This window comes from Acromyrmex echinatior, chromosome 2, assembly GCF_024713525.1.
Source record: "Acromyrmex echinatior isolate Ae372 chromosome 2, ASM2471352v2, whole genome shotgun sequence".
Taxonomy (NCBI): Eukaryota; Metazoa; Arthropoda; class Insecta; order Hymenoptera; family Formicidae; genus Acromyrmex; species Acromyrmex echinatior.
Window position 1 is genome coordinate 11,386,887 of NC_141853.1, and position 142,067 is coordinate 11,528,953.

The window sequence follows — 142,067 nt, forward strand, 5'->3', positions numbered from 1 at the left end:
CTTGGAAAATATCAACGTCGCTTAATTGATTCAAAGTAATGAAAACAGCGGATCCGCGCACGAAATGAGACGCTTTCCATCCACGAAGACGTGGATTTGCACGCAACGGGCATTGCGAATCCGTCCCTGGGGAAGGATGCATCACCTTGTTCCACGAGAGCGAACTGCATCCTCTCGACGAATGAGAGTAGCCGCTTACGAATTAGCGGGCGCAGTAAGTCCCGGCTAACTTACAGGGTGTACCTAAGCGAAGGCCTTAGGGATACTAACGAGCGTGTGGACGCTCGTTAAGGCGGGAATGCAGGGCATTGCAGGGTAGCCCGCGTTAACGAAATTTACGAAGCCAGCCGACGGTAACGAGTTCGAGGCTGAAGTACATGCTGCGAGCGAGGATATCGTCCTTAATTCTGCGCGATCGCGGCTGTTAACAGACGTCTTTTTTCCATCATTACTTCGTACGCTCCGGCGAAACTACCACGTTCTCGATTCTTTTATCTTGCTCGAATACCACCCTTTCGTCAATTTTACCTGAATTACAACGCATTCTCTTCATCCCCTCGATCTCCGTTTAACTACACCTTTCGAGATCATCGTATGTTTGTTGAAAACTGTAATAGAAAGAATGAAAAATGATTGCAAAGGATGGACAAAGCAGTAAACACGCAAATGCGTATCGTATATCGTACACGTGAAATATATTCCAAAACGAACGTATGTCAGGAAAAATATGCACATGTAATTTCATTTAGAATCTTATTTTATATTTCAATTTTTCAGTGAGACAAAAACCAAAGCGAAAGAAATATCGTTTATGATAAAGAATAAATATAATTTTATTATCGCAACTAATGCGACATAATATAATGGGAATAATACGATGGGAAAAATTTATAAACTCTGTGACGATCTTACTTCTCGATGATTGTCGGATTCGCATTGAAATTTACGAGTTGTTAATGTGTCGCTAATAATATGCAATTATAGTAGCTTACACGATGGCATACATCAGCAGATTTTTATTTGTGTGTTGGCTTGAGATTAACAGAATTCGCTTAAATTGGTTTGTTTTCTTTACAGTACATCCAGATAGATACGTATTATATGTAGATATTAATTTAGTTTAATTTGTTTTAAATATATTACTTTTAATAGTTGTCGAAGAAGTCAATTTGAACAGTTTGTTAGTTTTTTAATAAGAAATAAGATGTCCACTCTTATTTAAAAAATATTTTGTAATAATTAAATATTCATAATATTAAGAATATTATACTAATGTAGAAATTGATTACACGAACAGATGGTAATATTGACTGCCGAGTGGCACACACATAGAATTAATCTTCCAGCGTATACAAAATCTGCGAGATCGGAATTTACAAGCTGATAGGTTTTTACCTTCGTTACATCCTTATCCGCATGAAGATCGACTAATAATGAGCTTTAACGATCGCTTCGGGATCATGTTGACGCGCGCTCAAGCTCCTCACCGGTCGAGCGAAAAATGAATACATGATTCACGAGCTGAATGCACGCTACCTTCTCCAAGAGAATGAAATGCATCATGGAGAATCGATAGTCGAGTAATTCCATCGCTACCGATGATTCGCGGCCTTTATCTGCTTTGCATTTCCATGTCACGCGAGAGCTGCTCTCTTAACTTCAGTTCCTCATTCAGTTCTTCTTTCCCGTAATTATGAGAGAATCTCATTATATAGACACATCTAGATCCAAGTCTACGATTTCACCTGATTTATAGTTTCGATAGCATCTTGAGTAAAAATTTATTTCTGGCGAGTATATATATTTTTATCTCGTTTGTAAAAAGTAACGAGCGAAAGATAACGTGGAAGAGCATAAATGTGAAGATGAAAGAAACTAATAAAGTCGGAGCAAGTTCAACAGACCTGAAAATGTGTAGAACGTTCATATAACTAAACAAGATAAATGCAACGATATCATCTGTTTTAAGCATAGTAGAGGCTAAGTGTTAAATCATATATGAGCAACTAGAGGAATCAAAAAGAGCACGCGTAAAACGTACCTACAAGGCGAAACAGACGGAAATGAAGAGAATAACGAGAGAAGCAACTGGCGAAGTAAACGGTGGGGGATAAAAGCAAGAGGAACAGACACCGATAATAAACGAGTCGACAAAGACAGAATAGTGCGGCGAGCTGTATCACCTATGGGCAGATACAGAACTCGGAAGAAACGCAGGGTACACGCCGCGAGTCGCGACGGAATAAAGTCCGCGAATAAAGAGAGAGGGAGAGACGGCTGCGAGCCCGCTCCAATAGACCTCAGCTACCCAACAACGCTGGGTGGGGATCGACCGAGTGAGGTGAGCGCGTAGGAAAAGGATAGCCTTCTAGACGTGGCGCGAGGTAGGGTGATGCCACCGATCACGGCAAGAAGTGGGACGTGGTGACCACCTATGAGGCGAACCCACGAGACGTCGGTTCGTCCGAGTGGGGAGAGTTAGGGCGTTTCATTGCAGCATGTTCGCGTGTCAGCCACCAGATGTCGAGCGATCATGTCCCTCACCCGCGTCCTCGTCCCTTCGGGGTCACCTTGGGAGGCGTGTACGCGTACAGGTCTACACCCAGAAACGCCCATCGCGGGCCCTCCCGCCGCTTCCTCGCCGCAGACGTTCCGCGGCAACCAACTGGACAACCAGGCCCGGTCCGGTTTCACGGCGTCGCACTACGGCTTCGTCGAACTACACCCGCGTCTACCAGCGCCGCGAAGGACTCCACGTTTTCATCGGCGCGATCTACTCGGAGCAATTCACTGACTCTGACGTTCTTACTTTTGTCACAGACGCTATTTTCGTCCTGATCGTGGACTAACTAGTACAACGGAGACGCATCCAATGTATTGCCGTCGCTTTGAGAACGTCAGTGATCTTTGTATGGCACCTAAGGAACGTCTAACCGATCGAAGATCCGAAAACATGTGAAAGTGCATTGTGTTAGACTACTACAGCGAAGCTTTGAAGGGCTGCGCTTTGTAAGAACCACCGTGATTGGAATTCTAATTAAGATCATCTGTATTGTAGATGAGCGACAAACTGATTCAAAGTAATTTATGGTGTAAACATCGTCAAAAAACTTACGACGAGGGATACATCGAAAATGAAAGTGAGATAAAGTATAAATATTGACTGAAACAGTCCGCGAAACTATCCGTCGGAATGAAACCGAGTGAGGTTACTATTTAGCCGGTATAAAACTTGCAAGAGGTCGAAGTAAATGTCAAAAGTGTGAAGAGAAATTCTTCTAGTAGAAGGATTATTCTATCGTTAGATTGTAATCTTGTTAATCAATCATGTATGTTGAAAAGAATTGTGAAACTCAAACGGATAATGATAAAGATATATACAAATATGAAAATGACATTTATCAGTGCTAGACGGATCATTTCCGTAAGATATCATTAAAAATGATATTAAGTATTGAAAGAGGATTATGATTAACTCTTGAAGAAACGTTACGGAGAGAAGAAGGCATCATGAAAACACGGTCTACAAAAATTCCGTTGTGATCGGATCAAGAAAACGAAGCTTGTCATTGTGTGAGGTGGGTGTTTCTTCGGGTAAAAAATGTCGAGTACACTCCCGGAGGCACCAATGGGTCTGGACTCATCGGATCCAGAGATCAGGTCGAACCACCTGATCTCGCGACTGGATCATGACCAGGAGGACGCGGAGAAACGGGATCAGACGCGGGGAACAGAATGTAACAACGCGGACAGTGATTGTGAGAGCGATACGAGCGAAGTGTTGAGCGTTGGCAGCGAACCGACGCCAACTAGCGTGGTTGGTGTGCGTGTATGCGGCTCTATGAGGTACGATCAGGAATCCGCAAGTAGCCGGGGCGAGTTCCGTGACGAGGAAAACACGAGAACGTCGGCGACGCCATCGCCTTCCAGCTCCGCCAGCTGCAATGATCTGTATTATCAGCGTACATCCAATAATCACGTTCCAGCACCAAGTCCACCTGGTTACAGTCAACCACCATCGTCCCCTACGGCGTCTTCCGTCAGATCTCCGGCTTCCTCCTCGGCTACCGCCTCGTCTCCAGGTCGACCGGAAGCTATACAAGAGGCTATCGTACCTAGATACCAATCCAGTCATCAGCAACATCTTCTTACTCGATATTCTTCTAGGGAACCTGATATTTCCGACTACACGGCGCGAGTTCAGCACGGCCTAGGTCACGAAATCGTTTATCCAACTGTAGAAAGGTTACATCGTACACCAATAAGCGTTCCTCTAGTAACGAGACTCTCGTTGTCACCACCGTCGGCCATGACGGTCACCGGGCTTCAAGCAACGACGCCTGTTCTCCATCCCGCTGCTTGCAGAGATCCGCGGGAGACTACCTCGTTGATACCGCATCACAGTCAGCATCTACATCACGCGAACGCCCACACGCATCTGCATCAGGGCTCGCAGGTACAGCACGTACCGGCGAATTCGGTGCACCAGCACCGGCTGTCGGTCAGCAAGCTTCTGCAACGGGATTCCGGGAGTCCGGCATCGCCAAGCGCTAGGGAGGAGAACGGGCGTACTCTGCCCTCCACGAATGGCGTGCAAAATAGTATCAGCAATAACGGCAATCATCACAACAACAATAACAACAACAACAACAACAACTTACAGCATCAGGCGGGTCTAAAGTTCAGTATAGATAATATTTTAAAAGCGGACTTTGGTAGGAGAATCACGGATCCTATCTCTCTGAAGAAGTCCCGGCCTAAAAAAGTGTCTTCAAGACCGATCGATCTAACGAAGGACTTCCTAGAATCGTCCTCCGACACTTCTGAGAGGAGCAGCTCGGAAACGACAACGACCAACGCCTCCCCTACCAGTGTTTCGACTGGGAACACGACGTCCAACCAGACTGGAACAACCGATCCTGGAAAGATGTTGTGGCCAGCGTGGGTCTACTGCACCAGATATTCGGACAGGCCTTCCTCGGGTAAGTTATCATTATTGTTTGAACGATATCATATTCGTGTACTACGCTATGCAAATTTGTTTTCTTTTTGCTTCATGTCTGTAGCATAATGGCATTTCATCGCAAGGTGAATTTATATGTTAAAAGTTATTTGGGAAAATTATTTGTCGAGATACGTTATAATGAAATCTTTAGGCAATCGCCTATGTAACGCGTCACTACAACGAAGCTTCGATTTGTCATAGCAGAAACGATGCGATTTACATCGTCGTTGAAATATGACAGACAATCCGCATTATGATCTCATCAAAATTCCGCGTATTTTATATAGTCTTTCGTATGGGAATGTAACGGCAAATATACCGTATAATAATATGATTAATCAAAATTTATTACCATTGTTTATCCAGCGCAGAAATTTGCGTATTAATATTCGAAGAAATACATTGCAGAATGTTTTTTCAAATGGCGAAATGAGTTTTACGCATTCATTGTTCGAGTAGAATTGCCTAATCCGCGTGAATAGAATCTCTCATTAAGAGCGTATAATGGCTGTAAATGCCGAATGTATAAATTTCTTAGTCAGAGAAGAAATATTCAAACACCGGGAGAAAATGTTTCTCGCCATTGTGTGAGAAAGCGTTTGTAAAACGACTGCAATTTACTACTGTCACGATTGACGTGTAATACACTGCTCATTCGTGAAATCGACTGCCACGTTTTTCAAATAATAATTAATTAGAGAAACATATATAGCATACATACATCACATTAATTATGCCTTGGTAAGCGAAAATGGTGCAACTATATAAATATATAAATTGGAAGCGTGAAAGAATAATCTTATAATTCATAATGAAATAGTTTTTCGACGTTGTATATGTATGGAATCGTATCTTTGTAATATAACAAATAATTTAAGATCTTATCGATTTAATTTAAGTAACATATATTTGCGCGTATTTATCAGTAAAATATGATTTATCATCGAAGAATTTTAAAAGTACACGATTGTACACATGGACGATTCGACTGTGTAAAACTTATTTTTAACGAACTGCTATGTATCATCGGTACCTTATGCTATTGATCGGACAGTTAATTATCTGCTTTTTGAAAGAAGTATGTCGGTATTATTGCCACGTTTTTGCAGCATCGCGCAGATAGATGGTCCTTTCAAGTGACACAGGAAAACGTGTAATTACTTTACTTCCCGGCCGAGTGCCAGCTTGATGAATGATAGAGAACGTTTCTTCGTGTCATTCATATCTGATATACGCTTATTGTCAGGAAACAATAGTTAAGCAGTCGGAGAAATAGCCGCTCTCTGCCTCATAAATCAAGTGTAGCCATTTCTCACCTGGTACTCGAGTAACAATTTTCTAGGCGGATCCAAGACTCGCTGTTTGTTGCGCAAAAATTTGATCGATAAATTTATATAATTGATAAATACATTTATCTTTGCGTTATGCATCACATATTTTATATACATACACATATATATATATATATATATAATTATATACGACTTACACTCTTTGTATCTTTAAATTATTAAAATTATATCCCACTGCGATTTGTATTCCAGAATTACAAATTGTCATAACATTTGCGCGTATCTATGAATTATCAGGTTAACATTCTGCAGTAATACACATTTCCGTATGTTGTCGGTTAAATATCTCGCTCTACACGATAACATCTTTTTTAAGTGAAAACTTGCTCATTGCATTATGGCGGTTTTATCAACGCGCAAACTTTATAATTGTAATGTATCGCCGTCAGGACCGTTCATTACACCAAACACCGTGACGAATAGATAAACACTCTTGCCAGGAGAGATATTATTGGATCACCTTTTTCTATTATGTCTTTACAACGCGTAATTTCGCGACGGGTAGATAAGAAGCGCGAGTTGTTAAAACGACTAAAGTAAAATCTAATTACCGTAATTGCGCGTACTAGTCTCATGCAGCGAGTTCATTGATATCATGGTCGATGTTTCCACGAGTTATTCTTTTCGCGCATTTGCGTGCATTAATATCCGGAATGAATAAATGCGATACGGTTGACAAGGCTAGCAATTTTAACTACGTACTCGCATTGACGGAGAGTTCAGAAGAAAAAAAGGACAAACGAATCTAATCGGTAACGTATTGTTGGTTGCACGCACACTGGGAGCACTTTCACACCCGCAGTAATTAGATATAAAATGAAATTCTGTTCTCGTTATCGACTTACTTATCAATGTAAATACTGATCAAATTACAGATCGTAAGCACTTTGGTATAAATGTACTTTATAACAGATAAATGAACGTGTAATTAGAATAATGTTTTTACAGCTCGAAAATATAAAATATATCGAGCGATATCAAGACAATATTAATCATTTTGTACATTAAAAGTTGAACCTAATTTATGAACGAACTCTGAATCACTAATTCATATTCTTCGGCAAATTATATAAGACAATAACATTGTTTATATAAGACAATAACAGATCATAGATAATTGATTATAAATTTTATTTAACTTTATCAACAATTGTCGCAAAGTCTATAACCCAGATAAAAAGAAAAATAATAAGGTCAACACATCGGCCGAGTGCGCATTACCATTCTAGAGCAAATTATATTCCGTAATCGTAACGTGGGAAAGTATACGCTACGATCGATCAAGCCATGCGTTTGTGCTTATCATCTATTCCACTGATGCTCGGAAAGAGAACGAGGAGGTTCGGGACGATAAAACCTCACTCAAGAATATTGAGTTAATAATTAAGTTCATAACAGTGTCAAATATTCGTCACAATCTGCTGACCGGACGCGGATCCCGATACGTTTCCACCGGCTTTCTTGGGTGAGAAGCGCGACCGAGGTGCAATAAAGCCGGCGGTATCGCGCGCTAAAATCCATTTACGGAAAGTTATGGCTAATTAGTTCCCTCAGCCTTGGATACGCACACAGGCGTGATTTTCCGTTAACGAGGCTCGAACTGGTGGCCGTAGAGCACCGTCGGAAAAGGACAGCGTAGCTATCTCGCATATTTGTTGCGGGTTCCATATCACGGTAGACAATTTGATTAAAAAAAAAAAAAAAAAAAAAAAAAATCCACACGCTGCACGCTTTATTGTCAATGTACGAAAGCATTAAACTCATTGTTGTACGTTAGAGGGGAGGGAAACGCATGTTGCAACGCGTGCCATAAACGGGAATGAAACGGTGATCGAGGAATTGCGTGATTATTAAGCGTGGCCGTCAATTTTATGGCGTATCTCGCTGTATCACGCGAAATCTGAAACACTGTCGAATTATTCCTCGCGAAAGGTGCTTGCGCATGTTTGAGAAACAATCCCGTTCTGTCCTGACGAAGGGAACGAAAACGATCCGATATTTGTCCGTCATTATTCGTCAGTAAGTAGTTCACAACGTTGCATAATTAAAGGAAGGATCAGCGAAAAGCAGCGTTATATGATGGAACATTTAACGAAATGTTGTCGTTGTGGAATAAAGAGAGATTAATTCACGGATCTGATTCCTGGTGGGTTTGCTCCGTCTCTCTCCTTCTCTCGTATTTTCTCTTTCCTACTCTTTCGTTTTCTTATACTCGATGGAACGGGTCGATATACGTACATACGTACAATTGGCATACATGTGTAAGCAAGCACGTTTACTCCATATCGGACGGTCTCGCGGGATCCATCGATCTTATTAGGGTTAAATCGAAGGTGCTTCTCGTTCTCCACGGCTGGACACGATAACAAACCCAGGCTGGTACCAGCCACATACGGCGGCCCTGGAGGCAGTTACAAAACCTATGAATGGCTTCCGTTCGCGCTCCAGTTATCGTAATGTGAATTTTTAGATAAAACAACGCCGGTGCGCATTCTGTACTTGTTTGTAACAAACGGCGCTGTTAGTCAATCGTACTTGTCTTAAGATTGCGATGCTCGATGTGAGAATAAATTGCAAACCTGCATATTACATGAAGGGAAGGAAATGGACTTGAAAGATTGATCTAAAAATATCTGCGTACGTGTGATTAAATGTGAGGAAGAAATGTATCTTTATCGCTGAGGAACGAAGAGCTGCGAGACACTATCATTATATCTACATTGGGATAATTGTCTGTCAATTCCACGTCTGTTAATTGCGTAACAACCACAGGGCAGCTTCCGTTCCAGTGGGCAGAAGTACCAGCGAAAAAGGGAACGTCTCGAAGGCATAAAAAAAAAAAAAGAATGAGCGTTACGTTCCTTCGAGAACGTTTCATCATCTGAATGAAATCCCTTCTAACGATCTATTAATGATTCCGATAATTATCATCATTCTTGTTCGCGATGTTATCATATGCGGTCCATCGCGTGGATCAAACTTCTTCTCGGCCACGCATGTAGAAAATTGGATCCTTGTTGGAAGATAGGCGTTAAAAGATAGGTGTATATTTGAATGCGTCATTTAACGCGACTTATGAGAAGTTTGTTGTTGAAAATTTTGTCGAAACAAATACAAAGTTGTTAATAGCATAATGAATATGATGCGAAATAATTAATTTTTCAGACTTTGCACATTGATTAGAATCAAATGTGCAGGTAAGATACGTGACGCAATTTTGAGAAAAACATTTCCATAATTAGACATCACGGTGAAAGGAAGGTACAACTTGTTGACAATTATCATCATGGAAAGAAATTGAAATTGATTCTCATTAATAAGATTCAAGTTTATTATCATTAGAGTAATTTTATGTCATTTTAACATGAAAAGATCGTATCGCGCGACCTGAAACTGTCAATCCGTCTTGCTTAAAACTTACTCTTTTGATGTTTCCTTTCTTTTTAGATTACCGTCTGACGTCTAACATTTGCGTGTCGTTGTCTCGTTTTCTAACTTTCGCATGTCATCGACTGGCGTCACGCGTTGTCACCGTAGAATTAATTAATAGTTAAGTCAATATTAGCCGGGATGTCATTACGGGAAATCTTCTCGATGCGCAAGTTGTTATATCGCGATTAGCAAACCACATAGACGATAGTTAACTTCGCAGGGGATTTATTTTCTATGTGTCTCGGAATGTGCCTTCCTTTGCCATTCAAATATCCACTCATAAGCGTAACTTGACATGACGCGAGCTTTTACATGGAAATAAGAATCTTATTCTCTGCTGCTTGCGTTCCATCATTTTCATTCGCTGATCGGAAATTAGGGTACGTTTCTCTTCCGATACAAAATACATGCGAATGTAACAAGACGTCGTAACGAGACGAGAAAGGCGATAAAAGAATTTACTCCAAAATGTGCAAGTGAGCTAATTATGACGAAAGACGAGTGTAATGTTTACGTTCACTCGGATAATATCCATAAGTACGGTTGACGTTTTTGCTTGTACACTGAGAGGGCAGTTCATACGGTTTAAAACGGCTGTAATGGTTGTAAATGTCTAGTATCTCGTTAACGTGAAAATTTGCGAAACCACCGCTGCGATTGAAATGATTCACAGTAGCTGTAGTGAGAGACGCGCGTTATAGGTAACCTTTCACGGGTTTCAAGGCATTTGATCGACCATCGATCTTCTCGGTAATATATTAGCAGTTAATAAGTAATTAAAAGCCGATGTCGATAGGAGAATGATGAGCGTGCGATATTGCGCGACGCGATAACGGTGCCAGTTAAATACATTATCGAGATGCAGCCAGTGGAACGAGCACAAAGAAACGTTACGAGTGTGTCTTCAATTAGAAATTGTTTACGCCAGGTGGATAGTGCGCGGTCTATCACTATATCGGGATAATCTCTGGCGGTTAATAAACGGCAGAAAGAACGTATACCAAGCCCGCTAATGAGCCTCTGGATTGACAGACAGGCAATCCATAGGTGTAATGCGAGGCACACGCGGCCGATTACGCGTTTAGAAATTGAGTTCGCCGCTAATCGGTATCCAGGGAGGCATAAAGAATCTATCAGTGAAAGGAAATCACAACTCGGATCGGCGAAACGCACACTCATCATCTATCCTGGTATCAAGACGGACTCGCATTATCGTAGGATTTTATTCTTTCAATATTCTTCGCTAAAAATATGACATTTAATTTTTTTAACTTATAATTATAAAAATTTTTACAAGTACTTTCGAAGATTGATTTGTAAACATTTTGTAAAGAATTTAAAAAAGTTTTTTACATTACTTTGTATATTTTAATCTATGTGTTGCTCAACGATTTATTCTTTTTTGCAGACTCCTAGTCTCGCATCTTAATCAATGTATCCAGCTAGATAAATGTTTAGAGGCGCTTATAACGTACCTGTCAATTTTTATATTGAAATGTTCTTTGTCAATATTTTATTGATAGTCAGAATAAAAAAAATTTCTTTTTTTTATACCGGAGAACCGATAATTCTTTTTGATCAATTTTATTGGTCTCGATATTGCTTCATCGGCCACGTTCACAAAATTTACAATAAGACTAAGATTAGCAATAAGACCAAGTAGGCGGTTTGCGACAGGAAGCTGTTTGTCGTATGCCTTTATAAACGGAAATTACCCCGCGCCAATCACGAATTCTTACAATCGTTTCATACGCGTAGGATTCACAATCGCTGCGTGACACGTGTAGTAAATTTGTGGAAGCTCTATTTGAGAATGACTCATTCGTGACTTCGGAGAATTTTCGGAAATGTTTAATGTATGATCTCCTTTGCTTACAAAGCGCAGCATCACATCGCGGAACAAATTTAATCTCGTACTTTGATCTCATCGTAAGACGGTCATCGGATTTGATATTTATTACTCCTAGAAACATGTAAAAGGAATGTAAAATAATTTTACATTGTAAAATGTGATTCGCAATGTATTAACAATGTATGTTGATCACTACAAAACCCTTAAAGCGGAACTGCAAATGACAAAATAAATCTCCGCTTGTTATTAAATTTTTCGAATCGCGCATGGTTTCGAAGACAGTAGTAGTGTTTCCTTCCTTCGGTGTAACGCGCTTAGTTGATTGTGCCTTCTGGAGGACATCAATCACCTCCCTAGTCTCGTACGAACACATCGAAGTGGTTGTGAATGCGCGCCAGAATAACGGACGCGCTTTAAATGGCCGTTGTCGTCAACAACAGCAGCACAAATTTACGCTTGACATTCGACAATGGCGCAGACGTGATGACATCGATTGACCCAACTAAATGTTACTAATTTGAGAAGTTCACTTTCTAAAATGTCTTCAACAGTTCGATCGGACCTATTCGTGTTTATACGTCTAATACTTAGGTAACCTTTGTGAAAACCACTTTTCGTAGCCGTGTTCGAACGGAACACGTCAAGCTCTTCATGGCGAATAATTCACGAGAGGAGAAAGTGCTTAGACCACGAAAGTGGACCTGTCGTCGCTCCAAGTCTACGACATAATGATCGCGTCTTTACGTCCCTGCCTTGTAACTGGGCGCAGCTAATTCAACTCGCAGTCACGTAAGTCACCGAATATGTCACAACGACGTACATTATAATGCACTTACATCAGACAGCAGTAGTTTTACACGTATCGGACATGCCCTCTCATTTGCGCTCATTGTATAAAATGAAAATCATCCGTTTAGCCGCACGTCTACTAGCAGTATATTAAGTTACTGTATTAGGAGCCGCGGAAAACTTGACCAGTCTCAGCTAGTCGCAATACTCGATACATATATTATCCATAAATGCTCGATAAATTTCTCATGTCCATTTTTCGCTATAAATTGCTGAATACTATACTAATAATATAACATCATTTTTTTTTAATTCCTCGATATATTTAAATCTGTCGTAGAGATAATAAAGTGCAAACGAATGTATGTCTGGTGCTTCCAAATATTTTAATTCGTCATTTCAACAATTACTGGATATCAATCATACTTGCTGCCCCTTGTATAAGATATACGAGTAATGACAGCACACATAAAGCATCTCTTCCTGAAATGAGATTAGCGTCGATTAGCCAAGTCTTTCACATTAAGTATATACACGACTGACCACCCAGAGCACGTCAATCACGTTGTGGCTCTCGGCAGACACGACTCCGCGACATGAGGAAGTGCTTGAGCGCGCAAATGCAAACCGGAAGTTGTCCTGTCGTCGATAAGCAATGACACGATGAACGTATCTTCGCCTTTGCCATGAATGCATTCGTTCGTTCGTTCATTCGTCCGTTCATTCGTCCGTTCATTGCTCGCTCGCTTCACTCGCGAGGATCGGAGTACATTGTAAGGTATCGTTGAAAGAAGAGGTTTTACATGCGTACGTGGGTGGGCCGCCTCACGTCATGGATTTTTCAGACACGTGGCATACCATCAGGAGATTTGGTAAATTATTAGCAGCAAGACAATGCTTAGCAAAAGACTACGACTTTCTCTCTCTTTTTCTTTCTCTCTTAATCTCTGAATATCTGTCTACCGCCTCGTTGCCTTCTTCTTGCGCGTGACGACTGTATTATACGCGTCTTGTTGTTGTCGCGTTTCGACATGGACTAACGTCGCCATTTCTTACGGTATTTATAAATTTATAAGCAGATAGGTGAATTGTCCGACACTACGGCACGCACTGAACGCTGTCGTGTTGCCTCCGGTGAGAGAGATAATCGGACTTGTTTACGCCCACCTATAATCGGGTATTAGTAACCTGCGTATCAGTACACGTTGACGTTTATACAAGCCTAATTATGGGAGAGTGTAAAATGTGCCAGCGCACAAACCATATACGTTCTAAATTGTAGGTACGTACCTTTCTATTTCTTCGCTGACGACATTGAGTGAGCGTTTTTTTTTTTTTATTTCTTCAAGCAATCATTTTCGATCACAAATTAATAGATTCCATTACAAACCTGGCATTACATACGTGGAGAATAAATTTTTACCGACGACTCTTGAAAGCGCGAGGAAGCGGAAAAAAAAATCGATCGGATATTCGAGACACGGGTCTTAATTGAACTTATCATATTAACTGCCATTCGCTTCGGAGATATCTATATTTCGTTCATCGATAATGCGATAAAAAAAGACTGCGGTAGTGGTAATGGATGACATCATTACGACGAAGGGTAGAATATTTATGGAAGGCAGAAGGCAACCGGTCGGACGACTTCGTGGAAGACGAGCGAAGTCAAAAATGCCGGATCGCGTCGCAATCGTACGATGGGCCGTTCATTTGCGTGCGTCGCGAAGTGTTGCGTGTTTTATTGTTAACGAGATTGAGGAAATTATTAGCAAAGCAGATACAGGATATAAAGCTCCGTACGTTTTGGTGCACCTCCGCACGCGAGAGTGTGTGTGTGTGTAATGACATCTAGAAAAATACATGTACTTTATGAGCGTAACGACAGTTTCTTCATTATCAAACGCGAGTATAGGCACAATCATGTATTACGGGCAAATCATCAATTATTGCAACCTACAATAAAAATTCTTACCCTCTTAATGTCTCCCATTCGTAAATGTTATTTACTCATGACTGATATTTACTCGTAGCGTGACCAATTGCCTTTCAACTCTTGTTCAATCGTATTATATGATACGCGTACGTATATTTTGTAAAGGAAAATATAAGACCTCCCTAAGGGTGCGCAACATAAACTATAACGCGTATGACACGCATAATATTTTGCACGTCATATACGTTGTTAGCTATAAAACAGACAGGTGGAGAACCGGTGTTTTTCTAGAAAGTATACTAAATTATCAACCACAAATCTAAGGAAGCACGTCAAACAACACAATTTATAGTTGTATACGTTAATATGCGATCAATTTATTTCAAATTTCGAACAAACTATTGATTTTAATTTCATTCTAGACTTAATAATTATTTTTAACACCCCGAAGATCGAATGATTTCAGCAGCGATAGGGATAAGTTTTAACAACAATATCGTAGTGATAAAAATTTTTCAGCCTCTCTTTTCCGCGAACACAGGTGAAACCGATCGTACAGGAAGAAATGTAATAGTTAGTTCGAGTAGCTGGAATTCGAGTAACGTCCTGCGGCACGCAGGAACACTTCCTTTCGTCAATTATCACGGGCATACCATCGCGCGAAATTGCGACGGCGACGCGAAAAACGCAGCGGCGCAAGAAGCGTCGCTTGCATCATCGACACCGAGCTATGCGTATTTCACATGTCGGTGACAGTGCGACAAGATCGGCGCGCACAATAACGAATGACGTACTACCGCGAAGCGAAAAGGATGGTAAGTTTAATCGGGAGGAAAGTCGTAACCGGTCGGGCGGGTTCGCGGAAGGCGAAACAAAAAGCCGCTGGCAAGATCAAAAATATCCGATCGCGGTGATCACGCGCGATCGTTAGCCGGTAGTCAGGTGGAAATTTGTTGCTCGACTATATCACGCGACGATGCGTAAGTGTATGTAGCGCGTATTTGCGCGCGCGCGCGCATATATCATTTTATGCGTGTGCGACGCGTGTACATACGTGCATATTCGCTTGAGAAGACACGACAGGCCCACCCACACTACCGGGCCCGAAAAACCGGCCCCTGTTCCTTCCGTACGGCTATAATTTATCCCGGAGTGACTGACTGGTCGTTAGAACGACGGAGAGATAACGCGTATGGAAGAAGGAGTAACCTGTGGACCAGTATGCGCGTGTGCGTATATATACGCGTATATGCGTGTGATCGAGCTCTACCGTCGCTCAAGCGATTAGGATGGCATCCTCCTGCGTTTCTTTGTGGATTGACGTGGATCTCGCTCGTCGAGGATCTCGCTTACGTCGTTAGCGAGAGGTATCGTTACGTCATTTTGCTCGCCGATGCGATGTCGAGACGTTTTGCACGTGTGTCAGTAGAATGTGTCTTCCTCTGAACTCGTAGCGAAAGTAAAACTTCGCTATCGCGTTTACACACTTATCTCACAAGAAGTAATGATTTCTTCATGGGCGTGCCTATAGAATTCAGTTGGAGAGGAGAGCGCAAAAATTTATGCAGGGTGTCTGGAAATAATCGCCAAATATTTCATAGGCAGGTAGAGAGGACTAAATTGAGTCGAAAAGTCCTCTACCGTTTTGCAATTTTCGCAATAGTTAACAAGATATTAATTACTAAAAATTGCCAAATATTGGTCTTGAATAATTTTTTACTCAAATACTGTAAACTTTATAGAAAAGCTGCAAGAGACAAAAATCATTTATTTTCTCCTCATGAAGTTCTAAGAATTTTTTCAGAATTTTTTATCAACTTTTTAATACTGCATTTTCCTTTATTTTTTACCATGAGAAAATACGATATCAAAAAATTCTAAAAAAATTCTGAAAAAATTCTCAGAACTTTATAAGAAGAAAATACATTATTTTTGTCTCTTGCAGTTTTTCTGTAAAGTTGATAGTATTTGAGTAAAAAATTATTCAAGACTAATATTTGGCAATTTTTAGTAATTAATATCTTGTTAACTATTGCGAAAATTGCAAAACGGTAGAGGACTTTTCGACTCAATTTAGTCCTCTCTACCTGCCTATGAAATATTTGGCGATTATTTCCCAGATACCCTGTATATCTTCACACAAAGATGTTGAGAACTTATTAAAATACTTATATTAAAGTCAAACTTCAAGATCTTCAATGAATTTTCTCACAAATGACGCGCGAGAGCCAGGCATTAATCTTTTGTCGTAAAAATAATTTTCATAATTTATTTGTTCCTTTTTACCAAAATGTAGGAGGAAGCAAGCGCCTTTCCTGCGTACGCCAATGAATTTCCTCAATAATTATTATCTCCGAGTTAAGTGCTTGTACATGGAGATTTACATCTCGATTCATAATATAAATGTTATTACTTCTTCAGAATTTAATTATCTCCAGGAAAAAAAAAAGAAAAATAAAATTATCATGAATTATGCGTATATACTTGAGATATAAACTTTGTTTTTATCTTTATACGTCAACGTGATTGATGATTGGAAAATGGTCAAGAGACAGATGAAGACTACATATGTAATGTTCATGCAGCCTGTTTTCTTAGATTGAAATGTTAATGATATTTCTGACGAGCGTGTTGCCATTGCCATTATAAAATGCACTGAACATTCTGTGTGCTCGTAAAGAAACGCGTACCTAAGATTTATACCATTGCAGGTACATCGTGGATTTGTGGCGAAGTGCATCAACTCTACCCGCGATACGTTATCTGATTAAAGTTTCTCTTTATGGTTAATTACTTTGTCATACTGTTAAGTACCTTTTAATTTCCAGCTCATTCCCAATGCTTGCCTTTCAATCGGCAAGGCCGTGTTTCAATTATACTTTCTCGGCGCGCATTGAGATATTAAATGAAATCCATAAATTCATGGACGCGTCTCGATTAATCACGGCTGTGGAAGTTAATTGCGTTGCAACTGAATACGCGCGGTATAAACGCACGATTATCACGCCGATTATCTAATCTGAATTATCTAAACGCATTACGGCGCGATACGGGCTTTGCACAATCGCGGAATTCATTATAGCGCTCGCCCGTCGGAAGTTGTGAGGTTCATGGAGTTTCATGGAGTTTCACGCATTTTAGTGTAGGGATGAGCACGGAGAAATTTGTGCGTGGTTTTTTCGATCAAAATTAACGACCGTAAAACTCATGTGAGAAAATAGAAAATAACCAAGTACTCGATTCATTAATTTTTAAGAGGGTGTTTAGTACGAAAGTATCATTCAGATGTAGTAGCTGGTAAGAAAACCGTCACTATCTCTAAACAGCACCAATTCCCGCGTATAGTCTCGACTACATAGGCCCGGCTAATTTTACGAACCTAACGGAAATGATCCCCGACCTGAAAACAACAAAATTCGCTCGAGCGAAGCACGTCATTTTACAACCCAATACCTTCCGCGGCAGTTACGATCTCCCACCGAGAGGCGATGTTTACCATAAAATCCAATAAGCTTAAGTGTTCTCAGCGTGGAAATAAGATAAACTCCCGATCCATCCACGTAGACACCCTCTTGATATATCAAGGGCGGCGCCACTGGATGGATCCACCCTAGTGGCCCATCCACTAAAGACCTCAGCAATCACCCTCCAATATTAATTACCGATTCGTCCTCGTTGTCTATAAAGTAACGGTGGTAGACCTACGAATAATCACACGAGAGAGAGAGAGAGAGAGAGAGAGAGAGAGAGAGAGAGAGAGAAGGGGAGAGGACTCATTGGAGGAAGAAAGAAGGAGAGAGAAGCCACACGTTCGAGATAGGAACATTTAACGGATATCTGACGAGTTCATTAATAACTCTTGGTAGATAGGTGGATGGGGATGTACCTCTTCAGGTATTCGCGTGCTTAATTGATTCTCTTACGTAATTACCGCAAACCTCTTTCTCTTCTTACCTCCTCCTTCCACTTTGCTCGATCACGTATCCCCAGCCCGCCTTCTACGACTTCGTTACTTTTCGTTCGTGCCTCTCGTTGCCTCCTTCCAAACATCGCCGCATCGCGAGAGACACGTTTATGGCTTTGAACTCGCGATGCCTACACGCGAGAGATGTGGGAGAGTGGAGGTGGAGGAACATAAAGTATCGGAGATTATCTGACCGCTAAAGTAGCTAAATAGCGTTTCGCATAGACGACCGACTTTACGGATCGAGCTGAACTCAAACGTTCGAGCAACGCAAGCGCATAAAAACAGTATCGTTGTGAATAAAAATTCATTCGTTAAGATTGATCGTCATGACATTACAGTATCTTTGCTTTAATACAAACATAACGAGATATGTAATTAAAACAACTGAGATATAGATATGGATTGCCAATTATAAAATTATAAGTAAATAAAACAAGAAAAAGTGTTAGTCAGGCGTAATTAGTGCGTAAATCTTTGCGAAAAAAAAGTAATAATTTAATCACATCAATCGTAAATTACAATAATAAAAATCTATACACGTTTCGACTTATTGTAAAGTCATTATCAGGGATGAATTAGCGAGAATAGTAATATATTTACTTTTGAATATGTAAACAAAAATTTATTTCTTCATCCCAGGCGTCAAAAATTCCTTATGTATAGTTAAACAGTCAAAAGGATCAGACTTGAATGAGTTTACAACAACTTACAAATTGAAATAATACAAATGTTGAACGTAGTCAATGAAAATAAAATAAGTATGACAAATAAGTTAAGTATGTAAAATAAAGTCCAAGCGTAAAAATTAAAAGTAATTTTTAAAAATAAAAAGGTAAGAAAGAACAGAGACAAAATTTTGAATATTTTAAGTCAAATATCGAATGGTATAATTGAATCGAAATAACATTTCGTATGACAGACATTAATTAAAAAATGTGTCCGCTTTAACACTTTTGAAGAGAATACTGGATATAATATGAATCAATTGCAAATACCACGGTAGGATTACTTACTAAACCCCACGTAAACCCAGGGACACGTGGTGTGAAAAAAGACTTTGCCACCCTCGTGACGACTATCCCTGGAATTCGATCGACGTTGAGAAGCGCGACACTGTCGAAGGGTTTGCTTTAATGAATTTATAGAGTTTCAGAAGGGGTCTTTCCCATTCGGGAACCCCAAAGATTCTTCGACATTCAAAAGTAGTACGTAGTCTCGGAAGAATCCGTGTCATGAATGTAAGATAGCGTGAGAAAGTCACGAATCCACAATTCTCATTTTCGCGAAACGCGAGATTCATACAGTAAGACATATATTCGCAAAGGTTGAACGATATCGATACTAATATTAGTCGTAAGACAATTACGGTGTCGCAAAAATAACTTAACAATCTCAGAAAAAAACAAGTTATGCATAACTCTGGCTTTGCGTGCCTACCTTGACGACACGGCGACCTAAGTAAAGCAATCTTAAAAATTCATGTAATGCTAACAGCGGCCCTGAAGTACAACTCGTAACATTGTTAACAAATGTCTCAGTCTCACCCGAACTAGATACCTGGTCAGTCTCACGGCACATATTTTCGAGAAATGTATTACTCGAAACGTTTGTGTGGGTATCGCGGTAAATAAAGAATTTATCCGCGCTATAACCCGGTTAAAAGGTAAGGCGAGAGTAAAGCGCAGGTCGATGATCGACCTTTCAACGAAACGGTTGCGGGGTATCCTCGACGCCGCGATACGGTGCTCGTGGATATAAATATCCTGCTCGTCTTTACGTAATCGCGGTACGCTCGCGTGATTGCTCGAGAGCTCCGAAATTTACGAGCCTTCGATAATAGTTGAGCGTCAGACTGAGAGAACAGGTACCTATATACGTCACACAGACTTTGTGTCATTAAGTTCATCTGCTGTGGAAATAACCAACCGTTGGCCGATATACTTTACGACGATCGCGCTCGTAATCGCAATGAAGCACGATCCTTACATAGGAGTCTTACAAACTCTCGAGATTTGCATTGCACTATTCATTACGATTTTCAGGCACGTTCGAGCGATATTTCTTTAGAGCGTGCATAGGTAATAACGTACCATTAACTAAAATGTTGAGAACAAAACCGGCTTATCGTGTTCGATTAATAGCTGTTATCGAAATGAAAGCATTGGCTATTGAATTGATTGAAAGAGGCGGAAAAATGTACGTAAAATTCTGAATTACTTCAAACAGTTTTCTGACCGCTGTATAATTTAATATTCTTCTTGCGAGATGTTAATCTGACTGATTTCGCGCGCGCGGCTTTTCGACTCGTTTCTAAGCTGCTGAAACATTATCAACAGTTTTATTCTTGTATATTGCTGCTTTTTTTCCTGCTGATGATAATAGCTCTATGCCACATCCAATTAAGTTTTCCGCAAGAGATTTTACATAACAACACCACACACATTATTCGTATAAGTAAGTTTCTTACTAGCGCGTTAACTGGCGCTCAGGAGCCAGCTAATTATGTCAGGCTTGAAACCTCGCATTATCCCCCCACCTTCCTTTCTCTCATTCATCCTGCGTTACATTTTACTTTCTTCCCCGAATAGATGGAGTTGAATCGAGTTAATTTGCAACAATAATATTTTCACATTTCACGATAAATTCATAATAACAACTCGAAATCACAATCGTTTTAATTGTCACTATGGAAATAAGGGAGCGACATAATATCCTTTTGTATCACATTTCTAACTACTTTCGTCATTGAATACGCTCTAGAAAATGCAGAAACAATTTATTCAAGTCGAGTCATTTGAGAGTAATGTGAGAACTTGCGAATTTCGTAATTCATCGAGGTTCGAAGACGAGTAAATATCGGGAAAGAGAGAGAGAGAGATGGAGAGACGGGGGTACGTCCGCTCGGCAGAGTAGAGAGATTAGTAAATCCATATTATTAGCTTTAATGAGCCGAGACGCCGACCGCCTTCTTGCCTACGGCGAGATCCCGGCAAGGTGTGTGGCGAAAGTCGACTGCAGGGTGGCCTACCCGGACTCTGAATACGTTCCTGAATACTATTAATCGATTGAAACGACGAACCGGACGATATCCCGCGTGGTTTACCTATATCGGCAGCAAGGTCAAGAACGAGTTCTCCCACATTTGTCGAAGTCAATAGGGCCGCGCTATTTTTTTAGATCACGAACTCGTTTCGCGATGTCAAAATTCGTGGGCTGTGAAATTTTAACAAAATTGTATATACCGCGTATAGATGGAAATGTTTACGGATTTACACGGTGACGATCGTTTAGATAGACGCGATGATTAACGTAAGATACTTTTAGAATAAAAAGTCCCAGGTTGAAAGGATAAATTAATTGTCGAAGCGCCGATGAATTCAATTACCCGATTTTCAACTGTCCATCATTCATCCTCATCGCATCGGCAGTTTTCCGAACGTACGTACGTTCCAAGAACGCGTCAAGGCAATCGATAAATCACGCGGTGCCGCAAGTAATCTTGCCGTAAATCTATCGTCTATTCGCCGGTAGAAAGAAGGCCGGTGATTTTCTACACACCGAAACAACACCACTACTCCGGAGAAACGAGCGCAATCGCAATCAACGATTCTGCTCGACTGAATTATATCAGGGACACATTCTTCCTTTTATCGAGCATCACTTTGCCGTTCATTTCCAAGTCGGAGCCTCGGACACCAAGCGGTTCAGGCAGACGTCGCGTTTTTGTGACAGCGTGGCAGCATGGGTGGCAAAGTTACATTAATTGGTCCGTAAGAAAATTATACGATGTTTCCGTCGCCTTTCAATGCAAGAGGATGGACAGCCGAAGTGTACGAGGGAGAGAGAGAGAGAGAGAGAGAGAGAGAGAGAGACAGAAGGAAGGAGAGAGGAGAAACGAACGTTCGCGCAGGACGAAGAGTCCGCTTGATCGTAGTCTATGATTATGTTCTTGACTTTCGCGGTCAGGCCTCTTCATCCATGCTTCCACGGTTCTCTCTGCGGTGTTCCTTCCATGCCGCTTCGTGCCGCTATTTATAGAAGCTTATTACTTTATTGCAACCGGACTCTGAATGCATTCCGCCCACGCGGTAGTCCGGCAGCGCCGAGTTTTTTTTACCCCCAAGTTGAAACCACTGTACGGGTCAATGCTGCTGCGATCGTTGCAGCTGCAGCCGACAAAATCGCGCGACAAGACCGGCGTGAACACCGAAACGGAAGCGACGAAAGATCACAGCTCGTAATGTACATGTACTCACGATTGAAATGCAGGATGTTGAGAGACATAGTCGCATTTTCGATTTTTTTAAAATTTGTTAAAAAAAAAAACATTTTCCATGAGAACAATTTTCGAACGTAAAGTTTTAACCCCTCCGTATCACTTTATTTCTAAATCAATCTACTTATTTGTATCTTTAAAGTCGATTTACGCCCCGTTCATTTCTTCGAGATCACTTTCGTATATACTAATCGTATATTTGTTACCTTTGTTTGTTCACAACAAGTTCTGTTGAAAAAAATTTTAGGTTGGTATTTAGTGACTGACAAATACGAAAAACGTTCGGCAATTTGAATGGCACAACATGGAACAATACAACGTCATTCGTGTTCCACAATTAGTTGCGACGGAGACAGGTGAGGCACGAAGTCACGCCCCTTCGATGTACACATGAACCGGACTTAATATGTCTCAACTACTCTTTCTCTCCTGCTTTCGTCTATATTATCAGTCGATCATCCTGCTTGCGAATCACGAATCTTCATCGACAAAAAAATATTCGCCTAGTCTGTTCGTTTACAGGATTCTCATCAACTGTAAGATGAACTTGTCGAGAGACCATCGGTTTTTACATCATTCAGATTTATTAAGCGTGATAATCTCATCATAAACGTATGTAAGAGTTATAAATGTAACATCGCGTATCACATACGATTTATACATTTTGTGCAATGTATGTAAATCTTCGCACTTGAAGTACAACGCCTTTGGAATGTTCTAATTGGTCGATTACGATGGTGGAAAACATTTTGTCTGACATGCGTATCAAGTTTGTGAAGCAACGTGCAATGTAACGTGAGCATCGATAGGCACATGTACTCTTATCAGATGAACGGTGCAATCTGTAATCTATCATTCGAGTACCTCAAGATTATATGGCTGCCAAAGGGCAGCAATTTTAACACATAATAGCAATTTAACACATAAGCGTATCGATATAAAGCATATTATTAATCACTCAAAGCGACCAGCGCTATTTGCAATTTTTTGTATCGTACAATTGACAAGTTTAGACATTCGGCCATAAGAAATTACGGGTAGTGTAACATTTTTGGAAATTACGAGTCAGTTTAAGTTAATTAAATGAAGAATAACACAGATTAAAAGAAAAAAAACAAAACGAAACAAACACAGCGTTTCTTTTAATTGTTTACTTGCTAACAATTACCGCTAATGAATCATCCGAGCAAAAGTGTCTTCGTAGAAGGACTTACTTTTCGCATGATATCCCGACGGAAAGCGAAACTTGTAATTACGTCTCTGGTTTCTCGGCGGCAATGAAACGAGGCAGTTCGCTCCGATGCGAGCCGTTAGCAATCACGCAACTCGTTGCAGCGATTATCGTACTGGGACTTGCTCTCGAAAAGTATCTGAAGCCCCGTACCTCACCGAGGCACGAAGAAGCATTGAATGATCCTAAAGAGGTCCGCGACTAGTTTCAAGGAAGTCTCCAATGACAAAGGCCACTTTACGATCCACCCTTCCACTCTGTAACGAGTTCTTCTTCGAGTGTGCTCTTCTTCGTGGTCGCGAACTGCTGTCTTTCTCTAACGACCAGGTACGAAGATATCGTGCTCGATATAATGGATACTTTAGACTCCGACCTTATATAACCTGTTGTCCCAGGTGAGGGTCCATCGCGACACATGCGTACGACAGCTCGTTTTTTATCCTTCCAAAACTCGGAACGCTGCGCCAGTCTTGTCTCCGCGATCTCATTTAGCGACCCCGTCCAAAACTGACCTCGAAGTCGGGGGGTCCATTCCAACGAGAAATGATGATATCTGATAATACGATCGCGGTGGTCACGGGCGACGATGGTCATGTACGACATTAACGAGTTAGTGGATAAGAAAAAAAACGCGGATTAATTAATTTCGATAGTTATAATATTATCTACCCTTAAACGCTACATTACAGAAACAACTGCAGTCTGATCCAATTGATTTGATTGTTTATAACTTTTTATAAAAATGAACATATTGTAAAATCTCTTTTTCTCAATTAAAACACTAGACATTAAAGCATAATGATATCGAACAAATGTATGTATTTTTATTAATAAGAAAATTATTTATAAACAATGGAAAAACAAAAAGAAAATAGGATATCGTAAAAGAGTTAAGCCTGTAAGCACCAAATATATATATATATATATATATATATATATATATATATATATATCAACCGAAGAAAATTTTTTTTTAAATCAAACAAAAAGGAAACAAAAAGAAAATCAAAGATATAATGTATTCCATTCATTGCTTGTTAAAAATGTCGAGCAAGATGTATTTCACATTTTAATCATTGCGTACCAGCGAAGAAAAATGATACTGCACGCAAACGACGAGACGTTTACTCGCAAACGTCTGCGTTAATCGCGAGCGAGATACTCAATTACAAAACACGAACATTTAAAGGGGGCTACCTCAACGTCCGGAGTACCTGACGGAGCTGACGAGTAAGCCGAGTCGTCGAACGCGAGTCCTTACGATTGACTTCTCGAGGACTGACTACAAGGAAGACCTCCGGGTACGGTACTCCACCTAATCGCCAGGTCCTTTATTGCTGGCGGTTACTTTGGTTAAGTACCGGGGTCATTGAGAAAATTGTGGGCCTGTTTGCACTGTCAGCCAGTGGACTGGTTTTATTCGGTTAAGCCAACGGACAGCCTATACTTGAACGGAGTACCGGGCGAAATCGCTTTATTAGCCTCGACCGAAGCGTACAGGATGTAGATTCGACGACGTTCTGCGGGAAAATGTGTGAATTTTTCTTTCCCAATAATCTAATGAACGTAAAAAAAAAAAAAAAAAAAAAGTCGAGGCAATTAATTGAATTTTAACTCTAACTTAATGTAGCAATTTATTGTTTTAATTACAGCTACTTTCTAAAAATATATTGTTACTTCTACTCCGCAATATTTTTTAGATTCGCGCAGCATACTTAACTGATGATCCGATTGTGATTGGAAACACTTTAAATAAAGATCTTAACACGCATGATTTTATCAGTCCTGAAGGATGGATTTTACCGAGTTGAGTGACGCGAGATAATTGAGAGATTCATCATGGAATCGACGTTGCCGCGCAATTTGTGCTATCTCGACGTCTAATTAAAATAATTATCGATTATTGCGGAAACATAGCGTGCAGACCACCGCAGCATTCTCTCTCTCTCTCTCTCTCTCTCTCTCTCTCCCTCCTCCCTCTCTCTCTTTAATCGCCGATAGACGACTGTCGCCGCTGTTCGCATTTGACGACGTAATCATCGACAGAGGTAAAAAAGTAAAAACAACGTTGGCGAGCTCAAAGCCCTCGCACGTTCGTGACTAGTCATTACAATTCGCCCGCGATATAAATAGTAGAATATTTGCATATAAAACGACCGTTCATCACGCTTGACTATCGATATGTAAAGTACAACGGCATGCATAGACGCAGAGCTGAATGCGAAAAGCGAGAATAACGTCTTGAATTTTTTCTCTCTTTTTTTTTTCCTTTTTCGACTTGTATACCTGACAAAACATGTTTTTTATACATTTTATTAATTTCCTGACTCCGCTAGATTATGACATAAATAACGCTGATTGACATGTAAATTAACCGGTTTGTACTTTGCACAACGACTTATTTGACATCGGCACGATTGTTTACGAATACGAACGTTGATTAAAGTCCGCCGAATCGTCATACGACAAATACATACATCATTCATCGTTTGCGCGCTCACCGGCGCATTGATCTTTAAACTTACACATGCTAGCTTACAAAAGTGACAAGCGCGTACTTCGCCCGTAAATTGAGCTGACAACGTTTTAACAGAGTGGACTCCCACGCACAATTTCACGGGAAGAATCTGGATTGGAAGTATAAATCTCCCGCCCGACAATCTCAATTCTTGAATTACGTAATCAGATTGAGCAATCCGAATGTAAAAAGAAAAAAAAAGAGATCGTCATTGCTGGATTTCGATTATGATTGAGGAGAAAGAAAAAGCGAAATTCATCTTCTTTAGTTCTGTTTATTGAATACAATCAAAAATAAAAAACGCAAAAGTGAAAATATTAATTTTATCCTCCTTGCACGAGTTTTGCCCCCAGGATGTCCAATAGTGACGCACCGTTGCGATCTGACGCAGACGGATAGGATCTTCCTTAAAGACAATACGATAATTCGTTCTGCCATTTATCACGGCTGAGTATTTAACGAGAGCGATCTGATAATAAAGGCGATTTTTAATCTGAATTTCCTTCGGGGTAGTCGGGGGCGGGATCTCTCGAGTCGGGATTCACGACTTTGATCGAGAGGACGGGGTGGGCCCGTGATCACCCCGGCTGCGGGATCGTACCTTAATGTACCGATCGATCAATCGATCCCTTTCCCTCGAGGAAACAAACGGCAGCACGAAACACGTGGTAAGGCGGCCCTTGTTCGACCTGTGCGCGAACACACACGTAGACGATGCACGAGCACGTGCGGCTTGTGTGCTGTGTGTAGGTTATACCTCTAAATAGATTAGGCAAATTCGGCGAACCTCCGGTTAATTATCTGAGCGATTCTCGAGTGAGAAGATATCTTTCAATTAATACGTAAACGATTGATCAACATCGGCGATATCATTGCCCCATTACACGTCGAGTTTCCTCGCCGGATCAAAAATAAATCTATCATGCAGTCGAGATTTCTTAAGCGAGCCTCTGGACTATTAATAATATTGCACAGTATTTGACATTGCACAACATCACCGTCTGGAAGATTACATTGAGCATTTAACTGCTTGTTATTCAAATTGTTTAAAGACCTCGATAATATTGTCGCAAAGCAGTATCTAAACATTTTGCAGCTGACATGACGGACTTGTCCCTATATACATAATCCACCGCATTATTCGGCCGCCGGTATACGAAGAATCACGCTCTACTTAATTAATTAAGTACGAAACGATTGACGAGCGCGAATCGGTATCGCGAATGGAGCATACGCGCGCGCGTTTAGGTTTAGGTTTAGTCCCTCCTCGCTGGTAAGCATCGGCCGGAATTCAGCCCGCTAGATTGAGAGATATTCCAGCCGTCCCCCTCCCCCTCCCCCTCCCCCCCCCCCCGCCCCTTTGCGCGCACACAGAGGTGACGGTCAGCGCGTCCGTAGCGTCCGTACGAGCCGCGCTCGCGGAGTGTGCGAGGCCCGGTTGAGCGGTTATCCGAGTGGGGAGACGGCGTGGTTTTTCTGGTGGGGGAGCAGGCCGCTGCGTGCGGTCCCTTCTTCGACGGACCACCCAAGTAGACCGGCTTACGCCGCTCGTACACACGTCCGTCCTCGGCACGTACACGCACCTACACGCACCTACACACACCTACACGAGCGTCGCGTGTACGCGGAGCGCGATCTACACCTACACACCTGCCGTGCGGCGCGCAACCGTCGAACGCGAGTGCACGCACGCACGCACGCACGCACGCACGCACGCATGCACGCACACGCGCAGCAACGTCTCGGACGAGCGAGGACTCGAGAGAGCGAGGAGTCGCACGGAAACGAATCGCCGTTTATGAATGAACCGAACGACCCGGACGACCGTCTGTTTCGCGCGGGAGGCCTCTCGATTAAGACGCACCGCTCCATCGCCGCGCTCGCGCTGGAATCGTCCGGATTTATAATGCGACTTCCAGTTCCGTGCTTGGACTTTTGTTACGCGCTCGAGCGTTGCGTTTTGCGAGCTCCAACGCGCCACGATCGGTCTCTTTCGCCTGGACTCGTTTTAACCCTGAAGGGCCTGACGTTGAGTGTCATATGGTTTACTGCGAACAGTTGCGGAAATTAACTGATACGCGTCGTTAGATTCACAATGCGTTTTCCATTTTATTTTATTTATTCACAACGTCGCTGGAGAAAGATGTTTGCATTCTTATTGAAATCTCTTGAGGGAATGCATTCTTACGTAGGATAGAGTTTAATTGAAGGGCTTATATTGCAACAGTGGGGTAATCCACATTTTGTAGAAACAAAGATAAATCTATCTTTTACATTTTTTTTAATTTTAGAGTTTTTTCCGTGTTTTTACAAAATGTGGATTGGTCCACTATTGCAGTGAGTCCTTCGCTTTACCGTGTAAGAATAAAATAAATGTTATTCGATTATATTCGTAATTTCCTTATGGCATATCCGAAACTCTAAGAAACGCGCGGCGGCATTCCCTGTTCAGTCTGTCCAATAATAATAATAATCTCTCGTAATAATTTCACGTCATTCGTAAGCACTCAATCGGGCAATAACTCGCCTCCTGATGCCTACTCACGTTATGCATCACTCATGTAACTCTAGTGCGTAAAAGAAGAATTATTGCCCGTCGTCTTCCACACTTGAGAGCGACTCCCCGCGCGGTTCCTTATTAGGGTAAACACAAACACGCTCGGTCTTCCTGATTCGACATTATCGCGCGTGAAGCCGCGCGAGTATTCCTTTCGTTTCTCCGGCGCGTAAAACGGAAATTATTCGGCGGTGAAACGCGAAATCAGGCTCTTCCCAGGACTTCAGGATTCTCGAAAGGAAACCGAGTACTCGCTAGTAAATCAATGGGCCGCATTAGCGAGCGAATAGAATTATGTCCCGTCACATGGAACGGCGGCGGGCCTAACAGGTGTTACGCGACTTTATAACGTCCGGAGACCTACGTACCTCGTCGGTAGTAATGCGCGCATTTTACGTCGGCCACTTTTCAACCTTCGATGCTGGAGGTCGATGATGGAGCGATACTTTGCGTTAGCTTGGGAAAGCGAATCCCTTTCGTGATAAGTTCCTCCTCATCCTTTCAAAGCGCGAGACGTCTTAACGCTACGAATTACGTGCAGCCGGGATCTCTCTGTGAAGTTAAGTACCGTTTAAATCTAATTACGTAGGTTGTCTACGATGCAACTCCCGATATCAATATTGTAAATTAATTCGACCGGTTTCTACACGGAGATAATGGTTTTGCTGAAGTATCTAAAATTTAGCTAATTCGAAAATAATTTTGTTAGATTATCGAAATAATTATGTAGAACGTTGATGATAATGTCACGAAAAGTTTTAAATTTCTAGTAACCGGTTTATACGTCCTACACAATTATTTTGATCCAAACAAAAATTATTTTCAGATCTAGCTATAAATTTTTAGATCAGTTGAGCGAAAACATTCTTTCCATATAATGTTGGAATTTGATTTTAAAAAGTTTAAAAATATAAACGTCTTATGCGTAATTATTCGTAAAATTAATTTGAACAGGAAATTTAATTATTATTAAGATGGAACAAATGTAAGAAAAAAGAAAGAGAGACAAGCAATATTGCAAAACAGTTATATATGGCCGATTATACTGTAAATGGGTTAATACCGACGCAACGACTTTTCGCGAGATTGCAATCGAAATCGAGTGCAACGGTTGGACGGTGATATATTGACGGTTGACGCAGATAAAGGGCGTAACAGTCCTCACATTATACCATGGCTCATTACTGCAATTAGCATGCTAATCCCAAGATCTGTCTAATGAATATGAAAATTAGTACCGGCAATTTCAAAGCAGTGTCGAGGACACGTACACCTGTACATAAGAAGTGTCTAAATGAAGACAGAGTTAATATATTATTAGATGATATATAATCTATATTTTTTTTATAATTTTATATCTGTATTTTGATCCAAAATAATATTAACCTATACTTAAAAATATTGTTGTCGATAAATATATGTAACGTATGTGATTAAATAAATATCATGAATTGTACATTGTAAAATGATTAATTTAGGGTAAAATACAACTGCTTACATACATGGCTGGAATACTCATAATTCTTATCACTTCATAGGCTCGTTGAGCGTTTAAACAAAGTAAGAACGAAAAAGCATTTTGTTAGTTTGGCATTAAGCCTTCGAGCGAGGAAGATAAGCATCAGATCGTGCACCTGCTGCAGAGTTTATGACTTCATCCTGGACCAGCCGATCGCGTGAATCGCGAGTCATTAACGGTGCCCTGAGAAAGTATACTTTTCTTGCCACTTCCAATTTGTGTGAGTTAAACTTAGCATCTCGTTCTTAATAATCATATTTTGCGGATTATTAATCAATATCTTTCCGTATACAATTGAGGAGTAACGTATAATTACATTATAAATTAGTTAAAACGTAAGTAACGATATTAAATATTACCTACATCTGTCAAAAATGTAAATATTATGTAAAATCAAGAAAATATTCGATATAATCGAATAAATATAAAAATAGCGGAAATAAATTTTAGAAATGTGTAGCGGAAGTTGGACATACTGAAAAAGGAAAATAATTAAGTAAAATAATTTCATATGTTCGGTTAATATGACGAAAAATAATTTTATTTTTTCTCAATTTTTATTAAGTATAACATAATAATATAATCAACTATTTGATTGATTTTAACAATTATTAAATACATATTTGGAAACATAACATTTTTTTTATCATGTTAACTAAATATTTAATTAAAATTATTTAAATTCATTCAACATTTGATAACTATTATAAGACGCTTTTTACAATGTATGAGGTAGTTCTAAGTTTCTAAAGTTTCCCACGAAATTTAAGATACGCGAAAGAATATTTGACAATCTTGAAAATCCGGCTTTAGAGTTAATTACGCCGAATACGAAGAATAATGCGTTGCGACAGAATTTCTTTTAAGCGACTCGCTACGTGCCGATGTTATCTCGAAGAGATTTCAGCGAGACGGGCTAACGAATTCTAGCGTCCGAATTAATTATGAATTCGAACAGAGAACGGAGCAATTTGCGAAAAGACCGCGTTAAAGGAGGGGAGTGTCGCCATGCGATAATGAGCCATTAAATAATTGTCGCAGCGGGGAAATGGTTTTATTATCGTGCCGCAGCACGATAAGCTCTCGGCAAAACTCCCGTGAATTCCTCGGGACGAACACTTCATTATAAACTTTTGATTGCTTACAACCGCCATGATCGCAATTAAAGCGGATTTGAAAGTTTGCCGTGCGGAACATTAGATCAATTAATAATGACAGCCAATACGAATTATTTGCGTTGAAAATTATTTGAAAAAATTTACGAATCGATTAAAAATAATTATAATATAATATATTTCCAAAATGATTTAGAAGGACCGAATTTCTTTAAATAAAAATTCAATTCGCAGTTAAATCTGTAATTATTCGGATGCATTAGTGTTGACTTTTCTTCACGTAAAATAGTTAAAAATAACATATCACAGTTATCATAATATATTACAACCGGCGTAACAACTTGTGTGGTGATAAATAAAGATGATGTAGAAATACATATGGTGTATTACTTGTTTTTCAAGTTTAATACTTTCTTTCTTGACATAAATAAATTTAGAAAAAATATATGAAATATTTCGTATACATGATTAAAATATATCTTCGGTATGTAGAGATTTGTATATAAATACATTTTTTTTTAATATATGTATATGTGTGTATATATCTTAATTATTTGTCATTTGTTCAGAAATGTAAATTTTAAATTTATTAAAAAAATTCGTAGATTAAAGTAAAGTTGATAAACTTAGGATTTTAAATAACGCAAAAGCGAAAGTTCTACGAACTGTACACGTCGAAAAAAAAAAACATTAGATTGAACAACTGAAGTATATTTCTTTGACATAAAGTTACACGTAGCATGTAGTGTGATGAAATTTTGCAAAACGTTTACACGCGCGTTGCTGCAATGGCACAGAGAGATATTTATCTTGGCGCGCCAGGACTTGAGAATATCCTCCTTTAGAACTCTTTTGTATCTATTAAATGCTACATGAGAAAGATCGTTTCTCGCGCGGTATCCACCATACATGAATAACAGGTAAACGTTGACGTAGGTAATACAAATGGCATACACGTCTATTCACGTTTAGCGACAAGCGTAACTCCAATATATTACAAAGTCAAATAATAACTTCTTCAAAAATACGATCACTATGAATAAAAATGTAAATATTCAATCATTTTTAATCTACTCTGAGAATTGACTCTTTTTCTGGTTAAATCTACTAAAATTTTAATTGAGATAACTGGAATTCTGATTGATTTTATCAGTATCTTCTATATGGTTTATTCATTTTCAATTAAACATTGCGAAGCAAAAAACATCAAATCAATTTAATTGTTATAAACCTTGATTTAATGCTTTTTCAAATAATTTAAAGATTTTTCCATCAATTCGAAAATTTAATATTTATTAAAATAAAACAAAATTAATATCCATATTTTTTTAACTAATACTTCAAAGAATGCTAAGAATAAAAACAAAAATGTTTCTGGATGTCTATACGGATAGCTGCAGAAAAATGTTAGCTGAGATAATGTGGCGTAAGTTGGGCATGAGCGATTTAATGAGAACCAGAAGGATGCTTGTAAGAGCAGAATCGAGGCGGATCCTGTCGGACTCTTTTGAGGTTGACGTCAGTGCTCGCGGGAGGAACGGGAGGCGGAGGAGGTTGAAGCGCCTCCGCGAGAAGCGCTTTAAGAATCGCGCTCGCCTCAGCATTTGTCCGATCGTCCCGTTAATATCGCGAAATTAAAAGCCCATAATTTATGGGCCGTTTGAGGACCTGGTGCTATCCCCTGAATTATGGCTCCCTTAACTAGACTTGAGTTACGACGAGCCGCTGTGGAACCCGTCCTCCTTCGACTCCTCTGCTCTTTGAGCCAGCTCTCCTCTTCTTTCTTCGCCCCCTTGCCTTTTCTCCCATCCACCACCCGCTCTTTTGAGTTCGAAGTGCGAGATGGTATCGTGCTTCTCGATTTTCAGATACCTATTTCCGTCGTGGCACCTTCGCTCGAATATGAAGTACTGGTCGGCTTTAAATCTCTCCCCTTCTCTCTCTCTCTCTCTCTCTCTCTCTGCTTCTCTTTTTATGTGCCCTTTTTTTCGCACACGCACATCCTTTTATTATGCGAACCACAGTAAAACAGAATACACCGTGCATAAACCGCCAGTTCTTTGTTCCTCCGACATAAAATTCGCTCCGAGAGAAAGGAATGACATCTTAGATATTTTCTTTTTACTATGCACTATGTATGTACCGGTTTTACTAAAATTTATTTATTAATATATAGCGTTGCTTCTAAGTTTTTGCAATAAATGAAAAAATGAATGAAAAAATATTCAAGCATTTTGATATCCAAACAGATTTGATTACTGTTGATTTAATTGCAATATTATTAATCCTTAAATTACTATAAGAATAACTTAAATGTTACGTAATCTAATCCAATTCGTTTGTTTATAACATATATAAAAATGAATATATTCTAAAAACTTTTTTATCGAAAAGCATTTAAGATATTAAAGAACATAATAGTACCAAACAAATGTATATATTTTTATTACCAAAAAAGTATGAACAATGGAAAAAGAAAAAAGTGTTGGAAAAGCTTAGAAAAACAGTATACTGAAAAAGCGTTGAAGGGTTAATTTTATTGTGTTGTTTGTGCTACCTGCATATTGTATTCGATTGTGTTCTGGTCTATACTGGTCGCTTAGCCAATTAGTAGCCTTTAACCTTCATTTACCATCTGTTGCCGGAAGAGCGGAAACGTCGGCCATTCTTCTGAAAACCACCACAACCGGTGCAGTAATTTTATTGGCTACGGTAGCCATATTCTGACATGAATAGAAAGAAAGATGTCTAAGGTTTACCTTGTCACCAAGAATTAAGTTTAATCATCATTTGACAGATTAGATATAGCGACAAATTTCAATTTGCTACGCTAGATTTCGAATTTGTACCTTGAATATTTTGCATATTTTCTAGCTTTACAGAATAGATCCCGTTCTTCTATCTAAGTACTATTAGCGTGTATAAATACCTGATTTTCTTTCTCAAGAGCTCTCAGGGGTCTCGTAGCGGGGCACCTGTTTCACGATGGTCTACCAGAATGAGGAGTTCTCAAGTAGGTAACAATTTTCCTTAAGTAGCATCTCTCAGTATAGCTGCTAATCGACGTTGCTGGTTAGGTCCTTATATTGTAGATTGTAATAGATAGAGCGTAAGGGATAAATCGGAGAAACGCACAGAAACGCGTCATATGTCATCTTAATAAAAGCTAACGAAACAACCGGAAATAATTCAGACACGCCCCTGTTACTTCGAAAAACAATTACACGGTTAAAATCTTGTGGTTGGTGAAACGATTATTTCCAATATCCCGTTTTCTTTGTGCCTTCAGTCAGTGAGAAAATTCCCAGGCTCTTCAGGTCGTATTTTTACGATTATTTTGTCTACAAGACATAAGACAAATTATTGTTGGGAATGCGTTCGAATAAGTTATAAAAACGTTTAGTTATAGACTGCAAGTAAGGTCTTTATTTCCATTTAATATGAAAATAACGAGATTTTGATGAACGCCACGCAAGTTACTCGGTTCTGATTGCTATGATGTGCTTTCGTGAGCCACGCACTCATACCATTATCCCGTGCAGTCGAATTCATGTTCGTTTTATACGTAGTCTAGATAAAATCATACACTGTACATACGATATTTATATCCTCAAAGTTACTGACTGATAAATTGTTTATTAACTGTATAACAGCGGCTTCCGTCTAACAACTTTCTTTACGATCCTCTCGATCATATATATTATAATATATTTTCCTTATACATCCTAGTTATGGCGACATTTTAACTCTTGTATATTTATCAAAGAAATTACAATGAACCGTACGTTTTATGGAATGTTGTTTTCCTTGTGTATGAAATTAGCATAATTTAATGAAATTATACGACATACTCCCCTCGTTGATCATAGATGACAAGTCATTTTCACTCGTAACGTCAAATGCCGTATGTCGAAATTAATTAAATCCGCTTAATCACACCACATCTATACCTTCTATACGATTGAGGCGGTGCATAAATCCCCGATAGATCTTTGTAAAAGCATTGGTCATTTCTAAAAAGCATCGAATATCACGCTCTTTATGTTTATCAGTTTATTAAGCATATACGATAGGATAGTTAAACACTCGCGAGAATATCTACCTTTTTCCAAGTAACAATTTTTGTTCTTCTGTCGAATAAATCTAGGCGACTATACCTATTCCTTACTTTCCGAGAGAAGCGTTACGTAGCGTGTAATTGCATACCTGTCGATAATCACCGATGCGACCGGCTTCTAAAAGCTAAGCACGTGTTGTACAAAACCATTTATGCTCGCGCTGTACAACTGTACAACTGCAGACACGTGTACGCTACGTGCATCTATATAGATAAAGAAAAAGGAGGAGAGAAAGAGAGAAAGAGAGAGAGAGAGAGAGAGAGATGAGATCTCGTTCTGTTCGCGTACGTGCTCACTGTCATACATTAGAGTTAATTAAGTGTGTTTAATTAAACTCGTTGTTCCCCTTTTAATGCAGAACCCCTTCCACTCGTTCAGTTTACCAGCACTTCTCTCGGTAGTCGACGTTTGCCATTCCCGTTTCTACCGTCGTCTCCGTTTTCCCCGTTCCATTCCTCGCTGATGGACTTAGAAGTGCTAATGGCTCCAGCTTCGATTCCAAGTATGGCTGGAATTTCTCCTGACCGGCGAAGACGGCTCTCCTTCAAACTGAGAGACCGGAACGGCGCGAGCCTTAAGATCTACGTCTTTCTACTTTGAAGCGAAACGAGAAGCTGTGGATATTATCCTTGCAAAAAGTTTTCAGCAGCGTGTACATTATTTAAAGAGAAAATTTTGCTCTTAAGAATTAAAATAGATCTTATACAGAAAAACTGGGTCTTGAAGACTTACATTTTATTAAAAATAAAAGTTTAGAAAGGCTATGAACCAATAAACAACAATGTAAATGCGTAAATAAAGGAAACAAATATAATTATCATGATCTAAAGTAAATAATAAATAACAGATGTCGAGCTCGAGCGGGTCATTCTCAATGTTACATATAAAACATATTTAAATATAACAGACAAACTAAATTAGTATACTGAAATTAGACGGATCAACTAATAAAGTAATACAAAAAAACAAAAAAAAACAAATAGTCATCTATAAAATCTCATCCTGTTGTCGTGGATCTGATATTACAATGTACATGTTAGAAGTCAAGATCATTAAGTCCATATTGGTGTCAAAGTGCGCAAAATATTCACAAGCATCGAAAATTAAAATACATGTTAAAATCATTTAAATGTAGTACATTTATATATAATGAAAGGCCGTCGATATTTTCAATAATTAAAAAATTTTTTAATACTGCTATAATTCGATAAATTATTCTTAAATACTAATCTTGTGGCAAGTTTGATGTAATACGGTACATACAGTGAGTGCAAAAGTATTCGTACAGAGAAAACATTAAAAAAAAAAATATTTTCTTTATTTTTTAAAAGTAAATATTATACAACGAGAAATGAATCATCGAATCGATATCGATACGATGATTTCAACCAATTCGACGTCGATTCAAATTTAATTGACGATCATTTCTTGCTGGATAATTAACAATTTATTCATAAAGAATAAAATATACAGTATATTTCTTAAAATTATATATATCAAAAAGATGTGTATTAATTATAAAAAATATGTCATCTGAAAAATAAAGGAAAATTAATTCTATTCTATGTTTGGATGCTCAAAAATGCTATTCGTACAGTCGAGAAATTTAGCTTCTAAAATCAGGAATATATGCAAAGCTCGTTTATATTAAAAACAGAATATATTTATTGTATAAAATTGCTAATTAATGTTTATTTTTCACAAATAAGATTTTTTTTATAAAAAATTTCCTTGCACAAATACTTTTTGCTCTCACTGTATATACACTTAGAATAAAATAATCAATAATAAATATAAAACTTCGTCAAATATGTATCGGCTACACGTTGTGTCAATTATCGACCATCAATTTCCAGCAGTTTCCCTGGTGTACAATAAATAAAATGCCGTTACACGCAAAACACGTAGCGGGACGAAGATATCACGTTGCTTCGCGGAAACGTTCGCAGCCCCATTTGACATGAGACCGCAAGCCAATAATTTTTTACACGCCGCCGCGTAATTTTTGCATGAGCGAAACGAAAAATTACACAAACATACTTTTTCGGGAGGCCGCGTTTTTTTTTTTATCCAGCCTCCGAACGTCAGCGAAGAAACGCGCGCTACGATATTGCACCATGGTCGTCGATCGATAGCCACCACGGCGACCGGGAACGAGCGTGCACATGCAATACAGGTGCACATGCGACCACGCACATATACACATACATGAACGCGAATACGCACGCACATACGCACACACACACGTATACACACAAGCGAAGTAACAGGCGATTCTTAGGAGACGTAATGGCACCCGCTCGCAGGGGGAGAAAATGGGAGCGAGGATGTGTAAAAGGCAATTGCCTCTCTTCGCTTATGGTCCGACGTACCTGGCGACTCGCATAACTTCGCCTCTACGAGCAGCGCGTCGCGCACGTTAATGTCTCATGTGCATCATGCGTAGCGTTGCGTGTGCCCGCGCGACCAGGCCGGCGGACGTGTTTACAAAACGGCAATTTCACAAGGATAATTATGAAATATGCGAAGAAGACGACTACGATGACGACGATGGACGGGGACGTCCGCCGATTCTCTTCTTTTTACGCCGGTCTAATCGCAATTAAATTCACTAGTTTATCACCGTCCGCAATCGCCGCGCCATTCATGGATGATATATCGCGCGTTGGTGAACGTACCGGCCCGTAAATATTTCGCACCGCACCGAGGAAACGGTTTTCCTCCAATTAAATGAAGATAACAGACTGCAGGCGAATACATCGATCGGCGATAATGTTTGGAAATTCTAGGTGAAATATCCTTCAAATGAACATTCGCTAGAGAATATTAACCCGGCGATTCTTCACGAATAATGTAAAAATAATTTTCTACGATGCCATAAAAAAAAAACTTTATATTTCTTTCGTTAAACATAATATTATTTTATAGTTTATAATTTACTTGAAATTATTTATAGTATAAATCATTTCTTTCACTCATCAAATTCAACACCAATTTCACACCAGAGGAGAAATTCATGTAAAATGATTTTTATTAACACAATACTAAAGATTAATACGAAAGGATTTCTCTACATAACAAATCTTGTCCCTCTACATAACGATATCTTAAAACGAATAGAAAGAACCTGCAGTAGTAACTATGAATCGATGCAGTTCGTCGGTCTCGCCTCCCCTTCTTTTCCTTTTCTATCGAAAGATCCAGTCGCGGGGAAGAAGAGAGGAGAAGAGAGGAGAGAGCAGTCCTCTTAATTTCATTCCTTTCTTGGGCCGATACCCATTTAGCCGCGCTCTCCTACATAATAATGTTGCACGTCGTTAAGTCCGACGTCTGTATGCGCTCGCGCACGCACATATGCACTCGCCAGATAAACCGTACGTACGCTCTTAATTACGGCGGAAACATTACAAAGTCGCCCCGCGCGCTGGTTGTCGGCCGTTAATAAAGGGCAATATCTCTCGCCGCGGGAAAAAAATATTGCCAGCGCGAGGGAAGTCCCAGTGCGCCGATATCCGGTTCTACGCGCCACGGTCGATGCAGATTGCAATTGGTAACAGTGGAACCGGCCCTTGATTAAGACAAGGCCGATCGTTCCATCCTGAAATGAGCTTTCTCAACTTTTTTACTCGAGTAGTTCTCGAACGCTTAACGCTTTAACGCAACACGGTCAAATTGACCGTAGCCAAGTATTAGGGGTACAAATAAGTTCGTGCGGTTTTTTCTCGAAATTTGGGGCTTTATTGTGAAAAACCGGTTACAATGTAATCAGAGTCACTTCCAATGATAATGCGAGCTCTTCTTGCGTTTGACATGGATCTTCATCGAGTAATGCCTCTAATTCTGCGTCTTCAAACTTTCTTGGACATCCGGCACGCTCTTGGTCTTCCAAGTCAAAGTCACCACTCTTAACCGTGCAAACCACTTCTGACACGTTCGCTCAGATAGAGCATGGTCACCATAAACTTCCACTAAAATACGATGACTTTCGGCAGCACTTTTCTTCATATTGAAGTAATGCAGTAAAACTCCCCGCAAAAACACTTTATTTGGTACAAAGTTCGACATATTTGACGAAGTAAAAATATTGTTGTTTACAATTCGAACAAATGACACATACTGAACTTAATACCTACTAATGACAGCTATCCAACGCATACTTAGAAATACGGAACGGTGGAATGAAACACTCTTTCAAAACCGCACGAACTTATTTGTACCCCTAATAAAAGAGACAACAAATTTAACCAGATTAGTTGCTTGCGTTGTTACAGTAGAATTAATTTCACGAATTATTAAGCCTGAAGATTGCAAGAACAACGTCGAGAATTATGACGCTATGTTATGACGTGAAAATTGTTAAAGATGATATATGTTTCGTGTTATCTGCGGAATAACCTTTTATCTACACAGACTGAACGGTTTTTCGAAGAATCTCTAAAATCTTAATTAGGTAAGTACAGATCTGAAAATAATTTTGTTGGATCGTCAAAATAATTATGTAAGATCCTCAAGCGTGATGAGCAATGCTGCATAAAGTTTTGATATTCTATAGTAACTAGCTTGAGCGTCCATAATTATTTTGATCTGATAAAATTTTTTAATGTTTCAGCAAAACTGTTCTTTCCGTGTATGAAGTGATAAAAGCGACAATCTTGATATCTATAAAGACAACGATTGACTAAAATCATATAGATGGAGTTCAAGACTATAATGAAAAATCTTCAAATCACTTATGAAGAACGTTAACGCTATCCTATTATAGGAAGCATATGAAAGAGTAAAGTTGCAGGTAGGAGCTACGAAGTGACGCGCGCGGGTTAAATGCATTTCTATTTACAGGCCGTGTTCAAAGCTGAAATTGTCGGCAGTGTACAAGAGTAAACACCCCCGTAATTACGTCGACTGGCAATTAAGCGTCACTGTAAGATACAATATTTCCGATTAATAAGGCGATGGCTCGTTAAAAGGTTCAAGGAACGAATATTTATCGTGACTCTCCGTCGGAGGTTTAGCGTGTCCTTGCCAAAGGCTGGCGGCGCAAAACGCGACCGATGGGTAGGTTAATCATCATTAAGGCGGAAACCCGGCTCTCTACGGGCCACCCTCGGAGGATCCTGAGTAACGATTGCGGGAGCACGCGTCGCATTAAAGTCCGCGTAAATTCAGGAACTCGTCGAAATCGCCGCTTAATTTCGCGTCGTGAGGCAGTTCGCGTATATCGAGGAGTCGTAAGTTGCATTTTTGCCATTCTCGGAATAATGCAGCTGACGATATAGCCGGCTATACGCGACTCGATTTGCCACGGCTTGACTCGGATCGCGATGTAAATCGTCGTTGCCGTACGAAAGTGCAAACGCGGTTGTCCCTCGGTCTAAAGCACGCGATTTATCGCGAATTGCGTGAGTTCCGCTAATGGCGCAAAAGAGATTGCGTAAACTAGACTATAATTAAGCAACCTTCTGACGTGGATGGCGCGTATTCCTCCTTCAAGGCTCACTAATTTGTCGCTAATCGGACGATTTGTAAGAATAAAAGTGTTGGCTGGCAATAATCTGATGATAAAGACTCGATGTTCGCTCTTTATAAAAAAAAAAAGGAACCTTTTATGTCCTTTATGACGTCTGTTAATGACACGAAGTAAAGTTGCAGTAAGTATGTAGTATTGCAAAGAAGGTAATTTTGTGCCGAGGGGCGTATCTCCGCGCTCTTAATTGCAGGCTTCCGTACGTTTTCACGTTGCCAACAAAAATAGAGAAAATAATATGGAAATTATCGCGGAGCGGGTCAATCATCATTAACGGCAAAAACTCAGGGGCTATCTTCACGCGACTACCCTGCGGATATGGAATAACAATTGCATGAGAAGAGATAGTATTTATACGGTTTTTGTAAATTTGCGAAATACCTACTGAGAGAATTGTCGGTACATTTTGTATCCATTAAATAAGCCGTTTTATAAATTAACGAGTTAAATTTTTTATGCAACATTACTTATACATACGAGCAGAAATATTCTTAATCTTTAATGTGTACACATGTTGAATTATTCGTATTTCTTTTCTTTAGAAATATTAGAAGCATCTGATTGTAAATAATAGTCTTTATCTTTTTTTTTAAATATACAGCTTTACAAAAACTTCCTAAAGGTATTGAAGTATATATAAGAACTTAATTAATTAATAATTTTTGTACTAAAAATAAAACCCAAATACAAATGATCCATCGTGCGTAATGAAGGATCAAAATATCATATGTGCTATAATGAGTTATAATTCATTCCAAGTGTAATACAACTTTGCTGAGGTATCTTTATGTATGAGTAATAAATAAAGTTTCGCCGCCATTTTGACACGAACGAGTTATCATAACGGTTGTGACTAACATCCGGATAGTTCGTTCTGCAGTATGTAGCTTATTGTTAGGTAGGAGGAGTAGCTTTTTGATATATAAAAAGGTAAGAGGAGGAGAAAAAACGTTTCGGCCGCAATTTATCACTGTGTTAGCCCACCCTCTAGGAGACTGCGCTCTGGTGATTTCATCGGCACGAGTTAAAAAAGTGGCATCGACGCTGACGAGTCAATTCATCTCCCGTTCCACTGACCTGAAACGTGGACGTGACGTCACGGTACGATCACGCGCGAGAGCGACGCGGGTTTAGAATCCTCGTATCTTCGAAAGAAGGATTGTGAACCGTGAATCATGGTCCGTCCATGGGCTGAAAGATTCCACAATGAAGCTTATAATTTCTTTTGCAAAATATTCAACGCGAATGATGTTTCCCTCGATATCGACATTCACTTTTGTCGACTGATCCAATCAAGCAATTTAAAAAATAGATAAATTTACTTAGGAGAGAATAGTGCGTATACTCCAAAATTGATCGCGTTTGATTTTTATTCCACTTCAGCTTTAGACCTCAGCCTTTTGAATATCAATTCGTTCGGGATCCGATTTATTAATTTATAAATATAATTTATGTGAATAACAAGTAGCTATCCAATTACGGAAAATTAAATCCCCTCATTTAAAATTACGTCTAATTTTGTATCCCGTCGATACTTTCTCGTCGCTTCCCAAAGACAAGCCGATGTCTGCGGATCGTTGTCTTCGGTCCAGGAAACACGGAAATCAGTCCCGAAGCATACATACATGTCAGGGTCGCGGTAGGGAGGAGAGATCGGAAGGATCGGAAGGAAAGAAAGACAACGCGAGAAGAAGAAAGCGAAGTGGGCCCCCGGGGGCCCGGGGGGGAAGGGGGAGGGGATGAATGCTCGCAAGCAAGCCTAGCAAGCGTCGCAGTCTCGTCCAGCAGTTCGTCCCGCGGCATCCGTATCGAATGCTAATTAAACGGGTGTCGACTGTATCAAAATACCTAACGGCCAGCGAGGAGAGGCGACTGTGGACCGAGTGCGAGCGACGAGCCACGGTATAGTTTTCGGGGAGTTGTGGAGCCTAATGTATGCCAGTGGGCTAGCACGGTGGTCCCGCGGCACCGTGTGGGTGGTCCACGTCCTCCTGCCAAGGCACTCCCCTATGCTACGGGCACTGTTATGTGCACTATATACTCTTTCTCTCTCTTTCTCTCCTTCGCTCCTCTCTCTCTCTCTCTCTCTCCTTTTCTCCCATTCTCTCTTTACTCTCCCTTTCTCTTTCCCTTCTACATTTCACTGTCTTGCTCTCGTCTTTCCGTTCCCCTTCGTTCCCTTCGTACAGGGTGATACGCACGCGAGAAACGCTTTCTTCGTTCGTTCCTCTTCCTCTTTCTCTCGACCGGACTATCCGTTTCCCTCCACGCCTCGTGCATCTCTTTCCTCATTCGTTTCTCGTCACGTAAGTTCGCGCATTTAGTTACGCGTTCAAACATAGTCGACTGTGTGGTAGCCGCCGCGAGATCCGTGTAAGAGACCTAAGAGACCGTGCCTCTTGACGCACCGTCGCGCTGTCATGAAGTCATGACCGATCTGTCAGTGCCTTCCTCCTCTCTTTCTCTCTCTCTCTCTCTCTCTCTCTCTCTCTTTTTTTTCTCGGGAGCGCTATGGAGCGTTGGGCGCGCGTTTGCATGGATCGTTTCTCGACGACTGCGAGAGAAGACTGAAGGTTATAACGACTCTCAACCTTCCCTGGAAGTACGGTGACTTTCATGACTGCTGAACGTATCGATTCAAGCATATTCGGTTTATTCAACAAGCCTATAAAAGTGTATAATGGAAGGATGCTTTTTATACTCAGGATTACTTGCGAAAATGCACAGCGTCTTTCATGTATGTAAGGAGGAACGGAGGAAAATCCTACGCGTATCGTTTACCGTCCGACAAAGTAAGTAGTGGTCTCTATGTAAGAGTGAGAAGCGTGTAACGCGCCAGCATACGTACGTGCATCTTAAATTTCTCACTTTATCCACATTTCTTGCACACGTGCGCAACTGCATACGCACGGTACACCCTGCATTAGCAGTCTCCTACGCGAGAGAAAATAATGCAAGCCTATTCGTTCGAGATGCGTGAATGCCGGTTTGTGCATTAACTCCCCAGGCTGGTACCTCGAGTGTGTATGCAGTAAATTCTCCCAACTACTTCTCACGTGCGGATAAATCTAATTCAATTAATGAAAATTTTATTACATGAAAGCGTCTTCTCTTTCCCGAATTTCAATAATGTTAAAAACGTTCCTCTGATTTTTTTATCCAAACACTAATTACGACGAATAAATTTATCAAAATTTTTCTTATCTGAAATTTCGTTATTTGCAAATTACGCTTTTAAATTAAACGTACTTCACCTTTTCCTTCACCTTTAATTGTTTACAACAGAATTGTTTACTAACAGAAATGTAATTTGACACATCTCTCCAAAAAAATAACTGTATACATAGATAAAGTTGTGAAAATAATTTTGTTTCATAATCAAAATAATCATGTAGGAAACTCAAACATAATGTTGCAAAAAACTTTGATACTCTAGCAATCAACTTTGAGCGTAATTATTTGGATAGCTTAATAAAATTATTTTTAGATCTGTAAAGTTAAATCTTTAGACACTGCAGCAAAACCATTCTTTCCCTGTATACTCTATTGATCTAATTCAACCTCTTTTAGTACAAATCATTTCAGCAATATTACAACATTGAACATTAATAGCAATGTTGTTGCAACGCATAAATTCCAAGTTTATCAAACGATCTGTGAAACCACAACTACAACTCAAGATGAGTAATGCGAATTTGAGTATCGGGTGCGTGGGAATCGCGTTAAGTCTCGTACCAATCGTCCATATTGTTGGGCTTACTTGCCACTCTGCCAGCGGTATACGCGACATACCTACTTACCACCTATACACACCTACCGATACACACTCGCCAGTTCCACCGGTGCGGCGTCCGGAGAGAGGGAAAGGAAGGAAAGGAAGTGGTATAGTAGGGAGAGGCGGAGACGAAGGTGGAGGGTGGAGGCACACTCGCGCGCACGTGTGGTCGACTATGTGGTGTATCGCTCAATTGAGCGAAACGCTGCGAAACCGGTCCGCAGGTTTCGGACAGCCGAGAGACGACAGCCGCGCGTCACGTCGTTGCCGCGACTTTGACTAATTCGCTGGCATTCGGACCGTCCTCGTCTCTTATCCGGCGGGTAAATGGGATTGCAGAACGAGAGAAAAGAGAACAGCGTCCAGGTTGAAATAATACGATAACGAGAGTAGCTTAACCACCAAGTGAATTAACAAAAGTTATCTTAAAGCGAAAGAAATTATTCTGAATTTTTTTTTCAAATTTAAAGATTACCCTGCTACATTCTTTTTTTCACTGCTACGTCGTTCTCGTTATGCGGCTTCGGAATTTACTTACGTTCGAATATACGCCAGACGATTGATTCATCGCAAACGTTGCGGAGATCACCGATTTCGACACCGTTTTCACGGAGCTTGTTTTTAATCTCCGATTATACGGCCTATTGTATTCGCGGTCCCTGAATTTTCATCGAGGGCTCGCGTGGGAGGAAGATCGCCGGTTATTATTGCGGAGGAATGGAAAGTAATTTAAATTTAGTTATTCATGATTTTTTTTCTTGGTCTCATTTCGCTATCGACCTTCTCTACTCATCACACATAAATTATTAATGGGATTATGTACCACGTTATGAATTCCCGAATTATGCCGCGACGCCGCGCCGTCGTACGATCGATTGTCTCAAACGACACGCGGCGAAGCGTTCTTGCCGTTGTACTTTGCGTGCATTAATTATGCCATGAATAATACATGCGACCAGACTTATTTAAAGACGTCGTTAAATAGTCTTCCGGAGCTACCTCGAGTCTTCGCACCGTTTATGCCGAGGTGAAACGTTGATTTAGACATTTCGTGCTCACGGAACCGATACGATCCTCGGCTTGAGCAACGCGCGTCTCGAGTGTCTGCCTATTAACGAGACACCTTCACCAGGCGTCTTTCATTATCCGCCAACACTATGATGCGTATGTCGCGCGATGTACCGTTAAATAGGTTTTATGGGATTTAACGAAAAATCTCAAAAATAGCTTGGAACGGGAATGAGAGCTTAGGATTGAAAAATTAGGAAATGAAAAATTGGTGTCACTAGCGGAGATGCGAGAAAAAGGTAAGAATAGTCTCTCGCATGTGCAGGTAGATGATGAAGAGAAAAGTACGCGTGAAGAAAGAAAGAGAAAAAGGGAGAGAGAATACAGAATGGAAAGAAACAAGCGAAAGAGAGAAAGAGAGAGAGCCCTGGTGGGCTGGGTTTTATTAATACGCTTGAGGACAAATTAGCCAGTTGATTGCACGATTTAATTATAACCGTCTTCCCCTCTTCCGGATCCCGCGGTCCATCTCGTTTCATCGCGCGCGAGAAGGAGAGAGAAAGGACAACAAATAGAAAAGAAAGAGAGAGAGTGAAAGAGACCACGATCGTCGAGACCCTGTCGTGCCGCAGTATTAAAACGTCGACTGCTTTATTAACAGAGTTCCGGACACGCTCTTTTCTCTACGTGCGTGAACGCATAGCGTTGTCCTGCTACAAAGTGACAAAGCAGTCGGCGACGTTGACTTGGACCTCCGGAGTAGATTGTCTAATTTTTAGAAGCGAATGCGCATAACGTCGCAGGGAGACAGAAGAGGGAAGGGGAAGGAGAGGGAGAGAGACAAATTATTTCGAATTAGAGCATGAAGACGCTTTTTACTTTCTTTTAGAGGATAAATTTTGGGCGTTACGCGATTAATTTGAAATTTGCACGATTTCAATTGCGATTTCTCTCTCTCTGAACATACAAATATTTCAATTATTTTGACAGACACTAGTTGAATTAAATATATAGGGCGTCGTTTCAGATGAATTGAGATTAAAAGCCTACAGGAGATACCTCAATTTCAAGTCGCAATCTAAATTATTTTCAAGCAGGTATTCTATTTTTAACTGATCGATGTTCGTACATAGGTGTTTCATAAAGTTACGAAATGACTAAGCGTGAGTTTAGAGATTCAAAATTGAAATCCTAAATGACTCTGCGCCACCAAACTTAACACATTTATCTGTAAATACTTTATCTATAAATATGTATATATGTGCTATATATTATATTTTATTATACTAGCTAAATTATCTCTACATCAGGTCGTGAACATCACTTCAAAAAAATCACTTAAAAATCTTTACAGAGAGACTATTAAAAGAACGGCTCTGTTATACTTATCTAAAAATTTAGCTACGGATCTGAAAATAAATTTTACTAAACTATCAAAATAATGATGCAGGCTTAAACTGACTGCTAGACTGTAAAAATTTTTGCAGCATTGCTCACTTTCCTACATTATTTTGATGGTCTAACAAAATTATTTTCAGACCTGTGTCTACCTATTATAAATTTTTAGATACTTTAACAAAATCATCCTTTCCGTGTATTTTTTCTTTGCAGGTACGTTCTCTACCCGTTGAATCGATAATCATGTTTGAGTTTGTCACGTGATTTCTAATACCTGTTCCCAGGTTCGATATATTATTTACTTTAAAGGGATACGAATTTATTTATCTTCAAGGTGACGAGTAAACCGTATTGGTCGCTGTCCGCACCTCTCCACCGTTCGTCGCGTACTTCGCGCCCAGGTCCGAAATAGAATGTGTTCGGTCGTATTTGGTCAGCCGAGAAAACATCGTGGAGGGCACTCGATGCACGAAAAGGTCCCACACAGAAATCTCTCGCGGGGAACGAGTCCGTCCGCCCTCGTCTTCATCCTTTTTCGAGACTATACATAGTCACTATTCATCGTTCGTATAACCCGACCGACCTACCCGATGGGAAGCCGAGCCTCCTCGGTAATGAAGACGTTTCTCTAGGTTAGGGGAAGTTTGACGTTTTTATGGGTCAGCCTTGACTTCTCTTTCTTTTTTTTCGACTCTCCTTTCTCCTCCACAGATCTCAGTCTTCCATCCACTTCGTTTTTCTTCGTCTCCATTTCGCCTCTATGCTCTCGTATTCCTCGAAGGACCAGCTAAGCCGACACGACCCGTTATTGACGGGTCTATCATCTCACTAATTCCATAATAGAAGATTTTTAGTTTTACGGTGGATGTTAACGACCGTGCAGGAACATCGCAGTGCGACGACCTTTTGCAGCGACTAATACTCAGGAAACGCCAAAGCAGCATTTAACTCTTTAATTGCGCGAACACCACTTAAATAATGCCAATTCGCTAATACATGTAATCATCCGAAAAAGTTATATGCACTATGATATTACTGAAGACAATTTTTATATTACAATTACAACATTTAAATATTAGAAATGTCTCTAATATTTAAATCGATTTAACATAATAAGATTTAATATGTTAAATTTTATTATATTATATTACTGAATGTATTAAAACATGATAAAATTTATCAAAAAATATGGAAACTTGTTATATCGAAAACTTTTGTCTTTTACCTTTAAAATATCCTTGATATAATCTCGAGATACATCTCTTGTAGTCCATGAAAAAAAGAGACGATTGATGCCGTTTGTTGATGACTCTTTATGGCGAGCTGCAAAAAAACAGCGTGTCAATCTAACGTTTCTGTGTAAGGACATCGTAACCGCGAAAATCGAGACGGCCTTCGCTCTCGAACGAAACGATCCACTTGGGTTGCTCGATGACGGTGGTCCTCGAGATACAAAGCCTCCTCGCTTAAGCGACATGTATTTTATTGACGTGGCGGTCCCTGAAATACTTCACCTTTCGTGGACAGGAGTTCGACGTTCTCCTGCTCGCTAACGCGATCCTCATAAAGTCAAGCGAGCGAGCCATTGTCACTATTAACCTGCGTACGAGCTTTAGTGAGCTCACGCTCTTCCTTCATATATTGAATAAATTGCGCTTAATTAAAAAGATTAACGATGAAGATGCCAATGTGATATATTTATTATTTTAAAAAAAAGGAAAAAATTTAATAAAGACATAAAATTTACGTAAACACGTGTCGTACGTAAAGTATGTTCCATGAAAAATTCATGACACGTTATAAAATCTCTCTTATTTTATGGTTAATCGTCAGTAAGAATCTTATTTGGATAATCAGGAATCCGAGCTTCATTACATGTTCCTACACCCATCTAGAATGACTCTTAGTCCATTGAATATTTATTAATACTAATTTCTACGGTCATCAAATCCACGAATGAGTAGATGTATAAATTGCTTTCGGATTTCTAGAAAGTAAGAGAGAGAGAGAGAGAGAGAGAGAGAAAAAAAGGAGATAGAAAGACCGCTTCAGGATTCAAGGTCCGTCGAATAGTTGCGAGCAATTAACCAGAAACAGACACGTTTCTCTTCTTCGCGTTCGAAAGGAAATCACATTTTTCGTCGCACTGCGAAATCCTCGGATTGAACTGCTGACCAGGGCGAACTAATAAAACTTTTTTCCACATTTGCTGGCTCGATCGTTATAAAGTCAAACGAGCGCATCCAGCAGGGCACGGTTATCGTGCACACTCGGCAAGTATGTACAGAACAACGTACGTGCCCGAGCATGAAGGCGTGCACCGTCGCCGAGGAGGAAAGATAAATAGACAGAGACGGGAGGACTTAACTCAAATTTTGCAAAGCCGGTTGCATACCTCGCAACGGAAGCAGTTTTATGGAGATTGCATTCCTGCCTGGTGGGGAAGATATTATTAAGAGGTACCGTGGCATGGGTTCTCCTCTGAGAAAGTGCGTACGACTCACCTCCCCCTCGTCGATATTTAAGCGAGCGCCCGGGACAGGGGACAGGATCCCAGGTCTCGCACTTTGGAATCCCGGAATAATCCCGAAGAGTTATCCGTCTGGTGCCGCGGAGCTCATTGACCCATCGTACTCTTTCTCTTCGACGACAGCCCGACGTGCTTTCGGGCTGACTTCATCCCTTCCCGCGCCCATCCCTCGTGTATTACGAGGTACTTTGAGTATCGAGGCTTCTCTCCTCCGCAGACAGGATCTACGAGGGCCTCCACGACCCCAACGTGTTCGGGTCGCTGCTGACTCGCGGGAGGGGTAAAATTTATTTCGACAAGGTCACCGAAACCTGTCGTGCAACGACCCCGAGACGTCTTAACTTCGACACATTTGCGAACAACGTCGTCCACGTATCGTTGTATCATTCGTTATACTCCTTCTCGCTCTTTCTCTTCTTCCTTCTTCATCCCACGGTTTACCACGAAAACCCGCTTTGAAACGAGCCCGTTAACACTTGAAAGACGGTCTGGGTCAAAATGTCCCTTCTGAAATTTATTTCGGTGGGGTCGACGCAGCCTGTCGTCTCGCGACCCCGCAACGTCTTAACCACGGCCCGCATCATTTTCAAGTTATCTTCTTGTAATATCGTTTAACTCAATTTATATATTATTATTCAGAGAAAAGTTAAACTTTACGTAAAAATATGTTAGAATGATATTTTTAAATAAAAATGTGTAAAAAAGTAGAAAATATTGTAAGAAATAAAAAAGTAACGAATAATGTAAAAGAGAGATTATATATATTCATAGTGATAAAGGAAAGAAAATTTCTTTGACAATGTATATATTTAGTAACATAAGAAAACGATTAAGCATCTGTTTTATTAATATTAGATTTAAATGATGATAAATCCTGCAGCAAGATTTGGCTAACAAGTCCAAGAATTCTTCTTGGGAATTATATGAACCAAATCACGAAGCTTCTAATGGCTCGGCCGAGTCCCGCGATGTACCCATAAAAGTCTCGGATGGTTCACTGTAGCAAATTCTTCGAGGCGCTCTGTACCGGCAGAAACCATAGACCCTGAAATTCCACGAGAATTCCAAGCACGACTGGTCACATGATACTTTGCTAATCTACCTCGTATCGTAGTGTCATCGATGAAAAGAGATTACAGCCGCATGATTACGTCTTTTTTTGACCCCTCGCTTTTTGTGTAAATTATTTGTTGCACGAATCACGATGAAGAAGAGAAATTAATATTATCGCATATTACATAGAAAAACAACTTTGACAATCTCTAGTTAGAATCAGATATATATATATATATATATATATATATATTCATCAAAATTTTGTAATTATCAATATTTTTCTAAATTGCTATGTACAATATTATAACTATTATCATCCCTTCTGAATTATCATCTATTAAACAGAAGAAGTTTACACCATATTTATATAATACATACTTTCTTCTCATTACAAATTATTTTGAAAGTGAAAATTGAAGCTGACAATTTTGTAAAATTTAGAAAACTTACATATGTATACATATATATATATATATATTTTACTTGAGTATAAAAAAATAAAAAATAAAATTTATTATTGTTCAGATTATTAATAATAAAATTACGATAGAAAGATTTACCAAGGAAGTAAATTTAATCTATATGTAAATGTCTTTTAGATTGGCTTAATCATTTCATTAACAGTTGCGGTCAATGATGCAGTCTTTTGTAGATATACCGAGTAAAGATCTAGCTAACGCGACTTGAGAAGCCGTGAAAAGAGCAAAGAGTAAAATCGCATTTCCCAGCTAACATGCGTGTGGCGTCGTGCATTTGCGCGTTCATGCGTATCCCTATACGTAACCGAGGCTGTTCCAAATTGAGCGTTGTGCCGCATATAGTCCGGTTCCGTTAACACGTAGGTAATGCCATTTTATCGAGCAAGCAAAGTTACCGGTGTCAAAAATTACCGCATTACATTCTCGATCCTTATGTTTGTTTAATTCATTTCTCACTCGATAGAACATGTAATCATGTCCTTTTTCTTTTATCTCAGTCTATCATTACGATGTCGCGTTATAACTGTATTTATTTGCAACAAGCTGTCAGCAAGGTTTTTACGTGCATACACGAGATACAAATATAGATTCGCCTCACGTCAACTACCATGACGATTTAATATTAATGTTTGTTCGTCGAACGATCGTATCTGTCACGCTTCTATCACGTACAAATAGTTTGGGAATATTTTAACGTTGGAAATTTCTACTTTGCGCATATTCCGAGTCGCTTGAACGAACATTTCTCTGAAAGTAAGAATTTCCCTGATATTCGTACGTACGTTCGACGAGCTTTATACGAAAGGAACGCGCCGACAGTAAATTTGCGCGCACGCCGCATATCTGTCTTCATCCGACTTTGAACGTCTCCTGACGTTTCTCCCTAGCTGGCTTTCGTCACGCTGTTCTCTTTCTCCGTCTCCGTTTCCCTCATCATTATCGTCAACCCGCCCGTGCGGGCTCCTCGTCACGGAGAGATCTGCGTATATTAAATTCACCGTGGTCTCATATGAGCCACGAAATTAAGTGATTTCGCAAGACCACACGAGTAGGTTTCGGCCCTGCGTGCGGTGTAACGTGTTTCAATTAAACGTACGCCCCGTCAAGATTATTAATCCCGAATTAATCCGGCGCGACAACGTGGAACATTTCTGTTTGATCAGTCGGATCTGCGTTGGCAACAAATAAATCGGCCCTCATGACAATCTATTCCGTATGATTCGTTGATCCGGCGACCTTTCTCAGATTACGCTCTCGATTATAAATACGGTAGTTGACCGGAATAAGTGCATGGCATTGATCATAATTTCATAGCGTCGAATGAAGTTTAGAGTTAAGCTATATTATCCACTCGTATTTTCTTTCACAGTAGTAGTTACTAAAAGGAAATTGTTACACAGAAGAATAATTGTGTTGTTAATTAGATCGGTGAAAATATATGCCATTGTTCAATTTCCAATCTGGTAATAATTGATAATCTTATAATAATTGATTTTATTTAATGATGGATAGTCGAGTTCAGTTTTACAAGGTACTGCCAATTTAGATTTTCGATTTACGTCCGTTTTATTCGTCAGGAAACAATCTTAACGCGAGGCAGCCCAATAAAGGAAGTCGAGATGATGTAGAGGCTACCGTTAGGTTGGCTTCTTCTTATTCGGATAGCCCACAGTAGCTGGATTGTCAGATGTTGTTGTGGACTACGTTACAGGGGACATCGTTTGATAGCGGTGGACTGGACGCGGGGAAGGAAACGAGCGCTGGATCGGTGTTGGTGGTCCACAGTGGCGACTCGAAACAATGAATTTACTTCATAAATCTCAATTCAACCGGGACCACCGCCCAATTAAACTTAATCTTACGACCACCACGGTAGAACTATTTGCCTAAGATGTATCTAAGTTGATACCACGAGGACCCACATTTCTATGTGTTCATTAAAAATCTTCATAACAGTTAAATTTAACCATTAGAATACAAAGTGTACTGCGGAGTGCTGTCAATATGTCACAAGTAATATTGTAACCGTCTGAATTTAAAGCACGACATATACGAGCTTATTGTAAGTCTTGTCTTTAAATTTATTCGCAAAAAGAGAACTACTGCGATAAAAAATAATGAACTACGTGAAATAATGATAGAAGACAATAAATTTGTTAGTAGCTTTTTACGCTGAAAACAGAAAGAAGATAATAGGTCAAAGTTTAATGATTTAACGAACGTTGGCAGCGCCTAATTTCAAAGAACAGAAGAAGTAGTCTCAAAAGTTTGATCACTTATATTATACGAAATACGACCACTCGGAAAGGAGTTTGTTCCTGGAAACGAAATTCCTGGAGAGATGGCCTTGCGAATGCCGCCCATGTATTCACGAATCGTGGGATTGAAGTCTTGTGTACCCGTTGTCTTTTATTTGGTCCACAAATGAGAAACATACCGATAACACATGTTCGTATATTCGCCCATCGGAACAAATTGCGATGTCGGGTCTCTCGACAAACGCGTGTCAATCTGAGCGAGAATTATGCATATTAGATTTTAATTCCGTTGTGCAAAAAAAAATGCATAACTTTCGCGGACCGAAAAACAAAATAAAGGGAAGAAAGGTTTTAAAATAGAAAAAACTTTTATATAATGAGAGAGAATTATTAAATTTTACATATTTTCATAAATTTCTATAAAAAATATTTTGATTATTCAAAGATGTTTCGATATATTTTATAAAAATAATTATAGTAATGTTGAAAAAATTAATTGTACATCTAACATTTAGATTTTCTATAATAAGAGCAAGAACATTTTTTTTCTTTAATTCTAAATCTAGATTCTAAATCTTTAAAGTCTACATTTTACTTTATTTTAATTAGTTTATTCATTAAGACCAAATAGTCTGTTCAATGAAATTCTTTTATGGTTCAAAGTTCACAGTTAATTGAGATATACATATATATATAAATTTATTTTTATATTTATGAAATTTTAGTTACCTTATATATTTTTTACAATTTTTCCATATTTTTACTTATTACTTTGCGAAGGGCTTTAAATTAATTATTAATGAATAAAAAGATTTAATGATTTTGTTAAATCAATATGTACAATGCTTGCTATATTTGATATATTCGTACACGGAAAAAAAAGATTAGTTGCAGCAGCAAAAATTTGCGTGTGATAATTAAATTCCAGTCGTAACATATGGATACCTAACGTATCTGCGAGGTCTAATTTCCATTAATTGTGAGCCCTAAATATTATCATTGTAACAGACAAGCATTTTGCTATATTGTCAATCTATTGATCATTGCAGCAAACGTTTTTTGCGCAGACAATTTGGCAGTAAATACAGTTTCAGCAAACCATATTTAGCTGTGGTAGAGACAATTTTCTTTTACACTGACATATCCTACAATGTGATAACTAACTTCATGCTGCCAAATAAATTGATCTGTAATAGACATGCACTTTGATACTATCACGTCCTTATATTAGCTACAGCAAATCCTTTGTATGTATTAACAAATTGCATTAGCCAGCAACATTTTTTTTCCGTGTACAAGTTCAATTTCTAATTGAACAATCGTGTCCCATACTTGTTTTTACGCATGATTCCTTCCTGTTAACGTGATGAAATCTTTCGTAAATCTGGCGCTTGGCACGAGCCGGTACTTTTGGTAGGCCAGGAAATTAAGATGTATCGTCGAAATCTGGTGTGGCCAATTTGCATCTGCCGCACCGCCTACGCGCCTTTCCGCCTCCACAACGGGGCCCACCCGTCTGGGACTAAACACACCCATTCGAAGTCCATTTGATTGTTCAACAAGTCCTTAAAAAATCCGAACATCGTCTAACGAGTCTTATAAATAGCGATACATGTATGCATTACGGTGCAATAGAAATCACATCTTGATATCAACAAGATATCAGCCTTGTATTCCATCAAATTATATTTCTATATTATTTCTATATTATTTCCGCAGTTTACGTAAATCATATTCATATATGAATTATTATTGCAATTATACTTTTTATTCTTGGTCTTTATTAAAAGAACTCAATTGTCTCAAAATCCTTTAAAAAATAGATTCGATCAATTTCGGATTATATTGTCCTTCGACGAATTTTATTTTATTTCTCGAAAACACGTGAATCTATCGTTCTTATCGAGTTGAACATTTTACTGCGTAATAAAGAAATAAATTACGCGCTCGCGCTCGTGTCAGTTGGAAATCTCGACTCTTCTGCCTCTTAATGCGATCAACGCGCAGTCAATTCGGAGGACAGTTTTTTTTTTTACATCACATCGACATAAAACACGTGCTGGTCGTGTGCATCAGGCCGATGTACGCGTGAATATCGCGATTAATAGGGCGATCAACGCGATGCGTCGTGATGGATTTAAGAGCGGGCAAATTTAGAGGGACACGTCCCACGTAATAGCACGACGGGAGGGCACGATTTTATTCTCGTTCTTGCCTTCGCATTCCGTGACCGATTGTCGCGTGACCATGCTATCGTTGTTCCAGTGCGCGTACAAAAAAAAAAATCTCACCGTACGTAATGGCCGTCGATAATCGTAAAATCGAATCGTGAAAACGGATGCCACGAGACTCCGCCATCGCAACGACAGACGCTGCCAATTTATGAGGATATTAAGATACTAAGTGGACGAATTTACAAATGAAATTTACAAATTATAGAGCAACGGTTAAAAATGCTCACTCCAATGTCAATGGATTATACATTACACATATAACACATACAATATTGTATAATGTTGTGACATTCGCAACTTCAAAATTACTTAACTTTTGTTCATACACTGTAAAAAGTGTCAGTGTGAATTTAAACCGCAAACAAGCTTTGCCAAAAATCATGGAATTAAATCCACACCATGTTATACTAATATCAAGATAAGAATTACATTTAACACTTACGATATTAATCCGTGCACACATTTTTTACAAGTGCATGTAATGTTCACGAACGAATAAATTATTAATTTATTTTAATATAGAAATTACGATAATAACGAAATGATCCATATCCTGTGTTTCATCATCAATTTTGAATTTTTTGACATTCAGAATTTGTTTGTTACCTCATCTGCTTTCTGTCAAGAGATCATTAGCTTATAGAAACACGGCGATAATAGAACGGTGTGAAGCGAACGGACGAACGCGTTGCCGCAATTACCACGAGACGAACGGCGTTTAACCTTCATGAATACAATCGGGCGCAATTCGACGACGGCAGAATGATGGCGACAATCGAGTGGGTCGACTTTATGGCGCGGCCCATGCCCGCTGCGGCTGTGCGTACGCGTGCACGCGTGTACATGCGTGTCCTTACGTGGGCGCTGATACGCGCCACGCCGTCCCCCCCTCCCCCTCCCCCATACGTTATATTAACACATTAGCTCCACTCGCGTGCCAAAACCCCGTAAGCCGTAAGTAATAATAAGTAAGGGTCGTCTCTCCCTTTCGACATTTGCGAGACGAGGCTCGTAAGCGCGCGAAAGGGAAAAAGAGAAAGAAAAAGAGGGAGGCGGGGAAAGGGTTGGAACGTATAAGGTGGTCGAACCGGATGACGGAGGCAGCAAATGTTCCAACGGCGACGTATGTTCCATGCTTTCCGTTTTATGTATTTGCCGTGCCGCGTCCTCTCTTTTCAAGGAACGACGACGCGGTACAGCAGCCTTCGACTTCCAGGATTATAGAAGCAAGTTCAGTTTCTCGCCTCTCTCACGCTCGCTGTGGCGAATCGCATCGATGACTCGTTCAACGATCTCTCAAGGCTCACTTTCAAAATTCCCTGTCGCGACGAGACGAAATCTCAGCCGCGCTGCACAGGCGGATCCGTTTCGTCTCCCGGCCGTCATTCAATATCGCTGACGCGTGCAGCGTATTTCGAATCGCAGCGAGAACTCTCGCTTAGCCCGATAATCTCAAGGTTTACTCGGAAAGGCGATCGTTTTTAGAATCGCAAAGATGATCGTGACGCTTGAAAGGCATCGCCTATTGGCGAATCGGCGTGTTTCGAACTGTAGAAGATCACACTTCGGATCGTAGTGATATCACTGCTTATTAGGCGAACAAGCGTTCATGATTTATGCATAAATTCATCTCGTCTTTCATCGCAATTCATCGCTGTTGCAACGCTTTGAATCGAAGCGAAGGCACTTCTCGGAACTCCGTCCAAAAGTTACTTGTACAGAATCTCACAATGGGAAGAACGATTACTCGCACTTGTCGTCCATTCGTCTCGTCTGTTGCGATTTCATTTCTTCTCTCGACGTTGCTAACGATGGTGTTGTTCTTGCTGCAATTGGACTTGCTGCAAATAACGAGTATCGCGCCGCGATGCAAAAACACTTGAATGAAGTCGCGTCTCCGTCGAGGATCAGATTCATCCCGAGAAGAAGAGGCCAGAAATCATCAGACGGAGAGTCAAAACGCTCACAATGTTTGCACGGAACACCCGGCATCGGCACCTGCTGCGAACCTGCTCGTGAAACATCTTCTCGCTACTTTCTCGCCAGCGTTGGTACTCAAATTTTCGACCGCAACTACTTCATAAATCGCTCTATGACAGTAAACGCATTCAAAATCCATATACCAAATCTGTACACACCGACTCGACGGGATTACCCGGCGTTTTAATAAAGTCATCATCACGATAAATCATTTATCTTATAAACATCTTGTTTACAAAATGAGTACTATATATAAATCAGAAATTGTGTAAGAGAAAAGCAAGACGTTATAGATTTATAGCTTATACGTTAAAAGATAAAAAATTAAGAAAGACATTGACATAAAGCAAATTTTACAAATAAAATCAATGTTGTGTCAGAGCGTGATTTTCATTAAAATAAATTTTATACATAAAAATCACGCGCCATTTATTATTTCAGCATATCAATTTGATTCACGGTAATTCAGGTGCCACCGAAGAATAATTACGCGGAGTTAATTTCGAAGACGCTTGTACGATTAAATGTCGAAAGTCGCGCTGGTCATCGTCGGAACATGTCCGAGACTGACGTAAGACATCGTCGCGATGTAGCGAGTTGAGAACCGCTTAGGCCACACGCACACTCTTCGGTGGCTCCAATTAAGCGGGCAACATTAATTTCAACCACCCGGTCCGACCCCGCGGTTATCTCCTTCTCTCCCGCTCCCGTCGTTTCGTCAATCCTTTCCTTGTCCCTTCGTTCCTGTCCCTGTCCTCCCCCTCTTCGTAACCCCTTTCCTTACGTCCCTTACGTCCCTCACCTCCTGTCCCGATCCTCCTTCACGTACCTTCCTTCGCGTCGCGTACGCGTTTTCACTCGCTCTTCCATGCGCACACGCACACGCACACGCGCACGCACACGCCTTTCCGTTTTCTTCACGCTACGCTCGCCCTCGGTGTACGCGAATTGCGCGTGTCGTAGTGCGTGTCGTAGTGCGTGCGCCGCGCGTACAGGTACGTAAATTACCATTCGATCTGCACGCCTACACGCCTCATCGCTCGATGCACGTATAAGGCGTATTGTTATGTCGGCACGGATCGTCGTGTATACGCGCGAGTAGTTTATACTTTTGCATAATTCCCTGCGCTCGTTAAAATCGTCGATATTTTGTTTATTATTCGGACTACTCGAATGTCACCCGAAAACACATTCGTGAACAACATTCATCGTGTTTATATATATATATATATATTTGTCTCTCGATCGGAATTTATTGCACTGAATTTATCGAATATCTCTACTGTTTTTTTTTTCCTTTTTTCGGAACACTTGAGTTCATTATGATCTTATTGTAGTATTCATTGATAATGTTACCAAATACCGAGCTGAAAAATCGTATGTAAACAGACGCGTTACATTCGCATTTAATGCACAGTAATTCGCAGTAACGTTATATTGGCGGATAAACATTTATTATAGAGATATACGTAGTGAATGGAATAATACGTTAAAATTTCGCGCGAGTTGGAACGCTTTTTTAAATTTACATCGATGATTATTCAGTGAAAAGAACTACCGTTGCAAAGTCCTGTCAACGGCAACAGTTATAAATAAGTATATAAATATGTAAATACGCGCGGTATATCTTATATGTATATGCAGCATCATCGAGTTTATATATATGCTAATTACTAGAAATCACCTTTCTTCCATAATTATTCTCTACCGCGCTTACGCATTTGCGATTCCAATGGTTCTTGCGATGTTGTTTAAAACAGTTTAGCCTTCACGGGAAATAATGGAATTGCGCATTTCGCTCGCGCTCGATCCTTCAACGCGCGCCTCTACTTACACGCTCGTTTAACTGCGCGCTAATGCGCGGCCATCATTTATTATTCGAGTGTGCGTATCCTATATTTAACCGGCCGCGTAACGAAGGCTCCGTTGTTTGTTTCCACTCATCTGCGTATCCAAAGCTGGTCCTGCCACCGGTTTCTCGGATTCTTCTCTACTACCCCTCACACTTCTCCCCATCCGTCGCCTATCAGCGATTTGATATTCCGTCATCCTTCCTTTTCGCGCGTCTACCCAGTCATATCTCATATCAACTCACCGCTTTTATAATACATTGTCGAGCGCATTTGCGACCTCGTTTCGTTCAAGCCGCGTTAGCAAATGCGATAGTTTACATCGGCGAACGGCAACTTCCTGGGCACGTGGCTCGTGAAGAACAGAGTCGGAATAGAGAGAAGACAGTGATAAAGAACCATGCCTCTTCTCTTATGACTGAACTTCGTGATAAACGTTATGAGTTTCACTATTTCACATCAAAGAACCGTTAAATTATATATTAAAGAGGAGAGATTTTTGTTTTGTCACGTGTGCAATGGAAATTCGAAAGCTGTTTAATATCAGCGAATTTTTAATTAATCTAAAATTCTTATTTTTATCACAAAGAGGCCAATTAAAAGCGTAGAATAGAATAGAATGTATTTATTCAATTCAGGATGTATACAATCAAGAATGGGACTTGTAGTTTACAATATCTGATCCCATTCATCTTTCCGTATACCATCAACTTTCTTTCTTTTACCTATCAAATTCATTACATTATCACTAAATTCGCCAATACCAAGTTTTCCTTTTTTTTCCTCTCTGTCTTATCTATCAATAAAAAATACAATTGTAATAACAATAAAATTAAATTTTGACAGGAAATTTTTTTCTCTCTTATTAAAGGATCACGGAATACACTTTCGATAGCGTTTTGAAACGGTAAATGGATAACCGTTCCGAGCCGACACCGAGCCGGCTCGCGTCAATCATCATGTAAGAGAGGCAGAGTGGTGGTAGTTTACTTTGGTGCGTACCAAGTTCTTCGCCACATGCTTGGAGAAGCCAAGGGAACGTAATAGAGCGAAAGGGTGAACACCAGCGAGAGAAGCCGAAGAGTAGCGTGAGGGAACGTCACGTTACGTTCCACGGCGGAGTGACGTTTCTAATGCGAAACTAAGGAATTAGAACAGTCGCGCTGTCTAATGAGATACTAATTGCGCCGCATTCTCATTGTATTGACTCGACCGGGAATCAGATAAACATAACTCCCGACCGAGGGAAAGTGAAACACGCGTCTGTGAGATTTAATCAAACTGCTAAATTCACGAACTAGGAAGCAGTCTGGATAGAGAGGGGCGATTAAAATGTCTGTTGCAGTATCTGTTGAGAAGAGATCTACGAGCAATCTCGAATAGGAGCGGCAATATGATATTTACTTCAAATAGAAGTAATAATTGACATGATTTAAATTTAGATCCAGGAGAAATGGCAATTATAACATTTATATAACGTTTGTATAATAATTCATAACAATTAAGTGATTGCAAACTGTAAGAATAAAAGAGAATTTCTCTTCGGTAGATACTCAAGCGAGCTTTCGATAATCGTGAGAAATAAAGAGATTTATTGCGATAGTAGAGAAAATATAAGGAGGGAAGCCGTCTTTCGATTTAATCATTTTCCATAAATCAGTCAGCGACGTTAATATTATCTATTTTAGAACGAATCTCGCGAGTTAAATATCAAACGTGCATTCAAGAAAATCGCCAAGAGGAATATACCTAATCCGTGGTAGCGCAGATAATCACGGTGTTCCTCACGCGCGCTTATCCCGTCGCGCTCAACGAGGCGAGATAATGTCGTGCATTTGAAAATAAGGTGGAACAAACGTGCAACGTGCGCGCGGATAAATAACACGGTGGAGCGTGTACGCGAAAACGCGCACGGAACTGCGCGTCGCGTGTTAACGCGCGCGACCTTTCGCGCGTCAGAAGGAAACCGCGTGCGAAACGGATTACGTCTCTACTTCACCGTCCCTTTAACATCTTATCTTCGCACGAGCAACAAGATAACAAATCACGTACGACGAAATGGTAACTCCGATAAGTATCACGTTTCGTGTACGTTTAGCGCGAAGCAATGAACTTTGAATCCTTCCGAGCTGACGCCAAAATCTATAACACAGTTAATGGCTGGGTCTGTAGGATCCATTTAATTAATTCTCTGTGAAAACTACGTACATTTATCTGATTCTGTTGAAGTACAGAATGTGCAAGTGAACCTCTACTTTACGACAACTGATAGAGAAAGATTCAATGTCCTTTTTTTACCTAAAATTTGGAACCTCGTAATATCAATGGTATAGATTGCATAGTTATTGAAAATTTTTTTTCGCTTCAGGTTTCGAACGATCTAGTCGAGGCACTAAATAATTTCAAGAAATCAAAAAGAATGAATATTAAATATATCTTAATTAGATAAAAGTAATTTTAATCGAGTGTACCTTTTGTATGCAGGATTTATTAAAATATAATTTATAAATTTATTAAATTTCTCGAATTTAAAAGAGCTAATAATAAAAATTTAATTTTACGTTAATTAATATGTAATAATTATTAAAAATAAATTATTAGTGGAGATATTCCAGTCAATTTTAAAGATATCTAGGTTTTTTATAATTAAATTTAATTTAGCCCTAATTTTAGTTAAATATTAAATAATTGATTTATTTAATAAAATGTGTAATAATAATAATTAAATGTATCTTAATGAGAGAATAATCCAAATTTGCAAATGTAATATAAAAAAAATTAAATTGTGATATTTTTGACAAAAAGAATTATGATTAAATGGGTTTAATAAACCCACTGTCAGCTCCAGAGAGATCTTTAAATTGACGTGACAACGAAATCTCCAAGAGATGATACCTTTTTTCTTTTTCACTCGCAATTATCAGCACTTGTCTCTCGGAGCAAGTCCTGTGGATGTCAATACGATCAGAAGAGATGGTATAGACTGTCGCGAAGTAATCGAAGTTTAAAGTGCCAAAGTAGCTCGCATTATGAGGTCGGCTTCTCGCCGGCATATAATGGGATCCGCGGGGCTTACGTGATCGCGAGCGATCGCGAGCGAGTTAGTAGTATCTGATTACGAGATGTATATCTACGGAGACGGCGCGGCGCGCCAACTGGTAATAAGAGCCAACTGCTCGTTAAATCGTGGTATACGCGCGATTCTATAGCCGGAACACGCGCGATTGTAGTCTGTACCGATGCGATGTGCAACACGTGCGAGCAGTTCGCGCGAAACGCCGATGCGTGGAAAAGACGTGGGAAAAGACGTGGGGAAAGATGCGAGACGAAATGATTCGACGTAGCACAGACCTTCAAGGGACGCCTTAAGGACGTCCAGAGGATGTTCTCAGGATGTCTTTTAAAATATACTGTGTAGAATCATATCGTCGTTTTATGAGATGCCGTAATTGCCATTGATGATGGTTAGTTCGCTGGAAATAGATTCCTCTTCGGTCGACGCTGTGAATTCATTGATTAATGATATTTAAGCGGCATCGATGTGCATCGACATCGTAACTCACTCACGCGTTGCGCCAGTCGCGAATCATCCGCGAACGAAGCTCGAATCTGTACGTCTTGCTTTTAATTCAATTAATCGTCATTACGTCAGCGTCCAGAATATCTAGGAATAGAACGGCATTATTCAGCATAAAGTTACGATATCTCGTTTATAACTCGAATGAAAACGTTAATAATTTTCTTGTAAGATGATAGCCTTATAAATCAATAATCATATGGCCTCAAAATTAAATCATGCATATCGGTATAAATCTATTTACTTGTCATGTTTAATAAATTTTACATAATCTTCTCTCTTTTCCTTCTTACTCTATTCATATTTGCTGCGTATTTCTCAAGGATTTTCATGCCGATTAAATTCGTCTTTGTCGTAAATGTGTTATAATATTACGAGCGTAAGAAGAATATTGATTGTTTATGTATGTATATAAAAGAGAAATTTTATTGAGATATATTTTTGCTTTGTGAGGCGATAACTTTATCGAGGCGCATCCTCTTCATCAAACCTCGATATATTTTGCAATGAATCAAAGATGCCTATTATATATGGCTGCTTGTTGACGCGAATCAGCTACCGGAGTCTCGAATTCCTCTGCATATTTCCATCGAAAGACTAGATACGATCGCCGTGACGATCGACGATTTGCACGATAACTCGGTACGCTCAATGTAATAATTAATAACTGCGCGAGCGCATATCAAGTCCTTCCACGACGTGAGAGAACAATGTACGTCGCGCGCGTCGTCGTGGTGGTTTTGTTTCGCCAGCAACCAACTTACGGAGTCGTATGTCTCTCGTTAACTGGATGTATACCACTCTCCTAATCGGGGAAGGGGACCGATGTAATCTCGATATGTAACGTAATAATAATGACAAAGCGATAAAGATCTCAACAGTGCCGGTCACGCCTACAACATATAAGACATGACGATGTGTAGCAATACGGCGATCGTGACTGCGCGTTGGAGCGCAATGATCCTTGCAAAGTGACTTTCCTCCGCGAAATAACATCGAGGCTACACGAAAACTAAATGGCGAAAGACGTTGGGAGATTATAGTTCCTGCTTTGCGCCACGTTGGCGATTGGGATCCAGGACAGATCGCCGCTTTCTAAACCCTTTCATCCGCGATCCAAAGTAAAGAGACATTTTGTACGATCCTTTTTGTACGATGCTAATCAATACAGCTCGAGAAATTGTATAATCGCACGAATGTAAAGTATACGCAAAGTATACGTTTTGACGCAATTCGTAAAAATATTGATGCAACTAATTATAGATTTATGAAAGGTAATGATTAGCTGCAATTGATGATATGTGGAGAATGCATAAAATTTATTGTTGCTTATTACATACCTGATTGCTTTGCGAAAAGAATAAGTGACGATGTCAGGAAGGAAGAGAAAGATCGAAAGCAAATGAAAGGATCAAGAGGAATAAGAAAGGGGCGGTCTTGTTGGTAAAACCGGTACTTCTGCATCGACAGCGTAGGATGCAATGAAGCTATTAATCGTCTCTTCGAGCTACGCATTACTCGCGTATGTCTCATAATTTTTGATTGCTTATTATCGTAAGTTGTACTCCTTCGAGAGAGAATTAACTCTGAAAGATAGATCCTTCTCAAACTCTAGATTTAATTTTTTTTTTTTTAATCTTGGACCTCAATTTTTTTTAAATCTAAAATAAATCTTTTAAAATGTATATTTAGATTTTTTTGAACGTATAATTGAATTTCTAAATAATTGTTTTGTTAAATCCGTCAAATAAAAAGAACGATTAGGTACAATATTGTATAAAATTTCAATTTCTTTTTTAAATCTTGAATGAACCTTTTAAAATATACATTTGAAAATCAGACTTTTAAATAACTGTCTGACTTTTAAATGACTGTTTAACTCGTGGCATTAAATCCATCATGAAAAAGTACGTGACTAGAGTTACGTAACAACACAATGATTGCGCCAGAAAATATTTCTACCCATATAGAAGCTTGAAGACATGACGTACTAGCGTTTTATACTGAAGAATCACTTAAGAAATACCGGTCGCATTCGGAATGGCGCTTAATCGCCGTAATGTAAAGATACACATGCCGCGCGTCTAAAATCGGATGATAGTTAATCGACGTAAAGAAACGTATGCGAGGGAAAGAGACGGAAAGAAATGGCGATAAAGGAAAAGAGGCAGACAAGACCGCGCCTTAATGGAAACAAGTTAACGACCCATGGAAACGTAAACGTAGTCACGTACACTCGAGTAACGATCGACCAGTGACCAATCAGTGATCATTATTTATGGTTATGGATATAGTCGCGAATCCAATGATTACTTTTCGTATAATTCTGTGGGTTAACTCAAAAACACCTTAACGAAGATCTCATAAGAGATCCAGCTAACCTCGATATGGGAAACCATCCATTTGTTAGTAAAAACGATATTTATATCTAATGTCTCAAACAAATAAAAAATTTCTAACATTGATAAGTAAGTATTGTTTGCCTGAAAAATCATGTCACGGTTCAACAAGATGAAAACTGAAACTGCAGTATATAGATGGATGTTTATTCTACAATTGTTTTAAATCTTAGAGTTTGTTTAATTGTAATAATACTGATGTTTGACTGTATTTGCATTTTATTAACAATGTTTATATATAAGATGTATTAACGAGCGACATTGTGTGCACAAAAGACTGAAATGGATAAATGTAAAATAATGAAATGCATTTGATGAAGTTGTTCGGAAAGACAGGAGTTTTAATCGGTGTGTTTTTTCTTTTTTGTTCTCAGGACGAAGTAAGTAACGACCCACGGCGGTTACGAGCCGTACTTGGGCTAGACGAGACTAATGACGAAATGGCATCGGGGAACGTGAGCTTTTCTGAACGAAGCCATTAATACGCTTATTGTGTAAGCTTGTCCCGTGCTCGATCACTGGGCATGTCTGCGTTAAATCGATATCTCAATGACGCGTATGGATATCCAGTGGTTTGCAATCAGATTGATTCCATCGAAATGTAAGACGACTTTCACCTCTTTGTGATTCGCCCTGTAATTACGTAAATAAATTAATACAGATTAATTTACAGCTTTCGCAATACATTGCGATGAATATGATGACTTGAAGAGACGCTAATTTTTTTTTTTTTTATACTTCTTAAGAACATTTACTTCTCCGTATTAGCTGACTTTCAAGCTTTTGCTTCTCTCTCGATCTATTTTCTTTGTACGTGCGTGGAATTTATTTGATATAAAACTTTTTCAGTTTTAGAAAGAGAGAAATTAGTCCTCCTTAGAATCGTACCGTCATAAACAACCTTTTTCGTCGCGTTTCATTTTATACCCCCGGCCGTCCATACTTCTGAAATACCATCGGCATTGACGCATGAAGCGAAGACAGCCGTGGATCGCAAAAACCTTGCGACATAAATAATTCGAAAATGTGGGTTACAGGGTATCGCTATGCCGCTCGCGATATCATATATTTGCTCGGCGAACGTAGGAAATACATAAACTGTCTATGCGGAATCTGCGTCCTGGATAACGAGTGCTGATGCGGAGCTCAGCGTTGGGCCTTAAAACTGTCAATCGGGAGTTGCGAGCATGCTGAAGGCTCATGACTCAAGACAGAAAGAGAGAGAGAGAGAGAGAGGAGGCATTTGTAATTCTCGAGAGTCGAGAATGACTCGGGAGAATCGAAGAGACCTGCCCGCTCGACTCCGTGTCGACACGCTTAGCCTCGTTTGTCCCAAGTAATGGCCGTAGTCATAACTCAAGCGGCTCGTTCCTACATATCCCGATACACGTACCCGCACAAGGACGAGACGATCAGATTCACGGAAAGGACAAGTCGATCGGCTCTCGCAACTGTCCGCAACCGCGATCGCTTGATCGATCCATTCCGATTCGCGACGAGAACGCGACTCGCTTGATCGGCCAATCTTTATATTCACTTTGATTCTTCTCCTGTCATTATCCGATATACTTCACATTTATTATGTTTCTCTTGAAGCCGTTTTTTTGCTGTTATAAATTATCGTGTTGTATCAGATTAAAGGATGTTTAGAAGTATGATTGCTTGGAATGTCGTAATAGTAGAACATAAAGATAAATTGTAGACTACCGAAACAAAGGAAAGACAATTCAAAATCTTCCTTGCAAAATTATCTGGAGTTAATATAGTTACAGTGGAGAGCATTTTTATTTGTATAATTAGGATCGTCATCGGGCTTGCGGGTCTAATTGGTGAAAATTGAGTGAAGTGCGTCTTTGCCAACTGCATCGAGGCAATGGCCTTAACGACTTAACGACAGTGTCCTCTTCCTTCGTATCATTCTATTAACGTATCAACTCACCGCCTTTTAACGAGGATATCATAATTATCGGTGATAAATTTCAGCAATGCTGATTTAACGCAATGCTGATTTACCGGACAATTTCAATGTTTGTAGCGAAGGTGAACAAGATTTTTCTTCACTTAATTAAAGCGTTTTACATTTGCGACACAACCTGTTTCAAAACGACAAAAATTGTCTTATTTAATATCCTGTCTACAATGATAACGAGGTAAGATTGTCGAAATTACATTCGCAATTGTGGGATTGCAAAAAAAAAAAAAAACGTTGGTTAAACTAAATCTCGATCAAGCGTGCTTCATTAAAATGTAATAATCACTTATTGCGTCTTTTGCACGACAAAAACTTATCATTAAGTTGTCAATGCTAGTCCACCACCATAATCGCCGGGTGACATCAGTTGACGGAAGAAGGAAGAGGAAGGAGAAGGAGAGGACCGCCTTTAGTCATGAATACTTAAACGACCGAAACCAACACGCAGGTTTTTATCCCGACAACTTTTTACATCAAGCGCAGCCTCTGTCACTCGCATCATTTCGCGCAGATCGTCCTGATAAATTGCGCAAAGACAAGATTAACACGCTCTCAACTTTGCGCTCGCTGTTTCCCTTCCGGCGACGTTCCGTATCAATGTTCCGCGCAAACAATAAAAAGCTAACAATAAAAAGAGATAGGTACGCGAGGCAATGAGAGAGGCCGAGTGGCACTTTAGTAAGCGAGGTAGATCGCTTTACATATCGAGGACGATGCAATTCGTGAGTGTACGACTTATCTCGCCTACGGCCACTTATAATCGCGCATGGTCTATCTGAAAGCGAGACCGAAGCGCAACTAACCGACACCGAGAGACTCGTTTACCCGTCCGGGTGCATCATCCAGGATGATTGCCGACTCTCATTGTGTCGTCGACACGCTCTATACGGAGAGCTTCGTTCATAAACACTGTAATTATCGCGTCACGAGTGACGTTTGAGACGTAAAGATCCGCGGGTAAAGGAAGAAAGGCGCGAGACTTCGAGCGAAAGCTGCGCCGTTAAAGAGTTTACGATTATTATTAGTTTACAACTCTGAATTCTGAAATATTCCTGTCTCGTATTGTTTTTCGTACTTTCTAATTCTGCCTAATGAAATTGCAGTTCAGCTTTCTACATTCAGATTTCTCGCTTTGAGGATAATAAAGTCTGTCTCTACAAATTGATTGAAAGACAGGACGATTATTAGGTGTTGGAATTAATTCGTAGCGTTTTACAAGTGATGGGAAGTACTTTCATTAATGTATTTTTTAATGCTCATGTGAAATAAATAACATTCTTTCATTAAAAAACGCTACGAATTAATTCCAACACCTAATACATTTTAATTTATCTAAAATGTCTGCTGTTAATTTCACGATATTTTGTCACGTCGCGTTTACGAAATATACCGAAAACTATTTTCAAGGAGAAATTAAATTATATTTATTTTTATACATATGTTATTAACTTGACAATTTATTTATTATAGTTGTAAATATAGCTTTCGTTTTTTGATTACGCATAGTTCATTTTTCAAATATACGATTATTTTGGAATTAACGAAACAAAAGGAGATTTTATATTTTAAAAGTCGATAATATTGAAATATATATTATTTTGTAAGAATTTTTACCGTGCATTTTCTCGTTTCGGATGTTACATTCTGAAATAGTAGTGGCGAATAAACGGGAGCTTTAAAATATTGCTTTAAATTTAACGTGCACGCGGAACAACGCAATTCGCTCTCCGAACACGATCGTCGGCCATTTGCTCCGAGCGGAATCCTACTAATTTACAGATCATTTTTAACGAATTCTAGACACCACACTCTCTTTTTATCCTCTACTGCGCCTTCTTCGCGTTTCTGCCGATACGGATGTAATTAAAAGCAACGTGACGAGCAAGTCGAACAGCGGACTGAAAGGGCGATTACTAGAATAGCGACTGCTATTCGTTACGCGGGAATCGCCTGAAGGAGAAACTAGAGGCCAGTAGCTGACATCTATCTCAAGAATAGAACAAGAAAATTAGTAGTGCGGTCGATCGCCGATGGAGACGAGCAATCTTATAACTTTATCCTTTACATTGATGCTCGCTATGCGCGGCGTGAATTTTAACGATACACTTTTTCATTCTTTTCCACGTCCGGAGATCGAGTCCTGTCTCATATTTTACAATAAAATTATTCACATGCAAATGAGTAATCAGTAATGTTTGTTTAAATCACTCAATGCGTTTTCTGCGTAACAGCTGAACTGATTAGCAATGTAAATGTCATGTCGCTACATAGTCGCGTCCTCGTGCGCGTGCACGATTGTGCAGCGGAAGAAAAAATGTAATTAAACTGACAGACCGAGCTACGAGCTGACGTCTATCTCTAGGAGTGAGACAAGGAAATTAGTGTTTCTCCGAGGCCGCACGTCGCCGGATATTCCGCCGCGGTACTTTTGGGGTTGTGCTTAGCGAGAGAAGGGCGTCTTAGCATTATTGGTTTTACCCTCAAGTCTTTGGAGAGGGATTACCGTAAGTAGGAAAGGGCGAGAATGAGAAGAGAGAGGAGTCTGGGGGAGCACGAGAAGCTCTTCTCCCAGCGCGTGTTTCCTGCGCTTGACTGCAAGACTGCCTCGCTTAAGTAATTAGACTGCCGGCTGTTCGTTACCTCAGTCATTCCTGAGGAGGAGAAAACTGCCAAGGATGATATGCGTACGTTTAGTGCAGCCAGCCGACGTCTCGATATCCCGATGAGTGAGCTTTATTCGTTTTTTTTTTACAAGCTCGTATTTTTCATGTATTTTTCTCTTTTTTTTTTCTGTTTCTTTATGCGTCAAGAATTTTCCATTTGTTCTCTAAAAGTCTACTTGAAAGTTTAATTTAACAAAAATGAATAAAGCTCATTCGTGTAATATTACGGGGTATTAAAATGTCAACTAGCTGCGTACGTAAAGTCGCCTAATATGAGATACCTTTTTTTTAAAATTTGTAATTTATTTAATTTGCAATCTTAACTCCTATTTTCGTGTCAATTTTATGAGAAATATATTTAAGATTTAGCCACCTAAAATTAGCGATCGGTAGTAATTATACTTTGTTGTATGTGAAATTTTTTATCGAAAGTGCTGATTTTGCTCATTCAAAAAATGGGTTTCTAATATGAGATATAAGGGTTTTCTTGTAAGTGATATCTCATACAAAACTAAGGAAAAAATAAAGATAAGTTTTTTATACATGCTTTTATTATATTATTATACATACAAGTAGGAACGAAGAATTTGATTTTATGAATTTATACGTAATAATTATATAATTTTTTGATGTGTGTGAATATGTGTATATGTGTGTGTGTGTGTGTGTGTGTGTATGTGTGTGTGTGTGTGTGTGTGTGTGTGTGTGTGGTGTGTGAGTAATCTTAACAATAGAATCAATCAATTTTTAACATTTCATTCAATAATATTGAATTCGATAATATTGCTTTGAGATATTGAATCGTTTAGATGCTCTCACATATTGCTAGGAATACTTTAAGTATCTCATATTACAACTTCCACGCCTTGCTGTTTCATGATCACCAAATCTAATTTTTACAGTTAAACAAATTATTATATCACGTGTTTTCCTATTAATACAACCTTAATTGTATACCTCTAACATTGTATAATAGATAATTACTATTAATAACAGATAATTACCATTTATTACCAAATATTTATTTATTATATAATAAAACAATTTGAAGACTAACCTCAATAAAATTCGATAACATCCAATTTCAAAAATCTTTTTTCACAACTACTACACGCTTGATCTAATAATGAGTTTCTTACTAAATATGTTTCGCTCTATGAATAACAAATTCATAATAAAATCAACATCACATGCGGTTATTAGTTTAGCAGAAATTCTGCTATCTCATATTGGGAACCTATCCCATAATAGACGACCTACCTTATATCATCCTTAGCAGTCCTAATTCAGAAAATTGAAGATGCTTTTCCTATATATTTTATTAAATTGATTATGTAAACTCGCGCAAAAGATGTAACTGTTCAACAAATACAGCGATATCACACATATGTTATCGTTACACATATCTTGATAAATTTTTCTTTCTAAATATTAGCACGTCTGGCGAAACGCAAAAACAACATTACGTCGCGAGCAGTCACAGTCTTGTAAAATATTTTACGGACGCCATCGAGCTCGACGAAGATGAATTTCTTGAGAGATTTTTTTATGACTATACGGATAGAAATCGATCGCGTCGCCAGCTGTAAGAGCCAATCGGAGACGGGAAACTAACGACTTAAGTCTCGACAACGTCCGCCAATGCTCGATCGTGCGGAACAAACTGCTTTTCCGATAATATTACTTAAAGCATGTACTATGATCTTCAGCTTTGAATGATTACGCGTTGTAAAACGATTTTCACTGCGAAATTCTTACGTGCCGGACGACCCTCGTCGTCGACAGTAATTTACTACCGCTCAGCAACATTCGATAATTATCATTTGCAATGCGACTTATACCACACAAGCCTGTAATTTCTGATCTCTCTTGACCGACTGTTAAAGCCTGGTCACAGACAAAATGTTTGATATAGCAATCAAGAAATTTCCCTTTTAATGTTTGATATTCTTTAACAGCGCGACTCCTCCTTTTAAAAATCAATAGATCTAATGAAGTATGTCTGTCGAAAAATTCATTAAAAAATACCAAATAGAATTTTCGAAATACAAACTTCTATAAAGTTACGAGAAAAAAAATTATTAAATAAATACATTAACTCTACATTAACTCGCGTAAAAGTTTTTTAACATAATTATTTGCGTGCAGTGTTTTTGATATTCTAACATATTTCAATTATTATTTTTTTTTTTGATAATTTATAATGAAATAAAGATTGATAATGTTCTATATATTCTTTAAATAAAGATAAATACAAAAAAATTGAAAATGGCATTTATACATTTAGCGAATTTACAAGGCCGGGATATGTTGGACATCCCACGGGAGTAATAAAGGCTTAAATATGATATGTATAAAAAAAAAACAATACATATTGAAAAAATATTTATCGTAAAAATTCCTTATAAGTATATGCAAAACATCTCGTTTTTTTGCTTTCGAGATAGTCAGCTTTATTAACTTCAATAAGCACCGCGCAATGTGATCGATGTGTGGCTCGAAGTCGCATAAAAACATTTACAAGAATCATGCAAGAACCGTCGACGCATTTTTTTCTCCACGCGAGAAGACATGTATATATAATTTTTCGCTTTGAAAGCAAGTAGGCAATGTGTATGGCGCAAACCGATCATCGCGAGACGGTCTCGAAATTTCCATGGAATATTCAATGAATATCAGCAGATCGGACCGACCGATAACGTTAGTGTTGATCGTTATGATTTGATTTATACGCAATTATATAACCGGTGGTGCGTGCCGTATAAACGCGATGCGTTCGTGCCGCGTCGCATACAGTGTTTATCCTGTGAATTATTAGTTGGGAATTACATGCGGGAATCACACGAGAGGAAGTAGTCACGCTGGGAAAATCGAGTTGTGTCCAGGATCGTGCGCTTCGCGCGGCCCTTATTTGGCGAAGCAACGCGCACCTTCTTATGATAACATGCATGAAAGTTCAAGTTAAACGAGCTCTAAAGAATTTCACTTTTGCCAATTAAACGAAGGATTTACTACAACAATGGGCTATCCAATAACCGTAAACAAAACATGTGATATTGATAAAAATAAAGAGATCCTGTAATAACAGTCTGATTAAAGTAGAAATAAATATATAGTGTTTTGATTAATTCTCCGTATACGAATAGCTTTGTAGATTTTCGGAAAGTGAAAGTGAAAGGAAAAGAAAAGGGATAGCTGTAAGAGAGAAAAAAAAGCAAATGTTTTTGTCAAATTCTTATTATAGGATTTCTAAAAAATAAATAAATGACGGAGCACTTTATATGTCCTAGAGATTTTTACAAAATTAAGGTTAGCTCTCTATTGTAACAAGCATTTCAAATATCACCGAATTCAGAATAGTTCTTTATATTAAAAAATTCAAATCATCTTTCGTATAAAAATAGTTGAATATACATGTTGCATTATTCAATATTTTCCCCTTATTCTGTATATTAATTATCTCAATCTCGACAAGACTTACCTTGGGACTTCTTTGTCGAAATCTCGTACGAAGTTGATCGGATCCCAAGCGCTTGCGCTGACGCAACGTAAACGCGCGAATAGTGACGTTGCGTCGGCATAAGATGCGCAACATGGCTGCAATAATAATGCGTTTGATTTATGATAAAGCCACCGCTCTGCCTGGTCCGTCCGACGTCACGGTGATTTCGCGCGAACGAGTCCGCAAGCGTGATAAGGCAAGTAGGATCGAGACGGAAGGATTTACTTCGTCGGCAAGACGATCCTTTCAGTCGGACGTTTATTCCATCGACGAACTTTCCGACCTCGCGCGGCTCCTCCCAAGTAACTAGCTTGTTATAGAAGACACACACTCGCATAACCGGACTTAGACCTTAGCGCACCGGAGAGAAAAACACTTAAGACAAGCCTACAATAAAAGTTGCCGTAAAACTTGCCGACCGGTGGTTCGTTAATTTTTCAGATTTATCGGCGTGTAAACTTGCTGAATCAATGTCTGCTTGTAAAGCCGCATTGCGAAGCATTGTTTAAAACCTGATGTTTTGTGTATAGTCATCTGTGAGATTCTATTCCTTAACGCAACAGCAGCAGCGATTGAGAAACTAGCGTTGAAAAAAAAATGACAACTTTATGAGGGAAAAGAATATCGTTTCGAGAAAATTTAATCTGAACGAAGATACGTAATTGCTTATTTATGATATATCTATCTTTATAACAGAAAACAATATTGATTACTTATATTTATATATGTTTTTGTGAAAATGAATAAGTTCGTCGAAGTTATCTTCTTTATGTTGTTTCAACATGATACTTTTGTACGCATTGTCAAGAGATGTCATTGGACGGACATATTGACAGATACGAGTTAACGCTAGAACCATCTCGTGTTTCAGGTCCACGTACGAGAAGAGTGAAGAGGACAGACGGACGCGGCGGTGGAACCCCTGAAGAGAAACGTCCCAGGACCGCGTTCAGTGGTGAACAATTAGCGAGACTGAAAAGGGAATTCGCGGAGAACCGATACCTGACGGAAAGACGGAGACAGCAACTCTCGAGGGATTTAGGTCTGAACGAGGCGCAAATCAAGATCTGGTTCCAGAACAAGCGAGCGAAAATCAAGAAAGCCAGCGGCCAGAAAAATCCTCTGGCTCTTCAGCTAATGGCACAGGGGCTCTATAATCATTCGACAGTACCGCTTACTAAAGAGGAAGAGGAACAGGCCGCGGAACTTCAAGCGAAATGACGATTGCAAACTTAAACGCTCGGAAAAATCTAACGTTGCAACTTTGATCCCCTGAATTTCGTTTCTGACCTCAAAGGAGCCACAAGCGAAAGTCGAATCTTCTATTCGATTTTAATTCTTTGTGCAAGATTTTTTTAGAGAAATTTTAAAGAATAAATGAAACCTGGAGATATCAGATTAGCGTGAAAAATTCTTCCAATACGGAAAACATTTGTTGTAAAAATTTCATGAAACAATCCTTTTTGGAACTGATAATTTTTCTTCTGCAAAAAAATTAAAATATTATGAAAAAATACTTTGTTAATTTTGCAGGTTTTTGAAAGTAAATCAACCAAAGCGCGATGTAAATCTTTATATATTATTTAAAAAGTAAATAAATATATAACGTATTACTTTAAAGAGAGTTATATCAGGCCAAAAAAAAGCTAATTAAAAAAAACTTGTAGAGCGGACCAAAGTCGACACGGTCTGTCATTTCTCTTCCTTAAAATAAAAGACTGGAGTATTTATTTCGCTAGACGTATTAGTACAACTCATTAGACAGAGTCAACTCGAAGAATTCTTGTCTTATAATTAGAGCTTCCGATAGAACAACAGTTTGGTAAATATCGCTTGCTCTCGTTTAAAATAATCGTGAGCAGGAAATTAGTTCTACTGAAATGGATATGCGAATAAGTTACGATTACCGTTCCTTGCCATCGCTTTGGGAAGAGATGAAATAAATACTACGTTTCTAGACAGTAGTATGTACAATTGGATCAGATTTTGTAGGAGAAAAGTAATCGGCGATACAAGATGTCTCAGAAAACAAACGAATTTCCTGAGATGTATAAAATATTGCCGTGCAAAAAAAAATAAGAGAAAAAAAGAATTAGTTAATAATATTTCATATTATTGGAAGAAAAAGAAGTGAATTTTTTTTTAATAAGAGAATATTTATATTATTAGATAAACTTTTCTCGCAAAATTGATCGAATTTGTTGAAGAAATAAAATACACTCGAATAATCAGATTAATGTATCGTGCGATGGCATGCAGCGGTTATAGTTTGTTATGGAGGAGATTAACAAGTGCCATTTTTTCCAATTTTTTCGGTAAGATTGTTTACACGAAATTTTAGAGAATCGTCTGGTGACGATGAAGAATCGGGATTGGACGAATAAAAGTCGGGGGAATAAGAGTTTTCGTTAATTTATTGTAAAAATGTAAGATATTATATATCGCGAAACACTGGAGTGATTGCGACGTGCAATAGAAGATTATACATAATAGAGAGAGAAGTAAATAGAGACGAACTATGTATAGGTGTGTTGTATATGTAATTTCGCGCGGAGCGACTTGTACATAATTTACCATTTAGCGACGGCGTTGTCCCGATAGACTGTTTAAAATGTAACTTAGCTATTTATTTACGTATGATATATGAAGCGTAGCGAGCGCATACGAACGATCACGCGACAACTGATACTTGTAAGATTATTTAAATTCGAATTAAATATTCCCATTATCAAGCCAATGAGCAATGATTTATTTCGTCGACACCTACCTCTCTCCCAGTCACGTGAATGTTTGTTCGGTAAAGTATATAACCTGTGACAGACGTCAACAGCTGTGTATGGAATCGAAAAACCTGATTAATGAATTATGACATGGCGACATGTCATCCGCGAGATATGTCACGATCAATGGCCATAACAGGTAAATAAGTTATTACGTCACTGAAGCGAGAGAGAAAGACAGAGAGAGAGAGAGAGAGAAATAAATTACATATTTGAATAATATTAAACTTACCAAATTTATTAGATAAAAAAAAATTCCACAATTTTTAAAAAATTTTTAAATCTAAAAATTATTTATAATAGAAGAAACATAATTAGAAAATTAATATACTTGCAAATTTTTTTATATAAAACTATTTTTCTATTAAAATTATAATAAACTTCAAAATAATTGATTCTCAGAATTTTATTATTTCATTCATAGTAACGTAAGAAAATAATGATTACAGGTAGAATTTACAGTTTATGATGTAAATTTTTACAGATTCTGCATCCTAATTTGTTATATGAATAATTCGTAGCGAAAATAAAATAAAGGTAGAAAAACGGATCTTTTTATAAATTTCAGCACGTCGCAAAGAAAAGCGAAAATGATGGTCGAGACGATTTCTATGCGGATGAAAGCGGCGGGGCGGGTCGATTCGCATTCAGCATTTGGCGCATGCTTCCACCCCCGGCTCGTTTCAGGCATCGTACAAGCCCCATGAAAAGCCCCTCCTGCAGGCGAGATATCGATTGATTTACAGTCGAAAGGTGGCCATCGTTGATATCAAGCCAGCCACGCCTACGTTATACCGTAAACGCGTTGCGTGTGTTGCGTGTGTTACGCTGATCGCGAGTGGTGTCGGTTAACGCGCGTCATACTTCATTTAACCCTACTATCGCTGTCCACGCAAAAGTACGTACTGTCTCCGCGTTCCTTTTCGTACCATTTTATTACATTGCTTATAGGGAATATCGGATTTTTTTTCAGAAAACTAAACGCAACTCTTAAATAACGAGTCCGTTTTCCGGCATCTTGAGAATATATATAATATAATTTAAAAACATGTAATTATTAGGCCCACTTAATAATAAATCTCTTTGTCTCAAAAGTGTAGAACAATTCAATTTTCTTTACGTTATATTTGCAAATTTGGATTATTCCTATTAAAATCAATCGATTTAATATTTGTTCCTTTTTACGAGTTACGCCATTTTGATTCCTTGATTAATTAACGCCTTTTAATTAATATGAATTAAATAGGTAAATATAAATATAAGTCAGTAAATGTGTTAAAAATTTTGGCATCAGCTCCAAAGGATCGAACATCTCACATATACAATCATCTAATGACAGTAATAACAATAATAATAATAATGATAATGATTGTGATATAATTATCTTCTGCGATAAATTATCATTTCGATAACAGTAAGAGAGAGTTTCTAAGTTTGAATCGAAAGCAAAAAAAAAATTTATATTTTCGTATTTGAAATAAAAGTAAATAAACTTTAAAATTCTTCGCGGAATTATAATTAAGTATTTTTGTCGTCGAAATTCAAAGGTCGAAAACCAAAGATATCCGAGGGAACATCGAAATTCGAACGTCGCTGTCAAAAGGGATGCCTGATAAGTAATAGGTAACATTAACGTACAAGCTACAGCAGAGTGGAAGGACTGACATGACGAATAATCGACGATAGTCACTTTCGACTAGACTTCCGTTATACCCTCGTGTCCACGAGAAGAAATGGCTCTCTTTAACGCTATGACGATTAGGTGTATCGATACTGTCTTGACCCAATAAGGTTTCCTTAAGATTCGGGATATAAATGCTCAGTCATTATTAACTCCGAAATAAACAAAGTCGTTAAAACTTGCAAGTTACATGACTAATGATTAGCGCAGTTCCGCGCGCAACGTTGCTAAATCATAATTTATCTTGAAAAATAGATGAGAATACCGTATACTTTTTATCATATTCAACTACATGTGGCAGTACCATTAATTTCGTTTTTGTTCGCTCATGTTTACATGAAGAAAAATGTTTCGTGTCAAGGTTCTTTTTACAAGCAGTTCTCTCATACGAGAGAGAGCTTTAAAATAACTAATCAAAGAAAGATATATGCATAATTTAGTCGTTGTCGAATATATCGTCAGATCTGCTTTCCTTTCGAGCGGATCTCCGACGTGTACGTTCGGATTTAATGATGAAATGTCGAAATCGACCGCGTTTCGGCGCTCGGGAATGTATGGAAATCCATGCTGGTCGGTTAGGATTAATAATAGTCAAGGTATATATAATACGACGACCGATCGGACCCCGCCAGTGGTCAGCGGGGCCCAATACGTCCCTGTCAGATTAGAATCGCGGTACTTGACAGACTCGCGCTTCTGTCTGTCCGTACATCCGACGATGCCTCTTTGGACACTGGAAGGGGGGAGGGGGGGGGGGTCAAACGCTACGCCAGATCCATAAAGACGATCGTTCTTGCTCCTTTGTCCCGGAATCTTTACAAATGAGATACAACCAAGAGAAAAGCGGATGCATGTGAGGGGGTACGCAGGCATTAACCCCAGCCGACCTCTGTTCGGCATTCTCGGAGAACCGCGTATATTCCTCGTGAATGGGAAAGAGGAACCCAGGTTCATATTATACATCCGTCTCATTGATCTTTGCTTCGTGATTCGTTCGATGAGTTCTCGTTATTTCTCGAATACTCGATGAGGCGATATTAGCCGAAGATAAGCATACCCAAATTTAGTGCAATGTCGGCTCGGGCTAAGAATTAGACCACTTATCAATTCATAGGAGTTTCTCCTGTATCAAAGAATCTCTCGATGTCGTAACAGTTTATTTGTTGAATTTTTCAATTATTAACTTTTCGGTGTCATTCTATATCGTTTTGTCATCACATATTGTAAAAAATATCGCGTAAAAATAAACATCCTATTGTATGTATAATAAATTTTTCTCAATCAAAATGCTAGACATCAAGGAATATATCGGTAACGAGCAAATGTACGTATCTTTGTTAATAAAAAAATTATAGCATAGCGAAGAATAAAAGAAATACTTCCAGTGTGCCATACTAAAAGTAGTGAAGGATTAAAAAATATTATTAAATCGTATATTGTTGTACATAGAGAACCATTGCGTTTATTTTGCTGACTGTGTAGACGACGAATTTATATATTTTATTATAATATATTCAGTCGTGTCTATGAAACGATAAACCGAAATCGTTTCCGGTGAAGCCGCAGCAATGTAGTATTTTTTAACCCGGTTACGCGACTGATAAGAAAACGCTGGCATCATTATCTAAATATCGCCGCACTTCCTGCCGCTTGTATACGAAAGTAGTTAGCCTTCTTAGAACTGATGAACGAGAAATTGAAGGCGTTAACGGATTTATTTCTCTTACGAAAGTAGTAAACAAGTTTCATTGCTTTCCTGTACTCAATAAGACGACTGTGGGAGGTGTAATATTCTCATGGGAGATGATGATTAAAGATTACTTAATTAATTAATTTAGTTATTTAATAGCTGGTTATCGCAAAAGAATATGGCTTATCCGAAAATTTATATGGATTTAAACTGTAGAGTAAAACGAGGGGTGGTTCTATATTAATTATTGTAATATCCGGTATCTATTACACGTACACCTACTGACACGCCAATAACCATTAACTAAACGATAAAAGCCGTATCGTCAGACAGACCATGGTAAAATCTACAGCGGATCGACCGACCTCCATGAACGAGCGGCTAATGCGTAATGGTAGATACGGCCGATAAGAACGTCGCGCTATCAATCGACACGCCGCGCTCGCACTCGCATTCCTCTCGACGCGTTCTTAGCGCACCGCGCCGATATACATCCGCGCGTCGACCGGTCACGGCAGCCTCGAAACCGATCGTATCTCCGTGGCATGGTTCTTTTTCCTGGCGTTATACCTCACCTGGTCGGCTTGGCGCGGCTTGGCTTGGCGCGGCTTGGCGCGGCGTTCACGCTTGGCGATCCGGGATTAAGAGAAGGATAATAATTCGTGGCGGCCCGTGAGAGATCGGAGCGAGACCGGAGAGATCTCCGAGGATGATTGTCGTTGGCGAACGAGGCATTAGTCGTACGGTAGCCGATGCCGATGGATACGCACTCACCGTCGGTGGGTGGGAAGGGAGCCGAGATGAAGGAACCGTGGAAAGCAACGTTGGAAGATCTGATGCTGACGAGTATTAAAATTAATGGTCAGCCGTGTACGCTGACGTGTCACCTTATACCTCCATGCGTCATTTTGATTGACCAATAAATTATCTCCCTGAAAAAGGATGGGGGAGGGCGGGGGTTTCGCGCCTGATGGTCGATCTTCTTCTCGTGCCGCTCTTTTCCTTCTATGATAAAAATGCGTCTTTTGTATCTCTTGGTAGTGGTACGATTGAAAGGTAGATACAAAATGATTATCGATATTAATGTGATAAGAGAAAATTATACGACTTTATTTTTGGCAATCACAAAATATATAAGGATTACGTTTCTCTTTATAAGATATTGTTTAAAAAAGAATAATATTAAAAATAATGTAGGTTACATGGAACAATTTTTTGCTAAAGTATCTAAAAATTAGATAGATATTAATCTGAAAATAATTTTGTTACTCGGACCATCAAAATAATTATACGGGAAACTCAAGTATAATGATCAACTTTGCAAAAAGTTTGAACATTCTAGCAACTAATCTTACGTATAATTATATTTTGATAGTCCAATAAAATTGTTTTCAAATCTAAATTTTTGAATACTTCAGGAAAACCGTATAATTAAATGAGATAATAATTCCAGCAATAATGTAATCTAATACAATTAAAATTACGGAGAAATTAAAAAGATTCTTTATTTATAAGATCGCAAATATTCTAATGATAAGAAAAAAAATCGATAATATTCTACTATATTACAGCATCATAAAAAATCCGTTCCTGCCCATTTTAAAAATACTCCTACGGTTTTATTTGTTGCCTTGATACCTCGGTCTAGACTGCTTAACGCGCAATTCCAGACGCGCCGCGGCGATAATAACGAACTCTCTGTCTCGCGAATTTCCCCGAAAGAGGCCTCAACCAGGCTTTTAATGGCTCAATCCGCATGTTCCGACAACACGATGTGTGGGCCAACGGTCGCGCGGTTCCCCCTGCAAAATTTTCTTCTGGGCCCAAGTTCCCATGGAAGGCGCATTACCCCGGGCATCGATGGGACAAAACTTGCGCGTTTGCCTTGTTTTTAGACGCACAAGTGGCCAAATGACTGGGACGCGCCGCTCTCATGCATGAATGCAACGTCAGCTGCCATCCCGAGACATGGCGAACTCTTCATTAACCGTGCAGAACATTACGGGGAATGCGCGCAAAGGGTGCGAAGGATGTACAATTCACGAAACTCGACGATTCTGTCAACGTAAAATTCATATTTTGTTTTGAAGCGACGTGACACTCGCCTATGCACGAGAGAAGATAACGCTTCAGAGAAATTTTATAAATAATTAAAAACAATTAAAATTTATGTAACTTTTGAAGGACATTGATTAAAATGTTTGTCTAGCAAATCGACTTGGTTCAGTTCGTAAAAAAAAAAAAAAAATATTAATCAGGCAATATGTTATTGCAAATAGTATAAATATTGAAACTGTGGAAATAATTTAGTGTCTACATGAATCAATGTCTGCATATGTGTAATAAGATCAATATCAATATTTAGTTTGCCAACTATTCAATCAACAATATTACTTCTTTGCTTACATATCATTAATATTGACGTTCAATGGACTTTCATTAAAATTAACAAGAGTTTGTAAAAGATCTATTATATCATTCTCATCGTCAAAGATGGTAACGCTAACAAGACTCTCTTACTTTAATACCACTTATTTCCTGCAATTCATCTAGCTACAATATCTACTTTGTATTCTTGACACAATGAATAATTTCAACTGTCAATTACTTGAAATTTTATCGCAATCCTATATTTAATCTATTTGTTACGCAATAAAAAAGTAAAAGAAATATTATGTGGCGCTCCATTTATTCGTTCCATTTTTCATTAAAATCAATAGAAATCTATTTCAATTTATTTGATCGCAATTTATTTGATCGCAATCTGATATCGTGGATAGAAAAGAAAGTCCGTAAGAGGATATTGTCTTGCTATTGATCCGATCCGTAAGATCGATCTTAACGAAAATTAAGTGAGAGGGTCCCATGACATAGGATGGTTTGTGACACTTTTGGAATCGCGGAGAATCTCGATGGGCCCGACGATCTGTATTTAGTTTCATAGTGTCATGTCCAGCTTAACGCATCCGCGCCTCTGGACAAGTCCAAACTCCAAACATGTCTCCTCGTAAACTCCTTTAGACGTCACAGCTCTATTCAACAGCGGAACCTGTGGTACCCTCTTCGAAGAGTCTTATGAAATATTTGTAAACTAATGAATGTGAGATAAACATAATGACATATCTCTGTTAATAGAAGTGATATTCTGCAGCAAAGATAGGGTATTTTCATAAATGTAGAAATATATTTCCGTTATTCTAGAACATTTATTCTCTTCATAGAGATAGAACGGTGAAGAATTATGGACAATGAAATAACCGTGTTTTACGTTGGAAGAGTAACTTTTATAAAACTTCTCTCTTGTCTATTAAACTTAAAGAAGTGACTGCTCTCACCATTCCGTTCAACAGCTCAATATATTGACCATGACTTCATATGTGCTGCTTTTCCATCAACAAGTTCTATCGCTACTTTACTTTCAACGAGAGTGACTTCGTAAAGAATTTTTTATCAAAGTTCGACGCGACGGACGTGTTGTCCTCTTTGGAAATTCAGTTATGACAGTCGGGAACGATCAACGACGCGGAATTCCCGAACGATGGTAGCCAATAGGTGGATGAGTCACCATCTTCGGGTCGAGCGTAGAACGTAAAGAGTTGCGGTGAGCAGGGGAAGTAAAGGGGTAAAGAGAGCAAAAAGGAGGAAACGAGCAGCCGAAGAGAACCTCTAAGTGGTGGGGACACCGCCGCGGAGTGGTGGTACTGTAGTGGAAAGAGTGGAAAGAGAGAGGTGGGACCGGAGCTCTGGGACCACACACGACGCTCCACGCGTCTGCGACTCGGTTACATTGCTTAATTGTAAACGACCCAGTGGTTCTCATCCGCTGCTTGTTTAGCTCACCCCGATTATCCGCCTACCACATAATACACAAATTGCTTCTACACAAATTGCTCAGATCAAAAGGAAAACTGTCACAACATGTTTCTTATGTATCTCTTCTCTATGACCGTTTTGATGTACTTAATTTTACAAAAAATATGCAATATATATGTATATATATGTTTCCCACATTGCAAGATATATTTATATTATATATTTATGTGATACAATACATTGTCAGTTTAATAATTAAAATTAATTGCATTAGAATGATTAGCTTATTATATCTAATATTGAATATTTTGTATCGCGTAGGTATATTTCTTGACTAAAAATGTTTGTAAAAAGAATTGAATTTTTTATAATCAATAATTGTACGCTATATAATTCCATTTCATAAACATACAGTGTAGACATACAACGTATTCACATACTGCAAATGGTTATTACATATGAAGACATGATATAAACTGACAAGGGTATTTGGAACTAAACGAAGTTGCAGGAGAGAGAAGCACGTTCATATCTGTAACATCATCAATTCTGTCGATAGTTCGGCATGTCGGTTTCAACTAATTAAAACCAGGATCTCATCGAGCTTCTGGCTTCCCTTCTTTGCTCCACCGCTGGTTGACCTCCCTGGTTCTCCTCGCTTTCGGCATTCCTCAAACGTCGTTTATACCCCTTTCACGAATATCTCGTGTCCTCCTAATAGGCTTACATAATGCCATCGAGAGGAAGAGAGAAGTAATAAATTTATTACTAGCATACATGACGTTATGCTTTATTATTCTTTTAGATTTTACATGGAAATTTTATATTACAAATAATAAAACGATAATTTATTTACATAATAAAGCTTACAACTTGCATACTTCATAATTGTAATCAATACAAAATATTTTTTTTTAATCAAAGTTCTCTAAATCTATTTGTTCAATATAAAAGCTGCAGATAATGATACCAACTGAATCTGGGGATAACATTCTTACAAAAATTTAATTTAATACTGGCCAACCCGTAATTGATACCTGAATGCGAATTCGCATCAGCAAAATTTCCAACTTGTAGATATTTGAGAAAATTGGTTTTGCTTTACACGTAGTTTTGAATGGATAACATTTTGTTTTTCGAAAATTTAATATTACCAATTTTAATTGGTTATTAAAAAATTTTACATTAAAAAACATAGACTTATTTTAATTTCCCTTTTAACTTTCAGAAGATATAAAACAAAAGACACCTGGTTCGAATTCGCACTCAGGTATTTTACGTTTCTAAAAAAACAACTGTATTTTTAATACTTAAAATAAATAATTAATCACTACCTTACAGTATTAAATTGACCAATGCTAAATTAGATTTCCAAACGACAGTGCTTTTAATATTCGAAATAAGTAATTATCCACTATCTATTAAATTTCTGTAAAGGCATACGCACAAAGCAACGAATTTAAAGCGACGCGAATCTAATGGATCCTTTTCGTCGAGCAAATCTGACTCATGCAAAATAAGATAAATATCCGAATCAATCGCGGCTCCACAATATTCTCCCTAATAATCTGTAATAGATCGGCGTAATCGAGCGCATCGCGGTCGAACGATCTGAAAGCGAAATAGTAGGAAAGGCAAGAGTCACTCGGAAATCGTTAGTGGCTCTGTTGACTGTCGTATATAGTTCTATGGCGATGTCGGCCACGATAATGATGCGACAAAATCACGCCGCGGGCAGTCGAAGGAGAGGATTCCTCGATACGCATCCTTGCTCGTCCTTCGTCCTTCTGTATCACCACGATTCGCGGGTGGCCCGCATGCCCCACACGTGGAATGAAATGGACGAAGTCGACATCGGTTGGGATAAGATAATCAATTACAATGCAGAGTGGTACAGAATAGATACATCCAAAATTGCGATAAAATTTCAACCGTTCGATGTAAGTGATGCCGATGCATTAAATAAGCGAAGTAATCAATGTCAATCCCAGTAAAGTACATTTTATCTGAGAAACATCCTTAGAACATAGGAACGAGAGATCTAGGAACATAGGAACTTAGATCAAAGTACATAGGAACGTCCTTTAGACGTTTTTAGGAAATTCCTTAGAAATCTGCACTGTATAGGAATCGCCGTATATTTTTTAAGTACGTACATATGTAACGTAAACGTGATAATTACACGCAGCTTGTATTTTCAGATGCTGTTTCAGCGATTAAATGGCATTTACATTGCGAAGAAGGAGAAAAAAGATATAACGATCGCGTGAGTGATATCGTGTAACGCTGTCGAATCGATATTTTCATGTTATACACAAATTACTTTACCGAGGACGGTCTTTTAAAAACGCGTGCATACGCGACTTGTTATTTTATTACTATCATTAATTATATATACTTGATACTTATCTCAATTGGGAAAATAAGGATGGACGAATGAGTAATGAATGATTGACAAGCTGCAAGCCAATAAATAAAGCACTGATAATTCAAGGATGATCAGGATAAGACGGTAATTTTATGTAGATAAAAGCATCCGTATTAAATAAAATTGTTATTCGTAATACAAAATCTGCAAAACGTTTTCTACATTAACGAGATTAGCTACCACTTTTTATTGTTTAAGAAATAATAATTATTATATATGATTATTATTATCATCATAAACCTTGATGATCAATTTAATACGACATGTACATGGAATGAAGGAGATTCAAGGTCGAGTTCAGGCCGAAGTGATATTTTTTGTAATAAATTCTTTAGAGTTTTTTTAAAATGCTCGGTTTGATCAGTTATATTAAATTTTTTGTCAATTTAATTTGTGATATTATATACTCCAGCTTCAGGACTGTTTCAAATTATAAAATTCACCCAAAAATCTTATTAAGCACTAAGATCTGCTTTGACCAAATACGATCTTTTTCACTTTCATTTGTATTACATAATTAATTTACCATACTATTAAAAATATAAAAAATCTTTAGGCACTAATACCTGTTTCTTCCAATGTAGATTAATCTGGGTTTACATTATACTCTTCATTTTTTTCTAATTCTAAGATTTAAAAGAGATGAAAAGTTAACCCTACATTGATGGAAACAGACGGAAGAGATTTACACGAACCGAATCAATTACATTTACTAATACTAATAACTCTGATACATACAGTATCTATTTAAATTATCTATCATCGTGTTTATTAAATATTTCAAGAATAAAGATAAAAAGTGGAGACGAGCGGTAATGTGACGGAACGACAGTTTATAAATTTGTTGTAGCACACCGTGGATGAGCACAGTCTCTTTACAGACCTCCGGTTTACAGTTTACAATTTTCTCCACGGCACACGGGGCTAAGTGTCTTCTCAAGGGAGCAATAAACGGAAGGCGGTAATCGTAAACATAGCGGCTGCAGACATTTTCACGCGTTTCAAGTGCAGTTAGCGCGATACTTTGCTTTTGTGGCCGTCTCGCGAAACGTGGTCACGGTGTTTAAGCGACCCACAGTCTCTGCGTGAGTCTCTGCATTCGGATTCTCGGTATAACTGGTGGTTTTCGACTCATTAAATTTCACGCTTGATCCCCGCGTCAACACGTTTTCGCTCAAACGTAACAAAAATCCCTTAAAGGAATTAGAAAGTCGCGAGAAAAACCACGGAGTTTCAGCAATTCGTCGCGCGACTGTCGTCGTTATCTTCATCATTAAATCGCGAACAAGTGTCGCGGATCGTTCTCGATATGCAAAGACATATCGTTTCCTTAAAAAATGACGCAATTTAAAACATTAAAAAAAGGGGAAAACCGTTCTTCAACTTGATAGAAAATTTGTTGACTAATCAAATAATAATATCGGCGAAAAGAATATATTTTTAACATGATCAAATGTCATTTTTGTCATTTTTATTTCACAACCCGTAAAAATCTGCTCTTCTTAAATTGTCATGGTTTCGACAATTTTTTTTAACTCTTTTTGTAACGTTTTTTAATGATTTTTTAAATAAAATTAAATATTTCACTTTTAATGATGAGTAGGATAAAGTTTATTTAACCTATTTATAGTAATAAATTTAAAAAATCATATTTTTTTTAATTGTCATTTTTTAAAATAAGGGAACTGTTAGATATATACATGTAATGCTGAATTTGCATTTAAACTTATATAAGTAAATTGTATTTATTTATAATTATGAAATTTACAATTACGTAAAATTATGGAAAGACTCCCGTTTCTCATATCAAAGCTCATTTATAACATTGCTGAATAATGACATCCAAATTGGTGACGTACTTATCAATTTCAGTGAATTTTAATAAAATCGGTGTTACAGACCTATCGATATCTTCCGAATGTTGCGCAACATTGTAAGGCGAGGCGCCGGCGCCTTCGCGAGTGCCAAGGACAAGATTCGCCAAGATTCGCGTCCATCGCAGCGTTCTCCATATCGAATACAAGTGCGATGCACGATTTGGTATCACAGGCGAATGTCTTCGGGGTGGCTAGTACGCCGTGTGTGACGGTGCAGGCCACCCATGTAGCCGTTGTTCGCTCGCATCTATCATGGAGCCACCTTCTTTTCCCGGCAGCTTAAGCCCCAATAAAAGCCCCCGGTTCGGCCTGTGTCTCCGGATCGAGCAAAAAATCGGCCATTACCTCGCGAGAGCGGGCCCAGAACTCGATGAATCTAACTCCGTAACTCGAGGAACCGGTGAACGTCTCTGCTGGACAGATCGCCGCCGCCGCCGCGACGATCCTATGATCCCCCTCCGTCGCTTCCCTTTTTCTTCCTATCCACCCGATTACCGTGTCACTCTCAACCCCCTCGGGATCGTATCGGCCGTTGATACTTATAAGTCACTCGGTGTGTAATATCAGACGCTTGATCTTCTTTCTCCAAAAAGTATTGTTGAAAAGAATTTTAAGATCGTGCTGATTCCGCGTTTAGATTATAATTACACGTTGAATGGTTATTGCACTTGAATCATCGTAAATCGATAGACAACCGTGAATGTCATAAATTAAATATAGAAACGGTAGAAATTTGAAATTTTGTCGATTTTCCGCAGAACTTTTACAACTTTACATAAATAATTCTGCACACCTTTTCTATAAACTCAATGTTTTGCGCTTTCGCGAATTATTACGTGCCACTTGGCAAAAACAATGACATACCCGAGCTGTTGGTTTGTTTCCATTATATGTAACATGATTAACAATTTGAATTTACATTTGATATTGTAATCGAGGGGTCAGCATTTTACTATCGTCTGCCAATCCGAGCCGACGATCGATCGCACCATCTTCAGTAAACAGCGCGTAATCAGGTAGTCAGTCTTCTCTTCATCGCTTAATTATTACGGACGTACGTAGAACACGCAACGATACCATAACTACTGATTTACAGTGACGGAATTTATCACGGCAGTAGTAATTGTCGATCATTTTTCGCTGCGCAGTCGATCGCCCAATTCCGTGTCTAATTGTTAATTTGAGCGTCAAATTTACATTTTCAATTGCGCGTATTAGACACATAATGAATGTATCGTGTAAATGCACAACACTTTCCCCAGAGTCAGATCGATGTAAGAACGTAGAAAAAGCGAAATTCCGTGATACAGATAGTTTTCGAACCGTGCAGTCTAAAAACGCCTTCGTCATTACGTTTCTCGCACAACATTCTTGCATAAATTTAACGATAACGTCATCTCATCTAACGCAGTGCTTCTCAACCTAATTTATGCTTGGAAAGTTAATTCAAAATCTAAATAATTCTACTATTATCTCATAATTTCTATATTACAATTATTATACAGCGATAAAATTAAGTTTTAGTAATAAAATGGGCGATGGTATAAAATTAGTTATTAAAAAATATATTTTTTGTATTATAATAAAAAGACTTGGAACGTCACTAAATGTTACACTAACTATTTTTCTTAACAACTTTGCTATGTAGAGTTCCTCGTATTGAATATCTTATGAGTGGTTTCAATGCAATATCGTTTACTAAAATTTAATTTACTCACATCAGCGCAAGATTTTTTACTATTTATCTAAATTATTACATAACACAACAATAATTAATTTCTATTTCTGACCAATTATGTAGATATTTAATTTCGCAAATAACACTTCCTATATACAATCCATCAAGTTCGACATTCTATTTCGACGTCTGATAAGATTTATGACTAAACTAATGTATACTTTTAGAACTTACAATGAGATAAGTACATGTTTAATATTTGGCAAAAATAAGAGAGAGAGAGAGAGAGAGAGAGAGAGAGGACGAGTTTTAGTGCAGGAATAAAAAAACAGACTTTTGAACTAAAATACAGGCTGTAGAGACACATATTTTCAAATGTAAGCTCTATATATATATATATATATATATATATATATATCATAATTTATGAAAAAGATCATTGCGCGCAAGATAATTCATGCGCGCGATAAAAATTTAATCGCACATACAAACGGTTTAAAGAGTATCGCCGAGAAAGAAAGTGCATCCCTCTTCCCACGGTGCATTTTACGACAGCGGATCTGACCGGTCGGCATGCATGAGAATTTATTAACGTCTATTTTCTGTTTAATTACCGGCATGCGGCATGCGCTGCCGAGAAACGTTCCTAAGAGACAGACACGTTCTGCTCGGAGACTTCGGTATCGTTAAAGTTATCGGACTGAAACTACACGGATAGAATTCGTCTTTGACATAGTAATGTCTTACTCGTCGTACTATTGATCTTTAATTGCAAGCAGTTGAAAGCATAACTGTATGGAGGATTTAGATTTTCGAATTCGATCGCCGCTGGCTATGATTTTACGTGACAACCTATTACAGAGAGAGATAGAGAAAGAGAGAGAGAGAGAGAAGAAGAAGAGAGAAAACCGGATACTTTTCAAAGCTGCAACATGAGATGCTTAGAATAACCCAATAGATTATACGTAAAACTTTTACGACGTTCTATACGAGGTGTACCGCAAATTATGTCAAAATTGCTAGAATAGAGTAATTGAGAAAAAATGATTTTACTGAAGTATCTAATAAAGATCTGGAAATAATTTTGTTTGGACTATCAAAATAATTATATAACATATTTAAAACTAATTGCACTATTATTATCAACATTTAAACATTCTACCTAATTAATTTGATAGGCTAATAAAATTATTTTCACTTCTGTATCTAAATTTTTAAATACTTTAGAAAAACCACATATAATTGCGTTTTTATAAAAAAAATAAAGCAAATAATGTTTGATATTTACAATGTAATTCCTGATATTTCGTAATAAAATCTGAAAACTTGCAAATGCTAAAGCTTTGTATCGCAATTAAGGCAGTAATAATAAATCTTTTGTAATAATAAAGATAAAGTTAAGATATAGAATTTGTTTGCGATAATGAAACGTATATAACATTCGCATAATAAATATTCATCAACAATACGTTATTCACCTAATAAATTAGTTGCTACGCAGCGATCACACTTCTCATGTCTAATCGCCACGCTGCGGAGATTAAGATTGAATAAACGCATTTGCAAGTCAAATAAAGATGTCCACTTGCATTTTGCGACGTATTTATAATCATCCGCGTTAACGATAGCTATAAACGTTCTTCAAGCGGTATGTAAACGGCGAAAGCGAGCTCTCTCTTTCCAGCTCCTGTAAAATTCAATCTACACAAATGATACATGAGTTAACGACCACGCATTCTAACTTACGCATCAAAATAGTACGGATACCTACTAAGTTTTAATATGTATATTTATATTATAGCAATATTTATAGTAATATTTATATTATAGTAAATAATAAAACTTTGGCGTTTAAATTTGCTGAAACAAGGATCTAAATTTATATAACAGGATTTTAAATACTTATTTATAATTACGATCATGATCATATAATACGGCTGTAATTACGGCTGTTAATAAAAAAATAATGCTGAAAGGGACAGATGCGATGAGAAGGGATAATGCTTCTCTCTAAGCAAATAAATTTCAGTCCATGTTCCAATTTCATATTTAGTAACAATATTCAAATTTTCCACACGAAAGCTCCACGCTGACGCGGTTCCCGGTGCGAGCACCGTGTAAGTTTTGCTCTACAAAACGAACGAAGACACAAAAAGAGAACGAAGATGGACACCTCGATAAGTCCCTTTCCGTTCAAGCCGCCCGGCATTCCGGGGCCCGTAGTCAGACACTTTCTTAATCGCTGCCCGTTCGTTTGCATGGAAACAATTCGGCTACCGACTTAGGTGACTTCAGTGACATTCCCCGGGGCGGGGATTGGATGGGAAAGAGAGAAAAAAAGAGGGTAAGAGAGAAAGAGAGAGGACGCGAAGTGATCCATGGGACCCCATGGGTTCTACGGGTTACCGCCGACCGCGTGTGTGTACGTACGCGCACGCGTGTATGCGGGGCCTCTGGCACGGGGCCCAGTTGGGTGGTCCCATTCCGCTGACGCGTTCACAACACCCATCTCTCGCTATTATACCCCTCGGTGGCTTCCTCGCTAAGGACCTTATTAAATATTGCTACACGCGAAATCTCATTCCGTTATGTACCCCCCCCCCCTCCCTCCCTCCTCCCGTGTCGCTCCCTCCCTCCCCCACACACTCCTCCTGTCTCCGTTCGCCCGCCCGTCGTGCGGGATGCATTGGACGCAGGAATGCGCAATCCGTCGCGCCACCCGTTAGATCTTCGTGAGAACGCGTGGCATCCCGCACTCCCCCCCTTTCCCTCCCCCACGAAAAGCTGCTGCGATGATATTTGTCGAGAGCGTGAGTCCTTTATCTGCGAGTATCCTACAAATTTTTTTAAGTGCGGGTAGACACGGCAGACGTTCTTCTCTTCTGTCTTGCGGAGAGATAATAATTTGAAACAAATAAGTATAGGATATTTATGAAAAGAACGGTTTTGATCAAATATTTAAAAAAATTAAATATTTATTAGTTAAATGCCAATCCGAAAATAATTTTGTAGAAATTTCAAGCATGATGAATAATACTGTAAAAAGTTTTTGACGTTCCAACAAACAGTTTGAATGTCCTGTATAATTATTTTATTGATCTAACAAAATTATTTTCAAATTTGTAACTAATTAAAATTTTAGATCGATTTCAACAAAACCGTTCTCTCTCTCTCTCTCTTTCTCTCTATATATATATATATATATATACAAAATTTTGCTCTGTTTTATTGCTCAAAAAATCATAGAAAAAAACATATAACACTTCTACCAAACTATTACTGTCTAGAAAATATAATAAGACTGTTGACCAAAAAGTATCAGATGAAGATTTATGTTAATTCCATAAAAATGGTCAACATCCAACGACTATTCCAATAAATTAGTATTTGTAAAATATATTGATTTTCTTGCTGACAATCATTATCGTGTAACGACGTCATCGCACAACATCGCGCGGAATTAATGGCCGGGTGAGGAACGCGACCAGAGCGGTCGTCCTTTTCAAGCGGGCATGAATTAGGGGGGGGGGGTTGGCATTTCTTTCAAGGCGCCGCACGTTATCGTGCAAGTGAACGAGCTTTAAGTACTGCCGATTACGGGTAATAAAAGCGTTCGGCTGTCATCCGGGGAAATACAGCGAATCCTGTGAACAAGAAGTGTCCTCGAAAACCGGGATTACGAGTGTTGCTCGATCCTGCGCTTCGATCATCGTCTGTGTGTGCATCGCGCGTACCGACAGCATTACGTCGTTCCCCATCTTTTTCGAGCCCCCGCGAGTTTAAAAGAAATCCATACTCCGCGATGGCCTCAATTGTTCTTCGCCGAAGCCATTTTCATCTGATGTGGTTAACGACTTTTACTTTAAAACGGATAAGACGAGATTGTTCTTTGTTACAGAGGTATGTTCGATTCACAATGAACTGTTACATTCCGCGCGAAATAACAGAAGGATTTGGGCGAAAAAAGGGAGAACGTTAAGCCTCGATCTACAATAAGTGTAGTCAGCCTTTACTTTAATCTTTATAATTGAAATTTATTTAGTTTGCTTAAATTTCCTCTTTGTAATCTCTCGCTTAAGGATTATGGCTTAAAATAGTGCCAGAAACACTTTTGTCAAAAAATATGTCACAGTTGAGAACCAAAATGCTACATACCTATTGTATAATATTGTATAATATAGGAGCTAAAAAACGTGATTTTAACTTTTTTAAATTAGAAAAAAAAATGCTATTGTTTGCGTCTTTAAAGTTTCACTGATTCGAGCGTTCCTTGTCTTTTTCGGGGCCTCGCTAGTTTAAAGAAGCCTCTGCTCTGATCATCTAATCTTAATGTTCTTCCCGATATTAGGATTAGTTTGTTTTAGTATGACTAGAAGAAAATTAATAGTCTAAGGAAGGAAAGATCGACTCATATCAACTGGATAGTCTATAATAAAAATTTAGCAGAAGCGGATCAAAAAATTAAATAAACCGAATTATTGAAGCACTGAAGATCCAATTTCGTCCGTAATAGGCTTTATTTTCTATTAGTTGTGTATTTTACCGTATAGTATTAGTTGTGATATGATTTCGATAGTAAAATGTCTTCTGTAAAATGTGTAAAACTCGATGGATACGCCCACGTCTTACGAGTCCCCGTCGACGGTAGAAAGTACAATATTTCTGCTGATTAATGACAAGGTTCCTAGTGTGTACGACTGTTCTTCTCCTGATAAGAAGCAGCCCTCAGAAGTGTGTATTTGAGATCGTGTCCCGGCATCGGTGACTCTGTAATGGGGTTAAGCGCAGCAAGTCGCGGCGGTTACGTTTTGCGCTGGGCGCTATCGTGGCCCGGCAACCATCGCGATAGATCATCCCGGTCGTACCCATAAACAATAACTTACACTTCGCCGACTCGTAAAGCTAGACTTTTCCCCCCTTCATCCGCTCTGCGATTTCTCAACGATCAAGCGATATGCGCCACCCAACTTCCCTTCCTTTTTCATTCTCTCTCTCTCCCTCCCTCCCTCTCTCTTTCTCTCTTGATTTGACTGCTGCAACTTTCTCGTAATCCTATTTTTCTCTAAAAGGAAAATTCTTGTCTTCGTTTGATCTTCGTTTGCTTCGCCCAAGGCAAGGCGACAGCTTCCGCAGTAATTTGTTTGTGTGGAAGTACGTGCGTATTTTTGAGCAGAAATGAACACTTTGTTGCGTAATACTATACCTTTCTTTCGTTGAGTAATTATCTACAATTTCTCACAGTACGAGCGCGTAGTACGCAGCGTATGTCTCAGGTTTCCTTCGACCTTTGTGTTCCGAAACTTTCTGATACTTTACTCTTGATAGTCAAGTTATCGTTCAATTAATTTATTAAGACATTTTTTACTTATCTACCAATTTTATAAGTCAAACTTCTGGCTCGTAGAGTCCTTTCCTTTTAACTTGTTTTTAAATTATTGAACCATTATACTATTATATAATTTTAATATCGCATCTGCCATGATAATATTAGAAAAGTTATCAAATATTTCTTTTATTGTGCGATTATTCTACACGATCACTTGCGGGAGGGAATGAAGCTTCAATTCAGGAGGGATGTCACAAGGATGTATACGTTCCTGTTTACGTACGCAATGTTGGTACATATGAAGAGAACTATGCTCGCAAACTCGCGATCCGTCACCAATTATAAACACGATAGTCAGCAATCAGGAACAAAGGGTTCCTTACCTCCGCCGCGAATCTTCTGTCGTTGTTCCCTCGCGGTAAAGGCGCGTGCACTCGTGTACGTGTGTACGATACGTCGGCATGACTTACGAGCCTTAGATTCAGTTCCTATGTACCGCCTTATAATTCAGAGAAACCGGCGATAAATCTGATTCACCCGTGGTCTTCCTCACCCCCGCGCGAGTCATTGCGCGCGCGGGCGCGCGCGAAAATAATAATCGCCATAAATTATCGACGGAAATCGCGCTGGTTTTGCACGACCTCGAGGAACGCGAATCTCGTCTCAACTCACGCCGAGAGCTCACCGATAGTTCGCGACCTATTCAAACCCAAATGAACAACGGTGCGACGCGGGGCGCTTTAATGGTTTCACTGCGACGCGACGTAAACCTTTGAAAACGCGTCGATTATATTACACGCGACTTCGTACGACCCTGAATATCTCCAGGTCTGCCTTAGAAGTTCTCGATGTGGGTTCCGCCAATACATCTTGTGATCACATCCGATTTGCTATCTATTTTTATCCCAAAGTCATTAATTCTTGTCATTATTTCTTGGCTATAGCATTATTACCATGTTAATCTAAATTTAATTTAAATACGTATGACGTCATGATTTATGTTAAATATTGAAAATTCTGTTGTATCTCAGCTACCTGTTATTTAATTATAAAAAGATAAAAACACTGTTATAATAAAATAATAAAATAGAGTGAAAACTTTGTTTTAGTTAGTGCTATTCCAAAAGTAATTTAAAAAAATTTTTTTAAATTTCTTTAGAAGATTTTTGAAATTTCGAACAGAAATCATAAGATTTCTAAAGATCAGATATAAGTATTTTCATTTTTTTCAGAAGATTTTTTTTGAAATTTCCGAAGATTTTTGTTTTCAAGATTTATAATTGACTAACTTGATGTGTCGTTAACGCTTTTGCCTTCTTTTTTTCCATCTTCGTTAAAAAAGAAGGCAATAGACGTGAACACCGAACGTCAAGGCAATGCCAACTATTACAAATTTTGGTCAGCTTTGTTCTAACAGATAAAACTGACAAAATTTTACATATATATCTAAATCGTTTTACAATGCTGATTATGCATGATACATTTACTCGCAAACGGCATCTGCTCTACAAGCCTTTTGCGTCCAAGTGTATTCGAGTATTGAACGTTTCACAGCTAACAGAATCATTATCTGCGCATTGATCTTATTAAGCCGGTAATCGTTATAATTCCATACCGCGAGAACGAGAGCGCACGATTAATGCGATCGCTGATCACTGCGGCCCGATATTTATGCTCCGATCCGCTATGAGAAATGATCGCGCTGCTGACGGCGTCTTCTTATTGATGCCTATATACATTTATGAGCATAGCTAATGACTGGTAACGAACGATTCGACAAGTGAGGCCGACTTCCTGGTGGATTCTGACGCGAGTGCCAAGGTGGTCCGCGATCGTTAAAAGATGGCGCGAAGCCCCACGTGATCCACCTTCAAAGGCTCGTTGACAGGTACACATTAAACTCTCACCTCGAGACACGACGCATTCCTTCGCCCGCGTCTCAAGCGATCCGTTTCTCGCATTTGTCAACGTATACACGAAACCTGCCGAAATATCGTTATAGACGAGTTGACGTCTCGCGACTCGAGTGCCATCAAAATATACCACTCGCGAATACATTCCGAGATTTTAAAATAGAGAGTGAGTATTTTGCAAACCGATAAAACGATATATAATTATTTGTTTTGAAAAGTAAAATACTATTAAAAATCTATTGTGAAAAAGAGATAGTTGTAAATTTTGAAATAGTTGTGATAGATGTGACTTCCGAAAATTCAAAGTGTGTGAAATTTTAGATTTTTATTTCCCTGTGAACATCTTAAGCGGTCTAGACGATCAATATTATTGCATAATATTATTAATCGTCTGGAGGCTATATTGAAATTGTACGTTTCGAATTGAAAGGGGGATTATCAATAATATTATACAAAATAATTATACAATAACATTAAGCATCTAGACGCTGCTTTAGATTCTAACTTAGTTAAAAACTGAAAGGAAACTGTAAGGAATAAAATATTTATGATAAAAAAATGGATGATAATTTGATCTATAAGATTTAAATAAGAATCAAAAAATGTTTATAGCTTTTTTTGTAAAGAGTTTCTCCTGGCTGACTCTTCGGTTACCGAAGAGTAATTCCAGTAGTCTCGGTAATGAATGCGTAAGCTGCTTTATCATTTCGTGCGAGGAGATCATCAATCGAACGAGGGATTTCACTTTGTAACGATTACAAACGATGAATACAAACAAGGGAAACAAGAAGGGACCCTTTTGCGAGTCGATCGACGGCATATTGTATCGTAGCATCGAGATGAATACGCGAAGCTACCGGGGACCCTCTGGAGCAAATCCCGATAAATGGCCGGAAAAGTAAGTGTTGTATCGTGATCCGACGTTGTCGGACCATTTTACTGAGGGTTATTCTACTCTACAACGCGCGGGGGTGCGAAGTGCCGATAGCACGAAGGTCGGATTCTGCGGACGAAATGGTTTTCGTCGCCGCTCCCTCTCTCGCAGCCGCATCGCGCCGCTCGAAAAGGGTCGCACCCTTCGATGTTTAACATCAGCACCGGGAGAGATGTTTGATTAAATAACCGCACCGATGAATTGAAACGGGCGATGAAGTGCATGACTTGTGTTTCGGCCGACGGGGGGGTGCATCACAATGAGAAACGTCGTGAAAACACGAGATACCGGACACCCGCTTCTTTGGAATGTGATTCTCTCGGCTGAATGTTTTATTGGCTCCGAATGAGATAAAGTGCGAGTCGCCATATGTCAATGGAATAACAAAGCTTGGAAAAACGTGCGATATGCGCGTAATGTTACATATAAAAAAGTTTACTCTTCTAACTAAATTGCATCAGGCTATAAAATAAAGTAATTATTATAACGTAGAAAATAAAGGAATTTTGCGCGAGCTAATTAATTAATTTTTTAAATTGAATTTTGGTGCTAGTAATCTAATCAGGGAATAAAAACCTTAACCGATTTACACACACAAATATTATTATTTTTGGCATTTTTGGCGTAATATATCTAATATTGTTTTGCTCAGAAAATAAATGGAATTGGATCCTGCAAAAAGAAGCTTCATTCCATAAAAAAATACTTTGAGCGATGATCAGTCACAATGAAGATTTTCGTATCATGCCGTTGATTACATACGAAGTCACACCATCCCCCGCGTGAAACTTTTCCCACTTGCTTTCGTCTCGAAGAAAATAATTCGACTTCGTTGCTTTTTAATTAACTGTGAGCGTCGACCCTCATCGAGACGAAACGCTCGAGGGTAGCTTATCTCCGTGTTCTCGTGAAAGACTTCTCTCTCCATCACCAGTAAATTCTTATTCTTCAGCAGACTTTCACCTTTATGAGGATGACGTAGCGTATTCTCTGAACTTCATTTCAAGAAAACGTCTTCGGGAACGCGAAAGTAATTTTTCGTTGCGTTAACTGTAAGTCATTTACGAGATATTCGTACGTCATTTGCGAAATTACCAAGCGAATTGTTGATTATTCCGAGGGAAAAAGTCCTAAAGAAACACTGTTTTAACACTGTCCTCGCGTAATTTTGCAACGGTGTTATAACAGTGTAATAACAGTGAGTCTGTCAGTTAAGTTTACAGAAGAGAAAATAGAAATAGAACATTTAACATATCATGTTTATAAAGAAATATCCTCTCTCTCTCTCTCTTCTCTTCTCTTCAATAGACTCAGATACGTGTGTGAATGTGTACCTTTAGATGAAGCTTTACGCTTTCCATCCATGAGCTTCCTCGCATTTAACTTTACGGACCTGAAAAAGCACTTTTTACGACTTGTACGTGTTTATTAGCCCCATTGTCGGCCGTCCTCGAAAGGGGTTAGACGACGCAAATATCCTTCTTGGGGGTGGAGAACGACAGCAGCCGGTTATATTACCCGGTGTTACGCTCCACCCTCGACACCGAGCGCGAATAAGAGCGTCGGCAAAGAAACGCGGCCTCTCGTCGCAGTTTTTTCTCTTCCTCGCTTCTCTTCTCCTTCGTTTCTCGTGATACCGCGAACTCGGGCAGGAACTTTATTCTCGCAAGCCATTAGCCCTACAATTAATTAAATGATCCGAGGGCGCGATCGTGACGCCCTCGAAATTCAGCTCGTGCGAGACGCCTTCAAGTTCTGTCCGCCTTCCGATAGCTGTTAGGCATATCTCGTCCTTGGACACGAACGAAACAATAGTATTATTAAGTATATATACACTCGTAAAAGTGCGAGATGTGACTACAGAAAACGTTGTTTATATTGAGAGAAAATGAAACATCTCAAAATTACAACTGTTCAGTAGAACATTTTTTTCTGAATTGGAACAATGTTTTAATTAAGATAATAAATATATATAACTTCATTTTCTTTCTATCTTTCAATTACATACCGCCTTTCTATGAATGCAATTACTTGTCTTGTTCAGAATAATCAATTTGTTTAAAATTAGCATTGCATTTTGTACATTTGCTTCTGAATATATAAAATTATAGTAAATTATTGAAAGCAATTGTACTTTTCAAGTAAAATGTTATTTATTAGAACATTATAGACCTATAGTGTCGCCAATAAAAAATTTTTAATAACGCAGTAAGTTGTTCGTTATGTAAATTAATCACGTCCGCGCAATTGCGTTATCTCGAAGGAGAGATTTGTCAAACGTTTCACATTGTGAATCCTGAAAGAACAAACGAACGCGTGGAATTCGCGCGCAAAGGGGGTTGTTCTTCCACCCCTTTCCGGCTTCGAAGGGAGAGACGAGAGGTGACCCGTGCCGCACGGCTGGATGTTTATTTAACTCGAAGTAATTTGATCAAAAATTTAATCAAGTCGGATTTTTGAGCGGCGCCTGAAAGCGTGCCGAATCAGCTACGCCGGGGCAATAAAACTCGAAAGAACTCTTCGTCTCCGTTCCTGAGGCCCTCGTTCCACGTCCCATCGTTGTGCCATTTATGGCACCCCTCCGACATAAACGTGTCTCGCGTTTCGAATCTCACGGCTGATTTTTCTCCGATACTTGTTTGCTCGCGCGTCGGGAAGGCCGATTTGAAATTGTAATGCGAACGGCAATGATTTCGCGCGGCCGCACGTCGACGCTTAAATGACTCGTCGTCGGTTATTATACGCCTCGCGTGTCAGGAGTCCTATTAAAGTATTGCAATAAAGATACATCCAAAGTTATAACAGACTCTAACCTGAATCTAAAAATCCCAAGGCAAATGTCCCAAAGACACGCTGCCTCGGATTATCTCGGATTATAGTGACTTTCCGTTGCTCTCTTCAGTCTCTTTCCAAGCTGCATCTCTCCTCGCGAATGAATATCGTTATCTAGAAAAGCCACTCTTATCCATAAACTCGCTTGGAGTGCTCGATCAATAAAACCGAAAATCTAATAAAAAAAATCTACGACGCGCAAATCGACTCGTCGGCGTGAAAAATATTATCGGGGCCCAGTCGATCGCGCAGGAATGCGATCCTTTTTTCCGCGCAAGAAAATGTGATCTTACACGCGAGCAATGACTTTCTCTCGCGCCATTGGTCAGACGGAGGGGGAGAAAGCCGCTGGGCGACGTTTGATAAGGGTGTAACTCTGACACGGATAGGGTCGTTCCCGCGTAATAATTGCCCGGAACTATTTCAATCGGAGGGGGTGGCACCGACGGCTGCTCATAAAAACGTCACGCCTTTTAAAAGCGAGGGTAGAAGACGGGTGGCCGGTTAAGGATGGGGTGAAAAAGAATATTAGCATGCCGGCCGAGAGACCTCCGCCTACCTCCGATTCTCCTGGAGGACGCGACTTCTCGCAGTTTAAGGAGCAGAACAGGCAGAACGGTGGAAGCTGGAAGGAAAGAAGTCAGGGTGAGAAAAAGGGGTGGAGAAAGGGGAAAAGGGGGAGAGAGAGAGAGAAGTCGAAGGAAGAGAGAAGAAAAAAAGCGTCGAAGGATTCGAGCTCGATTACCAAGGCCGTATTCTTTTAATTACCGGCGTCCTTTGGGGCCACGAAACGAAACGTTTCCCTTTTAATTGCGTGCCCCAGCCTGTACATTCCGCGATCGTTCTCTCAAAGAATTTAATTATCGGCGCGTATGGCAGGTATCCCGCGTCGCCACCGACAGTACCTCCCGCCATTCGAGCTACAATTACGCATGAAATGGATACGATATAAAGCTTTATTAGGACCCGGCATTACTATTCGTGCACCCTGCCATCCCTCCTCATATGTCAACCCGACGCGTCGACCGGCTATTGATATCACTAAACGATATGCTGACGTGTGTGTTTCTAATTTACGTTTAAATTTCAATTTGTCTCGATTAGAGACTTATGACGGAGTCTAGCCGGAGTTTAACGGAGGAATTTTGTCAAAATCTTACAAGAGAAAAATATGTATATATTATCTCCTTGTACATATCTATCTCACTCTAATTTATACTGTCTCCTTATACTGTAACCTCAATTAAGATTATTGAGTGAAACAGTATAAGTCAGAGAGAGAGAGAGAGTGAGATAGTATATATGTACAAAAGATAGAATATGTGTCTTTCTTTTTTCATAGAATTTTGACAAAATTGCTTGTGGCCAAACTCTATTATAGGGTCTCTAGTCGATACTATAATTGGCTACATCTTTTCTATGCGATTCTGTCATTAGTAAACGCATCCTCCGATTTTTTTCGAAATCTTACACACGTGAGTGTATAATAATCTTATAAGTAATCTTATTGATCATCTTAGTTATAATAACACGATAATCGTCGTCTTTCATTCCGTTAAGACGGTAAGTATAAGTCATAATTGTCGCTCCTACTTTGTGATAATCATCTCCTCTCGGTTTCTTTCAACGTAACCAAAAGTTCCAACAAAACGTTTACTCTACCATGCCAAAAAATGATTGATTCAGTCACGCGAGGACAGTTCTATACTCTCTCCCACTCACGTAACAATTACGCCTCGTTCTCAGAATTTATTTTCGCCTGTTCATTCGCTCTTTTACGATTCTCGCTCTCAATCCGATAAAAGTTAGCCGATCTGTGAGCGCATCAAACATCGGATGAACATCACCATCGGCATCAAACATCGGATGAACTTTGTAGCCCGGGAGCATCCAACATCATGGATACACCGACAGACCCAGCGATCCAGCCGCGGTCCACTTTGCCGTTCCATAGGGGGGAACAGAAGGGGGGAGGGAAGACGTAGAGGGACGCAGGAGGTGAGGGCAATCGGTCACTGATTTGGTCAGATCCATAAGGAGCGTGCATAGCAAGGCGCATTAATGACCCGACAAGCATTCCTTACCCAGATGCCCATGCCTTCTCCTTCCACAGCACTCTGTCTCTCCCGTTTCGTCCCCCGGCAATCTCTCTTTCTCTCTCTCTCTCTCTCCCTCTTTCTCCCATCGTTGTATTTCGCTCCTGCTTCCCTCCTTTTCTCTTTTCCTTCTCTCTGGTCCTCTCTCTCCACCCTCTCACCAGAAGTCTCGCGCGATCGCGTTGGGTGGTCTCTCTACTTTTACCGACTCCTCTGGTCCCATATAGCCGGGAGACGTGCACACGTTCTACCGTGTTCGGGGCCCTCACGACGACGAACGAACCCTGACGAGAGCAAACCTTTATGCCCTTATACACCGCAAAGAGAAGCGCACGGGAAAACGCGCGCACGTGGGAGGCGAACGTCGGGAAACGCTGTCTGTGAGCGTGTACGTGCTTCGCGAACCGGAAAAGGAACGAGGAAGTAAGACGGGGCCTTGCCTAACGTTATCTTCGATTTGCTCCGTCAGGTAGCCTCGAGGAGCGCTTGGTATTGAAACGTCGCGATAACGAACGATGTGCACCTTTGGCGAACCCTAAATGGATTGACTCGCATCAACATCAAGCTTCGTCAGATAATTTGTACATAATCACTTGACAAATCGAAAAATACACCATGAATCTTTTATATAACGTTATATTATATTATATTTTGTTACGTTGGTAACAAATCAATTAAAACTGATGTGTCGTAGATAAAAAACGATGATAAAATTCTATTTACAAACTAAAAGTAAAGAAAAACTTTAAAATCAAATTTTATCGAATAAATAATTTAAAAAATAGATCATAAAGTAACTAAGATAAATTTAGAAAATGATTTTAAAAATGATGACACAGTCATACCGTATTATTAATTTGTTCTTGTGTCTGTCCATATATTTTCTATGTTTGTTTGTTTTTGTATTTGTTGATTTTATGGTCTGGGAAGCTCTTTCAGTTCTGCAATCAGCTTTCTTGTACTACTGTAATAAAGGCGTATCTATTCATTGTTACCAATGTGATAACGCCCAGTCGTTGTAAGTCTTTGCGTTTCGCACGATATGCTCCACGTCCTTTCGATCCGCCTTCACCTCCTATGATTATCCACATACCGAATCGAATCGTTTCGACTTGGTGATCTTGAACGATACATTATGACTTTTCTCGCGTGCATCGGCCTTCTGGTGATCTTCTTGAGCCTTACACTGCCTATTTGCATATCAAAGTTAGAAGTTTCTTTGCTAAGCCTAAATATAAATTTTTTACTAGAGTCACTTTTAATGTAATATTAAATTTTTTTGTGAAACTTTTATTTTTATTAATCGGATATAATGGATAAATATGTAAAGTAATAGGCCGAAATCGAGCTAATATTTAGTATACGATTTGTTAATAATATTATGATTGTAAATTAACAAATCATATTAAAATAATGATTAAAATTTATCTTTTAATGGATCACAATGCAGAGCTGCAAAGATATTAATATCAAATTCTGTTAACATAAAAGAAAATACTGTAATTGGAGTATTTGGGACAGTTTCTATCTTCTTCGCTATCATCGTCATTGCCTCTTCAACGTATTCGTAACAATTTGTTGACGAATAGTTCGCTCTCCATGGATGAGCTCATGGCTCGCGAACAGTCTGCGATAAATCCAACTTCCCCGACAAATTACCCTCGAATATCTCAAAGTTGTGAAAATGCTTGTGTCACGTTTCACGCCGCGTGCGAAAATAAAGCAACCGCGTGTCGGCGTTGCATCTTTCAGGCGCTACTCTCCCCGTATCTTTTCACACGAGCCACGCGGGATTTTCGTCCGATCTTTCCACTCCGCAATCGCGTTCTCACTATTTCAGCTCGTTAGGATAACGAGGATCTAATGTCGCATTCACGATCCAAGCCAATTACGCGGTTACGGTTTGAGACACGCATCTTTCGGCACATTCGCGGCTACGATTTGAAGGCGCGTTTCAAAAGGGTCCGCTTATTAGCCGGAATTTACATTTCGCTGGAATTTTTCTATTTTCGACATTTCCTCATAGCCCAAGTCGTAGCACTCGACGCGAACATCTGTTGTCGTTCCGCACGATTTACATCGATTACGAGAATCGACTTGGGAACAAGCTTGATTTTCGTTAAATCTGTATTCATGACATTTCTGATGTTTAACACGTTTAAAATAGAAAACTTTTGACTTCCGCCGAGCATATGATTTAGAAAATAATATATACACTGAGAAAAAATATAGTAGATTTTAATAAATATTTACTTCAATATACTGCCAACTAAATATTTATTAAATATAAAGATATATTTATTTGATACAAGAAATGTTGATTTAATTTAACAATCATTTTTTTTACTGAAGAAATATTTATTTACTGTAAATATGGCAAGTATTCAACTAAATATTTATTAAAATTGACTATATTTTTTTTCAGTGTAGAAATATATACTTGACACTTTTAATATGCATGAAAAGAACGATTTTGCTAAAACATTAATGCTAATGTTATGTTAAAAATTTTGTTAGATCTGAAAATAATTTTGTTGGACCATTAGAATAATTTTATATAAAATGCTCAAACTAATTGCTAGAACATATAAAAATCTTTTGCAGCATTACTCGTCATGCTTTAACTTCCTGCGTAGATAATTATTTTGATGATCCAACAAAATTATTGCATGCGTATCTGTTGAGAAATATTTATTTTTTAATAGAAGCACAATATAAAAACAGATACAAGTTAATTAAATTTAAATTAGACGATCATCTCTCTCTCTCTCTCTCTCTCTCTCTACCTTGAAACTGATAGATATAAACTTTATTATAAAGGGTTTAAAGCGACTCATACTTTTCCTAACATCGACTCGCGAATTAAATCGCGAGAACGTGACGTGACTTTTGAGGTCGGCAATGAGCATTTCGTCGTGCGGCAAACGAGCAGGCTCGAATTTCTTGCGGCATGGCATGAATGTCTCGTGACGCGATCCTTTAAGATGCGCGGCTTGCTTTTCCTCGCACAAAGTGATCTATTGGCGAACCATCTGGCCGCGCGTCGTCATAGGGACGACGCATTTACGGGCAGCTAAGTGGCCTTTACCCGACTTTGGTTTCCCGAAAGCGCGACAATAAATTTCGGTTCGCCGCTCGTGCCATCCGCCTTTAATTTGACGGGCCGGAACCTCGTTACACTCGTTAGCGACAAACGGAGAAGGAGCGGACGAAAACACAGCGGGGAAAAGTGCGGACGATCCGCGAGTCTTTTTTTACGATACCGAGAAAAAGCTTTTAAGACGGAACAGTCGTTCTTAATCATGCGTCGCAAGGATCAACATCTAAACGTATGCATAAGCATGTATGCATTGAAAAAGAAATATATTTAATATAAATACATCAAAGCAACGATGGCACATTCTTTTAAGTTAAACAACATTTTGTTTTATTCTTAATTCCCAAATTCTTTAATTGTCAAAATGTAAAGTAATCCATTTCTGTTATAAATTACTTAGTTTCGAAGTAAACAATGTCCATATGTATGTGCACTTACAATTTATAAATAATAAATTGAATTTTTTAGTCAAACTTAATACATTTCTTGAGTTAAATTAGTTTATTGCGTTGTTTTAATTAAATTAGAATAGGAGCAATAGCAAACGATAGAAATGATTAAAAATAATTCTAATTTGGTATTTGTAATTATGTAAATTTAACAGCTGATAATTGATAATATTGATATAATGAGAACAAAAAAACATATATTTTTAAACTCTACTTGAATTGCAAAACAATTCACAAAACTTTATCTGATTCGGAGCTTCACATGTGACTCGAATCATGTCGCGTTAAACTGTTGAAGCGAATTGTATCGTTATAATTGAAAATTACAATTGAAAATTTGAGTTACACGATCATTATGGTAGCGTTAATTTATCTCCAATAAATAAACCGCGTGTAATTTCGACGTTTCATAAAATATTAACGCTGGGTTCCAATTATGATTCCGGTCTCCATCGTAGGAGACCAGGATCATAAGCTTCTCCGTATATTTCTGAGAGTGCAATTAACGGAAATGGACATTTCCGGCCGTAACCGAAAACTAGTTCGTCGCGAAACACGGTAGTACAGTATCGCCGCAGCGGCTGATATTGTAATAAACGGACTGCGCGCGAGGCACCGCAGCCATTAATTCACGTGGATCGCGCAAGGCGGTGGTGGTCCGCAGGGGTATAAGAAGGCGAAATTTAGTGAGCCACTGGTGGGAACGTACAGACCTCTAATGGCCATTCCGATGACTATGGTTCTCGACCACAGTGGCAATCCCCTTTCGGTCCCGTTCCCCAAGTTCTCTCGGCGAGCACGGTCCCTCACGCTGCGTCCCTTACACGTTCTAACTCGTTCTTCGTCCCGCCAACCACCCCTTTGTCACTCCCTCTCGCTTCCTATATCGAATCCCTCCTCCCCTAACCTCTCTTCCTACCCCACCCGCGTATGCAACGGCGTTCCAGCAATTACGCATCGCCGCAGTTAAATACAATGGCCAGGACAACGACTCTGTAATTTATCCCCGGTTTGGGCCACCGCCCGTGCGTTTGTTTTCAACGACGGTGGAGGTCGTCGTTGCCCTTTCCGCGCGGCCATTCGACCCCATCCAGCGTTCGCCACGTTTAAATTAATGATAAGTAATAATGCTGGTGGACGTCGTTGTCTGAACGTAAAATACGGACTGGGTGATTATCAGCGGATTATACAAAAAAATATCACGTCTACCAAATTGTTTCTCGTTTATAAAATTAACATGATGTCTGACGGACGAATAATACACTGTTTAAAAATTAAATCTACATTTAGCAGTATAAACGCGTTTAGATCATATGTACATGTATTATATCAATTGTTAATTGTGAATCATCATTATATTATGGGCGATAATCAATGGTTCCCTCGAATTATTCCATTAGGCACATCCATGAATCTCTAAGAGACCGTCGTTATTCAGTCCTGTTTCTTCGGCATTCAAGTTTATGACGATTAATAATATATTACACGCATAGACGACACACACAGACATGCATATATTTAAAATACGCGTCGATAAAAGTTCAACACGCGAATTTGCAAGTCTTACGAACTCGCACGTTGCTTACTTCCTTTTCATCATAATTAATTGATGTATGAACCGTTAAAGAATGTCGATTAGTGAATCGACGATCGATGTTTAAGATATTAAAGTCTCTAATTACTTTAATGGTAATAAAACGCGATAACAGGACGTTTCGCAAAATAGAAATTTATAGCATTTATAGATTTGTTGCGTTCTCATGATGATTAATAGTTACAATGCTCTTTTATCCCTAATAATAGCTAACAATTAATGCTCTTGTACGGATTATTGTCTTGCTTCTATTACACGCTGATATAGAATTCTTCTTATCCTATTAAACGTTTATATATCTTTAATCGTTTCCTTATTTCAAAAGTGATACAACTCAAAATGTTATTTTTTAGTTGTTATCGAATTAATTAAATTTTAAATAAACATTACACTTTTAATCATCAAAAACAAAGTTAAATTTTTACAAAGTTACATTAAAACTCAATCATTACAACTCAAAAAAGAAATTTTAAGAAAGATCATCAAAAATGTTACAACTTTAAAAGAAATTTTTTTAAAAATTGTGAAACGAAAATGACAAAAAATTATATTTATCATGTTAAGAATCTATTCTCTTTGCTGATATTCTTTGATTGGACAATAATTTATTTTCTGTTGAAAAATAGTTCCCCCTTGCCAGGAAAATTTAGTTTCTTGAATTGGTCAGTTTTGAAATAAGGGAGCGATTGTTCATAATGCATTACAATTTGATAAATTCATTTACAATACTTTGAACAGTTTCATTCGTGTGAAAAATGTACGAATGTGTACGTAAAAACTCGAAAAAGATTTTGAGAGATTTTGAGAGTTTCCTACACTTGTGTTTTATGTATAAATTTTTAAAAAATCATATTTTTAGCGCATTTGCGACTAATAAATACGTCTTTCGAAAAAAAAGACAAAAATTTAACTTTTTTTCTTTTTTAAAATTACTTTAAGTCTCTGTATTAAATCTACATGCAATAGTAATTTACTTTCATCCCTATAAAAATATCGCGATTTTTTAAAATACAACTCAAATCCAACTTTTTATTAACTTTATATTGACATTTTTGCAAATATTTATTTTTTACTTTTGATACGTCAGAATTAAGCAACACATGTGCACAGTATCTTCTATCTATTTCTGACGATCATAATCCTTTCGCAACTACCGGTAGCTTTGCTATACACGATACCAGAAAAAAAAACGCGCTCGTAAATCCGATCTCTGCGAGCACGTAAACGCATACGTGTGCACGCAATATCGTCTAACAGGTGCGCACCTACATCGCTTATCTCGCGTCGATCGCCACAAATCCACGTGCGAACACGTTCGAATATTGACGTACCTACTATCATCCTCGGTCGAATTCCGTTAGAAATACTTCAAAGTCGACGTTTGCCGATTCGTCGTTCTTTCAGAAAAATCAAACTAACTTTAATTAAAAGGAAAAAAATATATATTTTATAATAAATAAAGCTCTGAGAAAAAAATATGTAGAATAATGCATTAACAATTAATTGTACGGTTGTCAGACTTTGCTTCGATAAATAGCGAAACGAAAATTTGTAAAATAATAATAGTATTGATTTATTAAATATGTATATAAAAGGGTATTAAATAGCATTTCATAAATTATATCTATTGATATTTTATATATATCATTAAAAAGTATAATACCTGAATTTGCAATTCGAATATGAATAACACGCTAATAAATTCAACGCGCTAAAATGAAACAAAACTACATAATAGCAGTAACGGGGATCACATGTCTCATTGATCAGACTTCCACTTGAGTATCTCATCGGCCGTGCTTGAGATATCGAACGGTTCGTTAGTTCGGGATCAATTAATATGTCGTGAGGCGTCACCGAAAACAGAAACTTTGAGAGTTTTCCTGATTAAACAAAACATCTTTTCAAAAACGTGACTTTGTTGCATGTGCGCGCGCAAACGTGAAGAGCATAAAGAACGTAGGTATGATAATGACGCTAATTAACACGAGGATAATTTTAGTTGAGTGCTTATACCGCAGCAGCATGGCGACATTTCTAAACGCCTCTCGGCTAATTGCTGAACGTTTAATTGGCAATTGAACCATTATATCGTTATTGCTTTTATTTCTGTTACTCTCGCGTAAGTGCAATGATAAGAGAATAAATTTCTTTAAAATAACTGTATTTCATTCTAATTGATCATTATCGTTATTTTTATAATTTATTGCGTTAAAAGTTATGCGGCTATTTTTTTTTATTTTTATCAGCTGTTCTTTTTTATCTTTCATTTATTACTATTTGAAATATTGGCTGCGTTCAGCAGAAATAAATAGCTTTGCAACTGTTATAAAATTTTTTAATATAATTGGTTTATACATTTATAAATAGATCCAATGAGGTTCGCAAGACCAATATCGTATTAAATGGATTTTACAACGAAAGTTGCAAAGTTGCTTTTCTGCTGAATGCATCCATTTTTGATAATTGTGTTACTTGTTTAATTAATAATTATATCATTAAGTATACGTGAATATGTAAATAATTTCGCGAAATAACGTAAATTCATATTCTGTTATTTTTGCCATCAATTTTCGAAATTATTCGATAATTTTTTTTTTAAAGAATTTATATTTATCTCTATTTATTTCTTTCATATAAACGTAAAGCCAAAATTCGAATGGACTAAAGATAACTATTAACATTATTATTATACTTGAACTTAACATTGCATTAAGCAATGCAGTCTGAAAGTTTAGGCTTTGCTGATTTATTAATACAGTTATTGTAAGATATTTTCTATCAGTATTATAGTACTCGTTTCTTTGGTATTTATTATTAATATCAATAAGATTTGAGAAATAAGGAAAAGATGAAAGAGAATGCGGATGTTGAGAGTAAAAGATTTTTTACTTCGATTTAATTGGCGACGAAGTATAAGCGGATTACATGGAATATTATAATCACTTATTGCGGAAAACACTGGGATATATACGTTATACGTACTTTCTCTATCTAAGCTGTATAACATATGTATCTAGACTTGTATATAAGAATGAAGAATATACAATGTGAGATCGTTTCATGCAGTGATATAATAATCGCCATCTAATCTCTAATGTATATCTTACATATAAACAAGAGCACAAATTATCATTATATTTATACACTATATACAAATAAATAACTTACACTTAAATTGACAGGAAACTTTTTTTCGTAAACTAACTGAGAATCCTATCTATATATATAACTAACCCTAGTAGCATAGCTCGATATATCCCCAGTACTTAACAACTGTATATCAATAAATTTATTGCTACTAGGGAACAAATATAAGATCAAAATTAGTAACAAGCACACACTAGATTTAATTTTCACGTCAATTCATACGCTAGGATAGTTTTCTTCGTACCAAAGCAATCTCTTGACTCGTGTTTAAAAATGTTAAAGTATACGTACGTCATATACAAATGCATTTTCTTTCGTTAGAAATTGACAATAGGTAATAGATAAGAACTATCGCAAAATTCTTCATAAGAATAAAATGTCTATCGAATTATTTAAAAAACAATTATTGAAAAATTGTTAATTTTCTCTTAAATACTTTACTTTAAGCAAAGCATTATATTTACTTTTATAAAGTAAATATAATTTCGTTTATTTACAATTGTTTGAACTCATTAAATACTTATTTAATTTAAATATAAAAATGTTGAAGCCAAATAATTTTCTAAGATATTTTATAAAAATTTTTTCGCTGGTTTTTTTTTTAATAAAAAGATCCTATTTATCATTAAGCATGTCGATTTACTTAGCTATCAGTTATACTGTTCAATTGCACTATAAAAACAGATTTCATTCCTCGTTACTGTTTACGTTTTTCCTCCCGTTCTGTCCTCAGTCTTTATTCAATCATAATGATTATTATATATTCGGTATTTCTTCATAAATAATATTTTATCGACTTTTTCTTCGTCGACTGCGTTCAACGCTGACGACGGCTTTTAAACGCGGCCACATATCATTCTAGTCTCTAACTCTTCGTTTCGTTACTGCTATTTGAATTTATGCGAGTCTCAATGATTCCTTCCGGTCACAATCTCGTCGCTATCCTCATCCACCGGCACGGTGGAATGGTTGTAAAGACCTTGCGCCATTAGCTGGAGGGCCAATGGATTTTTCTGTCCGCTCGCCTTCTTTATCTTCGCCCGCTTATTCTGAAACCAGATCTTGATCTGCGCCTCATTCAAACTCAAATCCCGCGAGAGCTGCTGCCTTCTTCTCTCTGTCAAATATCGATTCTCCGCGAATTCCCGCTTAAGCCTGGCCAGTTGTTCCGCGCTGAAGGCCGTCCTGGGCCTCTTCTCTTCCGATGGGTTGGTTTTGGTGCTCTGCGAACGTTTCACTCGTCTCGTGCGCGGTCCTGAAATGACAAAGGAAAGTTCGCATTAATCTTCACGCGCGGACTTTTGTAACTGAAGTTCGAGACGGTGAGACAGGCGGCATTATCACGGGGAAAGTGGGCGTTCTCATCAATTTGTCCACACACCACCACGTGATTCAGCGTTTTCGCGACAACGAGAGAACGCGCCCGCTTGTTCGCCTTGTAAGAAGGACACTTGAGGGATAACTGTATCTGAGCAACCGCTTTGGAATTTAGCGAAGGCGGAAATAGTTCGTCTGACCGTATCGCGGCGTATTTGAAAACGACACCTGCATTCACATGTGAAATGTAATTTTACCCGACTGCTAATGTCTACCGTTTACATCTCTCGTACGACATAACATAAAATACGTTGCATTATTAAAGAGTCAAGGATCGAATTATGTCCTTTCTCGCGTTAATGATCGGAATTTTGCAACGTATGCTTTTAATCGCAATAATGAGTACTCCAATCACCCTGCGCAGCTTCTCATCGGAGGTAACGTTCAGTAAGGAAGTAACGCCGAGTATCCTGAGCATTAGCGTTACACGTTTCTGATTTTTATTTCAGATAGATAACGCAACTATGTAGAGTTGGAACACATCCGCGTGCTTCAGCACACGTTGCAGTTATCGCCGATGCGATGTTATTATTATCGGGTAAACCGTTAATCCATCGTTTCAGCTGTTTGTAATTTAAAATATATCTCTACGATATAAGACATAATTATTATCGAGTGTGTAAAATACATATAATTATCCGCATTATATCATTACTTCTGAAAAAGTCATATATTTCAATACGTAGTAATTTAAAAAAGATATCTGATCGTTTCACATACCGATCGTTAATGTTTGTTAATATTATCATCGTTAAAAATACCAGATGTTAACTCACTGCAAAAAAATCGCAACCATGCTCTTTTTGCCACAATCATCGCTTCAGTTTTAATTATAAATAATAAATGGCGTCCCATTATTAAACTATATGTATGATAATTTCTAATCTATTGGTTTTCAATCTTTTGTCTTACGTATTTTTCCAAGAAATTTTTTATTTAAAGAACTCCTACTGTTTGCGGCGCAACGGAAACACAGCGGGTGATGCGAAAAGGGTCTGATTGAATAAACTCCTCGAGTTATTAATGAAACAAAATATATTTACAATCTGTAAAAATAAATGATTATAAGTACAAATATATATATATATCTTTACTTGAATGTGAATGCGCTTCCATCGAGAGCTCGCGAAAATACTGCGTGACACATCAAGTAAACAACTTAATACTTAAATGTCGACAACGCAAACAATTTATTAATGCTTGGAATGCTATGACGTGAGAGCATGATAATTAGGTGATAGCGAAACAGAAACAAAAGATTTTTTCGGTTTTTCAAAATATTTGCAAACCTTCACGATTATTAAAATCAACGAGTCGAGGATTACAAATAATAATGCAAATTTTAATCAGCTCGCTTTGTCTCAGCAATATATGTCAGTGTCTTAATCAGAAAGTTTGATACCGAGATAAAGACGCTCTAAGGAATATGTTCTTATGAATATGCCAATTGCTCACAAAAAAAGTGAGTACAATGACGTTGAATTTCTTAATCGTGTAATTTGCAATTTATATTAAGTTTGTATCTACTATAACATCTTTTCTAAAAATTAAATAAATTTGCTAAAGTGATATATCTATTGATATATCTATTGATTCATACAAGATTTATATTTGTTTCTTTCTTTTTTTTTTTCCTATCACTAAATGGTACAAAATGTTACATGAAACCGCACTCAAGGGTTAACGCTCGACGATGAAGAGGCTCGAGGAAGATAAGTGGGCGATCTTCGACAATTAGTAACGAGGTTATCGGATCGAAATTCACGGACCACCCCAAGTATAAAAAAGGCCGGGGAGTATTTAACTGACAGAGAAAGAGAGACAGACGAAGAGTCGTAAAAAAAGGAAGCAGAAAAATGGTAGCGTCGTATGTGGGGCAGTGATTGCAGAGGGTAGGTTTTGTAGAATGTAGGTTTCTACACAATTAAGTTCTGCGAACGAGCGCAGGTGGCATCAGGCCGTACGTTAGCTTCACCCAGCTATACTTGCAATTAGATGTAGCGATCCTTTCGTATAAAGTTCCGTGATCTCCTGCACAGAGCGTAATAACTTATTGCGGTAATATCGAACGGCGGGATAGACATTAGGCCCGTATGTTGGCCATCATATAATTTATTTGTGGAGCAAACTGTTATCTAACACGAACGCGTAATTAGATACTCTCAAGGCAGAGATCGCCGCAATTTGTCGACGAGGCGTCGCGGATAATCACGACTCGCGTCCGCGCGAGTTGAACGCCGTTGGCGTGGAGTTCGCGCGAGCGATTAATCATTTAAATAAGTTCATCGATACGCGATCGCTCCGGTTACGATCATGATCTCGGTTACATCGCGCCCTCCTTACCTCGTGTACTCGTACCATTAAGTATCGTGTTCTCCATGCGTCGCATTCGTAAACTTCGGATTCTGTTATTTTATATTTTCCCTTTTGTTCTTTTTTTTCGTTAAAATGAATAGAGTCGCTAAACCGAGAAAGTCTAATTCGTGCAAAAGGACCGCGATATGTATATGTATATGTAAAAAGCGACAATTACATTCAAAAACTACCGTTAATCGCGCAGAAATGCGTGGAATGACTTTTTCCTCGATCCGTGACTTTCAAGTACATAGCTAGCGAAATCCGGACGAAAACCACGTGTTTTGCTTGTGAACAGATTTTTACTTATCTTCATGCCGCATAATTTTTCAAACGCTTCTGTAGGGATTTTAATTAACGGATTTTGTAACTGGAGCGCATTATGAAGCGCATAAGTGAACAAAACATCTTGATAGACATTTCCGACGTTGCGACCACGCAAGTTCTTCTTGCATGTGCAAAACTAAACGCAAAGTCACGTACCACGCGCGGAAAATCTGATGAATTTTTAACTTTGTTTGCTTTTTAATGTGCATCGTTAGACGTACTAGTTTCAATAATCAAACTCGAAGTTGATACCTGCGATGAGGTAACATGTTATAAATAAAGTTAAACGCGATCTCTCTAATTTTTTGTTTATTAAAAATAAGATACAATATTTTTTATTGTATCGATTCTTTACTACCACAATTACACGAAAAGTATTTTCTGAAATATATAAAAATTTAGTTAAATATAGATCTCAAAATAATTTTATTAAATTATTAAAATAATTATGTTATGTTTTAATTCAAAATATTTGTATTTTTTGTTTAAGCTAGTTATTGGACAGTCTAACAAAATTATTTTCAGATCTACATACATCTACATTTATCTAAATTTTTAGATACTTTAACAAAATTATTTCTTTTCTGTATATATTGATTGTTTATGTTAACAGATAATAAGAAAGAAAAAAATGTTTTATTGAATTTACCAGAGGATGGTCTGTCCGAGTATCTGGTGCAGTACACCCAAGCAGGCCATAACTGGCCGTTAGTGCCGTTTTGTTGATTTGTCGATGTATTACTGCCACCGGATGTGTTGTCGCCGTTTAGAGACTCGCTGCCGATTGTGGAACATAAGGAGACTGGACCGGTAACCGTGCTACTGGTGACTGAGCTCCTGCTGGATGCGAGACTTTCTAAACTGCCGCTTCGACTCAGTCCATTTTGCCTGAGTAAAGGTGACGTAAGACCATTGTGAGATGGGAAATTGTCCTTTTCTTTGTGGACCGACTGCGGTGACAATCGAGACGATAGACTGAGGTCACGTGGAAGTGGAACTGGGCTGCTTCGTGGTAATTGTAACGATATAGTAGACGCAGGTTGTTTCTCATTCAGAATGGCTTTGCGACCGAAATCTGGCCTGAGAATGTTAACAACGCTGAAATGCAATGGTGCCTCGGTTTCCTGCTGGCGATCCGGCGGATGATCCGGTTGATGCGGTACTACGTGGCTCTCTGGCGACAACACATGATGACGATGATGATGATGATGGTGATGGTGACTGGTGAGTCGTTGTCCCAGTCGCAGACCATACGTCGATTCCATGGACACAAGTGCTACGCTCATTTTAATATGTATCAAAATATTTTTGTTCTATAAAATAAAATAAAAAGTTACAGTAACACTATACTGTTGCGGCTTAAGAAGAACACACACGTTTTCACTGTCCACTGCTATCAATAAGCCGCATTGATTAAAAATCTGTCATTGTCACGATTGCAAATCTCTAAATTAATTTTAACGAAAGTCTCTCGTATATACACTATTCACGTGTCACCAATATCGTGCTGAGTATTCCACACGCTAGATCCCTCGAAAGCTAGCACGAATTCCTTCGTGATTACACGTTCTTGTAATTCACAGTTCAATCTTCAATCGATCCTTAAAAATTGTCGAATCCATTTAATAATTTCAAACATAGTGTCGTAAACGTATTGCAAAAAGAGCGACGTAGAAGCTCTTAGAAATATTCATGCGTCCAATATGGTCTGGTGCTCGGCTCGTGTTAATTATCGGCTCGTCTTTGGAGCCGGTCCAAGTCGAAGACTTCTGCTATTGGCTTTTCCCGAGGTTTCCGAGTACTCCAGCGAGTGCTGTGACGGGTCTGACTGGCTGTCCATCCGTCGCTCAGTGATGTCTAAACTAGGGGACTTGGGGTCCCTACTTACCGCCTGTCCCTCCTCACCCCTGTCCCTTCACTCCTCCTACGCCGCAGTCCGGAGTGCAGTGCACTAGACACCCTCGATTGTATCTCTATTAACTCTTCGGTCAAAAGCTCCGCCCACTGACGGTAAGGTGTACCGTACTCCCTTCCGCTTGTCGTCATCCCCACCGCCAATGGTACGGGTAGTAGGGGACTGCGCTCACGAATTTCCTGCGGATCAATGTTACAAACACCTTTCTGCAGGCTCCCAGTTCCCCAACGAGATTCATCTCTCTTTAATTTCACACTTTTGCCATAACCAGTCAATTAATAGACTAATGGAATTTAGTCTCGTTCATTGATATGAGTCGAAGATTCCATTTATATTTATGTATTGGTATAGGTTTCATTTAAACGCGCAGATTAATTATTGAGAGGCTGAATCGCATTACTTACAATTTAGATGATGTACAATTTAATTTTGACACATGACATCACAAAAATAGCTGTATGAAATAAAAAACAAAAAGGAAAACACACATATTTTTAATACAATAAATGTTTAATATAACATGAAAATTGGTACTAGAAGGTATCAATTTTATCATATAAAAACTTTGTCATATGTTATTACATTAAAACAAAGCTGAATAAATCTCATTTGTATATAAAGATATAAACATTTTAAACAAAATTATTTGTAGATTTATATATCAACTTCTATTTAAGAAATTGCTACAAAAACAGATAAATAGCTGCCGTAAAATACTCTGTACAAAATTTTGTTTACAAAGATTTACAGTCCATTTAACATTGTACACACTTGAAGGAATATACGAATATCCGCGCCACTGCGAACAATAACGAGAATACCCACTTCTCTCCGCCCCATTTGAGTTTTCCCCACCAGTCCAACTAGCAGGTCTCGCCCACGTCCTTGCCCCTCCTCTAGCATGTCACGCCCACTTTCCCACCCCTCCCACTGTGTTCTACCCACTACTCCATACTTTTGTTCGTCCCCACCGCGGCAGTGTTGCCGACCCGGTCAACCCGGTTGAAGTCGACTAATTCGTTTCTTCAAGCCGAAGAACGCTCTCCTTCTTTTTCTCCCGACTCTTCCCTTTTCATCCCAGACATGGATTTTATCGTAGCGCTTCGGAATCGCTTCATACAAAAATTTGCACGAGCACTATCGGTACCATGATCCTCTGTTATTCTCCTTTTTTCTAGTCCCGACGGCTTTGCGACAGTTAACGAACAAATGTATTATCCACCCTATGACTGATGCTGTTCCCTAGCTTTGTTCCTTTTCCATTGTTCTTTATTTTTCTCCTTCACTCTACATCTATGTATACGTATAGGTTTTTTTTCTCTATACATCTCACAATCAGCGTAACTTATTCCTAGATCGCTTAATCGTACTGACGCTTCAGAGAGAGAAAGAGAGAGAGAGGAAAAGAGAGAGAGAGAGAGAGAGAGAGAGAGAGAAATGAAAAGAGAGAGGAGGCGTAACGTCGAGTCTTTTGTTTGGTACTTTACGATGCAGCTACCGTGTAATGTACCTTCCGCAATCAGTTCTGCCTCGTAAATCTTAGCACGCATCGCATTTGAATATTTAAAAATTCAAAGAGCACCTTCAGAATACTTTATTAGAATGCGTGAGATCTCAAAGTATCTTCTTGGTGTATTTGTGCAAAAGCGGAAACTATTAACACGACAAATGTAAAACAAGTGGCATTATCTATTATCTGATGTGTTTTTCCCCGAGATCATAATTTTATTCTCTATATTATACGCGATTGCACGATTATCAGAAATCAGATTAAATCGACGTTCGAGTCAACTTTTTGTTCGTCGAGCTGTTTTTTTGCTCATAGTGCGATCATCACGTGGAATAACGATACTCTCGTCTGTTAATCAACGGAACAAAATTACGGTCATTAACTCTTTAACGTCTAATCGCGTATCGGATGTTCTTCCTTCGAAGTGTTATTCAGTCCTGTCATGAAAGCAGCGAGACTACGCATTAGAAACACGCAATATATATGTATAAGGACTCGTCGTTAAAACGGCTGCAATTAAAGCCCGTAACGAAATTCGCCTTGCGATGTAAAGGTCGCACGCAATAAGTCAGGTGTTTCACGCGGTAATTGGCGGAGACAGTCGACCCGCCGTTCACGCCTAGAAGAACACGCTCAGTCGATGCAACGACGCAAAAATGAGACCTGTAGAAACATCCAGGAGACGTGCACAATTTGCAAATTTAATGAAATTCCGCGAATTATATACGTTATAGCTAAAGTAAAAAGCTACACTAAAAGGTAAGTTTAGAAATATTTATAATATCAAGATAACGTAGAACAAATATAAAACTTCTTATTTTATTAATTAATTAGACACAAAATGACATTTCAATGGAGGAAGAGAAAATATTTTTGTTGAATATATATGTATAGAGATACGTAAAAAAAAAATAATAATACTACTTCAGTATATCAGTTAAAAATTGAAAAATGCTTTTTTTCATGAAATATCAGGTGCATACTTTTACATCTTTTCCTATGAAAAAATTATCATCCGATGTATCCATGCGATAATTTAACAAGTTATTCATCATTTAAATTCAAAATGTTTGCAAAGTAATCAATTTTAACTAACTGTTTTGTATCAAGTGTATCAAGTTGATAGAATGTGTAAAAAAGTGTGCGATGTATTGAAATAAGCTTTTAAATGGAAGTCATAAACGTACTCGCTTAACAAACCAACATTTTTATCAGCGAAATCAATCATCGCTTGGATTTGCCTTACGTAGAATGTCATAAATTACAGGAGCGATTTTTTAAGCCAATTATTGCCTATATATCGATCGGCCTTCGAATAATTTCTACTAGCCACTGGTGTGAAAGACGTTATTTATATCTTTTTCCATTAACCATACCGCTCGTCTTATTTAATTACTTCTGCCGCTAATCTTACAATTTTTAAATAATTAAACCACTCGCTAATTAACGTAAGCAATATATCATGTCACATTGACTCAAAATAAGTATTATTTATTAATAAAAAAAAAACAAGTGCATTTACATTTTTTCGATTATACAAACATGAAAATAATAAAATATGACTGACATCAATAGAGTGCAAAATTGAAAGATATGCGCACATATATTTTTTTTACATATTTTTGCATATTTATTACTTACATGTTTATTATTTTCTTACATATTTATTACTTAATTTTCTTTGCTTCACTTTTGCACCTGTCAATCCCGAATGTACGATTACCTCCATCATATCAGACTCATTACATTAAAGTACGCTTAAAGCTGAGAGAAAATTATAAATTTCTTTTTAACCAATGAACAGGGTAAGAGAGAAGGTACCGCAATTCTCTGTGATTATCGTCCGCGCCGCTGCAACAACTGACGTGGCTCCCCCGAGGTGTACCTTTTATACCCGTCTCAAGAACTGGCGTCCTCAGTCGCCACAATGTAGACTATAATGTCGGAGAATTGTGCGTCCGTCCGTTTTACGTTCTCTCGTCCTTTCGCGTAAAGACCCAAAATTCCAAGAAAGAGAATATACAATTCCCTGTGACGGACGCGCGACCGACTTTGGCAGATACCTTTTTGCCGCGTGAACGCGCGCCCTTCGTATCCTCGTCGATGTCGATGACTGGCTTCTGTCGGCTCGATTTTTTTTTTGACCCGACAGAAGACGATTTCCTTTGTTTCCTCTTGTCGCAAAGTCTGCGAAAGAGCACGTAAGATCGTCGTTACAGCCGACGGTTTTATTAATGGCCACACCTACAGAGACACCAGCTGCCACGTGAGCCGCAGGGCGATCATTAGCCGCCTCGTGTAGAGACAATAATAGAGATAGCAACCATAAATACCTACAACGTGTCCATCTATCAATAGCGTCTAGCCAAGCCAAGTTAAATTTCAAATATTTCCATATGAGATTATCGGGCTAATGTGAGGATCAATTGTATGCACTGATTTATCAAACTCTACGGAAAAATTTTTGTTTTATTTTCTAAAGTAAGTATCATCATTAATTGACGAAAAAAGATGTTGAATGAAAAATTATATTACCAGGAAAAATGCAACAAAATATATATAATCGTATAATCATAATGATCTTTGATGATGTTTTATGCGTTATTTTCATTGATAAAGATATATATACTTTTATATTTAACGATACATTGCGCTCTTATAATTCTACTTTATTCTTAATAGCTATTTATAATCTTAAAATTTTGTCATCAAAATTTATGAAAGAATTTTAAAATCATTTACATCCAATACTCTTTACTAATCGGTACATTCATATCAAACACCTTGAAAATTGGCACAAATGTAGCGTGACTACAGAGAAATCTTCAATCATCGTTATACCATATGTCATTCAATCGCAAATTATAACTCACAAGATTGTTGATCGCGTCATCAACGGTTCAGGCATAAATTATTAAAAACGCTCCTATTCGAACTGCCTGCTCATTGTTTGTTATATACATTGAGGCAGAGGCAAATCACCAAAATGCAAACCTTAATCTCCTCGTTAGAACGCGCGCGGTGCCGCGAACGAGTCCGCGAAGCCTGTCGAGAGAAAACGCCTACGGCGAGACCAATCGCCGCTCTGGGACGTCAGGGATTGATTGGGTTTTTCGTCTCGCGAGTCGTCCCCCTTCCCAAAAAGCGAGCAACGAGACACTCGGACGTAGCGCGCGGCGATCATTATTCCCCGAGCGCGATTTGTAAACGGGTTCTATTTATGGCACTGCAAACTCTATAATCAGCCGCCGCAGGGGCGACGACTTATTTAGAATAATTAATGCGGGTACGACCTCGTGAACCGGTCCGCGGCCAATCCGCGCGACGGGTATCCTACCACTCGTCTGTTAGAGGGGAAGCGATGGGCGGGATCAGACTCAAGTACCCGCCCCCTCGGAAGAGCCTCGCATGCAACTTCGCGTGCAGCCGCAACCAAGGGATTCTAGCCTCTGCAGCTCCCCCTCTTCTCTTTCCGTCGCGTTCTCTTCGTCCACGGTGCTTTTTTCAGAGCTGAACGATATTTTCTGGAGCAACGCAGAATCCTACGCGTAATCATGCGCGCGCGAGAAAGAATATTGCTCAAAGCTGTTTTTCATCCTTTGTCTGTGGTTCGTGAAGAGTTTGAAATTTTTAGTACAATCGTGGCAAACTTCGGTTGATACATACACGTGTATTTTCTGTTGTGAAGCTTCAACGATTAAACAAGTAAAAATGGTTTTGCTGTTAAAAAAATCGGTGCACTTGATATCGAAATTCTATTTTAATCGCGTGCCTTGTGTAGATCGCACATTGGAAAGTATACATATAAAAGAAGCTTGTAAAATTCTATTATACTTATTTTAAATTACGCTAAATTCTTTAACATCAATTCAATGCTAAAGTAAGTGAAAAATTGTACACTTGTTACAAAAATCGTTAAAAACTAATTTAATTTTATCTATATTGTTCAATGAAAACGCAAATTACTGGACAAACAAGAATCAAATTAAGACAATGATTCTAACGTAAATATCTTTCTAGCACGCATCGGTTGCCCACTCTCTCGTGCATTCTCGCAGCAAATCATCAGACGAGCACAGTCCTCAATAATAGGGTAATAATAAGATCCACACGCAAACGGTATACATTCGTGCTAAATACGCGATCAATCGGAATGATCGACGAACGAGCGAGCGTCCGACGGCCGGGGTGACGGACGAGCGTGAATGCTGAATAAATGATACAGCGGAACGGAACAGCCGAGTTGCCGATTCCCCTTAATCTAGTTTATAAACACACCGGGACCACACCCACTCTCTCGCTCGTTCCACCCTCGATAATGTTCAACGGCGTTTTCCGCGGACGGGGAGCACTATTTGATATGGTAGCGCCAGAGGGCTGGTTGAGATAATGTACACCCGGTACATGCGAAGATAACCGCACCCCAGGGATGCCCTGCTGCTTATGAACCGTTCTAACACGATGGGGAACCGCAAAGCATTCCACGCGTACTGATTTATCGGCGGGGAGGTGATAAACGAGGCGAGTTCATCTTGCCGGGTCACACTCGCGTTTCCCAGTCCTCCGCGAAAACTGTCCCGCCAACTGTTCCGTGAAAGCGTGCCCCGCAGTCACCAGTTTGTGATTCTGCTCTATCATCCTCGGATTGCACGAGTGCCTGCGAACGTCCGAGAGAATGACGATACCCGACGATTACCAAATGCTTCTATCACGGCGAAATTAGGGGACTGGCTGAAGGGTTGTCAGATGTTTTCTGTACATCGTGTAATAAACAAAGAGATATAGGATACGTTCCGTTTTCAAGCTTACACGCTATAAACATTAGACTTGTTGTCTATCAAATGTTAAAGGACCAATGATGTTTGCAAGCACTGTAAACGCAAAATGGAACCCACCTATAGTTTCTTTATACTTAAGAATGTTGTAGACGTAATTTAAATGGCACAATCCTTCTTTTATGATTCGATGTACGAAATAAATTCGATCAAATAATAACTCTCGAGCCAACAGTAGTCGCCAATTTCTGCAACGAAGTGGATGGAGGATACGTTGAATAATTAACGTTCCATTTAATACTCGTGTAGCTCTATGGGAAAGGCTTACGACGAATTCATTTGCTACAAGCCAATTCTCGTGCGCCATAAACTTTCGTTTGTCGTATACACGACGAACGTCGCGGAAAATAGATGTAAGCCGTACATTCTGCACTCGCACACGCACACTCGCACGTACACGCGAAACAGGATGATCGCCCCTGCACTCGATGGTTTTTGCCGCGAAAGAGAGATGGTTTTCGAGCGATCGTCTCCTCTACTTAACCCGTTGCCAGCTTACGTGATCAAACGATGGTCGTTACCTTCTGCTCTCGGACATGGTTCACGACCACCGGATCAGAGAAGATCCAACGCAGAGCCATATTCGGCCGCTCGGAGATGCCAAGCTTACAAAACGCGTAATGATACTATATCGGCATCGCGTCTGAAAACGATGGACGTTTTCCAGTGGCGAATCTTTCGATAAGTATCCTAAATGATTATTTAGGATCCCAAATACTAAAAGGAATCCGCAATAATTTAGCGAAATTTACAACATTGTGTCTTATTAATGTTTCCATCACATTGTTGTATCCTTTTATAGTTTTTATCAAAGTAGAATTTTCGCCTTCTCACAATGCTGAGTTAATTAGAGAAATGTAATTTTTAATATTATAAAATGTTTAATTTTTATGCTTTATGTAACGTTTCTACAGAAGCTTGTAAATATTTATCATTAAAGTTTTCTAGAATATTTTTATAACTTTAAGTATGTCATTTATCTACGCGCTTGCACATATGTCGTCAATGGTAGAAGAAGAGACGCGTAAATTCAATTCCGCGAGACTCTGGTTCCATATATTGATTGTCTCAGCTGAGCGACGCGACCATAAATTCAATGAGGTTCTAGTATACCGCCATTAATCATGCTTTATCGTTTTATACGCCGAAGGGTAGTAATTTATAAAGGAGGTACAACATACTCTAGTCAGGCATGCGTGTTTTCAACATGCTGTTCTGCCACGCAGAAAAAAGTGCAATGCATCTTGATTGAATCTCTATGAAAATCTGTTCTAAACTAACAATTACGAATAATGTCATAAATCTTTGAAAAGAAAGATTAACACTTAGTTAATCAGAATATCATAAATAATTTATTACTTCTTTTAACATATTTAATATATTATTGCAATTACAATACCAAATTCCTCCTTTTCTCTCTCTCTCTCTTTCTCTTTTTCGCCTTTTTTTCACAAGTAATTAAAAATAATTTCTTTCTACATATTTTATATTTTTCATTTATGTAAGTATTTAATAACACAATTTATGCAGACTCATTGATAACTTATCTAAAGTCTAAAACTTATTATTTACAAAATAATCGTTATAAGTAGAATTATACATGGAGAGAGTTTTTCGAAGCATCTAAAAATTTAGCTAAATACAGATTTAAAAGTAATTTTATTGAATCATTAAAATAATTATATTGAATGCTTAGAAATGTTGTGACAAAGTTTTAATATTTTAACAAACATTGAACATTCTACATAATTATCTTAATGGTTTAAACAAAACTATTTTCTCTCTCTCTCTCTCATATTTATATCTAATTAAATTGCTAGCACTTCAGCAAAACTGTTCTTTCCGTGTAAATGAATTAGTTACCATCAATTATGTTACAACATGTAGAAAAATTAAGTTTTGTATTCTTAAGGGGTTAGCATTATAAATCAAATTAATTCCAAAAGAAAAATGCCAGGTACTGCCAAATTTTTTACACTATCCACGCGATAATTCAAGAACACGAAAATTCATCTTTTAAATATTCGTTCCATTTCGAATTATTATAGAGAAAGATATAAATAGGTTGATAAAAGAATTTTTCAAAATTTCACAGTGATCCGTTTCACTTAAAACTAACAGGTTTTAGAACATTCTCCGAATATAACTTTTTTTGCAGCTTTACACATTTCTATGTTAAATTTCTAATAGATGTATCTCTTTCACGGCCATGCACAATAGATCTGAAGAAAACTTTATCATAAAAAATGACTGTTGCATATAAAAGAGAAAACTCTTTTCCATCTTGGAGGTTATTGTTCTTCTCTCCAATATGATAACAGTTACAAACTTCCTTATTCACGTAGTTCCTCGTATTTATGCATGTACGACATGCATACGCGACGATAAATTATACTTGCCATTAACATGATATTACGTTGACGGATAATGCACTTTTCCAATTAACTTTTTCTCTTCGCATGAATAAGTCATTCCTGTCTCGTCTTGACAAGGTTCCTCGAAAGTCCGACGCTGATGAAGCGTAAAACGATGCCATAGTTCAAAAGATGAGTGAAAAATCCGGATATTTCTTTTTACATACCGACAAGAATTGAGTCTCATGGGGCGATACAAAATAGCTTTTAAATATATCCCTTTCAGCTTCAGGAAATCCTTAGATCTAACAAAAGAGATCATAATATATATTACAGTTAGGTTTAATTTAAAATGAAGGATTCTTTCAAGGAAAATGTATAAAATAATTACAATTTGAAGGACAGCGATGAAAGATCACATTGTTTAGTGTGTCCAATTTTATATGTCGTTTTCTTTATGAATCGTATTTTTATTTTTTTTTTTCCTTTGAAAACTACGAATAAAGTTACACCTGCAGAAAGCGTTAAATCCATGAAAATCCATGAAAACGTTCTCAAAACTACTTATTTATTATAAAATGTATTTATATTACAAAAATATGTTTTTATGTATAATAATAATAATTTTATTATAAAAGTCTCTAATCTATCCTCTTATCTTTCTTTAAGATTTAAAAAACATAAAAAGATATTATTTGTTGTATGCATATCACATTCTTTTTATTTACACACACACACACACATTTCTCATTATCATATTTCTTTCTAATAATTTATTTAATTGCATTATAAGAATTTTCTTTAATTTATTGTTGATTTTTACTTTTCACGGTACGGTAAAAAGGATTATTCTTGTTCTAGCGAAGAATAACACCTTTCGTGAGAAAATATTTCTAAACAGACACATGCATGTATTTACTAATAACATAAATGGAGCAGGATTTTGTCACTTTCTAGAGATAATCGGATTTTCCACATCGGATCATGACTGAGACATCAAAACTATGTCATTTTTGACAGTCCAACTCAGCAGGAGGTACGATTTCTTTTAACAGAAAAATGGTCATGATTAGTCTCAAAGGAGCGTTTTCTGTTATGTTACTCCTAAAAATGCAATCTATATTTTATTTTCATAAATTTTCATTTTAATGATGTTAAATTTATTTATTTTCATTTTAATATATTTATACGTCTGTAAATAACAGATAAATCTTGTATCAAACATTAGAGATTTTGAAATTATTTATTGTGAACGTGGGTTTAATCCCTTTAAAAATCATAAGTCATATTTTTTTTTCTACAAAACCGATCATAATGACGTAAGAAAATTCAGTATCGTTGTTTCTCGACATCATGCTTTATGCAAAATATATTTAATGATTTCTCTACGAGAAATTTTACGAGAAATTTATAATAACATTCACTAATTAATTTAACTTTTTTTAGGCATGAATTTTTTAAATTAAATTAGAAAAAAATGATTTAATCGTTCGTTTAATTTTATTCAATTCAAATCCATAACAATGACATATAAATGGACAGATAACTATAGGTAGATAGACAAAGAAAAAATTTTAAAATAACAAGAATACTATGTACTATATATATATATATTGCTCGTTTTTCTTTTGCCAGCAGTGTTAGAAAATAAGTGTACTTAATTTACATGTTTGTGTACACGTCCGTGTTGAAAGGATTAAAAAATCTTAATGTTTAGTTATCCTAAATAAATATGTTAGAACAAAATCATATTTTAAATACATAGGCCAACCGTGAATATTGACCTATGTATTTAAAATACGATTTTATTCTAACTATTGGCCGTTCTTTTTTCAAGATCATCTAATACTCTAACATGCTATTACAACTCTATGATTATCTTTGACTGTATTTAAAATAGTCTTAAATATATGTGTGAACAGATCGAAGAAAATTATTAATATTTATTTATCGTTGTTATGTTAAAGTTTTAGATTTGGACACAAAATTTGGCGGTATAGTAAAATCGTTTTCTGAATCTTTACAAAATCCAAGCGTTGGAAAACTTGATCTATTCACCATCTTTACCAAGAAACGTGGTCTGTCAACCTGTTTTGACATTCGACATTCAGAAGAGTGACATGGCGTGAAAAGAAAAACGCAAACACACGTTTATACCTGCTCGACTACGGCGAGCGTATCGAAAGCGGGTTAACCCAACACAAATAGGATTTAACGATTAACCCATGGCAAGGTATACGAATTTTATCGTGATTCTTTTTCGCGACTTGTGCGATTATCAAGTCAGATAATGGATTTTCTAAATGTATTGTTTTAGATTTTCGCAAGAATCGCATTAGAATCAATTTTATGAAAAAACAAATCCAAGAATTTCTATACGCATTTGTGTTACTTCCTTGAATTAAATTAACACTTTACACTCGCGTGTTTTGCTTAACTCGTAAATGATCATAAAAGATAGTTTACAACAATTAAAGATAAAATGTTACTTTATTGCCAAATTATCTTCCGTATTTACCGAGAATTTCTCACGATTACTTGGCTAATAACATATAATTTTAATAAGCAACATTAGTTAGATAGAAATGTACTATGCGTTACAAGAATTCTCGACAAAAGTGTTTTTTACTCAAATTTATCGTTTACTTCGATAAATTAAAATCAACCACATTATTCAATTATTATTAAAATTCACTATGCGTATAGATATATGATGACGGGTAATATATAATGAGAATCGGGAACACCAGTTTCTCTCCAGGCACAAAAAATCAACAGGGTTCGACATTATCGCTTCACCAGGTGAGACTCTCCAGATTTCCATTTTCGCCGGTACCACGAGCGTGGCGAATCCGTTGGAAACGACACGCTCGAAAACGCGCCATCAAACGCGCCCGTGAAGCGTTTTTGCCGCTAACACGGAATGTATTAGCGTGCGGCTTTTATCGAAGTATGGAGTGAAAAAAAAAAGTGAAAAGAGCGAAGCCACGGACAGGAAAAATTGAAAGAGCAAAATGGAAAGTCCTCGTATAGCAGATGGAAGCGAGAAAAATGACCAAAGAAAAAGGAAATGGAAAGAACTGAAGCTTGCACGTATTATACATAGGTTGAGTTTATGTATGGTGAATTCAAATAAACATAATATTTAATTAACACTACAAAGTAGCACGTGAACGCGAGCAAAATACTGTTGTATTCTCGATTCAATTAAAAATATGACAGCATACGTATAATGCAAGGGAAAATTGATAAGTCGCGCAAAGATTGAAAGTTTCAGATGGAAACTTGTTAATTTTCGCTGACCTCCGTCGTTCACGATAATCACGATCTGCACAATATTTTTATTATCGTGTCCATAATTAATCGAAGATTCGCCTTAAGTACAAGCTTACAATTAAGACAAGGTGTAAGTTGTGCTCCGCGATGTTTATATCGCCGCGCCGAGACTAAAGTCAAAGTTTCCGTTCAAAGTTTTCTCAATCGAAACCAGCTTCTTTTATTGCACCGAAGAGATCAAATATTTGAGAACGTTACCACTCAATGGCGATTTGCATGTGAATGTGGCAGCCAGCGCGTCGTCGACGATATTCTCAGCCTCCTGACGTGGCTCGCGGCTGTGAAAGGGTCAAAGAAGTCGGCGGGCATTCGTTCGAAATTCATACGCTTAAAAGGAATCGGGGGGATCACATCTTGGGAATCGTGCGATTGACGCGAAGACTTTGAGAAGCATCGTCGTAAGAAATCCGAAGGTCGCGACTCGTAAAATGATAGTTGTCTCTCACCATTCAAGATGTTAATACTGTCGCGTCGTATAGCGCGATATATTTTTTACAGACGATATATTTTATTCAGAAATAATCAGTGTATCAGTTCGCATAAACGAGCACGAGACCCTCGCGTTAATTAGCGTAAAGAGAAGCCTTAAATTAACGCGTAAATTGTATTCGTGTTGCACAAAGTAAAATCGGTACGGTAAAAATCGGTACGGTCTCATTGCAGAGCTCGTGCTACATAAAGTTTTAAATTACCGTGAGAACGATGAAAGATGTCCCGGGAAGAATGGTAATTCGACGACATCTGTTAGATTGACCGAGATCGATGGCCATTGGCACGATTGTGCGTGTCCTTCGTGCATACCGATGACCGCACGGCCAGAGGAAAGAGCCAGTAATTGCGGGGATGACATTTCTCTCCGTTTTAATCAACCGGAGAAACTTTTTATATCATTGTGTCGACGGCAGCGCAAAATCATCCACGGACTGCAGCGAGAGACGCACGGCGAATCGGCTGCTCGTTGAGATTTCACCCGTCATGCCACGCTTTAACGTCGTTATTCCTTGGGCTCGGGTTATAATTCGCGGGCGTGCCGTCCTAACGTACATCTCATCTCATTATTATAAAGTTCCGCGTGGCATGAGTATAGTACCCGCAACATTGTTTTGCCGCTTTGCGAGCAACGCGCTCGCATTTAATTGGAAATTTCAATGCGCTATGAGCGCAACGTTAGCTAGCTGCGCAATAGCTGGAAATTCGTATACGTTAACGTGACTGAGATCGAATCGATTAATATCGCTGCGACGTGTACTAAGCGCATTTACGCGTTGTTGACGAATGGAGCCGATATTCGCCGCGATATCTCTCTACCCGCGAGAAATAATTTCCGTGTCTCCGATTTCTCGCGCATTATCCATGTTTCGAATGCAGCCGCACGAACCGAGGGATGTTATTGCCTGTATACAACTTTGTAATTCTGTTTCTGCGAGCGAGCAATTCTGTTTCTCATCCGCAGGCGCAGGCAGGGCCGAAAAATTGCCATGCCAAAACCGAGGCCGAATATCCTCCCTACGGAAATAGAGCGAGAACCACTTCGTCGTGATTTCACTTGTCACGCCATCGAGATATCGCTTTCTTCTCGCAACGAGGGAGAAGCGCAGGAACATCCTTCATACGAAGTTAACGTATCATTCTCGATACGACGGCGCGATAGCGACTTCAAGTTCCCACGCCCGAATACGCGGTTCTTCGAAATATTAGATTAGTTCGAGAGATTTGTTCGATTCTCGCAAAGTGAACCGACGAAGCGAGCCTTCGTATTATCTGTAAACTTTTGGCCCAACAAATCGTACGAATATTTTATATCGCAAAGTCACAATTATATTTTTTATGATAAAATCGTACTATTCGACGGTGCTTTCATATTTTATTATAAATTATATTTATAATTAATGTTCGCTTTACCTTTTTAAAAGGTAAAGTTCTTTTGCCTGTTGAAAAACGTTACATTTTCTACAGCGCGAAAGGAGATAGAGAGATGGCGACAGATAAACGTGTAAAAAAATAATAATCCCGATCCTCGACGAAAATCATAAATTTGACGATCCTTTCGGGCTGCAATCCAAAGCGGATATCCTCAAGTTGAGAGCCACTCGGCGACGTGTGTGGTCCGTTCTGGCGGCGAGGTGCCGACACTCGAAGCTTCCCCCTCTTCTTTAGTCGTCGTCGTCGTCTTCTTCTTCTTCTTCTTCTTCTTCTCCAGCTTCTTCCTCTTCTTTCTTCCTCGTCGCATCTTTTTTTCTCATTTTCTCCTCTCCTTCATTGTTAACCTCGCTCTTCCACCCTTTCAGCCCTCGTGGCATCTCGCTTCACCCCGCGGCGCGAACGACATGAGGTCCTTTTCCCTCCTTTGTGCCCTGCCTTCCTTTTTTCCCTCGTCCTTCGCTCGCCGCCTCGTCTCGCGTGCGCGAACGCGCGCGCGCGCGCGCGCGAGCAAGCGAGTGCGAGCGCGTCATTATACACCGCCGCTCGGCACGAATCTACTTTAGGAGGCCTCGCCGTGTCCTCCTCCGATACCTCACCGAGGATATACTACCCTCTCTAGCTCTCCCATTGGCTCGGCTTATTACCAGCTCGTCTAATACCGTCCTCCTTCCTCTCGTTAGCCTCGCTTCGTTTGTACGCTCAGGTGCTCTCGCATCGTCTCCTATCTACGCCGCGCGCGCTTCGGACGAGACCGGCTTCTGGATTGCTAATCCAACGCACAAGCCGGCACCGGAGAGTGTTTTCTGGATACTGAAATGGTGCCGAAGAAAATAATTAGCTGCCCGAGCGAAGCGATCGTGGCTGACGGGTGCGTCGCGTATCTTGTTTCGCCTTCTCGGAACGTTCGCCGTAAACGCGCGGCCAACTAGCATCGTGCCGATTTTGTCACGTTATTACAAATCGTACGATCCTGACTGAGGGGAAAAAAAAAAAAACACGTTGCAGTTTTTACGAAGGAAATACATTCAGGGCATTGTGATGTCGAAATACTTTTGTGGACATACTTGTGTTATGACAGAATATCTGAATACACAAATGATGAAGATGTATTAACTTTGTGCTGTTGTATTGCAAGGATTTATTGGCGCTGAAAAATACAGCTCTGCAATTGTAAAATTCTTTGATATAATTAGTTTATTACATTTAAATCTAATAGACGGACTAAAGATAAGACGAATGCAGTTATTGTCATCTAGACTCGAACGTTACAACAATGAAATATATTAGCTTATCGGAATGCTGAATATCTGATCAAAATATCAAGATACCATAATAATAAAATAATGGGGTAAGGAGATATTCTGGATATCGCAATAATAAATCATCGGAAATTTCATATCCCTTCTATCTCCTCACGAATTCCTGTGGTTGTCAGCGAAAAAATCATTCGAGAGAAGCGCAACGCATACGGACAGAATCCGCATCTCCCGCCAATCTCCCGCCAACTCCTTTCTCTCCCTTTGCGCGAATTCGTTCGCCTGTCGTTACGTCACGCTACCGTGGCGTAACAAGGTGTAGTTTTTACGGGCTCGCAACATAATTAACCGCTCGTTTGCATAGATCCGCAACAGCGAGCCCGAACGTCAAAACATGAGAGCACATCCGCTCGTTCGAGGACGCAGCCGGCCTTATTAGAGCGAATACGCTCTCTCGCTTCTGTTATTTTTCACTTTTAAAAGATTCTTAACCCGTAAGCGCATATTACAAGTGCTGCACTCAGATCCGCGTGAAATTATCCTATTACTTATTTAAAAATTGAAAAACTATCAATAATGATTATACAAATTTTCACAGGTTAATGCGCATTCACGAAAATAATTTATCCCATATTTTTCTTCTTTTTTTTTTCCGTGTAAAACGGCACATTATGTAAAAAATGCAACTTCGATATTTCGCGAAAAACGAAATCGAATAAACTGAATGACCGGATGACGGGGCGTAACAAACAATGCGAGTTGGGGGAATGGGGGGGAGGGGGAGACACGTCGATACCGGAACGTGAAATCGTGGTCGGAGCATTCGCAATCACCAGCACTAGAGGTGTGGATCGAGTTAATATTTTCCCGGACAGTTGCAGCGAGGGGACCGATCGTTGTGGAAAGGGAAAACAAATCACGGCGCGTGTCTGGCATACCAGACCCTTCGTAGGTCGCACCCTTATGTAAAACGTCTAAGTGGCTCTCTCGTAGCGCGCCAAAACGACGAAAATATTTGTCATCGTATCACCCTAAAATCAAATTGAATTCGTGTCTCCGCTTGAATGTTCCTATCACATTAAAGTCATAATTAAACGGAATACATTTTATTTCTCGCGACAAATAAAGATGCGAAATACAGTAAACTACGTATCCCGGTAATAATTTCAATTTACTTATTTTTATTGGCAGCAAGATTATTGACTTTTTTGTTTTAATTTAAGTTTAAAGCTAATATAAAGGGTGCAAAGAATATTTTTAAAAAATCACACATATGAAAAACAGACTTTTTTCTTTCAATATTTTTTAAGCAATTAAAAGACGTTGAAGCAATTAAAAGCACTTGACTTTATTCTAAGGATAGCACTTGTATTTAAAGACAAAGGCCAGCTTTTAATTAACAAAAAAACAAGACAGTATGATTCTCACGTATTCACATTATTTTATCTATGCTCCGTACTTATATCTTTTTATTATCTCAGAATTCTAAAACTTGACAAATTTAATATTCTATAAATTATCATCTCACAGTACAACGCCAAGCCACGCAAATTCCGGCAAAGTGCTTTTCCATCGATCTTTCACCCCCTGTCCGAACTTATCCATCAACCGAATCTCCAGCAGTACGTGGTCCATAAGTTCATTTCAAAATGAAAAATTCGGGGGCCGAGTATCGATTGAATATGGCCCAGTCTGGAAGCCCGAAAAAAATGATACCTGTCAGAGCGAGGATTTTTTTCGGAACTTCAGGTGGTCCCGTTCACTCCTCAAGGAGCAAGCTCGGTTGTTTCTGCGGCTCATTATATTCGTAATAAACGCGCGGCAGGCGGCGGTGCCCGGAGCAACGGCAATTATCCGGATTGCTGTAATGTCAGTGATTAAAAGAACCTAATGAGATATCATTAGAATAGGCGGCCGATCTTTCGCGTCTTCTTGCGCGGTTTGAAATTCCGGTAGCGACGCCGCACCGCTTAAAACGAAGTATGCGAGCGAGTTCGCCCGCATAATTATGGTGGACCGTGGTGAGGCCACGGGGAGGAAGCCCGTGCAGTGGTTATACCCAACGCTGACATCGCGGAATATTTTAAAACGCGAAAGCAATGGCATTCGCGTATTCTCCTGACTTGCGAAAACGGGACAAGCACGCGACTCGAATTAACCAATTTTGAGTTCCCTTTGCCCCTGCGATTTCTAGACGCTCTCGGCTATGATAAGTGGATTGATATTACCCTACATTATTTCCTTACTTTTCATACTAGGAGTTCCTATAAGGATAGATAAGCTAAAAAATATTCTAGGAACAATTATAGTTATCTATTATTGATAGAGATAAAGGCTAGTATTCGGAACGTACAGTTTACGTTACATATATTATAGAATTTCAGAAATAAAAGTACGTTCTGAATACGAGCTAGAATCTTCTATACATATTTGTTGCCAAAAATAGGAGAACAAGAATATATATAAATAAATTACTTTAAATAACGAAGCGCCACTACGATCTAAATGTTAAGATGTTGAACTATTACATATATAAATTCGAATCTTATTGTATATATAAATAAATTATTTTAGTACTGTTCCTAGAGCATTACGCACTTTCGCATCCAATATCCGGGCAACGATATGATCCCGATTCGCAGTAGGCATCTATTTATGTAAGAGGGGTTGAAAATTTGTTAGGGTGTCGCGTGACATAAGCCAAGAGACAGCTTACCGAGATAAGCCATGTCGCCGGGCCGATTATGGTTTTCATAGAGCGACCCCTTGTCGACAGCATCGCCTCGGGTTGGCAGTTCCTTAAGTACACGTGTCATGTCGGGGTACCTTACGTATGATACAGTTATATATGATTAATATATGAGCGAACAGAGAGAGAGAGAGAGAGAGAAGGAGAGAGAGAGAGAGAGAGAGAGAGGGGCAGCCATTGATACTTCATAATCTGTGTACGCGCCTCGTCTAAATAACCTGTCATTGAATATCGAACGGTATATTTAGTGAATCTTTTTTCTGCGAATTTTGACAAGATCTCAACAATGATTTTTCAACTTTCCAATAATATACAAGTTGCTTCAAAAACTGTAATTTCGATTTTGATGCTGCTTTAAGTGATTTAATGACTGCTTTGAGCATAAAATTATCTTGTTTCGATATTTTGTAAAATTTTATATTAATATACGGAAAGAACAATTTTACTGAAAAAAATTTAGATAGGTACAGAAAAAGTAACTTTGTTGGATCAACACAACACAACACAACACAAATCAAAATAGTTATATAGGACGCTAAGCATAGTAAGAAAAAAGTTTTAACATCTATCTTGAACGTTCCACATCATTATTTTGATGGTGCAACAAAATTATTTTGTGACCTGTATATCTAGCTAAATTTTTAAAAACTTTAACAAAACCATATAATATTATTTTCGTACATATTTTTTTGCAATTAGTTTTCTCTCTCTCTCTCTCTCTCTCTCGAACTACATATTAAAATTTTTTAAAGATTTTCTTAAAATTACAAACACGCACCGACTGATTCAAAAGTAGAATACATGCCCGTTTCTTAAAGTTTTAAACGATTGTTTCAATTATCAAAATTCCCGCAGGACGATTCGTCATGTGTCTTATAACTTAGACAGGAGAAATTTCACATAAATGAATTTAAGTAATTATACAAAGGCAGGATTAACTGCTTCGTGGAATTTTATTTTGTTCGCGCCTTCGTCGTTCGCCTGGATTAGCGATTTCGCCCAACGCGCAGTGATGAGAAACGAACGCGATGGGAAGCCTTCGCTGGCACGCTCTACACGCGCGTGCACGCTTACACCGCGTGTGCGTGTACAAGGCCATGGGCGCCCCCAGAATTCAATTTTCAGCTTGATTTGTCAGGCCGTCACTGCCAAGAGGAACTCTCGAAGCCTATTTCGCGCCGCTCGGCTCGCACCGGCAGCTCTCACCAACCAAGCAGATTCTTTCGTTTCGCTTTTTACGACCAACCCGTGAAAGACTAAGAAAAAGAGGAAAGGAGATGGGATTACTACGAGGAATAAGAAAAATCGATGAGCTCGTGAAAAATCACGACACGACTGTACGTTGTAGAATTTGTGATTTTTTTTAACGAATCTTTTGACGAATTTTTTGACTTTCATGAAAAGCCACGTTAGTTTATTTACCAACTGATCATTAAAGTATCAAAAACCTGTGATTTAACATGTCATAATTTTTTAGGAAAAACTCTAAAAATAAATTGGCAGTTTGACACATCAAAAGTAATTATTTATCACGATGTAACCTTATAAACTTTATTCTTTAATAATTAATAATTTGTAAACCGTATTAAATATTTTTCAAGATAATAATTAAAAATAATAATTAAATATATATCAAGCTTCTCATTTTTAAATATCAATTATTTCGTATTTTGTTTCTTACAATATCAACATAATGGACTCAGATGGATAGTCGTAAATGGAAAGAAGTTTTACTAAAGTATCCGAAAATTTAGTCAGATTTGAAAATAATTTTATTCGATCATCACAATAATTATGTAGGACGCTCAAACTGGCTAGAATGTCGAAACTGTTTTCTGCACTGTCCATCATGCTTGAGATTTCTATGTAATTATTTGACGATCTAACAAAGTTATTTTATATATGTAATCTGTATCTAATTAATGTTTAGATGCTTTATTAAAATCGTTCTTTCTGTATACGTATATTATACATTTTATTATGCATATAATAATGTCACAAAATTAAAAAAAATATATAGCTGTAAAAAAGCGAAAAAATATTTGCATTAATCGTAATGCTGACACACATATCTCTCGCAATTACAAATAAAATATGCCACAAGGAAACAACAGTGCCTTCTTAACGTATATAAACGACATGCTGCCCGCGATAAGAAATAATTTACCGTGTGAAGAATATAGTCGTTTAATAGTTTCACGCGTTGATTAGTTTCTCGTGATGTTCTTTTAATTGCAATCGTAATTGAAAGCGGCATTCTATATACTTATAGATTTCCGTGACGCTATTTCTGCGGATTAACTCGCGATCTCGAGCACGCCGTAAATAATATCAGTTATAAGTGTAATAGCGCGTACGTCCGTTCATTTGTGTGCGTAATTGCAGGCCTAACCAGTTTGCGGATAGATCCATGTAAATTCCTCGCGATTATAATTCGTTAGCATGTTATCTGAGAAAATGTCTTTCCCATAATGACAAGCAACATCTTGCCTGAGTGTCGCTAACTGATTACTGGAATAGTTGAATCAAACGATTCTCTCGCCTATGATAAATTTTCATTTACTTTATTAATTCTCCAATTAATTCTAATTAAGATAAAATTATTAATTCGCTCAATATGAGCGGAAACGTGCAATGTTATTTAATTAAAGTTTAAATTTAATTCGTTTAAATATTTCAGTATGCGTTTCTAATCTAGCTTGCGTTTTTATTCTTCAAAAATATATCGTTCACTCTATCAAATTCTGAGAACTGATTGAAAATGAACGAATCAGTAGATCATATCAATCAGAATTCCGGTCATCATAGATAATTGAATATCTGATTAGATCTCGACTAGAATTATAATAGATTAAAAATTCTGATTTCCATTTTCCATTACTTAAAATTCTAATTAATGCAACTTCTTTTTTTCAGTGAAGATATATATCGCTCAATTGTCGCGTCATTCGATATGTTAAATTTATCTCCGAGTCTTTCAGTGAAATTTTGACTACATAAAGTATCGAATAAATATGCCTGACGATACCGTCCGATAACAAGAGTGCAGAATTTTCTAAATACATAAAGACGTATATTCTCGACAACGGCGTAATATACGACTCACCGGACGAACGTCTCGTTGCGCCTTGATCGATCGGCGCGGCGTAAGTGCAGGTTCGCGCAAAAGCCGGCCGTAATACGCAATTAATTCCGCCATGTTTCCCCGCAGGCGTATTTGCGCGCATTTTCGTGACGTAGTTTCCACAGACACGGCTGGGCGATCGGACACGTTACTCGCGCACTTGACTGCGGGGTTGCGATCGGCGCGGTCGTTCGCTCGTTATTTCGATCGGCGCGGGCCAACGGATTACGGAGTAAGCGAGCGACGGAGGCAGAGGGCGATAATAAGAGTGGTAGACTGAGAAAGAGTCACGCGAGCGATCGCACACACGTGAGGCGTGCAGAAAAGCGCTCGCGAAGAAACTCGCGCTGCGCTTGGATGCGGTCCGTGGGAGGGAATCGCAGAGGCGCGATCGCGTCGAGATGATTCGGCTCGCCAAGGCAGCTGGCGAAACGAAATCCCGCGATATGATCGTACGCAAAGATTTTATCGCGATATTTATTTCCAACGCCGCGCGACATTTTCCTTAAACGATTTTGTAAGTCACGAATATATATAATAGGTTCGACGATTTTCGTCATATAATACGTCAAAAGTCGTTACGTGATTCCATTATATAATTTATCATTATTATTTTTATATGCATTATTTTAAAAGAACGATTTTACTGTAGTATCTAAAAATTTAGATACAGATGTGAAAATAATTTTATCGGACGGATTGGATCATCGATATTTTATTTATCTCTCTGCCTTTGTGAACGTAACAGCTATCGATCTGAAGAAATCATCACGATCTCTACATCCATAACGCTAGATTCACTAACGCGAGTTCGAAGATGATGTTACCTTAATAAGACGAAACAACAAAATATTATATGACAATCGGAGAGGTAAAAACGGTGAGATGACACTTCCCTCGTAAGCACTGTGATAAAATCGCGTGTCTATCTGGCGACAAAATCTCGCACGACGCGATTAAGAGACATTTGGCTTTAAATTGCAAACTTCTTTCCCCCATCAGCGAGGCTCAACGCCGCGCGCACTTCACGCGTCCCACTCGGCGTCGGTCGTCGCCATTTAATTAACTTATTCATTCCAGCGCGTTGCTCCTAATTAAACGTGAACCGTAACACCTCGGCGCGGCCGAGGCGAAAGCGCCTTCATCGCGGTAAGAAAGATCCGATAAGCGCCGCGCGCGGCCTTAATGAATAGAGAACGCGGCTCGCCCTCGGCCCTCAGGAATCGAGAAGTAAACGAAAACACATTCCGCCATATCGGTTCGTCCGATCGGTCCGCATCGGTGAATGTTTGCTCGGTTCGTTTTTTCGACGAAAGACTTGACGGGAGGGAGTGCGGACTCCCGCGCTTTCGCGGAGATTGAACGATCCTTGCATCGCGCGCTGCCGTTGCCTCTCATTATGAGGGAAGAGATGAACGATAGACTTGATCTCCTCGATCTCGCCGGAACTTACGCTTCACTGTTGTACGGAGTCTTTACGTTTTGCTTCTGCTAGATTATCTCTCCTCACGCTTCCGTAAATATTTTAACGTGGAAAGAAAGCAAGACAAGATAGGAGAAACAAAGTTCAAGTAAATAAAGTAAATTTAATACATGCAGATAAATATTATCAAAATGTATATCTTTCTTCCCTAAGGTCGAAATTCATAGTCGGATCTTATAGATTTAAGACCGTTTTAAGTTACAGTCTTAAGATGTCATGAACCAATCATATTAGCATCTTAAGATATTACTTAAGATGGTTTTAAAATGAGAACAAACTACATCGCTCTAAAACTCGAATTGGTCCAAGAGTCGAAACATATCTTTGTGATTAATTTTAAAAAATATGTAGTTTTAAAAAATAATTCCTTTTCTTAACTGAATATTGTAAAATTCAATACAAAAATGCTATTAGACATCAGAACCCGCTTTGTACTTTTTTTTTACGCGTCGAAAACTAAAATTTTTAGAAGCAATTAGAAAATAAATTCAAATTCGCGCGATTTATTTCCGATAATCGCTTACTCGCCGCGAACGTATCGAATCTGCGACGCGAATTTTGTCAGCGTTGCGGAATTCCTCGGGAATCGTTTTCACAGATACGGTCTTCGGTTCCCCTTCTCAAAAGTATCTGGAAAGCCGCCGTCAGCCATGAAAGTGTCGAAGGGTCGCGATGCGGATTCGCGAGGGGTCGCGAGGAGGGGAGGGGAGGGGAGGGAGAAACTGATTCGACTATCGTGGGGGCGATGGGGCGGAAGGACGGCCGGGGAAAGAGAAAACGACTTGGTTTGTGAAAAGGCGCGGAAAGATGGGCGCCGCGGCGCGTTGAGGGCGCAGGGGGAGACTAAGAGGGGTTAAAGGGAGGGTCAAACGAGGAGAGAGAAGCCAGAAGGGCCCAGAGGAGGGAAAGGCGTGAGAGAGCATAGGCTTATTGATTCCGTGGAGGTTAGTGTATGGCTTACAACACGGCTCTTCCGGTTCTCTCTCGTGCAACACGCGCGCGCAGATACCGTATGTACGAACATATACAGACGTACGCACACAGACAGAGTCCTCCTCTGCGTTCGACGAACGCGTGTCAGAGGTTACGTAAACAGAATGATTGATACATTAGCCTAGTGCCTGCCCTTTCCCCTTATCTTTTATTCGGAGTGTTGAATTGATTTTCTTGGAGCGGGGCGAGGCACTCCAAGGGTGCTCCACGGAAACGTAATGAATCGTGCTTTCCACCCCCTTTTATGACGATGAAATTCAAGCGTCCGGAAGGGAGGGAGCAGGGCGGAATTGTTCGCATCGCGATAGATGAACGATCCGTCGTTGTTATCGGGTAAGAGCCTCGCCGGTTAATTTAACGATCGTAAATTAAGGAGCACGCCGGTAATTGGTTCGCCACGGTGCGCGCGATAGCATCGCGCCACTTCACTCTCTCTCCCACTTTATTTGATTTGAGGATACAATTGCGGAAAGAGAGCGCAAGAGCGTGTATATACTGCCCGATGGCTATCCGATGTACACGCTTAAATTATAAGTGACATATTGCACTTGAGAAATTATACGCTTACACCTAGTATTCACATCTTGCTATTCGCACGCAACCGACTACGTAACTGCTCGTAGATAATTAATTGAACGTTGAATAAACAAACTCGACTGCTATGCCGATGGCGAATTACAAAATATACGTAGCAAACCAACATCAAAGTCGATTTTACGGACGGAAGTTTCTGCTTCGAGAATCTGTTTTATCTCGGGTCGGAAAAAAATGTTCAGTACGAGTACACGTCAGCGCGTAATTGGATCGGAGTGACGTTCGGCGGATTGAATTACTTGATATTGCTGTTTTAAAGAGAGATTGAAAAATAAAAAAAAAGAAACGCGATTTTGCATCGTTCGCATTTATCGGCGCCGTTTGCCCCTCTCGACAATCGATATCGGTTCCCATGGTGATGCCCTGTTCTCACTCTACTTGTTACCCACATTCACCTTAAATCACTTCCAACCACTTTGTACTGCTCAACGCCTCGGATTCGTATTTACAATGCACATTTACCGTGAAACGATTTGTTCCCGCAAACGTAGAATTAGGTTGACAATAACTGTAAAATTAAAACTAAAATTCATAACGGCGCGTGTTGGCAATGTAAGAAAAAAAAAGTGTGTGTGTGTGTGTATAGATTTATTATAAATTATTATATTCTAACAGTTTAAAAAGAAAAAAAATTAATGCTCCATTTTATGTAAAATCTGTTATCAGAGATAATAATTAAAACATGTTATAAAATTGTCTGATACTTAGTAAAATTTACAAACGTAT

General features: G+C 38.7%; 2 protein-coding genes across 3 annotated transcripts; one reads left to right on the plus strand and one right to left on the minus strand.

Moving 5' to 3' along the window:
* Window positions 1-2,623: 2,623 nt before the first annotated feature.
* LOC105146768 (uncharacterized) lies at window positions 2,624-76,609 on the plus strand. 2 transcript variants are annotated; one of them, XM_011057255.2, is made up of 2 exons: window positions 2,624-4,982; window positions 66,110-73,558. In XM_011057255.2, exons 1-2 carry the CDS (start codon window positions 3,602-3,604, stop codon window positions 66,121-66,123), a joined length of 1,395 nt encoding a protein of 464 aa, XP_011055557.2. In that variant the 5' UTR covers window positions 2,624-3,601; the 3' UTR covers window positions 66,124-73,558. The 2 variants fall into 2 exon arrangements, with proteins under 2 accessions (XP_011055557.2, XP_087272843.1); XM_087416717.1 differs by lacking the exon at window positions 66,110-73,558 and adding an exon at window positions 74,744-76,609 and having other exon boundaries at window positions 2,625-4,982.
* A 34,321-nt stretch (window positions 76,610-110,930) lies between these two features.
* Window positions 110,931-117,624, minus strand: LOC105146776 (homeobox protein engrailed-2-A). Its single transcript, XM_011057279.2, has 2 exons — window positions 115,919-117,624; window positions 110,931-112,465 (listed from the first exon to the last, which is right to left on the minus strand). The coding sequence occupies exons 1-2, from the start codon at window positions 116,553-116,555 to the stop codon at window positions 112,119-112,121; spliced, it is 984 nt and encodes a 327-aa protein (XP_011055581.2). The 5' UTR covers window positions 116,556-117,624; the 3' UTR covers window positions 110,931-112,118.
* Window positions 117,625-142,067: the final 24,443 nt, after the last annotated feature.

What these genes read in the sequence shown, in the direction of transcription:
- LOC105146768 (XM_087416717.1), top strand. Translation starts at nt 3,602, where the DNA reads ATGTCGAGTACACTCCCGGAGGCACCAATGGGTCTGGACTCATCGGAT. An exon ending in TTCGGACAGGCCTTCCTCGG is followed by an intron (nt 4,983 to 74,743) that starts GTAAGTTATCAT and finishes CTCGTGTTTCAG; the next exon opens with GTCCACGTACGAGAAGAGTG.
- LOC105146776 (XM_011057279.2), bottom strand. Translation starts at nt 116,555, where the DNA reads ATGAGCGTAGCACTTGTGTCCATGGAATCGACGTATGGTCTGCGACTG. An exon ending in CTCGGACAGACCATCCTCTG is followed by an intron (nt 112,466 to 115,918) that starts GTAAATTCAATA and finishes TTGTCATTTCAG; the next exon opens with GACCGCGCACGAGACGAGTG.